This window comes from Anser anser (assembly GCF_964211835.1).
Source record: "Anser anser genome assembly, chromosome: 2".
Classification (NCBI taxonomy): Eukaryota; Metazoa; Chordata; class Aves; order Anseriformes; family Anatidae; genus Anser; species Anser anser.
Window position 1 is genome coordinate 128,889,787 of NC_139721.1, and position 136,620 is coordinate 129,026,406.

The following is a 136,620-nucleotide window of genomic DNA, read 5'->3' on the forward strand; positions in this document are numbered from 1 at the left end:
GCAGCATGAATGACGGATGGACCTGAGGGGTGCTGCTGTGCGAAGAGCCAACAGTCCTGATGAAGCAGTGGAGTCAAGTAGAAAGCCGTGGCTCTAGGGAATGGCAACAGGCTTTGTTAAGTGTATACGGACTGGAGCAGAGCTGGCACTTCTGGCAAGAGAGAAAGATCGCCCAGATGAGTCTTTAATTATATATTTACCAGACACTGCTTTTAAAGACAGTTCTTCTCTTGAATTTGTGATCAAATCATATTCCGTTGGTTAGAGAAATACAAGCCAACACGTCACATCGGAGAGCAAAAAGATCAATGACAAGCACTCAAGTCGGATGCTACTGGATGAGTGACATCAAAGATGAAAATAGACACTTAACTGGGGATGGTTTTAAGCCAGGGATTATCAGCAGGTTTGCCTCTGCAACATACCACATGTGGGTCTCAGGTATATTATCTAGCAAAATGGCAAAAAGCTTTCTAAATTGTAATGTTTCTGATTCTTTTTATGTTAACCCTTCCCAGATATTTAACAAAACAAAACAAAACAAACCTCCATTTTTTTTTATTTTTTCCCAGACCAGTTCTTTTTTGCAGTAGAGCTGCATATGAAAACCTTAACTGTGTTATGGCAGAAGGGGGACCAGGACGAGTCGCAGCACTGACACTCACAGGGGGCATAAACTTCAAGGATGAGGTGGGTTTATCACCACATTAGCTGGGACACCTTACTGCATGCATTAAGGAGATCAAATAACGTTTGCTTCCTTGCTCTCTCAGGAGCAGTGGGACAGCTGAAATCAGCATTCTGGTTTTGACTGGTACATTTTTAACTCTCACTGGTCTTCTTCGGAGCATGCTCTTACTGGGTGCCAGCAGCCTCTTCTGTGCAAGGACATCTTGTGCCACCTTTTGTGAGCCCTTCTGAGCTGTGCCAGAGCACGGGGGGAATTCTGTCTGAAGGATTTTCTCAGGTCTGAACTATTTCCAGGATGCTCCTTCCTAATCAGTTTATTAGAGGTCCTTCTGGTTTCTTGGCTTGGAGAGCTGTTTTACTGTCTTGAATTAAGGCTTTCTCAGCACTGGTTTCAATTTTTCCTTTCCCTCCCCCCCGTCATGCTTTAGACTCATGCCTTCAGTTTAACGGAGGGCTGACTTACACTTCTGTGAACTGTGGCTTACAACAGCCCCTGCTATTGCAAATTTTCTGGTAGATGCCTGGTGCATTAGAGCTTTAAAGGCAGAGGAAAGAGAGGCTAAAATGTGCTTGTTCTTTATTTGCTTGTACATGACGTAAGAAAGTTAGTTTCTTTGCCTTTTTGCATTAAATATTAAGGTCCCCCTTGGTTATCTCGAGAAGCCCAGACCACAAAGTAATTCACAAGCAAAGCCTCAGCTGACGAAGTGACTCTTTGCAGACCACGTAACTGCTGAAGTTTAGCTGCGTGTTACCCCAAGCAGGAAGTGAAAGTGGCACTCCCGTGTCAGGGAGCAGGCAGAGTGGGGCCGCCCTAGGAGAAGGGGGGAGCTGAGGTGACCCCAGCATGGCTGGTCACTGTCCTCCTGGGACGGGGTCTGCTCTCTCTGTGTTGGCTACAATTCAAGCCTTTGTGCCTCCAATTTTAGGGTCCCAATGGTAGAGAGTAATTTTAGTACCCAAAACTCGATGCAAGCAGGTAGCCATCTTGATGCAGCAGATACCCCCTGCCCTCTCTGGGTGGATTTCATGCTATTTAATTGCACTGTCGTTGTAACACAACGCATCCGGATCTCAGTGCTGAGGTTTGGGACAGGATGGGTCAGTGACCGAGTGCAGCGTTGTCCTGGCAGCCCAGGTTGGTACGTGCCTTGTGGCAGGCAGCGGTCCTTCCTCACTGTCAGCACTTCCACCTTGGCTCATTGGGGAATGATTTATCGCCAGGGCCAGCCACAGGAGGCCTTTGTGACAAATGCTTGTAAATACTCTGAAAATAATCTGCTTTTGGGAACAGATAAAATAAGCAATACAAGAAGGAAAGCAGAGGACTCCAGATCCCTGTCTGGCTGACCCCAGCCGGTGGGTGAGATGAGGTTAATTCTGCCACAGGATGCATTGCGCAAAGCCCTTTAGTCATTAACATCTGCTCTACACTGAACGCATCTCTTCTTTTTTGTTAATGTTCGGCACTAATTCCAGACCTCTAGTTTAGCTTTTCCACTCTGGAGAACGGTAAATATTTAGGCTGCCTACAATACTTGTATTCCAATTCACTTCTCTGCCCTTTCCTCGAGGAAAAAATAATATTTGTATGTGTCTCCAAGCCAGATCAGTAACTGTTCTAGTGTGGGTTGTAATAACATGTCAGCAGAGCAGCAGAACATGGCAAGCGTGTGTCAGCACACCAGTGTTTGGGTTGGTTTTGCTGTCCTGGTGCCCTGCAAGGCTGTCCCGTGGGAGCTGGCCAGGGGCTGGGACAGCAGATTCTGCACGTCCTGCTGTGCTCCTGGATCCTGCACGTCCCGCTGTGCTGCTGGATCCTGCACGTCCTGCTGTGCTGCTGGATCCTGCACGTCCTGCTGTGCTCCTGGATCCTGCACGTCCTGCTGTGCTGCTGGTCCTGCACGTCCTGCTGTGCTCCTGGATCCTGCACGTCCTGCTGTGCTGCTGGTCCTGCACGTCCTGCTGTGCTCCTGGATCCTGCACGTCCTGCTGTGCTCCTGGATCCTGCACATCCTGCTGTGCTCCTGGATCCTGCACGTCCTGCTGCTCTGCTGGTCCTGCACGTCCTGCTGTGCTGCTGGTCCTGCAGATGCCCTGGATTTCCTTGCCCATGAGTCAGAAGAGCAAGCAGCCCTGGTGAGGGAGATTTTGCAGCAAGGTCATAGTAACCGTAGGATAAAAAAAAATGAAGTTCGCAGGGGAACGAGGTGTGAAAAAAGAAGTAGCTTTTTTGATTTCCATACTTAAGGTTAGTGGGCATGAACTTGATGAGGACTGAAACCTGCATTCAGTTTAGGGACTTTTAAATCCCATAACCTTAAAGTGACAACATGCTATAGTGTAGCACCTGTCTCTCTCCAGCACCTTCTGCCCTTCGGCATGTTCTAGCAGCCAGAGCCCCCAAATGCTGTCTTCTCCTCCTCAGATCTAGTCTTCTCCTGGGAGAAGCCCAGAAGGAAAAGGATAAGCTGCACCTCGATATCTCCTGTTGAGGGTGGCCCTCAGTGTTAACAGATCCACTCCACAAGTTGGCAGTGTCTGAACTTGTTAAAGCTCACAGTAGGTTAGCCTCAGAGCTGGAAACAAGATCAGGGAGTAGTAGAACTGTTTGTGCAAAGTCCAACTCAATGAGTAATGCTGCCTTCTTGTGTTGCGGACAGTGTCAGTCTCTCCATAATTAAGGTTTCAGCAGCTCAGAGATGTATTTTCAGCCAAATAATAAATATTATCTGCTCTTCTAGTAAAAATCTGTATTCAAACTCCTTGAAAGTGAATATTTTCAACATGAATTTGAAAGGTTTACTTTTTTTTTTTTTTTGAAATAGGAATATACAAGACAATGCAGGGACAATGAAGCCAGGGAGAGATTCCATCTGAATTACCATCGCCTCTGTGAGCTTTACCCTCAGCTGAACTGAGGAACAGAAAAGGAGCACAGATCTAACAGTTGAACATAGCTGCCATCACAGCTACCAAAGAATGCTCCCAAATGTTGGATCTCATAAGCAGAAAATGTTTCTATGAGTAGTTCCAACTGACAGCTTTTTACTGATTTCCCAAAATGAACAAGGGATATTCCTGAATCTCTTCTACCTGAATAAGCCAATAAATAAATTGCTGCTTCTTTGAATACACACACACACACACATAAAGACAGGCTTGCCAACACATGGGAAAAACCCTTACGGAGGCACAATTTTAACATGGTTTTTTTTTTTTTTTTTTTTTTTTTTTGTAGCAGCGACTAGGAAATAGCAGAACTGCCTTCCTGGTGATGCTGGATTCTCTCATCATTTAGAGGAACTCGCAGCCTCTACGCCCCACTGGTCCACATGATTGCAGTTCTATATATACATTTTTAAACAAATCACATTTTTCCATTCCAAATGCTGCCTGTAATGGGATGCCTCCAAGAAAACAATGCATGAGTCATCCTCAAGAGACGTGCGGTTGAGGCACCTCCTTTGGAACAAAGTCATGTACATTCATCTGAAATATCCAGTTATAAACATTATGATGTTACTTATGTAATTGCCCGATGGCCTTAGAAGCAATCTGTTTTTTATTGTTGTTGTTGTTGTTTGATTTTTTATGACAATAAGAATTACTGTTGGCTTGTTGATGTTAAAAGTTAGAATAACATCACACGAAGATTAAAATGCCATCTCAGTTATAGCTTGTTCTGGGTTATGTTAAGAAAAAGAAGCATGAGCCAGTGATCATTTAAAACTCGTAAAACTTTTATTCCTTGTTAAACACTTCTTGTTTGAATGTCTGGATGTAAAAGATACTTTCTGAGGGTTGATTCTAGTGGGAACTTCAAGGTGGATGGAGAGCTCACTAGGGATTTTGGTAAGATAGTAGCACTCAAACTTCTGTGGATTGTTCTGTTCTATGTCCCTTTCTGTATTATGAAAATATTATTATAGAATAAATTTTCACAAATTTCCATTCACACATGGACTTCATGCGGGCTGTGGTTCTCAACCCCTTGGCACTGGTTCCTAGTTTTCCCACTCCGAGAGGTAATGCAAGGAGAGAAAGGTTTGAGAAGGGGAAAGTGTATGTCAGAGCTTGCTTGTTGCAGGTGTGATGGAGGCTCTCACAAATTATAAATAAGTGGTACGGTTTATTTTGGGAGGAGTAACATCATTTTGCACGGCCTGCTGCATGAAATTCAGGGAATATGGAACCTATACGCCCAGCCAGCAGGCCCTTTATGTGGCTGCAGTGTTCTCCTGTTGCTGCTGTTCCACCCTACCTAGGAGAATTGGTCCTATTGCTCTCTTCATCGCTGGGACAGCATGTATGTGCCATGCATAAACGCTAAGCCCAACTTCACCCACTCCCAAGAGAATTTGCATGAGCTCTGGTGAGTAATGAAGGCTCAGGAAATCTGGTTAGTTAGCAAGTGAAGAGACTGTACAAAAAAATGAGTCATTCCAGCATCGAGCTGAAGAAAATAAAATAAAATACTTTGCCCCTCTAGCTCCTCTCTCCCCAGTCATGCACTGGGCTGATGCTTTGGAAGTGTTTTATGGCGCAGAGGGGGGAGACCTGTACGGTCTGGGAGCAGCCTGAGCTCTGAACGACTGCTGAAGGAGCAGCGAGACTCAGTGCTAACGAGGCTGCTCGTACTAACGAGTTTTGAGGAACCATCTTGGAATGACGCTGATGTATTTGTCATGTTCATTTGACTAAATATTTGTTCTGTGGGTAGGAAGAAGCTGGTTTTGAAAGAAACAATGATTAATGATGAGTAAGGGAAGCTGCTCTGCAGTTGACTGTAACTGATCCTTTTAGGTTCCAGCACGTTTAGCCATATGTAAAGAGTCTCTGCAGTCAGGCCAAACACAGCTTAAAAGTATAAAGCAACAATTTATTGGCTCACACACATGCAAGATAGCTGGGATTTAACAGGCTACCAGAGTTTGCATGCTCATGTCCCCACAAAAGGCACCGAAAAGTCCTTGCAGCACCTGTCAGGATGGGGTGGGCTGGCCTCTGCTGCTTTCTGGAGCAGATCATCAAGTTTGTGGGGTTGCTGTCTTTCACCCAGTCTTTCACCAAGTTTTCACCCGCCTCTCTAATTTTACCTTCCCTTATTTTGCCTGGACCTTCTCACGGCGTTTGGCCGCAGCGTTGCAATCCTTCCAGAAGCGTGAGCCAAGGTTATGCAGCTGGGCTGCATCAGAGCTAGACCTTGGATCCCTGGCACACAGACAGCGAAACCCGTGGCGGGGTGGCAGGGGAGGTGACAGAGAGAGATAGGGGCTCGAGGTAGGGGTTGGGGGAAGCGCTGGGTCTGTCTGGATGCCAGCCCAGGCAGTGTTAAGTGAGTGCCTGTTGCTGGGATGCTGGGAACAGAGCTGCTGCCTTCGGCAGCGTGTGTTGTTGCTGCTTTAGAAAATAATCCAGAATCCAAACAAGTTAATGAAAGCCTTTATGAATATGTAAAGGTCAGACAGTGCCTGTTACGCTATGGTGTCTCACTCTGTCGGCCGTGGCAATGTCGATGTCTCCCCAGTAACACACACGCCACGGCATGGACATAGCAGGGCAGTCACTAGCTTCCACCAGGCAGCGAGGGGGTTGTGACACAGCCCCCGACCCACTTCTATCCAAAATAAATGACGCTTCTTGTCGCCGCCCTCCTGCCTGCAAGCCACAGGATCGTCAGCTCCCAGGCCAGATTCATGTTGTTGTGAACAGCTGCAGATCACTGATGTCAGCAGAGATGTAAGCACTTAGTAAAACCGCGAGTCCAGCTCGGTATGGTATTCTGGATGAACTTCAGTGGGACAATTCACTTAACCTATCTGAAATCCTCCCGAGGCTTTCTTTAGATGGATGGGTTTTTCCCCGCCCTGTGCAGCCCTGGCGTGTGCTGTCAAGCAGCTGTGTTACTGCAGCGCCACGCAAGTGATGCTTGCAGCAGGTGAGAGGCTGGCTGCACTGACTCCATCGCAGAAATGAGACTGTACAGGGTGAAGTAAGGCTTTGTGTCTCGAGGGACCGAGAAACACGATGTCCCACAACACAGGAACTGTGAAACGTACTGGGGAGGTGCTGCCCTACGTGGCCGGCAAGAAGCAAGATTATGGTGTTCAAAGGGCTGCTCCAAACAGTCTTGCAAGATGCATCCCCTCTGGCTTGGTCTTGCCAAGTGTCTAAAAACATTAGTCTCATCGACATAGATCTTGAGCTACAGAGATCTAAGCGAAGCAGAGAGCCAGCCCTGCAGAAGGTCAGGCTCAAGAACAGCGACCGATGATTGCAAAGGCTTATTTTTTTTTTCTGTTCTCATGAGAAGAAAGGAAACTGTAAATGGAAATGGAGAAAGGGGGGGCAAACTTATCTCCAGCAGCTTCTGCACCGGCCTCCAGAACAATGCTGCTGTGCCCAAAGTACAATGGGGCAGGCTGGGTGAGCTTTGGTAATTTGGTAATCTATCAACCTTGTAGTCTGTCAGTTACCTCTGATAGACTGTGTCTACCCGAGATGAGGATGTCCTGGTCCCATTCACTAATCAGAGCAGCTGCACGGGTGTTGCACTCCAGTTCTTCCTTAAGTTGTGTCTGCCCCAGGAGGTTGTGTTGTCTGTGCTGAAATGGTAGGTAAGTAAACAGGATATTTCGGGGCGTGTGTGTGAAAAATAAAATAAAAGCTGTATTGCTTCTTTTAGTTCAGTCAAAACAAATTTTTGTACTGACATTTGTATAAGAAATTCTGATACCCTAAGAACACTCTGTCCTAATCTTCATTAAAGTTACACAGTGAGGTATTTGCAGATTCCTAAGGTGGACTTTTAAGGCTGACACGAGCATAATAAAGATGAGCAATCAGTGCTCTTGGTGGTCTTTGTGCAGCCACAGTTACGTGTAGGCTGATCTTTGATCTGACCGGTGTGAATGACGGTGGTTTGGGACGTTTACATCGGGTAACTGACAAAAATGAGAAGTAATAAAACTCTTAGCACTGGGATGCAACAAGCCAGTGAAAGGTACATGTCTGGATCATGGAGAGAAAACAGGATCTGTACAGGCTGAATTTTGGGTGTCCCATCTTCTTCAGCTTAGCCTGAGGCTGCGGGAAGAGCAAACAAGGAGCAGGAGGTGCAGTCGGTCCCCGCACAAGACCAGCCAGGCTCACAGCAAAAAGATAACAGGCGAAGCCGGCGGACTCAGGGACACTGCACGCAGTCTCCAAGGAGAAACAAACTTCAGTCTGAGACCTTGAAGATGAAAAGGAGCCGAAACACTCATAAACCCTTTGAGAAGACACAGGAGGGGAAGATCACCTCTCAGCAGCTCCCCGTGGAGACAAACTGGCAGAGGCAAGGGGAGAGAGGTTGTAATGGAAATTCAAACAAATCCAATCCTGCCGGATAGGAGGATGGCAAGCCTAAGAATTGTACGTGTGGACAGTTTCACTGTTTTAGAGATATGCTTTATCTAATGGCTTTCACATGCAAGTATAAGATAATAGAGTTTAAGTTGGCTGCTCATTACCACTGTCATTGATTCCGGAGAAAACAGAAATAGTTATGTGTGGAGGAGGAGGGGACTCATAACTCATAGTCTGGAAAGTGCAGACAGGGCCCTGGCTGAAGGCAGAAGCATCATATTTCAGCACACACACAAACACACACACACACACACACAAAAGTGATAGCCAGAGGCTTGGGTTGTGGGAAGAAACCTGCTCAGACTGAGGTGAGAGGCATTCTTCAAGTACAGCAGTGCTAAGAAGCTGCTTTCCCACATTTCAAAAACACTTTTTGAGTATTTTCATTCATTTTTTGTCTTCTTCCTATGCCATATTTGTGACTTTGCCTTTTTTGTTTCCCCTCCTTTATGATGCCCCTAACCCTGCTGAGGGCGGTGTTTCATGGAGGGAGGCGTTAAATAGTTGCATGCACAGGCAGCTCCTGTAACTACTGCTCCAGCTAGCTCGGAGACGTCCTGCAAAGAAAAGGCAGTACTGTTCCCAAAAATTGTGATTTAACTAAAATTGTTGGTAAAGCGGAGTTGTTTGAAGAAGTCTTTTGTAAAATCCTTTTGAAGCATCTTTTTTAAAATTTAATTTAATTTATTTTTTTCCCTTTCCAACAGAGGTACATCACTACGGGGGGAGCGGTGCTCTCCTTTCAGCCGTGTGACCCCCACCTTTCAGCTCACTCCCGAGCTGCCAAGCACTGAGCATGTTTCTGGCCTAATACCTTGGGCAGTAGCTGACTTCTTTTAGCAGCAGCCATCTGCTGCCAAATTGCTTTGCCAATGCTCTTCTGATTTCTAGGCAGCCTGAAATCCAGGACAAGCATGCTCAGGAAGCTGGGCAGAGGGCATATCAGGCTTCCTACCCGTTCCTACACGGAGCAGCTGCTCAGCACACGCAATATACAGTGCTCTTCCTCACTGCCCTCCCAGACACAGGCACTGCTTCTTCCCAGTTGGCCCTACAGTACCTTCCAGTGTTGATTTCACACTTTGAGTCCCCGAGTGTACCTTTACCTCTTGCCAAGCTCAAGCTCTGGGGCCTTGCCCTCCAAGCCCCACGTCTGGCTGCCCCAGCGGTCTCGTTTCCTCTCCTCTTGCTTTCCGCCATGTTCCTCTCTTCAAGCATGCCAACTGCAACGATTCCCTCGTGTTCTTCTTCTGTCCTCACCTCTCTCTGTTATCCCAGTGAATTTCCTTCTTATGGAAAAATTTCCTGATGTTGTATATTGTGAATTTTCTGAAGAATACATAAATTTCAGACCACCGTCTCATCTGCAGGCCGCTGTTATTGTTATTCCTACACTAGAAGGAAAAGGAGACTCCAGGAGTCAAAACACCTCATTTTGTTAAAGACTCTTAGTTTTTTCTTTTTTTGTTTTTTTTTTTTTTGTTTTTTTTTTTTTTTTTTTTGTAAGTCTGGGTTTGTGCCATGCTAGGCTGCAAGTTTATTTGACCAGGACTGTTTTTGTTTGGTTTCATGGCAAAATCTGGCCATGGGAAGGGAAGGGAAGGGAAGGGAAGGGAAGGGAAGGGAAGGGAAGGGAAGGGAAGGGAAGGGAAGGGAAGGGAAGGGAAGGGAAGGGAAGGGAAGGGAAGGGAAGGGAAGGGAAGGGAAGGGAAGGGAAGGGAAGGGAAGGGAAGGGAAGGGAAGGGAAGGGAAGAGGGCAGTAGATGGACTTGATGCCTGCCTTGCCCTGTGCAGGCAGTGGGACCTCCTCAAGTGAAAATGTAGCAAGAATATATACTGGTTTTTTCATGTAAGCATTCAGTATTTTTATTGTGAATAAAATTAAACACCTGAAATGTAAAAGCATTCTACACATTTTCTTTTCAATTTATACTGGTTTGCATAACCAATTTCTAATATTTCATTTATTTTAACAAACCTGTGTTTTGGACTTACGTATCTTTGGAGTGCCACAGCGACGTATTCTTCTAAAGTTAGTGATTGTTATATCTTTCAAGAGATATTTAACAAGTTCATTTCCTTTTCATCTAATCATTTAAAAATATGTGGCCGGGTCATTTTTATTTACACATTGTAGACGAGGTTTGAATCATTTCCTCTCATTCTTTTTTTATCGCGCGTCTCTTGAGGGAGTGTAAAATAGAGCAATAACATTGACATGTTGCTTTGTGCCCATTTCACCCCTCCGCCAGTTTTCAGTACGAGGATTTGCACCAGCCCTGCTGGCGCTGGAAGTGTTAACACCTGGACAGAGAAATCCATGTTCAACCCCATCCCCTCCAGTAGATGTCATTGTGACAATGGGAAATACCGCTGGGGATGCTTGTGATGAGAGGTCCTGTGCCAAGGGAGGGAAAAAGCTTTGCTGCAGTAGGCTTCCCTTCTGTCAAAATATGATAGCTCTCTCAGTGGTTAGCATTTACAGAGTGCATTTCGTTTTTATGATGCTTTGAAAAGCATGGTGGCTATTAATACGTAGTCACCAGTCGGGGCTGTGGTTCGTGGCAGCGGGGTTTATATGCTCCAAGGGTGGCCACAAATACAGATGTATACATGCACATGTGCATGTGCAATTCTGCTTGTCGGCTGCTTGCTTTTTCCCAGCTATAGAGCTTCATTCGTTCGGCATCCCTTGCTCAATGCCATCTCAGGCTTTCTGTTATACTTTTTTTTTTTTTTTCCCCCTCAGTTCCTCCTTAGCAGTGATTTCTCCAAAGGAAAAGCAAAACCCTCCCACATTGTTTCTATCAACAACGAATCTCCCCACACCTGCCAGCACCCGACCTTCTGGCATCCAGTCAGTTTTAAGACTCAGGGCTGTCTGAGTGAGCGATGCGTCTTACGATGGTTATTTAGTGGTGAATAAAGCCACAACCCTACAACATAACTGGCTATAATTTTAATCTGTCAAACAGAGAGCAAATCCCCAGAAAAGGCAGGAGACAAGTCAGTCACTGGCAGTGACACGCACAAGGGCTGCAAGGCTGGAACATACACGTCTACAGCAGAGTTAGAGAAACGGGCTGAAAATATGTTTGGCTATTGTCAAATGCTGATCTGATTTTATCAGGACATAGCATCTAAGATCATGAAGTTCTTACACAAAACAGAAACCTTTTTCCCCTTGGACGTCCCAGCGGTTTGATCGGATACGTGATACATACCTAATGCGTGTGGTCCTTTTTTAATTTCAACCAGTGCTACACCGATGTTCTTCACGACAGAATGATGCTACAGTGAGATGCCGTCAGATAAAACAGAGCACAAGCTGGGCCACGTGAAGCAAGGAGGCTGCTGGGCTGAGATGTGACTTTCTAAAAATCAACAGGGTGCATCTATATCAAATAACAAGTCCATAATTTGAATGTACTCTTTTCTCCGGATAATAGCCCTATGAATAATAAGTTTTTCTTCTTTAAAATGTCAGGCTTTGAGAAAGTAGACAGCAAGAAAGCAGGGCACTAATGGCCTGATTAACTTAGGAGTCTGCTTCTCCTCCTTAGCACAGTGTCTAAGACTGAAGCCAGTCTCTGCAGTCAACATTTGTAAGTTCTAGGGAAAACGGCCAGATGACTAGACCAAATTTGTGACCTCCCATATTAGGAGGAAAGTGAGCCTTATTGGCAAGATTTTTTTATTGTTCACATTAAAAAAAAAGTTGGCTGGAATTTTGTCCTTGACCAAGTAGAAAGGCTCTCTGCTGGCAGGAAAACAAAATATTTAGTGAAAACAAAACAGTTGATTCTCTTGACGGAGCAAGAGCAGGCACCTAGTCTGATTGTTTTGAGTAAGTGAAACCTCAAATGAAATATCACAAAAGCCCCATAAGCATCTACTAAAATGCACGGAGAGAGAGGGGTGCAAAGACTTGTTTGGCATTACATCTCATTTGGGCACTGTGAAAGTAGTATGGAGCTGGGGAAAAAACAGGTCTTTATCCTCAGGAAGCGTACGAGGTTTTATTACCAGAGTTAATAATAAAACATACAATAAAAAAATAAAATAGCAACACCTTAAGAATTGGAAAGATATAGATGCCAACTATAAAAGAAGAAGACAAAGTTGGTTATAATCTGTCAGAAAAGGTGACAAAGGTAACTACTACCTCATGTCTGTTTTGTATTTTGCTTCAAGTAGGTAACTTTTTGGTACACACGTATTCCTATTTAAGAATACTTACATTCCCATTAACAGTATTCACATTTTTATTCTAAAAGCATTCTATAAAACAGTAATTTAGTATTTCAAGTTTCCCTAAAGTCTTAAAATATTCAGACTGTAACCCATTACTTAGAGAGAATAAGTGCAGCTGATAAAAGCCCAAAAGATCAGAAGATAACTCACAAAGAGGTATCACTCAGTTCCCTGTATCCACCTTAAATCATGGTCAGTACACCTGAACTGTTCCTAAAAACTGACCCGATGGTAATTCCACATTTTCTTCGCACGACCTGCTCCAGCTGCAGAGCTGTCTGTGTGGTTGGAGCAGGACTTCCTAACGCCCACCTTCTGCCTCCCTTGCTGCAGTTTAGCCCTGTGATATGTTGCCCTATCTGCTTTAAAACAAACGTTATGCTCCCTCAGGGCTATGAACCTTAGTAATACAGCTGAAGCCTTAGCGTTTCCAGGGGAATAGATTGAAATGCGGAGTCTTTGGACCAACGCTGGTTCTTGTGTCTTGGAAGAGGTACAGCTGGGAGTCGGATGGAGTGGTGGGGGTCAGGCTGGGTCAGATCAAACTGATCTTGCTGTATGGACCTACTGGTGCTGTTTTTTAGGGCTGCTCCCACCAGTTCTGCGTGAAGCCAACTGCAGTATACGTACTAAGGGCTTAACACCGAGCATCAAGCCTCTTATCCGGTCCGTCGGAAGACAGACGGGCTTTGTAGGCTTGGATCTACCTCCCTGTTTTGGGGGTTAATGGGGTTACATCAGAAGGGAGAGCTTCCATTAGCAAAGCATGTGCTTGGGATTCCAGCCCTTGTGATTCAAAGGCAGAGCTCACCAGCACGACCCGAGGGTCAGCGATAATGCAACGCCAGCCGCTAGCGCCGAGCCCAACCCCACCCTCTTCATCAGCAACCACAGGACAGCATTGCACGGGGATATCGCATAAAACTCCTGCTGCTTGGCAGCCTTTCTTTTGGTACTTTGCTTAGCAGGGAGGGCTGCGGTGCTGCGGGATGCACAGGGGGCTTCGTGCTCGGGTGGGTGTCTGCCACGTTCTTCCAGCTCGCCAACACAGCCTCCCCTGCCCGCGATTCTCTCCTGATGCTGTGTAGCTGCTTGTTTGTCTTGTGAGAGCAACCTCCACGCATTTCCCCTCTTCCCCTCCCTTACCTCAAGTGCTGGTTTCTAGGACTCCAGGCTGTGTGGGCTCTGAGGCAAGGTTTATGTCTGTCCCTTCCAGCAATTAATCCTGGTAATTGCTGAGCTACAAACCTACGTGCGTGCTTTTAACCTCTGCTTGATGCTGGTGTTCGTCACAGTCCCAGTGCAGTGTGTTCTCAGGGAAGTGTGAGGAAGAAGAAGCAATGGGCTTCCTGGCTCTCATGCTGTAAGAACAGATTATTCTTTATTTATATTTATTAGGATTTAGTTCCCGTATTTTTGTTAAACTTCGCCTTACGTTAGTGGTACAGTGAGAAAAAAAAAAAATATATATATATATATATATAAATATATATATATATTTTTTTCTCTTACTGGATCCATGTCATAGCCTCTCCTTAAAATTTAAGCAAAGTCAGAACCTATTACATTTTATTTTCTAGTGTTGTAAACATTGTTCCTTGCTTTTGAGATAATACAAAAAAAATGAGACTGAGATCTTCAGTGTTTGAGTCAAGCAGACATTAGTGATTTTTCACTTTCCTGAAAGATCTTGTAAAGAGACTTCGGCCACAGCAGTTTTCTGTCAAAACATGGTTTTGATAAAACTTAACTTTTTGTAGGAACATAGCAGTTTCATTTGTGTTTTCAAGAAAAAGTTATCCAAATATTTTATTTGTGGTTGAAACTAGAATATTAAGAGGAAAACCATAAGTGCAAACTGAACATCTGATGCTGTCAAAATATTTTATTTCTGCCAGTTGTTTCCCAAAATAAAAACTGCAGAATTCGTTTTGCAAAAAGTGTTGACTTTTCATTTTCATTTGAAAGGAAATTTCAGAATATCCGTTTTTTTGTTCTTAGGCCAGCATTATTTTCCTTGAAACTGCTTTCAAGGAGGATGTCAGACCAGTAGCCTCCGGGGACCCTTGCATTTGGTTCGAAGCCCTTAGAACTCTGCTGATTAGAAGAATGACTTGATGCTTGCTCGTGGTCCAAATCAGAGGCACTATCAAAGGCTCTGTGAAGGGCAGAGCGAGTTCTGGGCATTGTTGGCAATGTTAGCTGAATTTCCAATCAAGACAGGACTGCCCTTAATTCTGAAGTGAGCATTTTTCCATCCTGCCTGACACAGAAGGATTGCTCCATGGAGGTGCTACCAGCATGCAGCCGCAGTCACGGCTCGCCTGGCCTAGGCTGGGGCTGGGACGGAGGAGTGACACAACGTCTGCCTCCCTAAACAGTGCCTTTCTCCGTGTCTTGCAGGCTGTGGATTTGGTATCAGATCAGATGACTGGAAATAAATGCTATTTTTTCCTGAGGTCCAGATTTACTGTTTTTTTTTAAAAAATGGACTGTGCATTGAATTGAGCTTTAAGAACGCGGTCATATGACAGAGATTACAGTTGTTAAGTATTTATTTATCAAGGATTTCTATTTTTGAAGAGACTAACAACCCCGTTATAGTTTGCAATCTAAATATAAGATCTTAATATAAGATCTTACAATGAAAAACGCAGATCAAAAATAGTCAAACGGGCAGAAGCTGTTTGTTCCGAATTATTTTCCTGAGCAATAAGAATATTTTGTGAAAACTAAAGGAAACTGCTTCCTGGAAAAACTGTTTCTGAAACACCGAGCAACCTTGGCTGCTGGAGAAGTGGAACACAAGTTCTGAGTCTTTGTAGCCCTCCTCTCAGAGGGCAACTTGGAATGGATTTCTAATGGGAAAAAAATCTGCCACAAACGTAAGATTAAAAGGGAATAAATGACGCACACCTCTATGCACGGAAATATCAATACTTAGTGAAAGGATGCACTGCAAACAGTTTTGGGCATTTAGGGTATTTAAGGATAATGTCCTAGGAATGCCTAATTTAAGTAAAACCAGAAAGTAATACCAGGTAAACTATTCTCTTTTAATAATGTGACCTGAAGTTGCAGAACTGTCATTGTATCTCATATGCTGCATGTGAAGTATGTCTGCCTTTCATTTGTGCATGATTCATTACTTTTACTAATTGTTAGAGTCATAATGCATCGATAACAGTAACATTAATAACTAACGACAGTGTGATCTCACTGCCTCTGTTTGCAACTAACAGGGTCACCTAGCATGTCCTTTATGTCGCAACCCACAGCAGCGCTGGGATACAGAGTCCACATCAGTACCTGTATTCCTTCCTGATGCTGTATATGTGATAGAACCGAGGATACAGGCTGACAAATTTGTTTTTAAACTCCTCTTGCACTGCTGCATCTTTACTCGCGTGGTTTGTTCTGTATTCCACGCTGCTCCCAGATCTGCAGGACTGAGCACAAAACCAGGCCAGGGAAGAGAATCTGGTTTTTAAATGGTCTTTTTTCACTTGGTTTGGCTAGTCAGGTAATTGTGTGGTCCCAGAAACCAAAAGGATCTCAGGAACAGGTACAGTCGGCAGGCGGGAAGCGTTCTGATGGGAGCTGCTTATGCCTGCACTGCTGGCAGAAAGTGATGGAAATGCAAAGAATCTCTGTTACTTGGTAATTAGAAGGGGAAAAAAGAGCATTAAGCATTCTGGCTCTGATTCAGATGTATGTTCTTTCTAAGGTGAAAAAAAAAAAAAAGAAAATCTTACTCATAAAGTTCTGTTTAGTTGTTCCTAAGACTGTGTCATTTAACTGTCTCTCTTCATCTTACCGTAGTAAAATAACAGAACTCCCTTACACCTTCGTTGGAACTAATACCATCTCTTTTTTTCAGGAAAACAGACCCATTTTATCCAGTGTCATAGAAACTGATGCCAGAATGAAGTTAGACCATAAAACAGTGGGAGTAGCATAAAGAGAAATGACTTAGTAAGAAAGACATTTACATTCTAAAAGCAATTTTCGTGTGTTATTTGTGTTATTGAAGATCCTTGAAAATAACCCATACGTTTCATTGTCACCGAATTTGAACGACACACTGGACACCCGTGGAAATGAGTGTTACGATGGTACAGGTTGAGGCACAGCTTAAGCAGAAAGACACCGAGGTATGAATGCAGGAAGGGTGGATTTTGAGTGAAGGCGTTGAACCTGCCAGTTCCTTGGGCTCCAAGCTCCGTGTAACCAACTGGTGTGGGAATGGAGATCCTCTGTGGGCAGGAGAGCTGTGGGGGCAAGGTGTGGGGGAGCTGGGCCCTGGAGCAGCGGGTGCAGGGGAACACCTCTTGGCATAGCAGGTGCAGGGGACACCCCTTGGCACAGTGGGACCCCCTTGGCACAATGGGACCCCCTTGGCACAGTGGGACCCCCTTGGCACAATGGGACCCCCCTTGGCACAATGGGACCCCCCTTGGCACAAGGGGACACCCCTTGGCACAGTGGGACCCCCTTGGCACAATGGGACCCCCCTTGGCACAATGGGACCCCCCTTGGCACAAGGGGACACCCCTTGGCACAATGGGACCCCCCCTTGACACAATGGGTGCAGGGACACCCCCTGGCACGGGGGGGGGGGCAGGGGACACCACTGCGGGCCCTGCCAGCCCCCGGCGCAGTTTACTGATTAATTTAATCCGCATTGATCCCGCGGATTACCCTAAGCATGTGCTTCTGAGGATTAAAAATTAATCCCCGAAGCACGCCTGCAAGGAAAGCGTCGCGGCGCAAACGAAAATAAAAAAAAAATTATAACTATCATTAAAACAAAAAGTGGCTAATTATGCTCGCTCCGTTTTATTCCAAGACAATTCTCCGGAGCAGCCCGAGCAGGACAGATCCCAGGGAGCAGGGACAGTGCTTAAACGCGGAGACGCTGCCGGGAGCCGTGAGGCGGCTGCGGGACCCCCACGGCGCCGCCCGCCCCCCCCCCGGGGCTCCCTCAGAGCCCCGCGGCGCCGCCCGCCCAGCCCGCGGGACGGCCCCGCCCCCGGTGGCGAGAAGAGGACCCCATTGGCTAGCGTGACCGCGCTTCGCACGCCCATTGGCCGCCGCCGCCGTCAGGCAGCGGCCGCTCGGGCGGTGCCAGCCCGCCGCCTCCCTCCCGCCGTCGCTCCCCGCGGGCGAGCGCGTCCGTGAGCAGCGGAGGCGCCGCGGGGCGGGCGGGGTGAGTGAGCGAGCGAGGAGTGAGCGGGGGCGCGCGGCCGCTGAGGGAACTCGGCGGGGCCGCGCGGGACGGCGGCGGCCGTTGGGCGGCCAACGGCTGCGGGGAGCCCCCACGGCCCGCGGGCAGCCGGTACCCGCCGGGGCGGGCAGGGCAGGGCAGGGCAGGGCTGGGCTGGGCAGCGCCGGGCAGCGCCCCGCCGGCTCCGGTCCTCCCCGTGCCGAATCCGTCCCCCGAGGGCTGCGGGAGGCGGCAGCGGGCTGGGGGCGGCGGGCAGACAAAGAGCTGCCCCCCGGGCGGGCACCGTGCAGCGGTGCCGCGGCGTGCCGCCCGCCTCGCCGTGCCGCCCGTCCCTCTCCGCCTTTTATTTTTAATTTTCACCGTTTTTCCGCGCCGCGTCGGCTGGAGGCGGTGCGGGCAGGGGTGCGAGAAGCGGCAGCAACAGTTGTACGCGGCGAGAGTTGGCGGCCGGGCGCCGTGAGGAGGAAGTGCTGCGGGAGGCTGTGCCGGGGGAGCTTTCGGTATTGAGCCCAGCGCGCCCCAAATCGCCTCATCGCGCCCCAAATCGCCTCATCGCGCCCCAAATCGCCTCATCGCGCCCCAGATCGCGCCAGCTTGCCCCACGCTGTCGTCCAAAGGGAATATCCGATGCAGAAGTAACGGCCGCGGGCTGACTGCTGTGATCCTGGGAGCTGCCCTCCTTGTTTCTCTTCCAGCGGAACCCTGGCTCTGTCAGGAAAGTTGTGCGTCCTCAAGGAAAAGGTTTGGGTACCCGAGGAGCGTGTGTCTTGTAACGCCGATCTCTGATCGTTCCCAATACCGGTTGCCGATACACGCGACGAGTGTAGAGGAATAAAATATTAGCTTCTGTTGATTGCCGCTAAGTAGTTTTGTCAGCTGCACGTTCAGGCTTAATGATTAGTGTTATTTTAAAAGCGACTTGAGCAAATGACACGGCGAAGGAGCAGTTTTGTGTGGCAAAGTGTAGAGCGACGTTGATGATTGGTTGTCACTGCATTTAAAAGGCTTTTCTGCAGGTTTTTTTGCCTCTGAGAATGCAGCTAGATGCTACAAAGCATCTTTTCAGAAGCTTGTGCCTTTCACAGCATGCCTTCCTCTGTGACAGTGCCATGCTTTTGTTGTCATCTCCACCTTCCAACAAGTTCTTTTTAAGTTGTGAAAAGTCAGTATCCTTGGAAAGCGTGGTGAAATTAACTTCCAGTCTATTTCACTTTCATCAGTGAAATACTTGAGGTAATAGTAACAAACGTTAAAGTTGAGCTGAATCCATCTGGCATTGTGCTTGGATACGTTTTTTCCTCCAGAGTAAGGAGACAACATGAAAATACTACTTTTGAAATGCAAAACTCAGCTTCTTCTTCTCTGTGATAACCTTTGTGTGAGACAGGGTGCTTTTAACAGGGCTTTTAACAGAGGGGTGACAATTTTGAGGAAGTTCGTGTTGCTGCGGATGATTTATTAATTTTAGCATTTCACTTCCTTTCAATGGTGAGCTGTTTCAGGGGACAAGTTAAGTTTACTCAGAATGCTTCTTAAAAGGAAGAAGGCTTTCATGGGCAGAATCATCTCAAACTTCTGCAATAGCTACATGAATGGGAGGGTTCTCTTTCACTTGGGAAAGTTCATGGTAGACATGTTCACAGGCATAGCTGGATGGTTAAGTCACTTGGATTTTAATTTGTAAAGACTTGTATTGCAAACAAGAATGTGCGAAAGATATTGCAAGGCTAGGCCCTGTAAATGGTATGTGTCATCTGTATTTTACTTAGCACAATGGGGCTGGCCCTAAGCTCTGAGCCCACTTACTGATGCAAATGTTATGACTAGCCTAGCAGTAAGTCACGGAGTTAATCTATTTCTTAGTACGTTATCGCACACAAGGAAACACGTTCATGTCAAGAAATGCCTTTCCGTTAAATCCTACCTCAAGGTAGGTAGGTTCTCTCTGATCTGTGACTTACTTCAGTATGTGCAACGTGAAAACCACCTTGTTCGTTCTGGAGATTTATCTCACTATCATTAGTTTTTAAATGTTGACTACTGTCTGGCTATTTTGATTAGAAAATAAATATGCATTTTATGGCCCAGCTTGACGCTGCTTTGTTTCAGGTTCTGTGGAAGTTCGAGAAATCTGCGTGATTTGTAAGAGAAAAGTCACAGTTCCCAGGCTTTCCTTTGGGACTAAGAGCCTGCGGAGTGCTTTTTATGTTTGAGGCTTGGAAATGGCATTTGAATGAGCCTTAAATGTTTATGGTGATGATAATATTCAAACGCAGTGGGTCTTGTACTCTTGCAGAGATCACCTGGCTGCTCTGCAAACATGCAGAGCCTCCACTGGGAACAGTTTAGACTTATCTCCGTTAGTTGGATCACCAGGTTCATTACCAAGCCCTCATTTAGGTAAATGCCCTCTTCGCACAACCTGGCGTGCTTCCTGTCTAGCAAATGCAAGATCGGGTGCAAGCTTATGCTGAAGTCTGCCGTTGGATTTGTGCAGGTACTTTTGTTAGCATGGATGGGGGTTATGCACATGAGTTGCCGCACTTGTGTGTTACTGAAGATATTAACAGTTATCAAGCAGTCGGTCTGCCAGAGTAATAGGCGTGAAGTTTAAACAGGAGATCCTGTCACACTATGTAGGAAATGAGAAGACTGATGATATGACCTGCGCTGTGTGTGTATGCTCTGTCTCCTTCGAAGTTAGGAGAACTAGAGCCCAAATCTCCTACGCTTAAAAACAACAAAAATACAGAACAAACAAAAACACACGCAAACCCTCCCAAATTGAAGACTGTGCAAATACTGATGCGTAATAGCTTGATCGCTGGAGTGGCAGTGTGTAACCTCCTAGACTTATGTGGTGTTATGAAAATACAATGTGCTTAAAACTTATTGCTCAGCGTATTGGTTTGGTTATGGTAGGATGGATTTGGAAGTTCTTGTCGTTGTACTGGAATCTGATAGTTTGCTGTCTGACAGAACTAGAGCTTTTGATTTGCTGTTGCTGTTCTGTTTAATCATGGAAGTATTTAGAATAAAACAACAGCTCAACCACACACACAAAAATACCCAACCCCCCCAAACCCACTAAGTAAAATTGTAGGCATCATATCTTTTCTTTAAATCTGTATTTTCTTTCTTTTATGAAAGAGCGGCCCTTTTGGCCACTCGCTGCCTTCAGCTGCCAGAATTGAAATGGGGAGTATTAAATGCACGTTTGAGAGTGAAGAATGTGTTGGAATTAAAACATTGTTTTACTATCATCAGTTAATTAGGTACTTAAATTGGATTAATATATTTGTAATGCTTCTTGAGATAATCTTGGAAGGCAGTAACAAAGTGGTGTCAGGATGAAGACTGGAATCTGTGTCAGGCCAGTGTAGTTGAAGAAAAAAATGTACTCAAGTATGAAAAATGTTTTTAAATTGTGCCAGGGCTGCAAGGCCCTGCTTAAAGCTTCCAGGGCGCTCAAGCTCTGCACACCATTAAAATGATTTCTTAGTTCTGTGAGGCTGAGGGTCTTGCTTCTGCATCTGCTCTGACTGTAAGTGGTTAGGGTTCTGTCAAATCGGTGTTGGAACTTTGCTAGCTTGCAAACTCAAATACTTCTGGTTTAGATTAAAAGCCAGCTGAAAGAGCCAAGCTTTTAACGTACTGCTCATCTAAAATAATGCAGGATATTCAGTGTTTTAGTCCTCCTGGTGAAACTGCTGTGAAGCCTTTGTCCTAATTAGGATCAGGTTCGAGACCAGCAGAATAAAAATAGAGTGCTGGCTTACTCTCGTCAGGCGCCTTACTTATGGTGACTTCTTTAGCCGCATCCCCACGTGAACTTGCATGCTTTGGTAACAACTGGGGAGCTAGTGAATGAACGTAACGTGGCTTGCAGCCCCCGCGAACGCTGCAGCGCTCGGGACGTGACCCGTCCTTGTCATCCCGCTGGCAGAAATTGCTGCGGTTATTTCAGGGTGATGCATTAAGGGCTTGGTTTTTAAGGCCTGGTTGTAAATTCCAAATGGTGCACAAATTTAATGTGTGCTTGATAAACAGTTGTTATCAGGAGCGTTATTTATTAGATTTGGAATCAATAAAGCACGTGGAATTTGGACCGTGCTCAGTAATCATCACTCTTGTGTATGGAGAGTGCCATGAAAAATGAGAGCATGCATGAAAACATTTTTTACTCCTTTTTAAATGATCAACATTGCAGGAGAGTCGGTCACATATCATCTGATTGCTGAGAGGAAGATTGGAAACGGGCTATCTCTCCAAAGCAGATGTATGTTTGCATTCTTCTGTCTCTAGCCCCCGATGATAAGAAATGCTCTGTGGCAAACAAAGCACAACAAAGAGATGTAGGTAAAAGCAGAACTGGCTGAACAGCTAAACACGCCTATTGCTGGTGCACGAGTCACCGAGTGTTTGCTCTCCATCCTGACTGGAATAAGCACTCGTACTCTAAATTTAGTGCCAGAAGCTTTGTGTGTATGGGGTGGCTTAGAGAGCTGTTACAGACAGCTCTCTTAGGTAAGAGTTAAGATACCATTAGCATTTTGTTACTTTTTTCTATTTTGAAGCTAACCTTTAATTAAAAATAGCATAGCATGCTCCGAAGCCGCGCTGGATGCTAATTACCGCACTTCAGTGCTTTAAGCCTTGCTGTCTCCTAAGGGCTCCCGCTGTTTGCACTGGATAAATATTTATGCTTCAGCAAGGTGCTAACTCCAACCTGATGAACAGTGCATACAGCCTTAATATTTTTGTTAATACTAAACACTACTATTACGATACCTTATTGCAGTCCTTTTTCTTTTTTCCTTTTAGAATTGGGGGGAAGAAGCCTGTTATGCTCTGAATATGCAGCCGTTGCAAAATGAAATAGATTCTTGTGGGAAGATTTTTGATTGGAGGTAGAGAATTAAGTCTAATGCTCAATAATTAAGCTGTCTAGCAGTCTGAGTATTGTACACAAGCTAATGTGGGATAATAAAAGGTCTTCATGAATGCCTGGTTGATGGACAAGGCTGTGCTATATCATTGTGGTTTGTTTTCAAGTACTGGAATCTATTCTCGTTTCTAAATACAATTTTTTTGTACTTTTAATTTTTTTAATCCTATTGTATTTGCTGTGTCGAAGGAAATGACTCAAATATCAGTTAAAGTTGTAAGTTGGCCTAATAAATATTCAGAATCTTCATTTAATAGTTTTTATTGCCATCTACCGTCTCTTAACATTAGGATGCTTGAATGTTTTCAAGCAGCCTATCCTGTAAGCATGCTGGATGTGCTGTATGGTCTTTGTCTCTATAGGATCTTCAGGCAAAAAAATGGAAACTTTTTTCCATGGTAAGATTTTTCCTTAGTGCTTGCTGGCTGAATGAATTTCTGTGGTATTCTTCCAGAGGTGAAGTAGGTTGCAAAATCAGGCTGTGACTTCCAACACTTTGCGTTGGGCTAATGAAGGGAAGCTTTTTGAAAGCACGGGGGGGCGATGGTAGAAGGGGTTTGGTACTAAAGCAACAATTTAATGTGCCTTCCAGTAACTTTACATTTTGGCAGTGAGACTCTGAATATTCTCCTACAGTTTGCGGTTAGTAGCACATCTGGCTGAGCCAGTGACTGTCTGCTCAGTTAAGATAATTCCTTTCTTATTGCTGTTCTCGAGGCTGTGCTAAAATACTTACAGGTTTCATGTCACATGCTGGGAACATGCTACTACTTTTACTCAGTTGCAGCTTTTAGGCGTAATAAGCTGTAGTCTTTCCACTTTCATGTCTCACACTCCCAATTATATTGACTCTATGTATCAGGTCTAGAAAGACTAATAGGCTCTTGCTTTTTTTTCCTTTTTTTCCCCCCCTGCTTTGAACTGAATTCCCAGTGCAGCAGCAAGAGGAGCAGGTGATGGGCTTTTGACAGTACTTCTGTACATCTGCTCACACAGCTTTGTGAGTGCTTGTGTAGTATTTACCTGTGCCTCTCTTTCTTGAGAAAATGTGATTGACTTTTCATTGTAAAGCTGAGGAGGGAAAAAAAAAAAGTTGTGCTCCCCCCATTTTCTCAGCAGCATTTTGCATCATTACTGTAAGTGGCAGGTATTTTCACCACAGCATTGCTATGCTGTCATGAAGCACTGTATTTGAGACAATCAAATTTGTCATGTCACTTTGTGGAACACAACAAAGGAAACATCTCTTTTGCAAAGTACTTAATGATACTGCTTGAAGTAGCTGGATTCTCTTTTCAGCTAGAATTGTTTGAAGTTGGTCAAGATAGCTTGAAGGCGTGAGCTCAAGTTGTGTTGCTTTTTCAGTAATTTCTGCAAATGTAGCAGAACTACTCTTCTAGCACTTGCTAATCTACTCAGCTGCTCTCTAACATGATGCAGCCTCTGCTCCTTTGAATTTCTTTGCTGCCTAAGTAACTTTTTTTTTGGCGTATGTATTTTTAATATGACCCTTTTTGTCTTGCATCAAAATTGAAGAGTCTCTGAAGCATGTGCATTAGCAGTGGTTCCCAGAAGGTCTTACTAGGATGTAATGGTTATTTGTGTGGTGATGTTTCATGCTAAACTATTGATGCTGGCAAGCCGTACATGTAATGGGAAAACCTGACACATTTTTTTCACCTGAAACTTAGCCTAACTAGAGAAGATCTCTAAACTGTGCAGTTCCCATACATAATGCATACATTCGTTCCTTAAGGAAGTCGTGGAAATCTTTGATGCGTTCCCATTTTAGTGGTACTTAAAAATGTCCTATTCTGGTCAAGGAATGCTTGTTAGTTCAGCCGTGTTCCCATGAAACAGTGGCAAGGGCTAACTCGCTTAACTCACCCATTTATGACCAGTTTTCAGTGCAGAGAAGTGAACGTCCTGTATAAATTTAGTAGCTTTGTAGGATGTGGGTATTCTTCACGTTGGGAGGAGAAGAAACCCCTGCTCGTACAGCAACCAGAGGAGCTGACTGAACAGCGTGAATAGGAAGTTGACTGGGTGTTGAAATCACCAGGAACTAAATGCTGCCACACTTACCCTTCAAGAGGTTCCTCAAATGTGACTGGTGATTTTAACGACGGGATTATGATCCTTTTGTATCGTGCAATTACATCTCTCTCTCCCCTTGGAAAGAATGTCATAGTGTTTGAAAAGTGGCCATTCACTGAGATTTTATTTGGTGTTTCCTCTCACGTGGTAGCGTGCTTTGCTCTTGGTTTGTTACAGCTCCTCTTTACTGCGGGCACAGCAGTTTTCATGAGCGTAACGTGCTTCCTAGGGCTGTGAAGCTGTGCTGAGCTGTCCTGCTGTCACTCGGCTCTGGTTCATTTGAGTCCACCGTGTCCCAAATACATGTGCAGTCAATGACCAATTTCCATGTATTGTCATAATTGCATCTGCAATTCAAATGACTTTTCAGTTGCCTCTCGTAAGCAGAATGCACTGAATCGGGTTCCAGGTTGAACTCCATAGACTTCAGGTTATTACAGAAACAAATTTCGACGACTTTATTGTTAGGCTACAGAAATATTGTCAGACTTGAAGTCCTGAAGCCTGTGCTCCAAACTAGGGCTCAGAGCGTGTAACCAAATATTGAAGTACCGATCACTTGTTCTAGAAATATTAGGTGCGGAAATCTTAAAGAATTAGACTTAGAAATTCAGGCCTGTTTTGAGCAGAAGACATCTCGAGTTTTAATGAGCGTGAAAATAAAGGAAATAGGAAAAGAGAAATTATACGCGTGCTCTGTTATGGTTATTTTTTAAAATCTTAAGCATACCAAATTCTGAGTAAGACAGAAGTGTGGGTCTTGCTGTTACATTAAAAAAAATAATCAGGAAAGAAATGATGTTTTTCTGATGTTCATAAAGTGTGTAAAGTACACAAAGCTCTATTTAGATGCTGGAAAATGTCGTTCAAATTAGCGTGTCCAGTCTTCTGATACAGCAGGCTTGTGTGGGAGAGCTTGGTGGGGAAGAGATGAGGAAGAATGAGAAAACTGTCATGTGGAGATAAAGGAGCCTTTTCCTGAAGCTATTTAACGTAGTATTATGTACATTTATTGATGGATCATTTTTGTTCTGCAGCTTAACAGGGAGCGATCTTCAACCACTCAAAGCAAACCAAGCCCTAAGATTACTGTCGGTGTTGATGTGCCCCTCCTCTGGAAAACGCAGCTTCCTATAGCTTCTTCATGACAAAATAAGCTACCGAACCAGTTACCGGTAGATCACCACAAGCCTCTTTTTGCTATAAAATGTGTGCTGTATTGCAGATAGTAACGCTTATGCTTTTCTCTCATGGTCTTTGGGGAGATGGTAGAATGGTACGCTAGAGGTAGTATTTTGGATGCATTAAGTTTTCAGGAATGCTTATGTTGTTGTAGTGGTAGAGCAGGGTGGTGGGAAGTGTCATAGCAGTTGTTTAAAATAAAATAAATGCTCTGGAGTGAAAATAAGAATCAAGCTCTTTCATTGCAGTCACATTTGAGCGTGTGTGTTGATGTTAGTATACTACACTGCAGGTCTGCCCTAGGTAAACACACCATAATAACTCTTCTTAGGGGTAGTAAGTTTTTGAAGTCTGTTTCTGGGTCATCTAAATCGCTGACCTATCCCAGAATTTATGCCGATAGTATAGTTTGATGCTTGTTTCAAATACAGTGTGTTAGGCTTTCTCAGCTATGCGTGGACCTGCTTTGAAAGGATAGTTCTTATTTGTAGGTGCTTGTGCACGCTTTCAGGAGTTCAGGCCGCAGATGGACCTTTCAGCTGGGCGCATATGACTGGCTGGCAAAGGCAGGTGTGATTTCAGAGCAGGCAGTTCTCTTTCAATGGTTTTCATGCTAGTAATATTACTTCAAAAAAATAGAATTTACAACTTAACTATTTCTTTTCTAAATAAAACAGTCACTTCTGAAGCACCTGGAACTTTTGCAACCTGATTTTCAGTTTTTGGAGCTCCCTGCATGTTGTGGAGGCAGAAAGAGGATCTTGTTGAAAAGAAGTCCCAAGAGCTGCTACAAAATTTCTTAGTCATGGGTCTTGTGTACTGTCTTCTACAGTTAGGTTCTGTTGGCTTGTAAGCAGGCGTCTCTGCCTTTCAAAACAGATGAGGAGCAGATACCAAGAACAGGGTTGGAAGTAGGCAGAACCTCCTAAAATCTTGCTCTCAGCCAGTGGAGCGAAGAGGTTTTGGCCAAGTGTTGCATTCTTCACGTTGTTACTGAAAAGTAGAAGGTGTAGAGTATTAAAAGTGGAAGGTGAAGAGCTTGCTCCAGCCCCTGTCCATTTGTGAGCTTTGTCCTTCTGATAAGAGTCACTACTAAACTATTTGTTGGATGAACTCTTTTCTGCTTGCTCTAGCCAAAACTACGCCGTTGTGGTAGAGGTGTTGGAACTGTGCCTTTGGCAGCTGACGCTTGGAGGTGAAGCGCAGCCACTGCTCGATTCTCTGCATGCTTTTTAGGTCATACTGAAGCTGTTGTGATTTATATTGACAGCATTTCCGACTGCTGAATTACCTGCCACCTTTCTATTTGATCAGTTCAGAAGGACCTCTGAGATGACTTGCCGTTTTCACAGGAAGGAAAACTTGTTTTTAAAATTAGCTTACAGCAAGCAGACTTCACAAACAGCTAGATTAAACGAGTAACTACTAGTAAAGGTAAGCTGTAGTAGCACTGAAGTTTGAGGAGGCAAAGTAGGTAACTAGAGGTCATGGCATCGCCACCAAAATAACGCTCTCTGCTCTTGGAGAGACTGTTGGTTGTTGACTCAAGGCTTGTATTGGCGCTGAAACAAGAGCTGCAACATAATTATTCTCTCTGCGTAGTTTATCCTATATCTCTGTTTTAAATTTTGTTTTCTGGGTTTCAGGGAAACTTCCTGACTTCATCGTGATGTAGTATGCGTTGGGCTTAGTGGAATGAGGGTGTATGAGGACAGTAACTTTATTTTGCTTGGAGCTCCGTAGAGAATGCTTCTTCTAACTTGGTAACTTCTGCAGCATTGCATTTCGTTACAGAAGTGGTAAGAACACTGTGTCCTGTCCTGTGGTGTTTCCTACTTCTGACACAGGAGTAGGACTCCAGACACAGGTGTGCTAATACATTTAAAAAAAAAAAAAGACAAATCTAAAGCTTTCTAGTTCTTTCTTATTAGAGCATAAAGAAAACACCTTGATCTGAATAGTGCGGGGTTTTGTGGCTAATGCAAAACCTGGAAAACCTGTGTGGATTGGGTGACTTTAGTAGTATCAGTATGCTGTTCCCTTTCGTGCATTTCTGTTTGTTATTTCTGATATGTTTGGTTAAGCTTTCGGCTGGTCTACCTGTAACGTTGCTTTAGGTTAAAATGTCTTTCCTTGTGATGCATATATGGTTATTACTTTGATTTTTGTGTACGTTCAACTGTTAACTCTATTAACCCACAATAACTGCAAACATAGTTTACGACAAGATTTTTCATCTAGATCTCTTATTTTCTCCAAGATTATGCTGTTTATATCTATTCTTTCTTAAAGATTTAATAAGATGTAAACAGTAGTGTTCGCATGGACAAGAACAAAAGAGGAAGCAGGTATATTTCAGCTGCTAAGAACAGCTGTTTTGAAAGTAATAGCTCTTTATTTTTCCTATAATGGATGTAACTCTTGGTATATTGCAGATGATAGAAAAGCTAACACTTGATATACTGCAACTGAAATAGCTTGAAACAGAGTAGGGCTTGTGCAGGCTGGGGAATGGGATGTGACCAGGGCAAATTGGTTTCCAGTGGCTGGTTTTGACTGACCCTGTTGTTGCCAGTACTGCCGTTGTACTTAAGGTGTGCTTTTGTGCAGAAGGCAGCAAGGAAGAAATGGTGAAGTGTGATTAAAAAAAATAACTTCTAAGCTTTTTTATTTCATTTTTTTTTACACCAGTTTGGCGCCCTACTATTAGAGTTGCTTTTGTACAGCTTTAACAATACAAACCTGACTTACTACAGCTTGTATAAATTCAAGGGAATAAATCAATATGAAATCTCACTTCTCTATCTTGGTAAACCGTTTGGCTGGCATGAGTCGTTTGGTTGTGTTTGAAGAGTTATCTTTTGCCTGGTAAAGGGCAAGTACAAGGTGGGTTGTGAACAAAGGTGGTTTATAATTGTTGTTTGCTAATCTGAAGTTGAGCAGATGTAACTGCCAGCAGCCAAAGGTCAGAATTAAAATCTTCTAAAGCGTTTGCTTATAGGGACCCTACCCTCTGCTCAAGATTTGAGAAGGCTTTCTGCAGACATGTTCTGGGTCATGTGTGCCCATACGACTGTTTATCAGCCCTGTAAATGGCATTATGAGCTCAGCTGTTGCTTTTTTCCTCTCCATGTTTACAGAAGTTGAGGGTTGTAGAAGGGTGAGTTCTAGCTTGATACAAAAAAAATAAATAAATCTGTGTAGGTTTCTGTGCTGCAAAGTGTCAGTATTGTATGGTGCTGTATCCCTAGCACAAGAAACAACTGCATTTAAGGCAGCTTTTTGTTGCTTCTGAGCAGTTTAGTTAATGTACACTTTCTTACTTCAGTGTAACTATTTTTTTTCATTATCTACTATTGCCAGAACTGAATTGTCTGTGTCTCAATATTATTAGCCGTGTGATTTTTTTTAAGAACCTATTACGAGTACTGTTTAGGAGGATTTTTTCCATGTGATGCCCAAAGATCTGTAACTTGGTCATATCTCAAATGTAAACCATTCAAGAAGAGTATATGCACAAGATGAGGAAATCTTGCTCAAGTCTCTGTTGTGGACAAGTTCATTGACCTCTGGCTCTCATCTGATGCGTAACCTGCTAATAAGGTGGTTAGAGCTGATGGACTGGGGAGAAAAATAGAAGCAAAACTGAAAAAACAGCCCTGGCAACGTGAAATTCAAATTGACTGCAGTTTCAGTTCTGAAGGTTCAGTAACCTTTGAAAACCACTGGAAACAAGGGTGTTCAAAACTGCTGTCTTGGTATAGCTTCAGCACAGGAGTTGTGAAGACAAGATAGCTGAGGTTGGGACCGTACGGAGTCAGACCAGAATTTTTGAGATGTTTCTGTCTAACAAGAGCTGTTAATAGGTTGTTAGAGAGGAAAACAGGGCATGTAGTGACAGGGAAAGCTGGAAGAGTATTCTGGGGGATCACCCTATGACTTGGGCTTTCTGAATGAGAGGATGTGCTCTTACATTTAATGACTGTGCACGGTTTCTTCCATGAATGCATTCAGGCTTCTTTTTCTCTGCAGTTCTGTAGACTTAACCTACTCTGACTTGGGACTCAATGCATGCTTCCTCTGCATTGTTTTCGGTAACTCCTCCCGCTTGTTTTGAGCCCTGGCACTTGTTAGTTCTCCTGTTAGATGATGCTGAACAGCTCTCTTGTCGTTTTAGGGACTTGCCTGAGCCAGTGATGCTTGGTGCAACTATAGCTAGCTAGTTGACGTTGCTTTTCTTTTACACTGAAGGCAGCAATTATAAGAGAGTATTTGACACGGAGTCTTTGAGCATTGCTTGCATTGTGTATTTGAATAGAGCATGTGACTTTCAGGCTTAGCACAATGGGGTTTTTGTTTCTTTCTCTTAGAGTAAATTTGAAAAATGTCAAGAAGTCACACCTGGCCTTTGTGGTTTGTGGAACTTGCCAGAGTGGTTTTTGGAGCCCAGAGCAGCGTTGGTTTGTTTTCTTGACAGACTTTAATTTGCTATCCATTACTGCAACAACAGGTATCTGTTTGAACAGGATAGCTTGACAATATTTGAAATTCCATAATAAATGAATAAAGCACTGTATCAGTAGAATAAGCCGTGCATTAACATCAGGAAAATACATTCACTTCGCTGACAATTTAGTCAAGAACACGCTAGCCCAAGTTACATTTCCTCTTCTGAGGCCTACCAAGGTTTGTCTTTGTCTCTGAAAAGAGTTGGGAGAGAAGAGGGTTCAGCAACATGAATTTTAAGTATTGACTGTAGTCCTTAAGTGAACCTGATGTGAGATACAGAGCTGATTAAAAAAGTTCCCAATGCTAATTGTACCACTTCAAAGGGTTTAAAAGGAGGGAAGAAAAAAAATAAAGGTTGAGTCCTAATTAGCTGTTCCCTACTTTTGAAAATGGAACTACCATAGAATACAAAATCAACAAGGACCGGGGACTTGGACTCTTACAGACCTGGTGCATCATAACAGAATGCTCACAAGTTTACTTTGTTCCTCCTCAGGGAGTTAGGAACCAAATTTGGCTGTTGGTTCTTAAAAATCTTCATGTTCCGCTCTTAGATCTGTGTAGCTGAAGATGAAGAAAAAATATTTCTTAGCAAATATCATAAACTTCCAAACAGATGCTTTTCATATTAAGTAAGGGCACAATATATGCTTTTCCTCTTCTTCCAGCAGTTCCCAGAGGATGGGACTTGAGCAGTTTTTGGCTCCTGGTTTTGTTTTTTCCACTAGCAAATGCCTAGTACAGTGACTCCAGAAGGTCAGTTCTGCAGAACTCCAGAGTTCATTCTTCGTCCAAGTCCAGCCTCCTTGTACTTAATCCAGAGTTCATTCAGATACACACATCCTGTGGATAAATTCTACCAAGGTTGGGTAGCTTTAAAGAATAGGAAAGCCACCCATTGTGAGAATTTTCTTTAAGAACAGCCTGTGCATGTGTTGTCTGTGACTTGATTCAAGGCCATCATTTGATACTGGGAGATTAAAAAGGTCTTGAGTGACATGGAAAATGAAAGCCGTTTCAGTACCCATTAGTATGTTTGCCAGAGAATATAACTTCATTCCTCTTGGCTTGTTCTCCACCAGCTTGGTGCATAGCAACATTTTCTCCCTGCCTCTGTTAAAAGTTTGGTAAGTTCCTGGTGTGTTTGTGCTGTAATGAAAAAAGGATTGTCTCTACAGTCACTTTGTAGGAGTCTCTGAAAAAACTCTCTGCTTTTGTCAGGTAAACTTGCTTGATATCTTATTCCAGATGTACTATTCATTCGGAAGCAAAGCAAAAAATGCCATCTCCGATACATGGAGAGTTTTATTATAGTATTAGAATGGAGCAAGATCAATTTACAGCTCTCAGAGTCTGCTTATTACTTGGGAACAGATCCAGAAAAGTCCTACCTCAAGCCATATCAAAATGGATTGCAGACTGAGTGGAATGTAAGTTAGATTCTTTTCTTGTTGATATTAGAGCTCGAGTTCCTTTGGGTTCTGATGTTAGAGATTAGCAAGGGCTGTATGATTTCATGTATGCTTACTTTAAATAGATGTTCTACTAGGGAAGCTTGTTTGTTAATTATTATGTAGTATGAATCCTATTCCTTGCTGCTAATCCACGTGAGAGTCTTGTGGAAAATTCTCCAAAGTGCTTCTAACTCACAGGCTAAAATACACAGATAATTTTGCTGTGTGCTAGCTGGGCTGCAGTACCTACATGTGTGATAAATGCGAAATAACGTGGTAAGATGTGCAAGGAGAGCTGCCTAAAGTTGCTTTGCCTCATGCATGATGTAAGCTAAGAATATGTCTAACGTTAGTATGACATAGACACATAATATATGTGTCTACCATTAAGTTCAACAGATGGATGACAACCTGACTGAAATCCATCACAAACAATTTTGTTGGATCATTTGAATCTTTGAGACTTCTCTCTGTTTCCTGCAACGATCTTCCCTCAGGACATCCAAATGGCTCTGCCTGTTAGGCTTTTGGAGTGAGGAGCATGGGGACATTGAAAGCTGCTGGTCAGTTTTAGTCAAAGTTTGATTTGTGAGGATTATATGGACAAAAGCTATTTTATTACTATTAATTTTTAAAGAAATTCTCAAACTCTGTAGATCTGATACAGGGACTTAAAGGAAGAGGCCAAGGAAAAAGCTGGTCTATTCAAAGGGAATAACAAGCTGATGTTCCTTAAAGCATGATGTTTGGGGGGGAAATGGTGTGTAGTGCTTGCTGTATTGTTTGAATTTTCATTACAGCTTTGGTATTTGTAAAGATCGTTCTCAATATAATTTTACTTTTTTTTTTTTAAGTAGCATGTATCTACTGTATCTACTTTTGTTGCTTTAATTCTTTAGCGACTGGGGCATCTTGTGCTTTACAGTGGCCTCTGTGTTGGAGTTGAATCCACTCAACTAGAGCTATAATTAAGGCATACATTTTTTTAAATCCTCTTGGAATTTGATGCATAGAAGGTTAACAGATGCTATAACTTAGCCCCTATTTAGGCCCACTTTTTTTTTTTTAAATCAGTTTTAGAGTTGATTTCTTTTTGTAAACTTTCCGTAAGCTTCAGAAAAAAAATGCATTGTTAAAAGAAATTTGTTAATGCTTCTTTTAGAACAGTCTCAAGAAGGGTTTGCCAGATCTGTCCATACATTGCTGCAGTGCAGCATGATCAATCTAACTAGCAAAAAATGCAGCAATCCTGAGCAAAACATTAGGTTATCTGCCTGTTTTAACACAACCCCCCCACGCCTGATAGGTGGAATTGAAGCTTCTTAAACGCAGAGAAAAGTCTTACAGATGATCATAAACATGGTCTTCAAAATAAGATTTCTTATTTATGACACTTGCATGTTTATTGCTGTGGATGTGTATGTGCTTAAGTTTAAACCAGGTGTTCAGAAGAGTATATGGTTTTTCTTGTGATGCATGAAGGTAAAATAAGAGCAGTCTGCATCTCTTATGGATCATGACTGCCTTAACTCGCAATGGGATGTTTCCATGATGTAAAAAATCAAAGACCCAATCAGCAAAAATGTTTCCTTTTTCTTTTAATTCAGCTTTTTGTAGCTTTTCATTTCAATATTCATGTTTTAGCATTGCCTGGTATGCCAAAAGAGTTGCCTTCAAATACGCAGTCGTTAAGTCTTGAAGTATTGTTCTTGGTCCAATGGATAGTGCCAGCCAAGGATGTTCGTATTGTTTCAGTGGCCAAATAAATCCTGTGTTCTCTGGATGTCTTTAATCTATTGATCTATCAAGTGTTATTTTCAGAAATAGGTAAAAAAAAATAATAATACAAGTGTTTGATGAATTTGGTGTCAGCTGTGAACTGAGGTATCCAGGACTCCTTGATACAGGAGTCAATATGAGCACAAGCATTTATGCTATTAATGGAGCTTAGTAAGGGTTACTCTTGTCAATCCTACTGAAGCATAAGACATTGCAGAAGCCTTTGTCCACATTCATAGGAATGAAAGTGGGGCTAGCAGATCTTGTGATTTTGTAGGAAATGAATTTGTTGCTTCAGTATTTGCAGAAGGACCTGCCTTTGTGTTTGTTAGCACAGTGTTGTTTGAAAGCCTCCCTTTTGCGTCAGGGTTTGACACAAAAGCTAATTCATCTAGAGGCTGCTAATCTGTATCTTCATTATTATACCTTTAGAGATCATCAGAGCTGGTCAGAAAGAACTGGTATTTAGCTAGATGAGTTTCCTTCGTGACAATGTTTCCTATTTCTTTGTTGATACAGTGTGGACAAGAGATGCTCTGGTGTGCCCACCATCCTTGTGGCCCTTTCCCGAAGTCTCTCCCGTGTGTCTGCTGTGGCGGGGGCCCAGCACTGGCCGCAGCACACCGGCTGTGTCCCGTTGAGGCTGAGCCTTCACTCCAAGGCATGGCTGTCTGAACAGGCCAAAGTCTGTGGAGGTCTAGGGTTTCAACCCTTCTTACTCTGCTATTTCTTCCTCTTGGGATCTTGTGTTGCCCTGTGTCACGGTCAGTGCAGCTGTAGCTGCTCCTGACATTCACATCGCTGCCCAGTTTTAACTTGTTTGTAAGTATGAGGTTCAGCAGAGTGCCTGCCCTTGTTGGCTCCTCGGTATCCCCTTTAAGGACGTTATCATCAATGGACTCCAAAAACCTCCTGGGTTTCATGTTCCCTGCTGTGCTTCTATTTCAGGAGACAGTGGGGTAGTTGAAGATCCCTGTGAGGGCCAGGGACCTGTAAACATGAGGCTGCTTCAGTTGTATGAACAAGGTCTCATCTATTTTGATTTGAGCAGGTAATGAGTAGCAGACGCCTGCCACAATGCCATCTGTGTTGGCCTGCCCTCCTATCTGTGACCCCGAAGCACTCAGCGGGCATATTGCTCATCCTAGGCCAGAGCTCCACGTGTCCTTACTGTTCTCCCAAACAAAGGTGCCTTTCCCTCCTCACCATCCCACTCCAATCTTCCTAAAGAGCCTGTGCCCAGCTGTGACAGTGGCTCTGTTGTGCGAGCTGTGCTGTCACATCTTCGTGATCGCAGGGAGATCGTGGCCACCCAGTTGCATGCAGACCTCTAATTTCTCCTCCCTCTCGGTCCCCACGCAAGGTGTGTGTGTCTGTGTGTGTTAGCAGCTGGGCTCTGCAGAGGGGCACCTGGTCATGCTGATTGCCTGGAAAAGCTACGAGAGCTTCATCACGCCTTCCTGTAGGCACTGCCTTAGTTAGCTGTTTGCACTTGAGCTGAGGGTCCTGGTTAGCTCTGTATTTGTTGATTGAGTCTCTCTCGCCCACCTCACCTCGTACCTTTTGCAGCCACTTCCCCGCTTGACTGTGGGTTGTTGTCTCCCTCCCTTGATGCTGCTGGCGTCCTTCTAATGGAACTGCTGCAGCCCTCCACCTGCCAGGAGAGGCATTTTAATGGACCTGCTGCTGCTAGGTGTTTACAGCTACCACTGCTGTTTTCTCCAGAAATTAAATCTAATCCTGTGTGTTTTATACTTCCTTAGCCCTCGTTCCGCTTTCATTACTGGAAAGCACTGTCCTTCTACTTTTTGCACAGTCTTCCATATCTTTCTGGAGCTGCAAGAGGAGAATTCAGTAGCTGGATTCCCAAGGATTTTAGGTTTCATCTGACCAGATAATTTATTTAACAGGCTAAATTCTTTCTCAGTAATGCTGTGAGTTCTTCTTCTTTGCTTATGCTAACCATGTCAGTAATCTAACTGCAATGGACTTTTTTTGGTCATCATTTAAAAACAAAAACAAATAAAACCTGACCAATTCCAAAACCAGAAACAAACCTTTGGTATATTTTCTTCCAGCAAAGTTTTCCCTCTGACCAAGGGGATAAAAGAATTGTGTGTTCCTAGCGTTTTCATGTTTACGTTTTGACCTTTCTAATGCATGTCCATATAGACCATAGCTATTTTGTATTTCACAGTAATTTAAAATGGATCTGGTTTTCAGTGTGCCTCTTTATTGAATTTCAGATCATTACGAGCTCCTGACTTCAACTCATGATTAGGCTGATAGTCTGATCCCCTCCCCTTCCCTGCCCTTTCCTTTTCCTTTGGCATAATCTGGGCTTGTTTTTCATGATTCTTTCTTGAACAAACTGCCAGCCCTCCTGAACACCTTGCATTTGAAACTAGTGGACACGAAATCTTGCCGTAAGTCTTGGGAGAACTTGAAGCCTATTTTCTCTTAAAAGGAAAATCTCTGTCTGCCTATGCTATTATTTTTTATGAACACGATGCAAGAAGTTGCCAGACAGCCTGTCCAGTTTCATTGCTTTTGCAGTGCATATCTGTGTAGTTATTCCTGCAAATCATGTACTTACTATACCTTGAAAGACTTCAGTAGCTTTCTCTTTAAGTAAAGCCTCTCTTAAGTAATTTTTTCCCTTGCTTTGGAGGGCTTATAGTGAGCTCCCACTATTATCATGCCTGGTTCTTTTCCTTTTATTTACGCTTTCTAAAATTCCACTGCAATCTGGATTTCAGAGCAAAAATTTGCATCCGTGTTATACGAGGCAATTCTTCACTTCCCTCTTTTCCCTGCTTGTCATTTCTCAAAGAAGCCCATACTTGGGTATCAGAACTTTGTGACTATTTTTAAACTAGTGAAGGGGAGCTTGATAACGTGTATCATGACTGAACATTTCAAGTAAGTGTTAATTATTTCATCAGATGAGTATTTGTTGTTGTCTGAAATCCATGACCACAAAGTTGTAAGTTAATGTAAATAGTTTTCATGTGCTGTGGAGTATGTCCTAGGCGTGCTCTTAACTTTTAACAGTTTTGTATCTTAGTGGGATGTTGTTCTTAGTTTCAGAATAAGCCATTCCAAAGAACAGCTGTTTTTAAAATGTTTTCTAAAAGCTTAAGGGAAATCAGAAACGAGTTTCCAAGGCCATTCTGCATCTTTTGTGTTTGTCTCGGTACCACTGATCTTGCTCTGTCTGAGACTGTGTGGGAAGTTGGGGAGGGGAGTCCATCTTAGGCTACATGCTGAGGCTGCAGACTCATTGTCTTGCAGCTGTGGTGAGGGGGAGGCTTGAAAGGTCTCCATCAGTCTTTCAGTGTCCTTTTCCAGGTTAGGAATAGCAGTTGTCAAGGAAAAAACTAAATTGTCATTTCTCTTCAGTGAGTTTGTACAGTTTTCTCTTGAGTTCTGTAAGCTGAAAAATAAATAGAAATGAGAAGGTAATATTTTCTGTTTTCAAAATGCCAGTTCTGCAAATCTTTGACTTACTGAGCTTCCCACGCAATACATATTTGGAATTTATTAAACTGCTGTATGCGAAGGCTCCCATGCTTAATGCTTTCAGCAGCTTGCGCAAGTGAGGTAGAATGAAAGTTCAAAATAATGTCAGCATGTGAAATGTTAATGAGTAAAAGCATGGTAACATGCTTTAAATATTCCCAGGAACTTAATTTTCATCATCTGTTTAGTGCAGCAACTGCATAGTTTTTACAAACTGTTTGCTTGCTCTTTCAGGCTGAAGGTTTTGGAACAGATGCTGGAAGATGTTAGCTGTGGATACTGGAATTGTGGAGGAGTGGTTATCGGAGTTCAAGGTAATACACTGTAAGATATTTAGCTACGAGTCTTTGAACTGCTGCTGGAGCAGTATGCACCAGTGCCTGACTGCTGTAGAAAATAAAGACACCCACTAACCTTGGATTTTGCTGAGGTAATCTGATGTATACAAACGTCTGTTGGAAAGATTTTTTTTTCCCTTGTCCTTTTTGGGGTTACATACTTCCTGATACAGAGCAGTGAAAGTAATCGTGAGCTGTGGCAAAAAATTAAGAACTGCAAGCTATGAAGGTGTACCCCAAATCTCAAGTCTTTCCATTTTTTCCTGTATGGTTTACCTTTTTATGGATTGTATGGAGTAATTAACACCCGTTGTCTCTGGAATGCCTTCTTTAAATTTTATCATTAAAAAATCAACACTGTGATAGTTGCTGTTCACCTGTTGAACTTGCTGAACTTCTGTTATATCCTGTAGTTTTGATCACTGTAATTTTTTCCAGTCAAAGAACTTGTTCACAATCGGATGTCCAGGTCTGTTCCTTGCAGGTTGCATTCCTCTGCTGTTGCACTGTCATTATGTTAGATCAGGTCCGGCTCTAAGTGGGGCAAAAGCTATGGAAGAGAATATCTCAACGCAGAGAGCAGGCATCACTGGTCATCTCTGCCTTCCACTTGCCATGGGAAAAACACTTGGGTACACGAGTGTTTTCATTTATTTATTTATATAATTGTTGATTATTTATAGAGTTTTTGCTCTAGCAACAGTAAAGACAACTTTGAAGTAAGGAAATGTCGTTTTACTACTTCCTCATGCATAACGTGATTGGGCCGCTATCTGGTAACTGCAACAGCAGATAGATAAGCTGGCTCTAAGGAAGCCAGAGCTTCTCTATTTTCTGTTGTTATGAAGCCACAATCTCCTGTTACTTTAGAAGAAACTTGATATCAGCGTGTAAATGTTGCTTATGTGGTTTGAAGAAATGTTGCAAATTAAAACACCATCTCTGTGACTCCGTTCTGATTCACTATTTTCTGTCTTGAAATGTGATAGATTTTTTTGGGCACATTCAATGGCCCCAACCTTTAAAAGAGGACGAGTCATACAGCTCTGTTTTATTAAGGTGTACTCTCAGCCTTGATGTTAGGACACTGTCCTGCCAACAGCCAAAAAGTTTAGTGTGTTGATTGAATACCTTTGAAAACTTCATTCATAGAAATAAAAGCTTAAGATTATAACCCCTAGCATACTTAAACCCTTGTGGTCATGGCCAAACTGTGTTCTTGAAACACCTTGACTGGAAGATTCAAGTGTTATACAAATATCAATAAGATACCGATACTGAAGACACGAAGTATGTTGTGTAACTGTAGGGGAAAATGCACTGTACCTTTTTTATGGATCCATGTAGATTATAGACCAACCTTATTTCTCTGTTAGTGTTTGTCTCGGTAACTTTTTGGTTATGTCAAGCTATTGTTGAAATGTCCTGTGAGCCCTCAGCATTCTGTTCAATAATCTTGTTACTGAATAACTGAAAGATTTTATATAACAGAAGTTGAAAGTTATGCACAAAAAACCTAAACCCCAGAAATTCTGTTTGTGGTCATTTGTGAAAATTCTGGTAGCCTGCTGGATTTGTTTCCAAACTTTGATACTGGCCTTCTGTTCCATTCTTTCTTTCTCCTTCTGATACTTGTAGTGTTTGGGACGAGGCATGCATTGTGGTCTGGTTGATTTGAGTATGGGCTGGGACTTACTTGACCATTTTTTCCTGGTCTGCTAGGAATCTAGGAATCACTTTTTGTTTTCCTATCAGTATAATGGAGTACGATCTTCTTTGAAAGACTGCAGACAAGTAGTACTGTAAGAGCTGTGAATAGTGAGTTTAAATGTACAGCTTCCAAAGTGTTGTTAAAGAGATCAGACTTGGAATCTGTACTACCAGAAATCCTGCTCATGTTAAAGAAGAGCTATTCATGCCAACCTGAATTTGTGTTCTTTCAGGTAGTAATGTATCCTGTAACAATATTCACTGTCTGTGTACTGTCATAAAGTGTGGGTCTGCAAACTGCAAAGTTTCACAGTATTTAAATTTCATAGTCGGCATGTGTTGTCACTGACACTAGCAAAAAGAGTGGGAAGTGAATTGTGTTTTTTTTTCCTGGCTTCATCAGTATATTATGTATTTTCAATGAGATTGCACTTCTGAAACTCTCATTTTTTATCTATTTCCATTCCAATGTCATTAGTTTCTCAATGAAACTGTCTTCAAAATGAAAAAATGTGGTGTCTTCTGGCAACTTTGCTGTCATGAAAAAATGATGTTTTCTATTGTTTGGATTTCCTTATGAAACAAATTCTAGTTTACAGTAAACTCTGATGAATAGTAACTTGTAATGGAAAATTGTTGACATAGCTGTTACATCTTAATGATAAAAATTGCTTTTTTCTAGTAGTTATAATACACTTTTTTTTTTTCTCCAGACCTTGCCAGAGGCATCCATATCCAGCTATGCAACAAACTTGAAAGACAAGACTGCTCTGATTTCATCTCTTTACAAAGTAATTCAGGAGCCACAGAGTGAAGTGAGTATATCAGGTCTTGCTCACACAAAGTGTTTCACAGAATGCCAGCAAAGTAAAGTATTGCATGCTGGTTAATTGTGTTCTAGCTATGTGAAATAGTTAATTCTAACTATGTGAACTACATGAAGAGCCTTTATGAAAATGTTTTCCTTCTGATTTTATTGAGATGTGTTCTTAGCAATGACATAATACTATGGAAACAATTTGTAAGTTTTGCAACCTGCTGATCATAACTAAGCTTGTGGATCATACTCAGGGGCTTCAGGATCTGTGTATGGAATTAAGAAATAAATTAAGGAATTGAAAAGATGTTTGAGACTGAATTATTTTTGTGTTTCAATATAATTTGAGTGTGAATCTATAGCTATCAGATACTTGTCTTTTGTAAGCCAAGAGACCAATGTTAGATAGGTTTGCATTCCTTTTAGGTAATTGCTTATGTCATATGGCTTCTTGCTTTTTTGCCATCACTTCAGCAAATGTATGTCCACTGTATAAATACATATATTTACAATCATTTAAAACAACAATCTGCCAATTCCTAAGAAATTCTGGTGTGGAAAGGGGCAGGTTTGCTCTGTACCTGTGTAAGGAATGGTTTATACGCCATGACTGCACTTCTTTTGAAGTGTCTAGGTGAGATCAGAACATGCTGAGCTAGTGCTAGCTGTGTCCTGGTAATTGTATTGTCTCACTTCCTACCATCCAACATACCTTTGTGTATTTTAAAACTGCACTGAGTCCTTAATTCCTGTTCTGGAAAGACCCAGAATAAGGAACCTCTCCAAAGTTTGAGATGATGCCAGTAGTGGGCAGAGGGTAAGACACTTCCTGTTACAGGTACATTTTTAGAGACTATGGTGATTGAGAAATCAATGTTGTAAAACAAATCAATGTGTTGTACAACAGAGAAAACGTGTCACTTGCCCTCCAGAGCAGCAAAGAAAAGTCATTCTGAGTCATTCCAAAATACCAAGTCAAGCTTGCCTGGTCTTCAGAGTGGATATCAACATGCAAGTTAATCTGATGAGTCTCCCTATTGATGCTTTCACGTGTTCTTTGATTTATTACTACTACTACCTGTCACCAGGTTTGTCATTGTACGTTTGTAGCACGGCTGCCAAGGCTGTGAAAATTCTGCTCAAAAGGATTGTTGGGATAATTCCAGGGACGAGGTATTGAAGATTTTCCTGTTAGTGAAACTTTGAATTGAAATAGAAAGCCAGTGCTGAAATGCAAATATTCTGGCTTGAGAAGATGCTTCTAAAATCTTAATTTGTACAGTTCTCCAACTACCTGGCACTTTATGGAAAGTTAATAAAGGCTTTATTAGTAGGGAAAATTGTAATTCAGTAAAAGTAGAGTCTTCGGTAGATGTGAAAATTTAAAGGACTTTTAATTGAGCAGATACTCAAAAGTCCAATGGCAATTCTTTTTTCTGAGAAGGTTTGTTTCTTCACAAATTCAAGATTTTTTGCCTTGTACCTAATGCACTATTACTGCTGATAATAGCAATTCAGGTCTTTGCATCAGGAAATAGAAAGTGTTTGAAGTTCCCGATGTGTCTGGTTGCAGCACTGAAGAAGGAAGGATAAAATTGCTTGAACATTCTTCTGTTCCAGCATGAAAAATTTTCAGTCTAGTTTTCATACCCTTTAGAACTGGTTTAATGTAAAACATTATCTTGAAGCAGCAACAACTCATCAGTATGTTTTGATATTAGGTTTTAGCATGCGGTGGCATTTTAAGGAGGAAAATCTGTTTTTTGTACTGATTACGCATTTAAAAGTGTTGATATAAAGCTGTCTCAGCTGAGATAATGATGTGAACATGGATACCTGTCATAGCTATTTTTGTGCCTTGTAAAGTTCAAGCACATCATTCTGAACTGGTATTTCATTAAAAGAAGCATGCAAATTGTGTGAAATATGTAAGCTGAAGATGGAAAGCACTTGTGCTGATAAAGTTTTCTAGAAGTATCTTTTGATAGTCTGCTTTGAAAACTGACTGGTAGTTTAGCTTGATATGCTTTTTTGTCTTCTCTGTAGGATTTCAGAATTTTTTGAATGAAATTAATAAATCAAATGCAAAACATTATATGCAAGTTACTAGCAATAAAGTACATATTTATATCCCAGTTCTTAAGGATTTTCAGAAAGGTGTTGCATAATGCTTTGCTTTCTGAACTGAAGTGCAGTGGCAATTCTGATTATTACAGTATCTTTTCTCAGTGCAGTCTCTAAAATACTCTAAAATACTCTTTGGTTTGGATTCCATCACATTCAGGTTGAAACTTTTGGGGACTTTGAGTAACACTTTTCAATCTATTACTATCCTTGACGTTCCTGGTTTTGAAATAAATTTAGAGTCTGTTTCTGGGAGTCAGATGAACCATTAAGATGTTAAATCTTGGAGGTAAGGAACCGAGGCAGCAAAACTAATCCTTTAGGTATGTTGCACTTGAATACTGTCTTAGAGATTTGCAATTGGAGAATGTCACATTTCTTGTAACGTTTTTTTTTTATATCCTAGAGCTGAGGTTGATGAAATGAATTCTAAATAGCAGGAATCTCAGATTTCATTTTGTAAGGTTTTTTTAATGCACATCCACTGGCTATCATGATTCTTTTTCTAAGAGTAGTTTCTCAGATGATAATGTCCTCCTATTTGTTATTTGCAAATGCATGACTTAGAATATTTAACTAAACATCCTTTTTTGCCCCCTCTCTTCCTGACCCCACTTTTTAGCGACGTTTTGAGGAATGTAAGGAAGAAATCCTCTAACAGTTCCAAATTCTTATCTGCAATTTGCTGTGTTTGCAGTCAAAAAGAATTTCTGAGACTGTGCTTTTGATTTTTTTGTTTGTTTGAAGTTTCAGTATCCAGTTCAGCTTGCTTTTAAAAGTGCCTGCTAGTGTAGACAACGTTTACCAGTTGATTTAGGAATTTCTTACTGTTGTGAGCAAAATGTAACCTCCCTACAGTGACGCATGGTTAACACTATGTTTTGTCCTCTAGTAGGTCATAGCAGAAGAATGAGCATTACATATGGAAATACAGCATAAGCTGATCACTTAATTACTTTAAATGTTTAACTGTGCTTGCTCAGTGTATGACTTCCAGTTCAATCTATTACTTCCATTTGTGTCAGCTTAACCAATCTTGTTTAAAAAAAATAAAAAAATAAATTACTTTTGAAGCTTCCTAATTCTGTCCCAAGCCTATACATTGAAGTTTCTGGAAGAGTTTAACGAGAGTGGAAAGATTAAAAGTACAGTGTACTAGTTTGTTGCAATACTTTATTGAGGGGTCTGGAGAACAAGTCTTACGAGGAGCGGCTGAGGGAGCTGGGGTTGTTTAGCCTCGAGAAGAGGAGGCTCAGGGGAGACCTCATCGCTCTCTATAGGTACCTCAAAGGAGGCTGTAGAGAGGTGGGGGTTGGTCTGTTCTCCCACGTGCCTGGTGACAGGACGAGGGGGAATGGGCTAAAGTTGTGCCAGGGGAGGTTTAGGTTGGGTGTTAGGAAGAACTTCTTTACTGAAAGGGTTGTTAGGCATTGGAATGGGCTGCCCAGGGAGGTGATTGAGTTGCCATCCCTAGAGGTCTTTAAAAGACATTTAGATGTAGCCCTTAGTGATATGGTTTAGTGGAGGACTTGTTAATGTTAGGGCAGAGGTTGGACTAGATGATCTTGGAGGTCTCTTCCAACCTAGACGATTCTGTGATTCTGTGATTTATACATGAGTGCCTTGCAGCTTTTCTCTCTTGCAGAGTAAAATCGTTCAGCACTTTTTGTGTACACTGTGAGAGCTCTAGAATAACAAGACCTTTTGTTCAGGTACTCTTCATGTATATTATGTGTATTGAGGTTATGGTATGAGATGCAGTGATAATGAGTATCCTCTGCTTATGCTTGTGAGGCTAGAGGAAGTGGGCTAAAGTGAAAGAAAGGAGCTGTTGGAACTACTACTTTTGAGGGGATAGAAGACTCTACATGTATCATCTGCAAGTGTAAGAAAATGCGCAAGTTGACTTGCGCACCTACTGCTCTGGTCACTGCCTCACTGCCCTGATAGCTACAGCCTAACATTTATCACTTTATAGTTTTGCCCAAAGGACTAATCAATTTGTTTCCACACAAAGTTGCAGTTTCCATAATGTTTTACTCATTAACAATTGTAACCTAATTGTGACTTCAGCTTCTGGAGCCAGTCTGCCATCAGCTCTTCGAGTTCTATCGCAGTGGTGAGGAACAATTACTGCGATTCACGCTGCAGTTTCTACCAGAACTGATGTGGTGCTACCTTGCTGTCTCAGCCAGCAGAGATTTGCAGAGCAGTGGATGCATAGAGGCCCTTCTCCTAGGAGTTTACAACTTGGTTTGTATTTGCACATAATTTTTCAGGCCTAAAAATATTAGTGTGCTTTTGGGGGGGGATACTACAGAGTACTTAACAGGGAATAATAAACAGTTTTGTTTCAGAACTGAAAATAAGTGACTGAGTATTTCAATTTTGTCTCTTTGAATTGATGTCCTAGCTTGAAATCAGATTTTATCTTGGTGAATATTTATTTCTGCTCTTTTTGTGTTTTTTGGAAAGTGTGATGTACTTTAATGGCTGAAGGAGACAAAGAATTCCTTGTTATTTATTTTGTTTTCATTAATTCTTGGTACAGTGATTAAACTTATATTCTGCTTGAGAGCTTTTAGAGGCACTGCTTTTGAAATGGTTGCAAATATTTTCTGTGGTATTCTAATTGCCTTGAATAGAGATCACAAAAAAGTCACTTTCAACAAATTCTTAGGGCTTGATTGTTGAACAGTTTGTTCAGTTTGGAGAACATAAAGGTTGTCTTTCATTTCTGTAATAACCTTGACATCTTTTTTTTTATATATTCTCTATGAAAAGATACTGTTTGATGTTAAAATAGTCCTTTGAAAAACAAATTTATGGGGGAACCTTTAAGAGCACCATATTTTAGTTATGGGCAAAATGCATTTAGTCCATGTTAGACATTTTACTGATGCTCCTCTCCAATCTCTACCTTTTGGACATACGAAATCTGTTGCTAAGATTTTTTTAAAAAAATAAATTGTTGTATGATTTTGGTCAGATCTGCTTCAGAAGTTATTTCTGAAGGTTTTTGACTGAGAGTACTTCAGTGCTCTTCTGTGATACGTGGGCACCTTTTTTTTTTTTTAACATTACCTGTTAGTCTTACGCTAATTAACAGGAGTGAGAAGTCTGCAACACACCTTCCAAGATTCTGCCATAGTGGTATCTTCTCAAAGATCTTTGCACCCATGTTTCTGTTTTCCTAGGCTGCATCATTTACGACTCTTTGTAAATATATAAGTATCAAGGTTGAACTTTTGCGAGTATTTTGATATCTGCTACTGTGTCAAGCCGTATGAGGCTGCAATCCTTTTAGTGATATGATGTTTCCAAAATGACTCGTAGAGTCATTATTTGATGGGTAAGTAGTTTTCCAAACATAATTGAGTGTTAACCTTCACAACTAGCAAATAGTGTATAATTTTAAAAAATAAAAATAAAAAACAAACAATAAAGCAACAACAACAAAAACAAAAAAGCAAAACCACGATGCTTTAAACATATTGAGATTTCCAGATTAGGTTTTTAAGGTGGCCTATTTTAGCATGTGCCCTTTGCTAAGTCATTTGAATAGTATTCAGAAGCAAGACAAATGTACTGTGATAGGAAACAAATACAGAGATGACTTCTAGCTTGTAACTTGAATCGTTATAGTATCCACTATCTGTTCTTATAACAATTCATTTTGTTTTCTTTGTCCATTCGCCCCACTTCAGCACTTAACATTTTTGAATGTCTGGTTTCTGTAGTACAGTATAACCATGGGTGTCTTCTGACTTTTTCAGGAGATAGTTGATAAAGAGGGACATAGCAAAGTGCTGAGTTTCACGATTCCGTCTTTATCCAAACCTTCAGTATATCATGAAGTAAGTAACACCTACAACACAAACTTGTCACTGATTGTGAAAAGCAGTACGATTTGTGGTGCCTGTTTAAGAATAAAACTGAAAATTAGTTTTAATGCTTTGCATGACCTAATAACCTATTTTTCGGTCTGATTACTTCTAACTGGCCTCTGAGGCCTTTTCAGGTTTTAATAGTCATAAATCCATAGTATGCATGCTCCAACTATATTTTTTTCCTGTTCTGAAGCCTTATACTTTATCTGGTATAAAATGATTTCTTCAATCTAAGACAGCTGGGCAGACAGATAATCTTAAGCCTGTTGAACATTATGTACAAACATGGTGATGCTGTCCTGTTGTCTGTTTTTTCTTGCATTGTAGCAAGGCTTCAGGTGGATGTATTTTGAATGATCTTTTTTCTTTTAGCCTTCTAGCATTGGCTCCATGGCTCTGACTGAAGGAGCTTTATCCCAGCATGGTTTGTCCAGGGTTGTATACAGTGGACCTCATCCTCAGAGGGAGATGTTAACAGCACAGAACAGGTAAAATTGTATAGTAGGATTTTGCTTGAGAATCAGTAATGAATCTTTTAAGTTTTTTTTCATATAGACAGAAGGTATAGGTGTGTGCTGTTTTTCTTTTTTTTTTTTTTAAATGTAAATATAGATGCAGAAAGACTAGGAGTTTTTCCACATGAAGAGGAAAAACTTGCAGACCCAAGATAATCGTTGGTCAATGATTTTATTGAATTACATCAAGTTTGTTCAAATAACTCTTGCAAATTTCTGTGTAAACCTGTTTTATTTTTTCAAAGTAAAATTGGTAACATAATCTCTGTTTCCTGTAAACTCCAGGTTTGAAGTGTTAACTTTCCTTCTGCTCTGCTACAATGCTGCCTTAAGCTACATGCCTGCAGTTTCTCTTCAGTCACTGTGTCAAATTTGTTCAAGGTAATTTCTGTAGGCTGATTATACTTGAAATGGCATTGCCAACTTGAAATGCAAGCAATTTGAATTCTAAAAAAAAAATCTTCAGGTTCCCAAAAGTTGCTTGTAAACTTGACTTTTTTTGTAAGTATTTATTACTGCATTACCTGTGTTTAAGTTACTCTTATCTAACTATGGGTTGAGATGGGAGAAGCAATGACCTGGTTTACATGCAGTGCTGTAAAATGGAGAAAGAAGTCAAATCAAGGAAATTCTTTTTAATTAAAGTAGTCGTAAGTGTTTTAACTAAATAAAATCAGAAATGTCTTCTAAAATCTTGGTAAACTTTGCATTACATGCTTACTAAGTATATTTAGCTGTAGTGCAAATTGAAATGTCTTTGAAGTTATAGTAGATCTGTAAACTAGAAATATGCTCATTCTTACAGATATTGCAGGTATTTCCAAAATCTGTTGTTACTTCAAAAAAAAAAAAAAACTCAGCTTTTATTGGTGTCCATTTTTCCTCTCTTTCTTTATTCAAAAAGGAAGTACTGGTATTGAACATTTCTCTCTCTAGAATTTCCGAAGTGGACATTGTGTTAAGGAATTTAGAATACTTTTGTTAACCCAGAGAACCCAAGAGAGATGCAGAAATCAACTAAGTCTGTCTCCATAAGAAGGTTATCTTACTGAGACATACAGTGAAGCAGTTCTGCTGATTTCATTCTAGCCTTTTTACAGGAAGTAACTCAGGATAGAGCAGGGCTTTTTGAAACTGATCAGTACTGGCATTAAAGAAATGGCTATATTAAGAGGGTCTCTTCTGTATCATTGTCATCGTTAACTGATTACATTGCTACTGTGAGTTCACTGTTTTCCCCCCCAAGTACATGACATATCCCTATGCTGTAGCATCTGGTAAATGCATAATTATATATATTACTGGCATAAAAATGACCTGGTTAGATGTTTTTTATCTAAGCTAGCTTTACTTTAAACTGGACACTATTTTTTCCCTGCCTCCATCCTCCAGGCTTTAGACAATACTGATACGCTTATTATTTCAGTTAAGTATGATAAATTATCTTTGAGCCAAACCATTGATAGAAGTTATGGAATATCTGGAACTGAAGTGTTGCCCATCTTGTATAATAGTAAGCTCTGCTGGAGGATAAAGAGGAAGAGAATGGATGGGATTTTTTGGGGTGGGTTATTCAACCTAATTAATTTCAGTAACTAGCTCATGGTTTGGGACTAGATAAGAGTCAGAAAAACAGTTTTAACTTTGTCCATGGATGTACAAAGTGAAGTCTCAGAGGATGAACTTGGTTGGTTCAACACCTTAACCATATTTAACAAAAAAAGTCAGTTTGATTCATTAACTGGAGGTAAAACTCTTGTGTTAGCTAGTTTTACTCTGCAGGTGAACTCTGTATTTTAAGCTACCGGTTTATTTGCATTTTGGTTTCTAACACTTAGTTTTAAGCCATTTGAATAGTGAAATGCAAATCATAATGTATTCTGAAGTAATATATTCCTAATGATAATAGAATTGGAGTTAAGAATAATAGAATTGGAGTTAGAATCTGAATAAGCAAGGAATACTTAAGTAATCTATGCTTGTGGCCAACATCATCATCATCATTGGCCATCATCATCACCACCAACATCATCATTAGGATAAAACTGGCATTTAGTTGCAAATGAAGTGTTTGTCTGCTCTTGAAAATCAAAATTCAAATCTAAGCAAAGGGTTTTTTTTAGGCATATAATTTCGAACTACTGAATTCAATCACTTTACATTTTGTCTGAGAAGTTTGTATTTAGGGTCATAAATTTCAGTGACAATTATGACTAAGTGCAGATGCTCAGCTCAGAGCAGCAGTTGACCAACTCTATAAAGTGGCAGCACAAGCCTAGGGTCTATGGAATTACCATCAGTAACAGATGAGTGCAAAGAGGGTAGGTATCTTGCTCCTTTATAAACATCTCCTAGTGTTTTCGTTTCCTGGCATGTTGTCACTAGCATGGCTTCCTGTCTTTCCTGATGATCTTTAAAATCCTTTTTGTTGTTGTTTGGGGTGGTGGTGAAATCAGCATGATGAGTCAAATTTTTATATCATCCTATATGCAAAGTACATACTGGGAGAGTTGCAGAGATCTGGAGGAAGGGGGTTGTCTGCTTATGTTTTTGGGTTTTTTTTGGTAAGTCAAAGCAGAGGATGAGTTGCGGAATAGAGAAGGAGGGGAAAAAGCACAGTAAGTTAGTGGCAAAGTTAGTATTTCATAAAAAAAGGGTGCTAGAATCTCTATGGCAGTTCTAATTTGACTGGTAAGAAGCAATAAAATCTTAAAGAATTCTTCCCATCCCCCTCTCCCATGGCAAAACCTATCAGAAAGCTTGTAAAACACCTCTTAAATCTGTATTGAAGCTGAAGAATTGAAGGTGTCTAAGACTAAACCTGTCAGTCTGTGCTATGAAGAAGAAAATACTGATGAATGTCATTAAGTCATTCGAGAAGTCCAGTAGCAGTCAATAAATTGAATATTTAACCACCCCATATCTTTGTTTTTGAAAATCTTTTGTCTGCAGAATCTGATGTGGAATTTGGATCAGATCTGTGACTAATTCTGCTAATGCTGACTTCTACTGGATTTTAGAATGGTTTCATGAGCGTGATGCTTCTGGTCTCTTTGCTTGAAAAATCTGCATGTAACTTTCATATTTTATGGAATTACACATACTTCCGTCTCTTACAGTAATAGTTTCTGTGCTGCTCTATGTCTTTAAGTACTGTTAGTTTATTTTTTTCTGTTCGGCGGTAAATGCTTTGAGTTGATAATGACTTCTAATGGCTGTTTTTTCCCATGTTCAGCTGTGGTATAAATGTAACATTGTCTAGGGTCTCTCTGCTTTGAAGGATTTGAACTCTGCCAGTAGAGGGCATACCCTTCTTCCATAATAAGAAACAGTCTGCTTCAGAACACAGTTGTTGATGAGCATTTTCCTGGGGTCTACTGCAGTTAAAAAAAAAAAAAAAAAAAGTACTAAACACTTAACTTGGTAGTGTTCTATGCAAAGGTACTTCTACATTATCTGCTAATGACAATGCATGATTTCCTTAGAATTTGTGTCTGTGGATATCCCCGCCAACAAGTGAGAAAGTACAAGGGAGTAAACTGCAGGATTCCAGTTTCATCTGAATTCATGGTGCAAATGCTAACAGGGATTTATTATGCCTTGTAAGTGTTTTTGTTTGTTTGTTGTTTTTTAATGTGTACAAAATAAATAAATGACAGCTTAATTTGTACATTCATTTAGGCATGCTACCTTAGAAATGTTTTATTTTCTAATGGGTAGATGTAGCAATAAAGTCTTCAGGAGCAGAACTAGTTCAACAACTAGTTAGATGACACTACCTGTGTAATAATGGGGAAGGAGGACTGGACTAGCACTTGGGAGTTATAACTGGTGTTGTGAAAAAATGTCCAGAAACCCTTTTCCAAATTTTGTCTGCTGTCCAAATTTCTGCTTGCTTACTTCTGACATCAATCTAGTTAAGCAAAAAAGTCTTCTACTGTTCTTTCTCTGAAATGCTGAATGCCGACCACCTTTTTGATAGTAATGTTGATGCATAAAACTCTTTTATTAATTGAAATAATCAGAGGATAGTAACACAGGAGTAATCAAAAAAGGTGGAGTAATATTAAAACCATCCTGTTTGAATTTCAAAATATTTCATGACTGGCTGATCAATAACTAGTTATGTCACTTCTAAACTGCTCAGGCTGGTTAATGGAAATAAAACTAGTGTCTCCATACGTAATAATTCAGAACAGTTTTTCTAAGTAGCAGGCTTACTGGTAATAAACAAATAATTCCACAGTTAATTAATTCCACAATTAATAAACACAGTTAATTCCTCTAAATTGAACCTTCAAGGAATACTGTATTCTTGAAGGTCATGATCAAGAAGGTTCATCCATTGACACAGATGCTTATTATTCTGAATATATTTACCTTTGCAGTTATAATGGAGAATGGGATCTGGCTCGTAAAGCTATGGATGACATTTTGTATAGAGCACAGCTAGAACTGTATCCAGAACCTCTGCTGGTAGGTAACATATTTCAACATTTTTAGAGTAGAATTATTAGTCTAATAAGTCCTTCCAGTGAACATCAAGCCAGGAACCTAAATCTCATGAGATCTGTGTGGCTGCGCTTGGTTATTTTATCATCTTCCCTAGTGAATAAGCTATTTACAGTAGAACACTTCCAAGTCTTGAAAGCTTAATGATAGTGCAGAAGTACTTTGAGGTTCATGTTAAGTAATAGCCACATCTTTAAATCGGAGACTTTGTTTTAAATAATGACAAGTGTTAAATATAAAATAATTCTAAGAGGTAATTGCAACCAGCGTTCTTAATAACCTGTGCAAAATGGTAGCATACATATTTGACCTTAAACTGGAATTGTACACAGTGATCTTCATGGAGTAATAAGAATCATATGATAAAAGTCTTCTCTAAAATTTTGATCTTCACGTTAAGAATTTAACTGCATATTTCCTCGCTCTAGGTTGCTAATGCAATAAAAGCTTCACTGCCTCAGGGTGCCATGAAATCTAGTAAAGAAGGCACAAGGTGCATTCAGGTTGAAATTACACCTACTTCATCCAGGATATCAAGAAATGCTGTGACTAGTATGTCTATCCGAGGGCATAGATGGAAAAGGCATGGTAAGAAGCACATTTTACAATGAATTCTTAGCTTTTTACACGTGTTTAAAGTAATATTGAGGATTTTGTCTTTGCGAATCTTCATTATTAGTTAAAATGTCTTCAGTGAGCCAATGCTATACATTCGTTCTTTTTTAAAATGAGATTCTTCCTAGGAACAAACTTAATCACATTTTTAAAGTGGGTCTGGAGCAATACTAAGATTGGCTATGTACTACATGAAACATGTCACGGTTGGACTTTGGTGCCGTTCTGCTGCTGCTGATAAGAAAGTGGCAGTTGGGACTTTTTTAAACTGGTAAATGGGAATCTTATTGTAGTTCAGAAAGTATATTCTCTCTTTCCCTAACCCTCTTTTTTTTTTGAAACGAACAACTTTTTTTTAAGGGCTGCTGTACAAAGTTTTTGATTATTTAAAGAGGCTGTTCTCTTTTGAAGGGTAGTGTATGGCACCTGAAGCAAAGCCACAAAAACTCGTCTGTCTTAAATTATTTAAATAACAATGGGATTTAAGGGTAAAGGGATAAATTACTATTTTTTTGGACAAACTAGTATAAGGGCTTCCCCAAAGTGAAGCACATTTCTGTGCTGAGAAGTAGAAAAAAATGGTGCTGAGTATACTTGCAAAGGACAAACATTATATTCCACTTCTTCTACCAGCTTCAGATGAGGGAAGAGCTGCTGGACCAGAGATCAAAACTTCAGATTGCTTCCTGTGCTGGGCTTGTAATTGTGGTGAAAAGCTAAGGGAGTGAGTGTAGATAATGCCTTTTTAATAGGTTCAATAAAGATTTTGAAGCAGTATATCAGAATGAATTCTGTATAGTATTTACTGCATGAACTTTTGTAGTAGATAGGCAGTTCAGTTAGAAAAATATTGCAGAGTTCTGTGTCATAAAAGAACCTAGGAGTATTTCAGGTAAGTGTTGGAAATTATTTATAAATACGCTGGTAGAAGATGACTTTAAAATAGCGGTAGAACTTTCAGAGCTGTTGGTATTAGTGGTACCAATAGCGTAAGCCTTCGAAGGGAGGAATGAAGTTAAAGGAAGTTAAAATAATTAAAGTTATTTTCATTTAAAGGAAATAAAAATATTTCATTTATAAACTGTTTAAAACTGTGAGGTAAAGCTAAGGAATAAAGCATTAGTGTCTTTCCTATTGGACCGCACTCATAGCAAGTCATTACTGAAATCTGAAGACTGCTAAGGAACATTTTAGCCTTTACTGTTTGTTTTCCTTTATTCTGGCTTACATTTTTTAAGAAGGGAATATTGACCAGGTCTCAGAAAACTGATAGCTTAGCTTTTAAACTCAGATATGCCCTCTGAAGCTTGGCAGTTTTGCTAGCTATTATTTTTGAGTGGTTCTGATGTTTGTACAAAGTGGATGGGGACACAGATCAGGGGTATTGAGTGTTCGCTCATTCAAAGGAATTGAAAGTGTATTAAAATAAGCATTCCCTTGCTCCTGCATTTACAGAAAAAATGAAATACAAAAACCACGACAGAATTTGCTCTGGAACCATCCTGATGTAAATCCATTTTTTCAGCAAATACAAGAATCTGGAAGCTTTTACAATTACTGCATTCTTACAGGGGTGATACTTCTGTGAAGTTCAAGAACCAGTGGGTGGGACAAGTATGCACTGCAGCAGATAACAGATGAAAGAGAAATAACAGTAGGATTCATAGAAATGAAGGGAAATGCAGTGTTTTGTGGAGCTTTCATATAAAGCAGGACAATTTGAGATAAACAGTGATAATCTAGCTAGTATGACTGAAGCAAGTCAGTATTTAGGGATAAGGACTAGAAGCTCATTTTATTTGGGTTATTGGAAAAACTTTGAGTTTGTCTCAGTGGTACAGGATTTGATGAAGAAGAAAATCAGTTATACTGATGGTGGGCGGGGACAAAAACTTGTATAGCAGATTTTGGAAATAGCTATAAGTTTGAAGTCTATGTAAACATGAGGCTAGTTTAAAGGCAAAAGATGAACCTACAGTATTTTTGACTTACCAGTTGGCCAATTATTTTGGTTTAAGTGGCATACATTCCAAGCATGTAGTACTTCAGCTAGCCTAGTCAAAAATTTCATTACAAAATGCTTAAAAATAAATTGCTTATAACTGGAAAAGAAGTCTTTTAAAGTCAGAATAAATATTCTCTGGATTTCAAAATTCCTAATAAAATTCAGTGCTCCCCAACCCTTGATAAAAGAAAGATGTGGAACAGATACTCAGGATAGGTGTAAAGGATGACGATGCTTATACTTACAGATGGGTGCTTGAATTAAAATGAGTACTGGAGTTGTTAGTAATAGGATAACAAACCTTGTACCTCTTGACCACTATTCTCTCTTCCACAGTGACAAGGAAAAATATATTCAGGGATTTTATTTTTGTGCTTCAATATGAAATGAATTATACAATGGACGATACAGCTAGATGTAGTATGATCTTGCGCATTATGTGGACAAGACCTTACAGAGCAAAATATCCCTTGCAGGAGTGAGAGCAGTAATTTTCAATCATTGTCTATTTGTGTAAAGTAAAATAAATATAAAAAAATAATACAGCTGATCATATTTCCAGTTGAGAAGCACATACTTTTTTAAAAACTAGAAAAAAAAAATCAATGTAATACCAAAAATTTAAGGCGCTAGTTCTTGCTAGCCTGTTAGAACTCTAGATTGAAGTCTGTTTTGGAAACAGGGCAACTTAATGTTTTTTTCGAATCAAGCTGGTTTTGCCAATTTGGACTTCTGACAGAGGTACTAAATGTAAAGGTCATTTGCAAAGTGGATCCGTCTACTCAAATGAATAGGATTTATAGACTTCATTGATATTAGCCATCCCTTAAAAACAAATTACTTAGTGCTATTGAATTGGATTGCCTCTAAATTTGTAAAGCATAAAAAAGAGGATTTGATCTAGCATTAGTGTTTGTGTTTTAAAAAACAAATCCTGAGTGGCATTTATGTTTCCATTCAAAAATAGAGGAAAAGCAGAAAAATCATAGAGTTTATAAGGTACACAAACACTTAAATGAGTGGTTGTTTATTTGGAAGCTAGGGCAAAAAAATAAAGCAAACACTGGCAATGCTTTCTCTAGTAATATAAAATATATCAAGCTACCCCATAAAAGGGCTGTTGGGGAAGAACTTCTGTGCAGGTGAGACAAATACCCTGATGTAACAGACTCAGTAAGAATTGCTGAGCAGATGCTAGGAAGATGTATAACAAAAACAAAGATACTGACTAGACAATAAAGACTAGATGATTTTTTCCCCCATTACAGGAATTGACTTTCAGGTAGTGTACAAAGAAACGTTAGTCACTGAATCTCTGTGGAGAGAATTGTCCTACTATTTTTGAAGCAGCATTAGTTCTTTAAGTAGTTACAACTTTTTTTTTTTTTGTGGGGGGGGAGAGGATCTGGAATGTATGTTAATTTGGGGTTATAAGCTTGACAATAATTCAAAATGCTGATGTTGTTGTGCAGGAAATGCAGCTTGAGCTTCTGGTGGTTAAAACTGAATTACAATCCAAATGGGCAGTTTGTTTGTGTAAATGATGGAGGCAATTGTAATAATAAGGTAGACTATGATTTAAATCTTTTAAACTAGTCCTTAGCAGCTGGTAATCATGAAATGCATTTACCAAGGTTGGTTGTACTACTCGAAGCATTCAGAAACACAACTCCAAATGTATTTTTCTTCAAATCCTACAGCATATTTATATTACCTTTCAAAGTGCCATAATTATTTAGTTTCATCTGTACAAAATTTAGCAGTTTCTTTGCTTTCTCTTTTGCTACATTGCCTTTTGCACTGGGTATTAATATCTCTTTCTCAAAGGATAGACCCACAGAGTTGTCCATCTTGAAGCAGTATTATCTTCAAAACCAAATACTACGAAGCTGAAGGTTAGCTTTAGGTGTTCTTAAAAATTATAAGGACGGGGTACTACTGTAAGGGACCTGGTTTGTGTAGCCTTACTCCTTCCAGAGGACTTGTGGATATTATGGGAGATAGCGATAATAGAAGTTGAGATACCTCACGTCCTCTTTTCATTGATTTCCTCCTGTAGTTCAATGTTAAGCTCAGAAAGGTATATTACCTTTCGTTAAAAGTAGTTAATAGGAGTTAGCATAATTACGTTTAATCTTTATTCGAGTAAAGCTTAGTGGTTGTTTTTTTTTTCCCCAGTTCATTGTTGTAGTGATTACACAGCTGTGGGAATCTAGCAATGGTGGATAAAGTGCTGATACACAATAGGATATTGCATTTAGAAATGCATGCCACTGAACAATAATTCAATATCACTATTACCACAAAATCCATGAAATAAATTCTTCCTCTGTTCCTCCAGTCTGTGCTGAGCCCTGGACTTCATGCACTCTGAATCTCCTTTCTTTGGAGCCGGGTGCTGCTAATCAGTGCTTTTCTGCCCTTGGTGGGGAAGGGGCTGACAGCGAGCTCTGTTCTGCCCTCTCCTCTGCCTGGTTTCCTAGCTGCCAGTGAAGTCTCTGGGCTTGTGCATGTGGAGACCCATGGATCCTGGGAAGAGGTGGTGCTGTGAAATAAGGTGCCCGTAGTGGCACTGACGGGGGGGAGGAAGGGGTTTGAAGATTGCTATAGGAGAGGCACAGCTGCCTCACCCCTGTGCAATGAGTCCAATAAGGCCAACGAGAGTGTTGGTCTTCTCTCCTCACTAACTTTCTCCTCCTGTGTTTTTAGAAAAAGTGCTATATTTGGTGGTATGAGTACTGCTGCAGTTCGTGGTGCTCAATTGCAATTCTTACCTTGTTACTGACAACAGAAGACGTTTGCAAAAATCGCTCTTAAAGGGAGTAACACAGCTTTTAACTTGTGTTTCATGCCTAGTATCAGGAAAGTAGTGGCTAATAGCAGCAATTCTTAATGCCATTTCCACTGCATAGTACAACTTGTTAGATGGATACTTTTGTTAATGATACTTCTGTTAATAGTTGACTAGTTAATTAGAAAGAATCATAACAATTAGCTTTTGCTGGTAAATTCAGTGTTAGCTCTTCCACGTGGGGACAGGGATGCCCATCCCTGCCAGAAAAATCTTCTGCCCCTGAGACTTATTTCTTTTCTGTGATGAGTGCAGACAGCACAACAGTAAGGAGCCCAGCTCTGCAGCACGCTGTGCCTGGAAGTACAGTGCCTGCGCAGGAGTCCTCAGTGTGGGGGCTGGGGGAAGGTCCCCTCCAGTTAAAATAAAATTTCAGTTTTGAAATACTGAGTGTGAGGTTTCCCAGTACGTGGGTGCAGGCCAATATTCAGAAGATTGAAGCCCAGAATTTAGAAATAAAATTCCATACTCACTAATATTGCTGATTAACAAGACTTTGACATGTGAACATCTGCTTTAATTCATAATGCTTTAGTCATCTGTTTCTGTTGTTTTTTTGTTTCATGTTTTGTTTCAGACATCTTTTGTGTGTTTTTTTTTTTCTTATCCGTCTTTAATTCTAGAACAACCAGAGAATGGTAATGATGCTACTGAATTGGGCAACTTTATCATACCTGAGATTAGTGTCACAAATGTGTCTGGAGAGAGAACCGGGAATGGGGAAAAGAGCAGAGCACTAGCAGAGAATGATGTTCAGCATATACAGGGAGTACAGGAAACAGCTACAGATCCTAGAACTGACAGCAAAGGCATGCCAGAAATCAGGAGGCAAAAATCTGTAAGAAAAATGATGGATGATGGAATAAACTCAACTGGCAGAGTGCAGTTTTAGCAGACCACTTGTAGCTGCACTCTAAGGTACCGCTGTTGATTGAAAGGATCACTGCTGCATGTTTGGAGAATTAAAGTATGCAGTTAATATATTTGCATGCGTAATAACACAAATGCATGTATTGCACACAGCTTTGTCTGTGCCACAGACAATGATGACGTACTTACAAGTAGACACATTTAATCTGGAGGCTGTATGCTGTGAGACTCAACACTTCTTTGATTGTATTGAGCATATTTACTGGATTTACAGATCCAGTGATCAATGGTATGAAGAATCAATCAAAATGGATGTGAAAATTATCTCACTGTGTACCTAAGGTATTCCAAATTGGACTTCTCAAGGTATATAGGAGATTTCATGTTCCATTGTGCTTGAGTTTTCAACTTAATACCACCAGACTTATGATGCAGAAGGTGACCTTTCAGTCCTAAGGCATTCTTGGGTTGCTAAATGAGCAGGTGCCGTATTGGGTTTTCTGGGACATTGATCACAGATCTTCATAATTAATCAGCTTTGCAAAATCACGTATTGGAGCACTTGCTCAAAATGAGATTTATACTTTTTTTTTAGTTTTGTGCGGTATCTTCTAATATGTTTCTAATCTCCTGCATGAATTAACAATAATGCATTTTTTTCAAAATCACTACAAACTGAGGTTGTGGGCATGCTTTTTGATCTAGTTAATGCAGTATTATTTGCTAGCTTTATATCCTAATGAATCTTAATTCCAAAATGTAATAGGTAAGTGTTTTGTCTTCTATTCTCTGTTCTTTTGCTTCATGGCTTCATGCTTGTAAATATCAAAGCCTAGTAATAAAAGTCAATAAAAGTGAGAAAGCCAAATGTTAATATTTTTTTTCTCCCTACCACACAGGTAACACTGATCTAGGAATTGAAGAAGAACTGATAGAAGTATCTGAAACTGATGAAGGGTTTTACTCTAGGGCTGCATCTAGCACGAGTCAGTCTGCCTTACCTAACAGCAGCAACACAAGCAGTAAGAACCTTTTAGGGAAGAGCCAACGAAGATCTGGAGGAAGCAAAGCTGGAGGAAAAGAAAAAGAAGCAGAAACCTGCAGAGATCACTTATCACGAAAACAAACTCAGAGAGCCATGAGCGAGAATCTAGAACTTGTTTCCTTGAAGAGACTGACACTGACAACCAGCCAGTCCTTGCCTAAACCTGGTAGCCATAGTTTGGCCAGAACTACTACTACTGTGTTTAGTAAATCATTTGAACAGGTCAGTGGTGTCACAGTTCCAAATAATCGTGGTGGTGTATCTGGTACAGAGGCAAACAGGTTCTCAGCTTGCAGTCTTCAGGAGGAAAAACTGATCTATGGAACAGAAAGAACAGACCTTCCTCTTTTAAGCAAGCAACCTAACCAGCAGCGACCTCCTAGTATTAGTATAACTTTGTCAACAGATTGATATCATGAATTAGCAAGTATGAAAAAAGAAATATGGGGTTGTATGCCAATATTGGTACCGTACAGTAAGCTCCTTAATGTACTCTACATTACTGTCTTAAACCTCAAGCCCATACATTCTTATTCAGCTCACATTTGACAGTAATAGTGAATAGACTACAGTTTCAATTATTTTGCATCAACTTCTAATAGCTTGTTACGTTCCTCTTTTCACTCACTGTATTTATACTCCTGATTGCTTATGGCTTTGTGTGAAGTTTACAGCTTTACCAGATTTACAAACATTGATTGTTCAGCCACTGGCCAAGATATCTGGCTTTTTACAAATGCACACCATGGGAACAAATAGATCCTCTTTCCCAGATTCTACTTTTCAATACTTCTTGGCATAGGCAAAACTGAAAGCATTTTTTTTTTATTTAAGAGGAGCCTTTTGGCATGAGCATAGAATTTTGGAATGGCACTGTTAGAATATATGAGTCATGAGAAAGCTGTACTTACATGCAAGGTTAAAACTGGAAGGCATTGGTCAGTGTGTGATGTTATGGATGGTTTTTGTAATGTTAGTCAGTATATACTGCAGTGTTCATACTTCTGTATGCCTATATGCGTCGAAGGTATAGATGCATTTTGGATTATATGTGTATCTTTGAAACTCAGTCAAAAGTCATATGGTAGCAGTACTTGTGTATGGCAGTTCTTACCAACTGCTGTAATAGTCACTTTTCAGACAAGTGTGACTGACTCTGTATCCCTTTTGTACTTTTAAATAGCAAGCACAAAACTACTCATTGAAAAGTTGCCATCATCAATAGTTATTACTTATGAGGAAGAGATGTGCTTATGTAAGGGCATTGTAGAAAATATGGTATGAACCCTTTGCACTGAATCAAGCAAATCAGGAGTGTAAATGCATTTCACATGAACTTGTTACTTGAGACTAAGAGAATGCTACCAAAGGATGTGTACTTTCAGTAACTTGCAAGCACAAAGGAAAATTATAGTGTAAATATAACTAGCAGTGTAACTCCTAATTTTTTGTATCTATTATTTTTCTAGTTAGAAATTCTAAAAGAGCAACATGTTCAAGGTTACTTAACCTTTAACCTTCAGTCAGTTTGGTGACCTTGTTTGATACCAACTTTTATAAGCTTAAGACTTCAATTAAAAAAGAACATTGAAACTACTTATGCAGAAATAATACTTATTGCAGAGAAGCAATAGCAGACAAAAGCACTTCAGTGGCAGTGATTATCCGAGAGACAGCATATTATTGTGTGTGTAGAATCAAGGTGAGGATCTAATGCGTAGTCATTCCCAACTGTCCAGGTGTCTGCAGCTAGTCATCCCTTTTTGTCGAGAACATAGAAAGACCTTGTGACAGACCAAACACTAAAATTCTAGGAGACTTTTCTGTCTGCCTGGAGATAAGTTTAGGTATACCTTTTTTGACTTATACTGAAGCACAAGTAACTTTTAAGCAGCTAATGTTATTCAGGTTTATGACTGGTTGATTAATGAAAAGAAATAAGAAGACATAGTTGATAGGGTTAAGTTGTAGAATTCTACTACTTAGCAGACTAGATGTGTACATTTCTTAATATTCACTAAAGCAGCAGAATAGTTATGTTGGTCTACAGATGTTTGTCTTCAACTGAGAGTCTGAGTTTAAATGAATGTGCCACCCTTTCTTGTATTCTTCAGTTTGTTGTGTGACATTGTTTTGTTTTAGTACTGCAGTATTTCACCTTACAGTGAATGTTTTCGTAATTGTACATGAAAATTTACATTCCCATTGTATAAACAAGAAGCTTGTCTTGTTTAGTGTTTAATGCTTTGGCCAGTAGAATAAACTGGTGTATTTTTTTGGAAGTTACATGCTTTTGTAAATACTTAATACAGCAGAAAATTTTGCCTTTTTACTCTTTTGTTTTGTTTTGTTTTTTCCCCTGAAATACACATTAGATGACAATATATTTGTTTCAGATTGACTAATATATGTGGTTACTGGAGCATGCATAATGACAAGCAATGGAAAAGTTTCAGGCAGCTGATTGCAGACATTGCCTAGAAGTACATATACTGAATGTAAAGCTTTTCCTTTCCTTGAAATTTATATTAGATGTGATGAAGAAATAACCTGCAGAACTTAGGGCTGCCTCCTGATCTGTTCTTGCAGTGTCATATTTAACAATGCTGTGGAAACACCTTACAGTAACTAAAATAGAAACAAAAACTGGGATAGATGAATAAAATTGCAATTGACAAATGTTTGTTGTGACAGTATTATTTATGAGTTAGTGCTAAGAAACTAGAACTTATAAGTACTTCTGTTGGGTTTGTTTCGTTTCATTTAGTTCATGATCCTTTCAGTTATCTCCACAGTAGATATTATTTCAAGCTGGGTGTTGATATCAAAGGTGTTTATTACACTTGGAAGATCTGGCTTCTTCAGCTGTAAATCATTGGAATTTTGAGGCAACTAAAATGCCATAAAGTGTAGATACATAACATGTTTGCAATGCTGTTGGCTACAAGTCAAACAGCATTAAAGTTAGTTTATCCTTTTATTTTATACAGCTAATTATTCTAACTGTGCTCTGGCTTGAATCCAAAATAGAAACTGTCATTGGTACAACTGAAATTGTGTAAGGATTTATTCTTCCTTTAGAAAATGGTAAAAGAGGAAGTTTCTTGGTACCAGACACTGCTGCTTCCATACATGTGTGACGTTGTGTAAATGTGTCTGTGTTAGTCTCCGGAGCGACTCGGAGAATGAGCATGTTTTTGTGAACTGACATCACACTTTGATACTGATTTAGTCTACAGAATTTCTTTGCTGATGTAAGTAATAAAACTTTCAGCTATGCTTCTTTCTTTTATTTAAAAGTATGAAAAAATGGGGATGGGGGAGGAATGGCAGAATTATTTGTTGTCCAAACGTGCATCTTGACTTCCATAAGACACGTTGTGCTGTTTCCAGTGCAGAACTGGAGGGGGTTGGGGCAAGAAGCATAGTTATTAATTCTTTCCCAGTGTTTCTAAAATTTGGAAGGCCTTGGATTTGGAACATCATCTACTTGTTTTATACTGACGGAAGAAAAGCGTATATTAAAGAAGTTGAGGTCTTCTAACAGCACAGGGAAAATATATGAAGACATTACATATTGTAGTCTACCCGGTAGTAGGTAGTTCTGATGAATACACTCCAAATGTCACACACAGTTGCAACATTCTGCTGGAAAAAAAATGTTATGTAGGAGTGAATCATCTCAAATTATAATGAGAGAAGTTGTTTAATGCTGACATTTATAACTGACCTTACTGTTTTAATCAAAGGGAACTGTTTGCGACGATGGCTTTGAAAAGCAACATTTTTGAAACTCTTGACAGCAGAATAGAATTGTTTTTGTTGTGAGAATCTATAGCATTTGTGCAAAAGGATTATGACCTCTAACCATTTGATCTAGAGCTACAATGACTTTTCTGAAAGGGGATGTTGAATTCTCTTAAATACCTGACAGATTCATCAGGTACAGAAATACATACCTTTTAGCCACACTTCTCTCTAAGTAGGTCTCTTCTGATTTCTATGAGAATTTTAGAGATTTCTAACTTAATTGTCTAACTTTTGTCACAGTTTGAGGCTTACAATGCTATATATAGATATGTAATATATTGATATTTGTATAATTCTAAGACAGCAGACTAGATGTGTACATGTAATATTCACTAAAGGCAGCATAGTAGCTGCGTTAGGTGATAGATGTTTGTCTTCAGCTGAGCCTGAGTTTAAATGAATGTGCCACGCTTTCTTATACCCTTCAGTTTGTTGTGTGACACTTTTGCTTTAGTACTTCAGTATTTCACGTTACAGTGAAGTGTTTTTGTAATTGTACATGAAAATTTACATTCCCATTGTGTAAACAAGAAGCTTGTCTTGTTTAGTGTTTTAATACTTTGGCCAGTAAAATAAACTGGTATGTTTTTTTTGGAAGTTGCATGCTTTTGTAAATAATTAATACAGCAGATTTATTTATTTATTTATTTATTTTTTACAGGCTTTGTTGAAATACACATTAGGCAACGTATTGGGTTTACGTGGCAAGGCCTTGGTAGCAGGGGGCTGCGGGGGTGGCCTCTGTGAGCAGAGCCCAGCAGCTGCCCCATGTCAGGTCAGAGCCAGCTCCAGCCCACGCAGGAGCAGGGGTCTGGGGGGAGCTGCCGCCCATGGGGGACCCGTGCTGGAGCAGTTTGCTCCTGGGGGATGGACCCCGTGGTACGGAGCCGTGTGGGAGCAGTTCTTGAGGAGCTGCTGCCTGTGGGCAGCCCCCACAGGCTCAGTTTGGGAAGGACGGCATCCCGTGGGAGGGACCCCACATGGAGCAGGGGCAGAGAATGAAGGAGTGGCGGAGATGAAGTGTTAGGGACTGACCGCAGCCCCCATTCCCTGTTGCCCTGCACCACCCGGGAGGAGAAAGTAGAAAAAGGTGGATGAGAAGGAAGGTGGTTTTAGTTTCTTACTGCTCTGGCTTATTAGTAATAGGTAGTAAATTATATTAATCTCCGTATGCTGAGTCTGTTTTGCCCATGAGGATAATCTGCGAGTGCTCTCCCTGTCCTTATCTCACCCCTTGAGCCCTTTCCATCATATTTTCTCCCCTTTTTCCTTTTGAGGAGGAGGAGTGAGAGGTTGTGGTGGAGTTCAGCTGTCCAGCTGGGTAAAACCACCACAGAGAGCACTGTATTTGTTCAGCTTTTTTATTACACACACCTAGAAGTCACAGTAAAATTGACTGCATTACTTTATATGTACGGAATACCTATTTTACACACAGCAAGGCTTCTTGTCAGACAAGAAGCTGGAAAGCACTGAATCTCAGGTGAACGTAAGCAGGTGAGTTGTAGACTGGTTGGTGGCAGAGGTAGATAACTCCTGTCACTAACGTACTACTACCTGGGCACCTTGCAATCCCAGACAGGAGCACAGACTGGGAGAAGAACTCACTGAGAGCAGCCCTGCGGTGAAGGACTTGAGGGTTCTGGTGGATGAAAGGCTCGACATGAGCCAGCAATGCGTGCTTGCAGCCCAGAAGGCCGACTGCGTCCTGGGCCGCGTCAACAGAGGAGCGGCCAGCAGGGCGAGGGAGGGGATTGTGCCCCACTGGACCTGTTAGAGCGAGTCCAGAGGAGGGCCACAGAGGGCTGGAGCACCTCTCCTGCGAAGACAGGTTGAGGGAACTGGGCTTGTTTAGCTTGGAGAGGAGAAGGCTCTGGGGAGACCTCATTGGCCTTCCAGTACCTAAAGGGGACAAATAAAAAGGATGGAGAAGGACTCTTTACTTGGGTAGATAATGACAGTACAAGAGGGGAATGGCCTTAAACTAAATGAGGAGAGATTCAGACTAGGCTTTAGGAGAAACTTATTCACTCAGAGGGTGGTGAGGCACTGGCACAGGCTGCCCAGAGAAGCTGTGGATGCCCCATCCCTGGAGGTGTTCAAGGCCAGGCTGGATGGTCCTCTGCTCCAGAGCAGTCTTCCTGTTGCTGATGATAAATCCATAAAAACGTTTCTTGTCTACCTCCCATTGCAGATTCAGCTTCATTTGGGATTTGGCTTTCCTAACCTTATCTGTGCATGCTTGGGTAGCGTCTCTGTAGAACTGTTTGGTCTGCTGCTTCTGCTGCTTGTACACTCATTTTTTATGTCTAAAATGAATCATAATCTCCTGGTTGGTGCATGCAGGCCTCCTGCTGGCTTTGCCTGATTTCCTGTGTGCTGGGGTGGGCCATTTCTGAGCCTGGAGGAGGTGGCCCTTGAGCAGCATCTAGCTGTCCTGCGTCCCTTTTCTCTCCAGGGTGGTCTCCCATGGGCATCTCCCAAGCAGATTTCCCAGACAAGACAAGGTCTGTTCTCCTGGAGGTGCGGGGTTGTGATCCCGCATTTTGTTCAAGGCTCCTTTCCCTTCCTCTTACAAACGTAGTCGCTGGTGCAGCACTGCAGAGAAACCTGCGTGAACGGAAGAGCTTTTAGAGATGGCAGCAGTGGGAGAGCTTAAGTTCTGGTAACACTGAAAGTTTTTGTCATTTTTTAAAAAATCTCAAATCTTGAACTCCTTAATTCAAACGAGCAAAACTCAATTTCTCCTCATGTAATCGGGTAGAAAATGAAATCTCAGATTCCTAACAGTTTACTTGACCAAACTAAAGATTTTAGTTTCTGCGGGGTAAAAGTTAGAGTTGATGCAGTGGCTGTGTAAGATTTGCTATTTCAGTGACAGTGGGTAAAAGGGAATGTTTAAAATAGGCCGTTATGTGGTTTCAAGTAGGAATACTGATGGATCAGTGAAAAAAAAAAAAAAGAAAAAAATTGAATTTGAATCTTCTCTTCACAAAATGTGGTAGGGAGTACAAAAGAAGGTAACGGCACCCCAAAATACAGCCCTTAGGGGACAATGAGGATACCTTAAAGCCTATTTGTGGGACAGTTCGGCGTGAGAGAGATCTTTGAAGGTAACACAAGAATTTAGTTACAGAAATGACATTTATTTCTACAGACTTTACAACTAGTTGCTTGCCTTTAGTTTGTGATAACTATTTTTCATGTTTTATGTTAACCTAGCTCTGTGTGAAAGGGGACTTCAATGCTCATGTTTTCTCACAGCCAGCTGCTGCCAGGTAATAAATACGCCTGCTAATGCAGTATGACTCTAGAAATCTTTGTGAAACAAGCCTTTACATTGCAGGGCGCTCGCTTCATTAACTTGATTTCGAAAATGAGGGCATGTTTAATTGCCTGTTACTCTAAATTTCATGGGACAATACTGAAATTTAATGGCGTGGAAAGACTTGTGGAAGTTAGACTGAGTCATGCAGCCCTTCTGACAAGCTACCTAGTTGTTATTGTCGTTGATGCAGACTAATACTAGCAGTCCTCTATCTATGGTTTCTCGGTCTGGGTTATGGTGCTGGATTTTTCTAGTGTGAGAGAGTAGACTTCTGAGGAAGTGAGAAGGAATGCCAGTGTTTACCTCTGCAATGCACAAGATAAATGAAGGAGCGTCTGGTTTTGGCACAAGAAGGCCTCAACATGGCTGGGATTTGCTGACATTTCTGCAATACTACTAGTGAACCAAAACAAAGAACAAAGATTCAGTGTTTTTTCTGAAAAGATGCTTCACTCAGGCTTGCAAAGTGAATATCATCTTTTATTCTTATCGAAGTAGGAACAGAACTGTGATTCTTTAAAAACATAGAATCATAGAATCATAGAATATCCTGAGTTGGAAGGGACCCTTAAGGATCATCAAGTCCAACTCTTGATACCGCACAGGTCTACCCAAAAGTTCAGACCATGAACATGCACATAAGAACATGCATACGCAGACATGTTATGCATGCACATGTACATATATACACACATATGTATGGTTTCCTTCAGCTTCCCGTCAGAGGCACCATCGAATGGATCCAGCACATTAAGAGAGGGATATCCTCTCCGACACCTGGAGAGTGCACATCCCATCTCTTTCTTGCTTTTTATCCTGTGCAACTGGATACAATACTGCCTTGTTACTGCTCCCTATTGAACAGAGTCTGTGCATCTCCCTTCTTGCTGCACAGAGCCAAAATACTCTCAAATAAGCTTTTAAATCAAATGTTTTAGCATAGTTCTGAATAATGTCAGCAGCTGTCCTATTTTTACTAAAGTCCTTACTAGCAGGCAGAAGTCTAGGAAGAATAGACCTGATTTAGTAGTTCTGCTAGCCGGGAGGTAAAGATCTGCTTGGAATAATGAGGACAGGTACTGGGAGCTACAATTCTACTGAATCTGTTTGGATTATCCGAGTAATTGTGAAATAGCTGCATTTCTAAATGTCTAGAGCAGGGAAGGAGGAAAGAACTGGACCATGGGTCTCTTTACATCATTCTTTCTTCTGCTGTTTTTTTTTTTCAGAATCCCACTTAAAAATACACAGTAGTAGTTTTAGTTGCTTTGGGATTTAATGGTAGAACAGCAGCAAGGTTATTAAAGCATCTCTATCGCTGAATGATAGCTATTCAGTTCTTGCTGAATCCTCTGACAAATCTGAGCCTTGTTTCTTAGCTATTCAGGCTGGGAAGGAGTGTCTCAACTGCCTTGCAGACCGCATCACATTCATTACTTTAAATTTCTTCAATTACCCATGAAATATTGCTTTTTCCTGCTACTAGTGTAGGAAGCCTCACTGCAAAAGCATTGTCCCTGACACTGGCATGAACCTGAACATGTTTCAGGCATTCACATCTTCCCCAGCTCAGTGACTGGGAGATTTTCACCACTTCTTCAGGCCTCCCAATGGATTTCAGATGTGTTACGATGCCAGCAGCTGGGTACCGAAGCACTTGTGTGGTGGCAAGTTCCCTGTGTGGCTGCAGGAGTGGGAGAAGCATTGAGCCCAAGCAGCGTTTCAGCTGCCAGTCTCCTGAGACACTGCGGTCCGGACTCTAAATGGATTAGTCCACTGCTTTGGAATCGTTCCCCAAAATCAAATGTGCATAGAGACAAATAACTCGAAGAATAAGTTACTGGGCGATGGAGTTGTCCCTGATCCCACACTGTATCAGCCACCTTATCCCCAAAGCCTGGCATGCGTGATACATACAGCAGCATGACACATGCACTATGTTCTCGGTGAGTGACAGTGTTTTTGTGCCTTAGGAGCAGCATTGGATTAAAAGCTCTGTGATGCCTATGAGCACAAAGAGTTTTGACGCATTCTGGTAACGGTGAGATGAGTAACTTCTCAAATATGCCAACAAAATTAGTTACTAGGTAGATCCAAGGCATTTGATGCCATAATTTAATTTCAGGCAGAAAAGCAGAGCCTTAGGTGGAAGAATCTTTATTCTATTTTGAGATATTGAACAGCTTTAATATGCCTTGACATTCAGCACCACATTCATAATCCCTGTAATTACTCCTTCCTACTCTAATAAGAGCCAGCGCGGTACGGCACAAGTGCTGAGGGACGGTTTTGTTCCACGGCTGAAAGCAGGAACACGTTGTATAAAGCACGCTCTGTGCTCAACTGTGGGAAAAGAGGTGAATGGGAGAGCGAAACAGAAGCCTTCAGAGCAGCTCACAACGCCTGCTGCTCTTCCTCCCTGTCTGTCTCTGCAAGCAGTTCTGAGTGAGTGAAGAAGCCGGGCAAAATGAGAGAGACATAAAGGTGAGGGCTTGCCGGTGAGAGCTTTTGGAGGACAACTCTTCTCCCGTGACTCCCACGCAGCTCCAGGGGCAGGTAACATCCCAAGAGCCAGGGCTCGAGGTGTGTTTGCCCTTCCCGCCCCGCTGCCTGCAGCCTGGGCCTCGCTGCCTCCTTCCAGGAGAGGACCCTGAGCGCAGGCACGTGCCCCAGGAACAGGGCGTTACTTCTGAAACAACCTCACCTGGGAAACGAAGGGCCTTTGTGGGCAGCACTGGGGGCTGCCTCAGCTCTGCGTAGCTAAGCATTGATGGCTTTCTTGTCGTACTTTCCTGTTAAGAAGAACAGGACTGGTACCCGAAGACAACGTCAGGAGCCTCTGGTCTGCTTCTGTCAGAGGGTTAAAGAAGAAGAGGAGAGAAAATGAGTGGGTGTGAAGGATTTTCTGCTTTCTTAAAGGAGGTGGCCACTAGACTGGCTGCTGCAATGCCCCTTAAGCCGTAAGGAATACCAGAATTAAGGGATCTTGGTGAATGTACTAGCCATCGGATGGATGTCTGAGGGAGTTTTTGGAAGAGGCCCTGCAAAGAGCACAGCCTGGTCAGACAAGAAGTGGAGCCAACAAAGATGGAGGGCTGGAAGCTGTGAAGACATGTCAAGATTTGCAGATATCAAGCAAAGAGGTGAACGAGGAGCTTGTGGTTCATGAGGTACACAGGAACAGCAGGGCTGCTGGGATGGAAAAGCAGAGCTGTCCAGTGTGGTAGTGGGGTAAGAGCCCCATCCACCCAGAGCACGAGTGAGACACAGATCTGACTTTACAAAAGATCCCAATGTAAAAAAATGCCCACTGTCTCACTGGTTTGGTTTGGCCAGCATAATGTGACTTAGAAATTTTTTATTATATATTTTTTTTTCAGTCATGCAAGAAGTCTGCATAGCAAGACTGAGAGCACTCATGCAGCAGTTTGTGGGGCTTGTTGCTATAGAAATAACTCACTGCAATAGCTGTTGTGCATGGAGCATGGGCATGGAGAGACCACAGTACTGAAAAAAGGCACAGGGAAGGGTGGTGGAATGGTGGCAGATTAAGAAAAAATGGGAAACAGCTGTACGGCCTTTGGGCAAAACTCTCTTGGTTGGGGTAGTGTCACAGGTCTGCCTGTGGGGACACGTTTATAATCTTGGTGGAGGAATATTACCAGAAACTATCCTTAGGAGGGACTGAAATTTCTTGATTAGAAGACAAATTACATCAATAATGTATTTCCTTATCACTTCTGGAAGCTATAACCAACAGACTTATTAAACAAAATAAAGAATAGGGTATACTTTTTCAGACTTTGAGCATTTTTGTTGAATAGTGTAGGGATTAGATTCCTGAAACTGGGAAAAGTTAATTAGCCTCAACTGGGAATGGTGCTGGTGAGACCAAACTACTGGTATGTAAACCACTTTGTTCAGCTGGGGTTGTGGTACTTCTAGGCAATGTTTCATTGTACCACCGTACAGAGAAGTAGGAGATAGTTACAGATAAGAACCTGTTTTGGTTTTAGATAAAGAAGAAAAAATAGACCTGATTTGGAGGAGTTTTTATTTGCAAAGGGCAAATTTTGAGAAATGAAGGTGGCTGGACAGTGAAGCTTACTGGCGTGAGATAAGGTAAAACAAAGAAAGAAAGAAACAAAAATATTCAAATCAAATTTAGTCAAAGGACAGAATATCCAGCATTTGCTCCTTAGAAAGGGGAGAAATCTTGTATGGAAAGCTGGCATTGGACATATAATTAATTCCCTTTAAAAGTTTAGTTGTGCACCTGTAAGCGACTGAATGGAGGGGAAGCAGAAAGAAGCATACAGGTTAGCAGGATCAGAAAGTCCTGGGGGTGGACTGAATTACTAGAAGACAAATTGGTTCAACGTTTGCAAAGGAAATTACAGTACATGTAAAGTTTCCTTAATTATAAAAAGAGAAAGGGAAAAAAGAGAAGAGCAGGGCAGGAGCAGGGGCTGAGACCATCAAACATAAGAAAATGTTTTGAAGAAGATTGACATTGCCACCACATGGTCGCTCAGTACAGGGACATAGCGACGCACGTTCAAAGGCTAAAGCAAACCCTGCGGTACGGTTATGTTCCTACAGCTAGTGTCACAACTGCTTCTCTGGATTAACAGTGAAAGGTCAGGCAGTCCCGGGCAGTGCGTGGCCTCAGCTGGGCACCGTTCCCTGCCACAGGGACCAGAGCCACATCCAAGGGTTAATCCAGCTGCCACGTTGTGCGATCTGCTTGTGGGGGACTCCTCAGGCCAAGAAGAACAGCAGCTCGCTCGGTGAGTCATGAGGTCAGTGGCTAATCTCCTTTAGGCTTTTAATTATCACAGCAGATTCAATTTCCCTGAGGCTTCAACCAAACATAACAGAAGCCTTTGCACTGTTGTGCTGTGCTATGCAGGAGTGCTTGCATTAAAATCTGTTTTTTTTTTTTTTTTTTTTTTTTCTTTTTCTTTTTCTTCAGCCTGCCTTGCCCAGGCACACAATGTGCAGTGAGGCCGGCTTGGGCTCAGCTGAAGCCACTGCCCAGGTCTCTCTAGCAGTTGGAGGGAAGATGCCTCAAAAAAAACCAATTTGACTATATTTGTCCAAATTTCTCAATACCTACACGCACAGTCAGCAAGTTATGAGCTAGCATAGACTCCCCTAGCCTTGCTGCTCCCCTCTTTTAACCTCTGCACCATTCTGACATACAAATCAAACATCAGATAAAACACCGAGCATCTATGAAAGCAGGCTTTCATAAGGAAAACAGAAGAAAGTCAAAACAGAAGTGCAAGGTGCTCAGCCAGACATCTTCCTATGGACTGACATGCAGGTAATGGCCTCAAAACCAGCAGGATGGAAAATACCGACTCTCCAACAGCAAACATGGAGCACTCGTGTCACTTTTCACCTGCCACTCTTCCTCTCAGCAGGGATGTGTGAATTCCTTCAGCTGAACTCATCCCAGTTTATAGTTATTGGGGAAATTTTCTTTTTCAGTAGAATTATATAGAAGGTGGTTGACTTACCTGAAAAAACCTGCATGGAAGTACATGAAATGAATGCTAGAAGGGAAATGCTGGTTAGCTACTTAATAAAACTGGTAAGTTGTACCTTTTTATAAGCTACAATATTGCACAAATGAGATGATAGTTTTGCTGTCATAGCTGACCAGTGTTAATGACAGCAATTATAATGCTCGTGGAGAAGGAAGTCTGCAGAAATTGTATTTCGTGTATAGTGCTCAGCTGCCTGTCAGCCGAAAGGAAGGTCACCTAATTGAACGTAACACAGCCTGTCCTCTTCCTGGTGCCCATCAGCGGTTAATTATCGCGTGCGGATGCATGGCTGTACGTCACATGCTCTTGTGTTACAGGGCTGTCACGCTACCGACCGCAGCACTGCTGGCTCTGGGAGCTGCGTGTCCCGGTGCTGGCTGCACCACTGATCCCTTGCTGCTTTCAGCTTTACACAAATATAATCTTCGTTGCAAGAGCGGGATTAAAATGAGGCCAAGTATCCTACCAGAATCCAACAGGCAGCTCCATCCTTGCTAGCTCCAGGGCCTAACAATTTATATACCTGGCACGAAAGGTGGTACAGCATGGCAGAGAGGTAGGCCTAATGCTGCTGACTGGCTGGCTGCAAAAGGGAGGCACTTCCCAGCAGGGGGCCCTTGACGTCTTCTGGTCTGCTTCAGGTGATTCAGTATTGGGCAGCACACAAAAATGTGACATTTTGTGGTGACAGGAAGGCAGTTAATAGTCCAGTTTATTAGACCGTGTATGCTGTAGTCAGCGTGTTTAATCAGCTTTGTTCCCTACTAACAAGAATAAAAGCTGGCGAGTAAACTGAGGCATTTGTTGGAAAGGGTAGTAGAGACTTTACAGCATTTTGTTGCCGGAAGGTGAGAAAATGTCCAGCTGCCTTGAACTGGAGTAGAAAGCACAGCATTTACACATTTATCCACCTGTATCTGGAGAACAGGGAGTTAGCCAGCTGTTTTCACCAGCTTACACAAAGGACTCAAAAGCATGGATGGAAAAAGAAAGGACAATTAATGGTTTGCCCATCTACAGAAACCACATTCTCCTCACGATAGCCGCAGTCAGAAATGTTGGCTCCAGAAGGACAGCACAGAATTAAGCTGATTTCAACCTCACTGAACGTGCTGCAACATAACGAGATGCGGTTTTCCCCTCTTACCTTAGCTGAATCAGTGCAGCACTGTTCAGAAATAGATTTACTTTCTTCTGTCACTATTTACACTATTTAAGAGGAGGCTCTGGTATTCTTTATCAATATTTCCACTCACCTGAAAGGAAGGTGGATGTTCTGTCTTCCACCAGCAGACATCTTGACTTCTGCATTCAGTACGCGTGGCCTTGTGGATGCCCAGGAGAGCAGGCTGTCATCCTTCATCCTGAGTGTGTGCTCACCGCATCTCCCTTTGGAAAAGTTTACCCGTCCTGCTGTGGGTACGTTTTTATAAACATGCATCTCTTGCAGGCAGGTCATCACTTAAAAATGGTGGCTTACAGATTTGTTTTTCCTAGGCCAGCACTAAGACACCTTGTGGAACAAGAGCCTCCAACATGTGAGCTCCGTGCCTTCTGCAGCAGCAAGGGGAGCGTGGATCCAATACTTTGCTCTGCTTGGTCCCACACTTCTGGAGGTGTGGATCCACTGCTGGGGCATCGCTGGAGCTCTCCTTTCTGTCATAAGGTAGCTGCTCAAAAGGTATGTTACTGAGTTACACCCTCTAAGGCATAGGAGCACTCTAACTTGGCTGCTGTTGGCCTCCAGGTACATCTCCTCGCTCTGGCCCCCATAGGAAGCCACAAGCAGAAAAGCAGGTGCCCGCTGGGAGCCATTCTGGGGTGCTCTGCTCCAAAAGGCTGAGCTGAATGTCACTTCTCAGAAGCATTTGCATTTCTGAAAGCACAGAAATCTATCCATGAGCTGGTATCTACTAAAACACCAGACGGTTCGGGGCAGCGTGCCCAGAAATGTTGGTATTTGTGCTGAAAATGTAAGTATTCGTACATCCCACTACCTGCTTTTGTCTTTGTTTAGTTACGGCATGCATTTGTTTTGTCAGGCTGAAGCAAAAATACCATGTTGCCTTTTCCATTTTACTTGGGGATCAAAATGATATTTTGTAAGGCACGTATCTGCCTTGCACTTATGAAGATGAGCTCTTCCTGGGAGCTGCTCCTGTGTTCACGGTGGCAGCCTCCACGTAGCTGCTTCTAGACTTACTTGGAAACTGCAGTGACAGACAACAAAGAAATAAGGATGATTTTTTCGGTGCCCATATCTATGTTTCTGGGTAGGCAGCTGTAATTGCTCTCAGAGTCTTGCTTATAAAAGTCGTATTTGAAGCGCTTTGTGCAAGGCACGATTACCATTCGCAATGCCTGTGAAGGAGGGACGTGGAATATCCCCAGTGAGCAGGGAAAAACCAAAAGCACCACATGGCAGTATTAACACCACCGAAAGCTTACACAGGAGTCACGGTGTTATGGCTTGAGGTCAAAGGAATTTATTTCTTCCTGTCGTACAATGGGCTGCACATTGGCAGATAATGTGGAGTCTTTTAGCTGTGTTTATCAAAATTTTTGCTTTCCCTCTGAGTTAATAGACCCTGGGTTGCCCTAAGGTGGGCGAGAACAAGCTGGCTGCGGTATAAACCTTCCTCGGGAAGAAGGAGCTGATTCCCCTAATTAAAGGTATTGTGTAGCTTCAGTGTCAAGACATTGAGTCAATAATTGCAGTTTCTTCTTACTGGCCTGGCCAGGAAAAAGTGCCTTGCTGCTGAGCAGTGCTGTTTTTTGTAATGCTTTGTACTTTGCTTGCTGGACCTAATTGTGACCTTGCGATCCAAGAAACACTTGTCGTCTGTACAGGGCTGGCTGGGAGCACAAACTTCTCTTCCACAGAAATGGCAGCATTTTGAAAGGCTTTGTTCCTAACTGGGACTTTCGCATGAAGAAATTACGTCAGAAACACTAGCGTGTTTCTTTCTCATTGTCCCAGCGTATGTTCCATATAAAATATGTAAAAGGAAAGAAAAATTATTGTAATTAACAACGTTGCAATTAAGCCTGCTTAATTCTGAAACAAGCGTGACCTACAAAAAACAAGGAAAAGCATTGAGATTTCCCTGAAAAATGTTGAAATCATGGATTTGCCTGATGAAGGGATTGATTTTGAGAAAGGACGTTTTTTGATGGAAAGTGGGTTCCTGAAATGTATTTCAATTAATGTCATTTGTATTACTCACTTCTCACTGCTGAACTGAACATCCTGGATTTTAACATACGGCAGCGTGCTGTGTATTCTAGTTCTTGCATTTAAAGTGACTGCAGCAGCGCTAAATGTGTTTGCTAGAACAGACCCTTAGCAGAACCCAGATGTAGTTCATCTACTAAATGACTGTTCCAGAGGAGGTGACATTTCTCGTGCCACTTGCCTGTAGTACCTCCTGGCTGATCTTGCCAGCTCCCAAACAAGTTTGTGAGTGTAACTGAATTCTGGTCCTCGTGATCATAGATCTGACTGTGATGGCTTTTGTTGTTATCAGTGCTTCACATAAGCTTAAAACCAGGACTGTTAGAGGCCCATGAGCTTCCCTCAGATTTATCTCCTGTGGCTTGCGTGGCCAAACACGCAGGAGGCAGAGTGGTGCCTTCCCTCTATGGCTGGAGTAAAGCCTCAAACCCTTCCTCTTGGAGATTTGACAGTTTTAAGCTTCATTCACAAGTGGAGCCTGGGTCAGCCACTCTTTGCATCACACCCTTATGCACGCAGGTTCATGGGGCTTTCCAGGATGATGTGGTTGTCAGCTCTTTTTTTTTCTTTTTTTTTTTAATGTCAGCTTGTAAATAGAGTTGATACACAACTGGATGAGGGCTTGTTTATATTCTGGCAGCTGCCCATGCACCTCCTCCCTCCAACCTCTTGTTACTGCCATGTTGCCTGCTACAGATGCTCCAGTCTTGCAGAACTGAGACTGAGCACATGTGGCATGGCTGGATTGAGTTCCTGGTGCTTGGCTGCTTTCACAGCTTAATTAAACTTCAACAATTTAATTTTGGGGTTCTGTAATTTAATAGTGTCTGAATTAAGACTCTTCATCCTTGAAGATGACTTCTCCCCCCGCCCCCAAGTTCTTACTGTTTATCAGCTGGCTGATGTGGTTCCTAGCTAACTAGGCTTTTTCCCCCTTGTGCTCACCTTTTGACTTGAGATAAAGTGTGTGCCAAATAGATACCAAGACAGAAGCTTTGCAAGCCTTCTAATATCAATTGCAAGAGAACAAATATAGTGTGAAATTCTGTTCTTGATCTCTGTAAATCTTGAGGTACTCCAGAGAAGACAGTTTTGAGATTGCTCTAGATTTAGAATATTTTACTCAGGTAGAGAATCCAGTTTGTGATGGGAATTGTAAAGTATTTGAGTGTTGTGCTGGCTTAACACCAATGTGTAGCTAAGCACCACCACACTGCTCTCTCACTCTCCTTCTTCAAAAGGACAGGGGAAGAAAAGACGATGGAAAATAAAAGCTCACAGGTTGAGATAAGGACAGCTTCCAATTACACCAATTACATCACAGGCAAAACAGACTCAGTATAAGGGTGATTAATATAATTTATTTTCTATTGATAACAGACTAGAGCAGTGCGAACTAAAAACAAACTAAAACCACCTTCCCCCCCCCCATCCACCCTACTCTATGTCCTCCCCCCGAAGCAATGCAGGGGAACGAAGAATGGGGGCTGCGGTCAGTCCCTGACTCTGCGTCTTCTCCACTCCCTCACGGTCACTCTCTGCTCCTGCTCCACGTGGGGTCCCTCCCAAGGAATGCCGTCCTTCCGAACTCTTATCATGGGGTAGCTCCTGGACTCCTTGCAGAGGCCACCCCAGCAGCCCCCACACTACCAAAGCCTTGCCATGCAAACCCAGTGCAGGGCTTAGCCCCGGTCTCTGAAAGCCTTCACCTTTCTCAGGCCTCTGGTTAATATTGCCAGGCACCAATCTCCAAGTAGCCTCAATTCCTACTAGCATCTGCCCTCTTCTCCTTGACCTGCTGTGAGGCAGGCTGTTATGCTGTGATCATGTTACTGGCCTGGCAAAAATTGCAAGCGTAAGACTGTCGATAAGCATCTGGAAAGACCAGCTCATGGCTAGCCCTGGGGACAGCAAAAGCCAACTGGCTGGTGAGCTACCAGAAATCTTTCTGCTTTCTGCAGAAGCCCAATCTAAATTTCAAGTAATAAATAAATAATTGTGTCAGAGCAAACATGTAAGCTCTTTTTGTGATAACTAAGTTCAAATACAGATAGCTCCCAGGTAACATCTAATGTTTAGTCCTCTCAGAGGAAGACTTTTGCAGTACTTACTAGAAGGATGTCAAGGCTTACTGGCATTTCGGTGACCAGTTCAAGAGTAGAAACTACTAAGAAAAACAAACACAAAAAAAATGGTGTGAACAACATTCAGACTCATTTCTGCACGTGGATATGTTTCTGGCTTGGAGCCAACTGGGGAAGAAAAGAAATTCCTATACATAGAATCCCAGAAGGTATAACAGGAGTTGCAGCAGACTGTTGGATGCTGAAGGATGTCAAGAATGAGCTTTGTGATTAGGAGTTCCAGCTAATTTAAGCAGAGCCTGCTCACAGGTAGTAGACTCCACAAAGTTCTAAACAAGGAATAAATTGGTGATTCTCAGCTGCTTGTGACAGTGAGTATAAACATACGCATTTATCAAAAGAGGGAAGGACACTTGAGCACTCATTCAAGGGCAATGGCAACCCGACAGTAATAGGCTTTACTGTCAAGTGATGTGGAAGTATTTTTTCAGTCGTTACTCCCATATTTGAAAGCACATTGCCAACGTAGCTGATTTTGATCAAATATGAGTGTATTAGCATTATGCATAGTATACTTAAATTTATTATCTTTTTTGATTTTGGCTTTGTTTATCCAAAACTAAGAGTACTTTGCCAATAAAATACCACTTTATTTTTGTCCATAAGCACTCAATAATGTGTTCTTTTTTCATATAGAATATATCTATCCACGTTTTTCCATGTAGAAGAATATAGCAAAAACGTTTGGTCAATCTGCCTACAGCAATAGCCACTGCTCTATGACAGTTATTTGGCATTATCTGCAGCTCCCTTTGTATCAAGATGGGCCTGCTCAGCAGAACAAACACAAGTGTACTTAACAATGACATTTTATGTTTCTGAGTTAGTAATATCTTAACTACTCTTAAATCATGAGCTTTTTGAACACTTTATATATTACAAATAAAAGGGACAGTTGAGTACAAACAAACAGGAAGATATACCACCGAAGACTCATATAAGAAGTTATATGGAAGCTACATGGAAGAGGAGCTGAAAACCCGTGAAGCTTACCAGTAGGAAAAACTTGCCATGCCCTTAATAACTATTACGGGTTTTAACTGAAAGATGTAATCAGTCACACAAGTAACAATAACAAGGTAAAATTCTCCTTCAGCTTAGTGTATTGAACAGATAGAGCTGGTGCAGTGGAACTATCCTCTCATTTTTCTCTATCTTCAGGGCATTTTCAACATTAATTTTCCTATATGCCTTATTTCACATAATTGCTTCAACAACACATTTTTTTTGTACATTTTTATGTTTATAGCTTACAAGCTGTCTGACAAAAAAACTTTAATTTCAGAGTACAGAATGGGTTTATCTCTGGTTGTAATCTGAAGGAAATTTTACCAAGGAGGGTTTCTGTTTTTCTTATGGAGCAAAAGGTAAACAAAGCCAACTACAAGCTGGGAAGACGGACTTAGATTTATCTGGGGACAGACGGATACTGTCCTTCCCATGAACCCACATCTTTGCTCTCCAACCGCTCATTGTGCTACTTCCTCCATTTTATTCCTCCATTCTGCACTGAAGATGAAGAGAATATTAGTGCTGTTGCAAGAGACTGAGAGGTGACATTAAGCAAAAGAGCTAAAGCCTTTGCACACTGAAATACAGTACATCTAAAAGATATTGGAAGACATTGGTACTACACTGGAATTAAGATTTAATTTTAGACTTAAACTATGGTATATTACATGTATCCTTGCCCAGATTATTGTATTTACCCTGAGAGTATGAAACATTATTTTTTTCTGGAAATTTACAAGTACCAATTTAAAATTAGGGATGCGTTAAAGAATAAAGAAATCTGACAGTGGGAAACACGTTTCTTAAAGCAACAGTTTTAGTTAATTGAACCATTAGCTTTCTTGCTTTTTCTTGAGCTAGCAGGTACTGGTTTGCTGCAAAATTAGTCTGTAAATAAACACCTACAACTAGCGGTCATTTTGAGAAGAGAAGTTTTCTTCTCAGATAGCTTGTAAGCCATAAACAGAAAAATCATTTACATATAGAAAAGTGTTGATGCTTACCTTGTGCAGAAGAGAAAATTAATTTCTTCCCTTTTGAATTGCATCGTCAGGCCTCTGTGAGCTATGGAAAGTTATGAATATTTGGAGATGTCAACTCTTCATGAGGTACACAAAACACACAGAGAAATTATCAACCTGAAATTCACTGCCTGAATGTACAGTAATAAGTTTTCGGATAATTGCCACATTGTACTTTAAATCACTGCCAGCCATTTCTGACTCCTATTTTAACAAGATTTGTCTGGAAATAAACCAAAAATGAGTAACACCGTGATAGGTTATGCAGTTTTTGAGTTCGAACTCTTAAGTGCCCACTCATTTACATTCTACCTTATGATTTTGAACGTGGTCCTTTTCATTGGAGTCATAAACCAATGACTAATTCACACCATCAACACGATGGCCACTGCAAACTGGCAATAAGAAAAATAAGAAAAATGCATTGTGCAATGTGCTCATTCATTCTACAAATGGAGTTTTTAATATGCAGCACCAAATGTTCTCTGGTATATCTTACACAAGTCCTAGGCATGGGAGGCTTAATAACAGTATGCCTCCAGTTTTTTCTAGAAACAGAACAATTTATGCTAAGGCTTATGCATAAAAAAATGCAGAGCATTTTAATACTTTAAAAAGCTTTTACAATGGGTAATGACCTCATAAGACAGCATATAAAGAAAGTAGAATACTTATATTTAATCAAATAAAAATAGCAACTATATTTAGCTATTCAACTTAGTGCCTTAATGAAGGAGAACACTTAATGATGAGTCACAAATCCCATGAATGTTACTGACCACAGGTACAGTAAACAGGATGGTCTTGGTGAGTTAATAGGAAGCCTAATGTTTTGCTCATAATTTGAAACCCTCATAATTAAAGATGAAAAGAACGAAAGAACAATCGGTTAGCATCTTAACCCTTCACCTGTATGCAAATTGACTTTTTAACCATACATTTCCTAGTACTCAGACTGGAATGGCTTTTAAGGTCTACATAGAAAGGCGTTTCATTCCTTGGAGAGAGTACAATCTAACTTAAAAAATGACAAATATACAAAAACATGCAGATTACTTGTTTTAATAACATACAGTTTTTAGTGCAGATCTTCAGCCATCTGATCTGACCTCTACCCAGCCTCTTGAGGAGAAAGAGCTATACTCTGCCTATCAGGTTACCTGTCCATTTCATTACTGTAAGTTCCTCAGCAATTTGGGCTGCAAGCAGTCATTTCCATGTTTGTAACTGTTAGACATACCATAGTTTATTTATGCCAAAGATATACATGAGTACTGGACTAGATCTCAGAAATCTGGATTTTGTTCTTGCCTCTGCAGGTCACCTAGACTGATAATTTGCAAAGCTACCTCTCTATTCGTCAGTTTTTTCATCTATAAAGCGGGGATAATGATATTCACTCATTTTTAAAAAACGTTTTAAGATATACGTGATTAATTATTAAGCAGCATGGATTCTCCCCTGTGAATAGAACACAGCTGCTAATAAACTGACTCATCCACTTTCATATTATCATCTTTATTTAAACATTCACTGTTCTTTCTGCAACACAGCAAAACATTCATTTTGTCAAACAGCAATTGTAAAGAAGCTTTTATCCAGTGGAAGAGTAATTAGAATAGTAGAGAAATTCCATCAGCTTTGAGCTCGAGGGACTATCTGTTATTTTAAGTTCAAGTAATTGAAGTAGCAAGAATAGTTTCCAATTCAAGCCTGCCCTCCCCTGGTGTTAATGAAACACTGCTAATAAATTTTAGATCAATGTTGTCTTAATGTAACAAAGAAGGGGAACTAAACTGAGAGAGAAGCTGATACAATGTATTAATTGAGACCTTTAGTCAGCTTCTCTTTTTTCTTTTTTTATAGTAGCTAAATAATTTGTAAATATCTTTTTGAAGTCCCCTCTAGGCTCACTGGCTGATTCCTGTCCTTCACATTTTCAAAAGTCCGCCAACACAACATTCATACCAGAGTTGTCAGAACTAATATTCACATGGGAAGTAACATTCTGCACATGGCTTTAAAGGGATTATTAGAAAAACTACAGAAAAATATTTTGCTACGATACAGTTAACAATTCTAATATACTGAGCTATACGTATCAGTCAAGTACTAGCATCCCAGGAGACCAGTATCAGTCTAGTCTAGTACCCTGTCACTAAAAGCAGTCCTTCCTCCCAATGTCTGAAAAGAAAGAAAAACTTTTAGTACTGTGTTTATTTCAGACAGAACTTTCCATCACAAATCTCACAGGCAATTAACTCATTGCTTGACTCAGGAGGACTGTATTTAAAGCACAAAGGTAATTGGAGAAAAACAAACAAAAACTATCTCAGTTATACTTACAGCGATTCATCTACTATGACTTCAACCCCAAGGTGACATTTGTGTCTGGAATACAAAACCTGTGCCACTGTGCGTTGGAAGATGAGGTGCCTCTGGTTCATTTATCTTGTCATCTTCACACTTCATTACACTTAACAGCATTTAATCTCTTGTGGCTGCTACCTAAACCCAAACTGGAGTAGTACAATGCAGTTTCTTTAGATGTACACTTAATGTACACTTGAAAAAAAGAATGAAAGTATTATAGAAATGTAATTTTATTTGGGCCTTTCAAATGTTTGAAAATCAGGGTCAGATTGTGTCAGGTATGTCTAACAGACTTTATAATGCAGAACATAAGGAACTCTCAAGAGTTCCTTGAATATCCTCTGCATATGATAAAATTCTTGCTGAAATGTCTGTCATTCAAAATAAAAACTTTAGGAGTTCATATAACATTTTATAGGAAACAGTGAAAGGCGACAGTGAAAGACACTTACAGATACACGACTTAGGCTGTCAATACAGACAGAAGATGCTGGACAATAGTTTAAAATCAGTAAAATCTAAAAACATCCATCTGGGTTAAATATGGCATATAATCATGCTAAAACAGACTTTTTTTTTAAAGTATTAAAGTCAAAAGGGACAGCTCTTTAAGAGATTAAGTTTTAATGGTGAAAACCTCATTAACCATGAGGTGCTCTTCACTTAATCCTGACAGCACTAAATATGACTTGAAAAGGAAGAAAAGAACTTTCCAGGATCACCTTTGGGTATGTATGAGAGGCCTTAATTACTCCTTTACTGGTTCTAATCTTCCCTGTGCTGAAGATCTCAATTTGGAGTGAAATCTGAACTATCAAAACATGAAAAATACAGTCAGACATAAATGCTGATACTTTTGTTAATACTGGTTCAAATTCAAGTTCTGAAACTTGATGTTCCTTCTGGAACATCACCATTCCAGAAGGAAGCTCATGCAGTGGATTCCAATGAAGCTTGGCAAGAAGAGATGTGAACTGCTCTTCACATCACAATTAGGCCATGCTGAATTTGGAATGTGCCAAAAAGTTTTTCCCTAAGTTTCTGAAGTGAATTTACCCAGAGTGAACAATCAAGGCAGATAAACTGAATGCAGATATTAATTTCCTAATTTGTTCAACATTTAGATATGCTGGGAGAGAATTAGTACATACTTGACACATTTTCTTTGTTGACTGGGTAATCTTATTCAAACTCTAGAAACACACAGGTTTTTACCATACCTATTATGCTCTGAATTCTTCTGCAATTGCATCCTCTCATTGCATTACATGAGTTGTTAGAAACTATTATAATGACAACACTAAAACCTAGAATATCTTTGAACTAAGAATTAAAGCTATGCTTATAAAATTCAAATTTATTTATGTTTATATTTTCATTTTAACAAACATTGTTCTTGTTTTGTATCAAAGGAAAAAGGATACATACAGGTATAAACAGTAACTGGAAAATACTGTTTTTTTTTTAACAATGACTCAAATTAGAAAAACAAAACAAACTCACATTCTGGCAGAAAATCCACACAGAACTGTTCCAAATCCATCTGGAATGTTTCAACTCCAAGGTGCTTCTTTTTGCTTTACTATTTGTTTTCTCTTTGCTTATAAAAGGGAGATAATTGTTGTTATATACATTTCTTTGTAGAATCTAAACGAAAAAGCACCACTCTAAATCAGTGAAGTTAATGCTGTGCATTGATTGGTTATGATTTTCAAATATTTCATTGTCAGAAAAAGTTATTTCAGCAGCATATTTGCTCTTTTGTAGGTGGTTGTTAAGGACATACAATTACGACAACTCTCTGAAGAAAGGAAGTTATACATGAATTTTAATTAAAATTTTGTTTTTCAAATGCTCAAATTCCACATTCTGTACCAAAGAGAAATATTTCATTTTCATATGCAATGCTGTCAACTGATAGCAAAGACTTACATTCTCAGTTGTTTTGGTGTTACCTAACATTAATACAATGTACTCAGATACTAAGATCAGAATTGGTATAAAAACAAGTATAATAAGAGCAAAGACTGTTTTGGAAATCCAAATATAACCACTGTTTTCCTCATCATGTTTCATAGCAAAAACCTGCCTAAACCAAGCATCTTTTAAATCCTGTAAAATCTTTAGGGGCATGTGCTGTTACAATAACATATTCTTCAGCATCAAAAATCTAGTTGTAATTTGTGGACAAGTGAGAATTATACATTCCAGTATCTTTAGATGAAAACCTTTCTGAAATTGAGATCTTTACTGCTCAGATGCTTTAAAAAAAAAAAAAAAAGAAAAAGAAAAAAGCTTTATTAAAAAACCAAGAATGAGTGAACATAGATATTAGTTTTGGCCTCAGAAAATCCTTTCATCCATCAGACTTCTGCATATCACTGTAAGTATGCAAACACTCAGATGATTGTTTTCATCCCTGGCCAAGTACTACAATCATAAAAACATCCATACAACTCCTACATTTTTAGGATAACTCCTTATAGTAAAAAGTAGCAGTATCTTTAATGTAACCACTGATTTTCATTATTAAATGAAGATAGGGAGAATGGGAAGGTCAGGTTCAAATGAAAGTACTGTGGAGCACATAATATTCAATTTTTAAGCACAACAGTACTTTTTCTCAAGGAACTCTGAAAACATTTGATGAGGTTTTGTTGAATGCTGTCTCACCTCAGACTGCTGTTTCTCTGTCACTGGCCTCAGGAGCTGTAATGAAAAATAATGTAATTATTGCTTTGCACCCAACTCCATCTTTTTTTTTTTTTAACAAATCAATAGTACATTAATTATATTAAATATATTTAAAAAATACACTTTCCCTTTTGTTTCTACCACTGTAGATTCACTTAAAGTGATCACCCTTTACTAATTTTCTAGATATGCGTCTGACAATATATATATATATTTTTAGAAATATCCAATATTACACAGTGTCTAGAGTACAGCCAATGAGTATCACACAGAAATTCATATGAAAGAGACTGTAATCTGGACAGAAAAATGTTGTGTGTCATTGCTCTGCATTCCAAGTATGTTTTGAAAACATGCTAAATGCAAAAACCCAAATACATTAAACCCCAAGTAATCTTGCTCTTACAACAATCAAGAGAAAAAGAGACATTTTAGAGTTCTGACATTTTCCAAATGGCATAATCACACAGCCTTAGGGTGTTTTTTCATTTGTTTGTTTTTGTGTGTGTGTGTGTTTTTATTTTTATTTTTATTTTGACTGTAGTGCTTTCCATTCCTATTTGTTTCTGTGAAATGTGATCTCCACAAACTGACAAGCAGCATTTCCAAGAGCAGTGGTACTGCAGAGTAGCTGGGATTTATTAAACTAAATGAATGGGAATACTAAAATGGAACGGAAAAAAAAGACTATCATTACTAGGGCACTATAGAAAGTTTAATCATAATAATTAAGTAAAACATAAAGCCTAGGAATTATATACTACCCTTTTTCACTGACATCATAAAGATGCACCCCGGACTGGAAATCTGTTAAATATGTCTTAAGTTCTTTTATTGTTTGTTTATAATGATTTACAGTATAAAATATCTACCATAGTATCTTCAAAATATAAGTTACTCCTAAACAGAACCAAACTTTAACTTTGTTTTCCAGCAGATTAATTTAATCCAGTTTCTTCACAGTAAATGGAAGAGGAAATCTCAAAAGGAAGAGTGGTAATTGCATAATGGAGGTACACAGGGATTTCCCTTGTAGAGCTTACAGTAATTTGTCTCAAGACCTTAACAGGTTACTTCATTTTGTCTCATTCTCCAGCCTGCTGTATTGCATACACTATTGCATGGGTTTGTGCTGTATTGAGATAAAACTTCAGAGGTCTGGAATTCTCTGACCTGAAATGTACCCCTTGTACAAGGCAACAAAAATGGCTAAAGCCATCAGAGTGCCATTATTTCCCTGAACCAGAGACTGAAGCTTAAATGATTCAGACTTGTCCACAAGAATCTCTGTTGTCTCTCTCACCTATTAAAAATGGAAGCATGTGGTCAGTTCACAGTGGTATTTCTTTGCTATGAAAACACAGCACGTACAGAATTACTGCTAATCAAATTAAAACACACAAACAAAAAAAACAGTACGGATTCGCGTTCTTGTGCCAGTTAAAAACCCTGCAACTTTATTTCAGATTTTACAGTTGTTGCTGGTCACATGAACTACATGACAAAAGAAATTCAAAGGGTTTTTCTGTAATGAAAAGCTTTCAATACAGATAGTATTACTACTTTTGTCACCCAACAATTATGGCTGTTGTTTCTCTGATTTCCTGGGCACACCATTTCAAGTGCTTTTGTCTTGATTATCAGACAAAAGAAAATAAATAATTCAAGTAAAACCAATACCCTTCACAGAAGCATTACCACAATCCCAACAACAACCCAAACTCCCTCAGCCTGTCCTCAGAGGAGAGGTGTTCCAGCCCTCTGATCATCTTTGTATGAGGATGTTAGATATGTTAAAAGTAATTGTTGGATATGTTGGACATCTTAGAAGTAATTCGTTGACAGGGCTGCATGTAGAATTACTTAAAATGAATCCCTTCTGTTCATTCTCTTGGAATCCCAAAAATCTATCATTACATGCTGTAATCATCAATGTAATATCATTACATTACTGAGCAGGCATAGGTGAATGGAAATGACACCAAAAGGAGAAATTGTGTGTTATTCTGTGTGAATAACTTAATATGCTGAGTCCTGTGTGCAGTTTTGCAAAACCGCGTGCAGTTTTGGGCACCACAATGTAAGAAGGACATAAAACTATTAGAGAGCTTCCAAAGAAGGGCTACAAACATGGTGAGGGGTCTAGAGGGTGAGACGTATGAGCAGCAGCTGACGTCACTGGGTTTGTTCAGCCCAGAGAAAAAGAGATTGAGGGGAGGCCTCATGGCGGCCTTCAGCTTCAGGGATAAGCTATGTGGCTGATAAAGAAGCCACTCATGAACTGAACTTTACCTACTACATCATTAGATACATCAGCCACATGACTAGAATTACTGGTGTCACCCATCACGTGTTTAATGCATATGAAAGCACAGCACATATGCATGGGTTTTCATGAGGACAGGCTGTTTGTGCGTTCTATACCATGACGGATAGCATGTTTGTCACCACATCACCACAATACTCCCATATAACCCACATCTTGACTTTGAGTAGACATTTGGAAAAGCAAACTGTGGATCACTCATGCAGCTTGCTACCTGTCCATACCTGGGAAACAAGGAGCGAGCTACAAATTCGTATCTTCATTGTCTCTGAAGGGCAGAATATGCATCCATGCACTAGAAGAAAAAATGTGGAAAAGCTATTTGTATAAATGACATTTGTTATAGCCCTGGAATTTTTCTTTGCATATAAAAGCACTGTCCTTTAGTTGTTCCTAATGTGACAAGTAGGCTACAGAGCTAGAAGTTATTGCCTAGGTAAACTAATACTGTAAACCATGATTATAAACAAAACTGAATGGACTCCTGGTCTACCACAAGCAGCAATTTCTTTGGTGAATTTTTTTTCCCCCCAAGTTTCTATATGCAATTAAATCCCCTCCAAACTACGGCAGGAGTTTGACCCAGTTAGCAGACGATACAGACTGCCAGTGTTAATACTGCTGCCACTTCAGTGATATTAGGAACACGCAGGCCTGGATGTGGCATTACAGCAACATGCAGCAGACTACCTGGGCAGGAATGAAAACAGTACGGCCGTGACAAAACTTGCTGGCACCGACATCAGGCGGTAAGATGTCCCATAAGCGGTGGTGTCACACTGACAGCAGCTTGGGGGTTAAGGCACTGCAAAGAAGTCTCGCTGAGACCAGATGCACTCATTTAGAAGTTCAAAAAGTGCCTTAATGCTTACCCAGGCTCTGAGTGCGCAGGGACAACAAGCCATAAGCTGTGTATTGGCGCTTTTTAAGAATTAGGTCTGAAACCGCAACACTTCCCCCCGATTACTCTCGCCCAACTTGCCGCTCCCAGCACCCACGTCTCACGGGATCACGCCGTCGGTTACCGCAGCCGGGAGGAGCAGCTCCCGCTTCTCTCCGAGCCGCTCGTCTCGGCACTCCGCCTTCACCTTTCCCTTACCAGAAGCCCCTTCCCAGCCTCCACAGGAGCGGCGCGCGAGGCCTGAGCACAAACCTGAGAGCTGCGGGAATTAATTAATTAAATAAATAAACAAACAAACAAACGACCTACAGCTTTCCTCACCCCCCTTGTCGACCAGATGAACCCCCCAGGGCAGGCCGGGGCGGGCTGAGCCTCCCCCTTCCCGGCCTCCCCGTCGGAGACCCGCCCCGTCGGCGCCGAGTGACGATCGCGGCCCGGCTCCTCCTCCCTCTTCCCCCCGCCGCCGGCATGCCGAAGCTGAGCAAGGAGGCCAAGCAGCGGCTGCAGCAGCTCTTCAAGGGCGGCCAGTTCGCCATCCGCTGGGGCTTCATCCCCGTCGTGCTCTACCTAGGTCAGTGGCGGCGGGGGCGACGGCCTCCCGCGGGCCTCCGCCGCCCGGCGACCGAGCGGGGCCTCCCTTGGGCGGCCCCCGCCTCGGGGCTCGGGGGGTGCGGGCAGGGGGCTCGGGGCCCCCCTGGCTGAGGCAGGGTGTGCGGCCGGGCGGAGGTGGCGGCCTCCCCGGGCCGCTTGGCTCAGCCCCCGAGCGGCGGCCGGGCTTCGGGGTGCGTTTGCGCAGGGCCCGGCAGCCGGCCCCGCGGTGGTGCCGCTGGGTCGAGGCGGTGTGCCGCCGATGGGGGTGGCTGAAGGGCAGGGCCTGCTTAACAGTGTGTGTGTGCGATGGGCCTGGCGCTTCTGTTCGCTGCTCTCATGCCAAAGGGTCCCGGGGAAGCCACCAGGCACGGCTCGCGTGGCGGCCTCCTGCCCGAAATCTGTCGGGCCTTCTGGGAGAGGCAGCCGAAACTGGCAGACATCTTCACCTTGAGCGCTAACACGGCAGCGAGCGGGGGCTCTAAGTGCTTGCAGACAGAGCCGAATGGGTCTTTTAATTGAGGGGAATTAATATTACATATAAACATATATAAAATATAAACCCAACTTAAAGGGCTGAGGCACTTAATACGTAATCACTTACACACGTGCATTAGTGGCTAGAAGTGAAAGGGGTCACTTCGAACACGACGGGTAAAACCATATGACAGCATCAGATTAAAGTTTAATTACATTTTCATTCTTAGTTTATCGATTATTTCAGAATTGGTTATTTTGGGGTGGGATTTCAGCAGTGCTTCGCGACCTACTTTTGTTCCTGCTGAGGTTTTCTGTTGGTTTCACTTTTACGCCAGTATCTGAGAAAATCACTCTTTGCTCTGAGGAACGCATATAACTCGAAGCACTTTATTTAAAGCCACCTTAACTGTGTTTGCAGCTGTACCGATACCATAGAGTGGAAGCTATGGAAGGGACCTTAAAGATCACCTAGTTCCAACCCCTGCCATGGGCAGGGCTGTCGGGGTGCTTGGTATGTTTCTGTTACGTAACCCTAAGAAACAAAATTGTAGAAGTTTAATTTCTTACCTCCAAGTGATAAGTACGCTGTTCCACATCTATGTTGTCTTCTTACAAGTTTGCCTGCTGTAATTAATAAAAGGATATAAAGTGTAAGCAGGTGCCACCCTTGTCTGCCAAAGACATTTTTAGGTGGCAGCCACTCAAATTCTGTCGAATTGGAAGAACCTCTTTTGTATAGCAGTTACACAGGCAAGGGGCTACACAGTGCTTGGTGCCACTGATTCAAGGTAAACTGTGGTATTGACCCATGTATATGAAACGCGTGCTAAACTAAACATAGGCAATGAAATTTTCAGCTATTTGTTTTAATTTTCTCTGGAAGACCTAGGTCAGGATGGGATGTTCAGAGTAGGTACAAGGGATTCTGATATGTGCAATTCCAGGTCATTGGTCAGGTTACTTTTTTGTTGTTTGTTTGTTTTTTAATGTTTGTTTTGAAGCGTCTGCCCCTCTTAGGTGAATTAGACCAGTACGGTTTTGTTGAATTGGCTTGCTTATTTAAAAGTACTAGGGGAAAAAAAACAAAACAAACAAAAAGAAAAAAACAGAAACATTAGCTAAATCTGTTTCACACACATAGTTTGACTGCTAATATGATTTCATGAATTTTAAATCACTTCTGCTGGAAAGTGTGGCAGTGAAAGAAAATAGGTCAGAATGTTTAATAGCCTCAAATCAGACAAGGTTATCTTCAAAGGGCTGACCCAGTGTCCATGAAGTTAATCTAAGTTTTTCCATTAACCTTCATGGCCTGTGTTTCAGGAAAGTTGTCATTGATTTTATAGTCTGTAAATATGTTTTTTCCATATAACGTCAATTTCTATACAGTAAACATAGTAAGCATGTTGTTGAACAACGCGTGTCTTTCCTGATCCTGTTTCAGGACTTAATTTACAGTCCAGGAGTTAAAGCTATTTAGTAAACTGAACCTTGAATTGCTTCTCTAGTGTACACTTGCTTTAGTGAATCAGTATTTGAGTCATTAGCTGGGGATGAACTCTCTGTAAATAACCATGCCCTTCCCCCAAAATGGTTTTAAGTTTAATTGGTTTAAGATTTAGCATTCTCTAATCCTCATTTAAATGAACTGTTATTGCAATATTGCTGCAAGTTCAGGTGCTGTCACAGGACATCGCCTCAAGCCCTTATACCAGTTACAGGTGTCACTGTTGATGCTGTCTGACCAGGTTGCTTTCATAACAACACTTAAAATCTGCATGTGTGGGTTGTTACGGTCATGTTACCACCCAGCCACTCACTCACTCACCCCAGGTGAGGTGCGGGAGAGAATCAGAAAGGTAAAAGTGTGAGAACTCATGGGTTAAGGTAGAAGCAAACCAAGGAATCCATTTGCTGCTTCCCATCGGCAGGCAGGCATTCAGCTGCTCCCAGGAAAGCAGGGCCCATCACACGTAATGGTTTCTTGGGAAGACAAACGCCATCACTCTGAACATCCCCCCCTTCCTCCTCCTTTCCCCCAGCTGTTATTGCTGAGCCATGTGGTGTGGGATGTCCCTCTGGCCAGCCTGGGCCAGCTGTCCTGGCTGTGTCCCATCGCAGCTCCTGCTGCACGCCCAGCCTGCTCGCTGGCAGGGCCCTGTGAGAAGTTAAACAGTCCTTGGCTCTGTGCGAGCACTGCTGTGCAGCAACTAACACATTGGTGTTATCACCGCTAGTTTCATCAGAAATCCAAAACACAGCATCATACAAGCCTCTATGAAAAAAAAAAAAAACACACCTCCATCCCAGCCAAAGCCTTGACAGGGTATATATGTATGCATGCACGTGTGCCTTGATATTTGGGGTAAATCATTTCCACCATCTCACATAGCTAGCTGACCCTGAATTTTAAGTAAGATAGAGATACAGGTAATAATAAAGAAAATACACACAAGCATATTTATTTTGACTGTTTTGTAATCCTGATAATGTTTAGTTTCTGTTGAGGTGAGTCTGTGTCTTCATGAATCACAGCTCCCTGTTCTTTTTATTGCAATTTAGTGGGCTGGAATGATTTGATGCTATTTTAGCTGTGTAAAAGTCTGCACGTACATATGTACGTTTATCTAATGTGTGTTTCACTTCAGGTTTTAAGAGGGGTGCGGATCCGGGAATGCCCGAGCCGACAATCTGGAGGTATGTGTCAGGTCCAAATGTAGATGCAAAACCAGTGTAGATGGTCACGGTTTTAATTGTCATCTCTGTCTGTTCATGCTGGACAGTAAGAGCTGTGAAAGTTGCTTTCATCCATAGTTTTTAATTATTTTGGGTGATAACAGAGCTGGTCACAGTTCTTATTTCCTTAAAAATCCAAACTAGAAAAGACAGCAAACCAAATTCTTACGAGGGCCTTTGTATTTTGCTCTTAATCTTATGCGGATTTTAATATATGGGACTTCCTGTACTTTTTGAGTGGGAGCTGCCCTTCTTAGCTGTTCTAAGGGTGGTTTATGCAAGTTTCTTTCTGCACCTAGGAATAACTACTTAGCTTTCTAACATGAGTTTAAAATAAAACCCAGTCTCCTTCCCCCTTTGCAAGTAGGGTGGTAAAACTGTGTAAAAGCTGCATTAAATGAAGGGATATATCCTTTAATATTAATCACTGTAATGAATCAAAGTTCATATGCTCTTGTTGCCTGTTTGTTGTGGGGCTATTTGTTACTGCTGCAACATCCTGGCATTAATAACGCTTGAATTCTTGTGATATTTGAATTTTATTGGAGGGTTTCCATAGCTCAGACTTCTAAAATTGAAGTTATGAAGGAAGCATGACTCTTACTGTTCTTGAAATGGCTTTGTTTACTGTACGGAACCAGAGATACTGCTAAAACAAATAATTGATTGGAGTGTATTGTTTGCAAGGTCATATATTAACTGTAGAAATCCCATTTTTAGGGATGTTACAGTTTCAGTAAAATACCCTGTTGTCTTAAGAACTAAGTTGCTGAAGTAATTTTTTTTTCTTTTTCTGGCAGTATTTCTGTTTAGTTTCACTAGCATCTTGAGACTTTTTTTTGGTTTATTGCATATGTCTGCCCAACATAAAGTTAGTGTTTAGTACAACAGGATATACAGATACTAGAAGCATGTGTTTGGTTTTACTCCAAAGCTTACAGATGCTCATTTTTCTGGGCACATGTTCATGCTCCATAGGCTTAAATTTGATTTTAAAGGTAGCTTTATTTCAGTGTTTTTTAGGGGTAGCATTTATTCTGTACTTTTATAGGGCTGTTTCTTCTGGCCTGTGTTTTTGAAAAATCCACTTAAAAACAAGCACATACTGCAAATCTGACCTTCATTTCCCCCTTTCAGTCTGCTTTGGGGATGAAAGATGTGGCTGTCCTGCTCTAGAACCAGACGATGGACAGAGAAGGGGTCTGAAGATGTGTATGTTCCAGAGGATGAGGCGGACACTTACACCAGCTGGCTCAGTCAGCTTGCTAATGACATAGGTTGTACATACAACAAAATGGAGTTTATATGGACCTAACTTATTTGCATCACAGTGTAATTAAATAAACACATTTGAATGCATATGCGTTGTTTTCAAGTCTTTATATTACATATAGTATTTTTTTATTATAGGAATGATAACCGGATTTTTTTCTAAATTTGTTGACGTTCAACCCCCACAGGTCGTCATAACAAGGTTAAATTTCGGGTAACTATTCCTCTTCGCAATAACAAGAAAACTGAGCTGATGTTCTAAACATTTTGATATTTTTCAAAGATTTCTGCCTGAATGTTGGTAAGCCTCTGCAGCTGGTTGCTCTGTGCAGGTCTGTTTTTTGTTTTCTTTTTCTTTTGGACTTGTTCAACTCTGGATATCTTAAGGATTGAGAGATGTGTATGTTTTTTCCCAGCATAGTCAAATAGCTTTTTTTAAAAAAAAAAAAAAAGGGAAAAAACAAAACAAAAAAAAACCTAGATGCACACTTTTCTTCTGATTTTACCTTGAAATACTATTTAAATTTTCCATAATTTGGGGGTGGGGTTGGGAGTACGTGACAAAATTGCTGTGTATGTGTGTATGCTTGTGTACAGTAGAAATTATTGACATACAGCTGAAGGAAGAAGACTATTATATTACAGTATATGTTTTTATTTTGTTCCAAAGTCTTGTTCTTTGGAATGTGGTTGTTTTGTCTTCATTTGGCATTCTTCATTTCAATAATGAAACTAGAGCACAGCAATGGCAACTGCTTGGTTTTTGTTAAAATAGAAGCTGAATTGGGTAGATTACTCTCTTTCCCCTCTAGAAGTATACAGGCTAGTTTGTATTTGTGCAGTGATACTTTAAAAAACAAACAAAAAATTTCTTTGCTCGCTGTTAACATTGCAATAAAGGTATTCCAGATTGATTTTTTTTTTAACCCTGTAGATTTTCAGGCAGTTTTTACATTTAATTAAATAATTCAGGAATAGGAGATTTCTCATTTTCTCCTCTGCTATCAGAATTCATAGTGAAATGTTGCTGTGCAAAGTATGTTCAGAGCATCAAAGGTAGCAGTGCAAAGTAACTTGGATTTCTCAAAATCAACCTTTGCATTTCATGATACCCAAAATGCAACTGTGGACCAAAACACCTGCAAAAGTGTATTTCATATACTCTTGTGTGTCAGATTTGGGGATGTGGTTTGTGGGTCTTAACCACCGCATGGTTGCTCTGGCAGCTTTCCAGGAATAATAGTATTTGGCAAGAAGTGCCAAATGGGGAAGTGTTCTTGTCTCTTTCGCTAAAAGTATATAAATAAGCATGGATATTTCAAGAACAGGCCGGATTCTGTGACCTCAGTATCATCAAAATTTCCCTTATAAGTAATTAGTTCATTTTTTTTTTAAGACTTGGAATTATTGGGTAAGTATTGCTTAGGCAACTGTTATTCTGAGAATTTCGCTTTAAGCACATTGGATAACAAATTTTAGTGATTCACTGCTATAGATAAATGACTGCAATTTTTCTTTAAAAAAAAAAATCAAATGTGGTTCAGGAAAGTCATTAACATACAACCTTTGGCCTTTGAATTTCAGGAATAAATTGTCCTTCGTAGTATGTTCAAGTCAAGTTAAATTGAATGCTGATATATAGTACAAATTTGTTCGATTAATGCAGTCAGTGTTTCTCTCTCTAAATAAAAAGTAATTGGAACTCCTTAAAAACTCATTTTTATCTTGAAAAGAATTGAATAGCCATTAACCATAGGTCTTGGTAACTAATTATAAAGTAACAAAAACAGGATCAGAGAAGTTTTTCTCTCAAAGCCTTAAAAATGAAGGGAGTCTTTGGTAGCAATACGTTGAATTTATTTGATAGTTACTGTCATTTTCACAAAATTCAGACGTGCTTGTAGGAACAGATCCTTGTTCTTTGAAGTTGTATTTTGAACAGATTACTATAAAGAATCTTAATTCTCTTAAAATAACGTCAGCAAATACACCAGTTTTGTCAAGGGTGTTTGTGTGTTGCTAGGAGGAAGAGGGCAGGCCTCTGGATTAAAGTGGAAGGACTCAAATACATTTCCTGTTTGTCAGACTCCCCAAAAGTTTTTGTTTTACCGTGGGATGGGAGACACTTAGAAACAAACAGGGGCTTTCCCACTCAGCAGATTTCTGTCACGTGAATTAGTGGCTTCTGTAGCCCAGTATGGATTCTTTTTAGAAATGGGATTTGTGATGCGGTCCTTTGAGACCATGCATGAACTCTGAATGAAGTCAGAGCATGTAGTTTTCTGAAAATCAGACTGTGACTTCCACAGCTTAACTAAAGTTTATGCTTTCCCCATGCTCTGAGAAGTGTGAAATAAAATCATTTGTGCTTTCCTGTGTGCCGTGCAGAACGTACCTGCTCTGAGGTATCTTTATCAGCTCTTACCTGGACGTAGGAATGGCACAGCCGCATGCCTCGTGCCTGTGAAGTGGACGTGGAGCATGCCTGTGGTTGCCGTAGTCTTAGTGTAGTGCCCTACATGGGAAGCTGTTGCTGGGGTGTGTTGTGCAAATAATTGTGCAAGAGGCTGAGGGGAACGTTTCCACCTGGACTGGTCTTAGGAAGATCAGAGGTTGCCATGGACTGTAGTTCGCTATGCTGCTTACCAAATCTTTGGGATTTCTTTTTTTGCCAAATCTCAAGGATTTTAGTGTGAGAAGAATGGCCTGTTGTCCATCTCAAGTGACCTGCAGTACCATGTCCACGGTCCTTTGACATGAGGAAGTCAACATTTCTGCATGTCGGAAGGTCCTGGTCCACCTCCTTGGCCTCCTTCTGCAAGAGCGGCACCAGCCAATGGCCAGATGGGTGTCTGAGGAGAGTATGTGTGAAGGAGGAATTGTCCTTAAGCCAGGACTGAAGAAATGGGCAGGCTCCGTCTCTGAAGAACTGTCCTCGGGCATGGCCATTGCAAATGTAAAGGGGGATAAAGATATTAGATTTAAAAAAAAAAAAGTCAGGGTCTGGAAAAATAAAGATGAGATTGATCAAGAGGGTAAAGGAGTGTGAAATGCAGACAAGGTTTTTAGAAGTGAAAATCACGTGAATTGAGAAAAAGGTGTGTATGTAACCAAGGAGAAGCAGAGCCCTGTCGTACTGGGGGAGTCTTGTGAGTTTGGTGGGTTTCTTGGTCTTGTGTGGACGCGGGATCTCCTGGTAGCAGGGTGTGAAAAGATGTTTTGTGCCTTGTAGTGTAGCCACTGAACAGGGGAGAGTAAACAAAATGTTTGGTTTACAGATCTGTTCATAGTAAGTTAATCTACAAAGGAACCTACCTTTTTGCTCCAAAAGCTTTTCAAGGACTGGTCAGTTGAGGTAACAACGAAGCTGATAGGAAATGTGGAACAAGTATGTAGTTCTACAAGTTGCTGGTGTAGACACAGCCAGCGTAAGGTCGTTGTACTGTATCTCATCGCAGTTACAAAACAAAGAGTACATGCTTAGTTTCCATAAGTCATCAGCAAAAGTCAAAGTAACTTAAACCTATAGTTTTCAAACATGTAAACACTGCAAACCAAAGCAATTATCATGATTTTGTAGCAACAGTCCCACATGTTGGCAACGTGTAAAATGTGCTGCTTTTCTGTGTACAGATGTCTCAGAATGGCTGTAGATGACAAAGTGCTTCTTAAGTTTTGTTTTTATTGCATCATGTTGTCAATGAAACAGCGTTCTAACATGCTTTTAACAGGAAAAAAAATGCTAAAACAAGCTAAATACCCTGGATATTTTTGGAAATATCTCCTTATATACTTGAAATTTAAATTATGATGGTACTTATGATGAATTTTGGAAATAAAAGCTCATTACATCTGTTCTCACCACAGGAGTAAACCACATCCTGGTTTAATGTCATATGACTAATTTACTTTTTAAAACTGATTAGTTAATTGCAATTTCTAAATATTTTTCCATGATGGTGGTGCAACGCAGTAACTGTTTGTGGGTTACATTCATTGTTTCTTGGTTATGCTTCTATTAATTCAGGATTAGGGAATGGGTAAGGCAGAGGAGATGCACATCGGCCAAGTGGAAAAGAGAATTTACTCTTATATTTTCTTGTGATTAAGAAATCAAATTTCTATCAACAATAACTTAAGAAGTTCAAGCAACTACAAAGCAATGAGCAGTTACTGGCTTGGGAAGTGAGATAAACCTGGATTTCCAGTTATATCCTAATGCTGTTTCTCAGGATCTGTCTTATTCTTATAGAAACCCCCCAAATGGTGTAATTCATGACACTGCAACTGGAAAACAGGCTTTTTTCAGCACGACTGGAAGATTGCCTGTACATCTGCCTTCATCTTAAATGGTCTCCCTTCTAACAAATTCCATTTTCTCTTATAGCCCAGTCCCAGGTCACTGAGCCGTATGATTAGTAAGGGTTATAGGTCTTGGAATTTGAGGAACAGCTTTGAACTTCATTGTATTTGTTAACGTTGCTAATGTGGGGTCTACAGGTGTAGTCAAGATGTGGTCCCTTTTTTTTTATCTCTACACAAATTATTAGGAACAGTGGAAGAAGAGAGGAAGACTCTTGCTATGTACTAGTGATGACATAGTAGGCAGTTTTTCTTTTTTAAGATGAAGATTGGACTTTGAACTTTCCGTAGGTGATTTTACGTCTGTGTGTGTGCATGCAACAGCAGGGATTCTCTCAGGTAATAAAACTGTTAATATAATTTGCAAATACATCATATTTTCCTTCTTTATATGCTGCAGAATGTAGAATTTTATCCATTTATATATAAATTCAAAGAGATGAACAGCTAATCACTAACACATTTGCTCTTATTGAAACTAGTCAAAATTTAGCTGAAACAATGAAATGTTGTCCGTATTGTGTTAGGGAAGCACTGTCTGGTAGAAATAAATATGGTAGGGCAAATCAAATCTCAATTTTCTGAATTTGAAGATTAATGCTTTATTTATTTATTTTGCATATAGATTATCCCTTGAAAGACTGATTCTTCTTAGATTCTGGTCATTCAATAGGAATTCAGACTCCAAAATTTCTGTACTGTCTTATCCTATGACCCCCAAAGTATGCCTTGAAAGTATACTGAGATTAGGGTAAATATGATGAAATTACAGAATTGAGTTAATTTGGTTAAGAGCATGGGGAGGAAATGGTATTTCAGTGTTGGAGCCTGCAGAGGCTGCGTTTTCTGGGGGTAAGAGGGTTAGTTTTATTTTTCATCTTTTCAGGAAGGAAGGATTTCATTGAGAGATCTGAAATTTGTTATCTAACCATTCAACTCAAGAAGTAAGGGTTTAAAGAAAGTTTATCACCAAATACCATAAGGTTTATACTAATATGTATATTTATCAGCACTTCTAGAACTTCAGGGTCTGACTGTGATGTATACTATTGTATACTTATCTTCACATTATTTTATTGTTTAAATTAAATTACTAGTTACCAGTAACAGTGGGAAACTCTGGGGGAAGTTTCAAAAGCTAGCTAAGTCGATCTGATGGCTCATTACTGCTGAAAAGTGATACTGCTCCATTTAATCTGCTAGTGGTGTATACTCCTCCACCTCTAACCTTAGCATCTGTGCTAACCTCACTAGCCACCAGCCATTAATAAAGTCAGTGAAGGTGCTAGAAATGGAGACAGTCTTTTTCAAGAATCTGTTCTTTCGGCCAAAATTTAGAGTTTACATCAGTGCATTGGCTTACTTGGCAGGCAATGGTACTGCTGTGTATCCTCACCGATTGCAATTAACTACTTTTTTAAGATAGTCACCATTCAAATATTTCAGGATTTTGAAAACCAGACAGTTGTAACACTATTGAAATGAATGTAATGCAGCAAATGAAATGACTGCAAAGTTCAAACATCCTACTGTGCTTCTGCTAAATCTACAAAATTTATTCCAGAAGTTCTATAGTCTGCCTCATTTTTTTTCTTTGTGCTTCGAGATGTTTCCATAAAGGAAATTAATATCTTGTATACATGAAAACCTGTTTCTCACAGCTTTACAGAAGATGTGAAGGCAAGCTCTGAAGTGAGGATTTTGCCTTAGTAAATTGTCTTGGAAGGAGTTCACGTGTTTACATGAATTAACTAATCCACTGTGAAGTGGATCATGCCTGATATATGTTTTTTTTAAGTTTATTTCACATCAGGCTTCTATTAAGAAAACATGTTTAAAAAGTAGGAAAATAAGACCACCATTGTCAAAAAATTAAGTAATTCTGCATTACAGATTACTTACCTTAGTATTAGGTCTTTTCAAATGATTTTTTTCTCTCTTACCTAGCATTTTAGTGTCACGACCACAGCACCAAGACAAACGTTATTACTTATCTTCCTCTGATACTGTCTGTTAATACCACAGGCTTTTTCTTGCATACTACGGAGTGCATGCATTCCTTTTAATGTAACTTTCTCTACCCTCTTCCTGCATTAGGAGAACTAATTTGGGGTAAAGGGAATTTGTAATCTGTTGAGTATATTCCAAAATCTCTGGGTGATGTTAATGAGTAGAGCTGCGAGACAAACATGGAGGCAGACTAGCTGGCTTCACAGTCCGTGGGGAGAACCTAGTCCTGTACATCATCAGCCATAAGGCTTGTTTGCTGGGTAGTTTCCTAGTTCTTACAGCTAAGTATTAGGAGGTCTCTTTTTGCCTTGCTCAGTATCGGTGAATTAGCTGTCAGTTACGAGGTGCTCTCTTTTAAGAGCCACTTTCAATAACTTGCCAGCAGTCCTAGCAAACTGGGGAGGTCCCAGTTGTCTGGAGGTTAGTGAATGGGACTCCAGTCTGCAGTAAGGGCAGGAAAGAGGATCCTGGAAACTACAGGCCTTTCAGTCCAGCCTCACTACCAGAGAAGGTTATGGTGCAGATCATCTTGAGTGCCATCACACGGGTCATATAGGACAACCGAGGAGTGACTGAGGGAATTGGGGTTGTTTAGTTTGGAGAAGAGGAGGCTGAGGGGAGACCTCATTGCTCTCTGCAACAGAAGGGAGGTTGCAGCAAGAAGGGTGTATTCTTTTCTCAGGTGACAAATGATTAGGACACAAGAAAATGGTCTCAAGTTGCACCAGGAGAGGTTTAGTTTGGATGTTAGGAATAGTTTCTTCACAGAAAGGGCAGCAGAGCGTCGTAGTAGGCTGCCCAGGGAAGTGGAGTCCCTGGAGACTCCAGGGATGTTTAATAGATGTGTGTGTGGATGTGACACTACGGGACATGACTTAGTGGTAGGACTTGGTAGGTCAGGTTGATTGTTGGACTTGATGATCTTGAAGGTCTTTTCCAACCTAAATGACTCTGTGATTTCATTGTTGCTAAAAGTAGCACAGTTATTTTGGGGGATCAATTTGTAAAAATTCAGACTCATCATTTCTACTCTTATCTGTTTTTATGTATTTGCACTGATCTACCAACTAATACATGTTCGTGTGTGTTTGTTGCTCATTGTAAAATGCTTTCTGTACAGCAAATTGGGGGAAAAAAGGGAAGATAAGTTAGAGAGGCTCCTTAACATGCTCAGCAGTGTTTAGTTGTCTGACAAGCTGCTGCGTGGAAGTACCCTGAGAACTGCAGGTGGCTGTGGGGGAGCTGCAGATAAAATGGTGGCACCTCTGCAAAAGCACCAGCAGCATCTCCTAGCAAGCAGTGATACTTGCTCACCTTGTACATCCTGAAATGTAGTAACGTTTACATCTTTGCTACAGTGACGGACGACATGGGGTGGCCACCAGCTGAAGGGTGCTGGTAGGAAGTGCAGATGCTCATCAGTCTGTTGCACAAGATTTCAGTACCCTGCAGTTGAGCTGCCTCCTGGAATTCCAGGAGGAAATCCATTCTGAGAGTGAGTTTGTTTACTTGAGGTATACATAGTAACTAATAATGATCTCATAACGATTCTTAACTGTCACCCAGTACTAGGAGAGAGATGAGACCAGTTTTCTTTTTCTCTTCCTTTCTTTTTTCTTTTCCCCTCTGCTCTCATATAGTAAGACAGTCCTTGAAGGGTTCAACTTGGGATTCCCATTGAGGTCTCTTTGAAGATTCTTGGTGGTAAACCCTTCATACATGACCTCACTCAGAGAACTTCCTTTTTTTAAGGACACTTACTGAAGAATTCTTACTGTTGGTTTAGTTTCATCTAGACCAACAGATGCAAATTACATTCTTTCCTTCTCAAAGCCACATGTATACAAGACAGCAGCCCAGCAGCTTTAAGACGGATTGTTGCATTTTACTCAGAAAAGGGCAAAGTGATTTAGGTAAACTTTGTGGCTCTCCCCTAGCTGTCATGGTAAGCACCAGAATGCTCTCTAGCCAAGCATTCACTAAGAAAAGCTCTGCAAAGGTAGGCTTTGAAAAGGGCAAACCAGATTTTTTTTGACTGTGTGCCAGGACAGCTAAAGTACTGTCTTCTGTGTTGCGAGGAAACCCCGCTTGCCACAGACATCTTGAAAATGACCACTTTGAGGTCTCTTCATTCTTTCCTGAGGTGTTGCACAATTTGAGCCATATGGTTTTACCATATTGGGCAAAGCAATTGTACTTTGCTTTGTGTTGAGCCTCTGAGATGCAGGCTCTGAGCTGACTGCTCATTGTTTTGGCATCCCCAGTGGTGGAATGCGTGCGTGGAGGATCAGATCTCTCAGAGGAAGAGGAGAATTTACTGACATCCTTATCCACATTCCAGGGCATGCCTTTCATCTCCTCATCTGCACCATTGTGCTGCTCAAGAGAGAGGGTCATTAATGTTCTTCCATTCACACTGTAGGGACAAAACTCAAGGGACTCTGTCCTTTATGTGTGCTGTGAGCTAAATTCCTATGCGTTTGGGTGTATGAGGTATGTCCGCATGAAAGAGATGAAACAGGTAAGGAATACTTCAGTGGTTGGTACTCAGTCTAAGGATTTTTTTTCTCTGCAGTGCTCAACGATTTGCATTCATGTTACAGTGACCGCTCTATGCTAGTGGAATATAAATGACAAAAGACAAATGGATTAGGTCACCAAGAGTCATTAACATCTCAGCAATAATATGTTGATTTCTCCCACCTGCGGAAAGATCCTAAGATTTTTTTTTTCTACATCCTGGGGGAAAGGGAGAGATGTTTGGTCAAACTTGGAAAATTCCCTTGAATGACAGCAGTAAGTATAATCAGAGGATAATCAGGTTATATCAAACCTGTTAATTCAGTATCTGACCACTTTATTTGTTTCAAACAGATTGCTGACTTGTAAGCATCTACTTACAAATTTATAGTGTTCCCTATTAAATATAGGGGTATCATTATCCGTTTGTTTCTTGAGCAATAATGCTTTATCATGTTCAGTACTGAAGTACTTACAATACATACTGATGTAAATACAGTACATACAGTGAAGTACATACAGTACATCTATTCTATTTACTTTATATCCCATTTTAAGATTTTTATATTGATTAGGCTGTATATGTATGTATATATGTACTATGTAGATATCTGATGTAATTATACTGATAAAAATTAAATTATTGAAAATAGTTATTTTAATAATTACCGGCATTAAAAATAGATATGTTAGAGTCCCTCAGTCTTAATTAAAATCCAAACAGGTTATACAGGTTTTTTTTTTCAATCAGCTTTTATTTGTTTACAAAATATAAATAGGTCATAAATGCAATCTCACAAATATTTTAAAAGCGTAAGTTGTACAACAATCTAGCTTCTGAAAAATTCTTTTGGTATCAAATACATATTAAATAAGTTGATATTCTGAATAGTACCATTAGAAATGAAATAAAATAGGTCCTTTCTTTAAATTATTTCTAAATATTGAAAATATAAATAGAAATCATTAGAAATGAATAAATATTTTAAATACAATAAATAGGTTCCTAGAAGGAAATGAGGATATATAAAAATGCAAACCATTGTTACTATTTCTGGTTCTTAAAACAGAACAACACTGTCATCTGCCACATGACAGATTTGTAACAAAGGATTGTGCCCGAATTAAAACATTCAGACACTGAAACTCCTGGTGTTTTTCAAATAGCGAACAGCCCTCACGGTTTTCTCCATAAATGAAGTAAAGTCTCGGAGGATGAGGTGTGTGGTGATTTTCTCTATCCAGGTCTTATCCGACTTCAGCTTTGTGAGGAGGGATTTCTGGGTAGCTGAATCTGGGATGACCACTTCATCAGGATTTATCACCTGTGAAAAACAGAATATTGAGGTGCCCTTGTTAAAATGGTTTAAACAATCTTGCCAGAAGTGATTGGTTTATACATAAGAATATGTTTCAACCATCTGCGTATCCACCCATTCTGTGCAGCTGCTGGCAGACCTCCCTGCAACCTGTGTATCTACAGCTCCACTTCTGCGGTGGGATTTGAGGTATGTTTGCATCTGCTGCTGTGTCTCCAGAAGAATCAAAGGTTCTTGTCTAATCTATAGCATTTGTTCTGGTTTGCATATTCCAGTTGAATGCGCTGCACTGAACAGATCAATACACCTTTGCCTGGTGTCCGCTCACCATGTGGTTAGCTGGGAAGATGCTGAACATGATATGTCCTAATCCATACTGGCTGCTGTATCCTGAATCATAAGTTAATTAGATGACATTCAAGTGCTCTCACATTTGGTAGTAGATTAACGGTTTTCAAAAGACGCCAAACTTGTCTAGCTGCTTAATTCCTACTTTCCAGGCATTGAGGTGCATGGAAGATTAAGCATTACCACTTTCACTGGTGTGTGGGATCCTAAGGACAAGACGAGTAAGAGAAGTTTCATATCTAATTCTAACAGTCAGTGCTGGAAACTGGATACCCGAGTGGTTTCGAAGAGCTTGTCCCATGGTGTGGCTGGATGACTTTTTAAAATGGGACTTACCCAAATCATGGAGCAGTTTCAGTTCAGTTTCTAGAAGTCTAATAATAAAGTATCTTCTTCATCCTGTTTTTAAGATCTGTCCTACCCTTTAACAAGTGACAAAAGCACATGCACCTCCTTCTGGAACTTTTTTTTTTCTGTGTGTGAAATTAAAGTAATGAACATTTTTTCCATCTAGACTACTTGGAGGTGGATTCTGATCATGTTTAGTTACTGGTATATCAGACACCTTTCTGCATGTTTTTTTTAAAAAATTGGATATCCAGACAGGTATCTTGCTAATGGATCGACTTGACCACAAATAACAGATACTTTCCACCTGCTCTCCTTGCCTTAAACAGCAGAGAGACTTCCCATAAAGAAAAGTTTCCACCCTGCAGATCAGGGCTCCTGATTTTCTCAAAATCTCAACAGTTCCTACATATGTGGGGTTTGATTTGACCATCATGTTTAATTGTGCCTGTTCTAACTACCTCTACCTGTATAATTTTCAGAAAAGGCTAGTCTCACCCAGCTATAAAACTTTCTACAAAGTAATGTATTGAGTTTGAAGTCAGTAGTCAGCTGCTGTCTTATGACAGGACTATTATTCTTAGCAAGTACAGTGTGAAAAAAGCAGTTCAGCTTCCTTTCACTTAAAGAATGATGAACATAAATATGTTAAGAAAGGTATTAGAAACAAACAATGGCCTTTTCAATGCTGAAAAGCTCCTTGAAGGAAATAATGCCGAGACTTCCGCAGTTCTTAATTCTGGAATCCTTACTCACCTGGGTGGTTCTTACTCATACAAAGTTTCACTGATGACAAAGGAAGCATTCATCTTAAGGTTTATTAACATGAGTAAGAACTGCAGGAATGAAGTGAATTTAAAGTGTGATCTTTCAAAGCACTCCAAAACACACAAAACAGCTGTCAGAAATGAATAGCCTTTAGTTTACCAAATCAAAAGATAATTAGTTGTCTGTAAAGAATATATATATATATATTTTCCTCATGATGGTTGCGAGCAAAATCAAGCTTTTCAATAGGCAGCACCTTTAATTTAGTTGGGTCATTAAGTTTTGTTCTGAATTTACCTGTTTTCTTTGATTTTAAGCTAGTGATATTTGAATACACCACATAGCTCACCTGAAAAGTTTGTTTTGGAGAGTTTCAAAGAGTCATAATATTTTAAAACTGTATTTACTATTATTCATGTGGGTTTTAAGATAAGTTATCGTATTTCTTGGTAGCTTGCAACATTAGGAGGTTAGGACTGAACTGCAATTAGGAAAGAATTTCCTGAGAAATCTCAGCCAGGCAGCATTAGCATATTTGTTCTTAAACAGAAAGCTGCCTGTAATTGTCGGTTTGGAAATCAAAAATGAAAATAGAAAGTGGGAAGAAGAGTAGTTTCTTTAACAAAACAAACAAAACCTGTAAATTAGTCATAAGGGTAAGTATCCAAGCATAAGGAAGTGTTGTCACCTGTTCTTGCTGAGAGAAGTAAGAGCGGGAAATCTTCAACTTCACACAGCTTACTATTTCTCTGACTACACCTCAGTTCTAAGTCACAACGATGGTCTGAGTAAATTTAAAAACGACTCACCATCTGCCTTATCGTCGTTGCCAGATGCTTTGTGCTATAGCACAGCGACTCAACTTTTTGCCTTTCACTAGTAAAAGTTTCCTGTACGTATTCAAGGTAGGTCTGAAAGGTGAAAAGCCCACTGGAGAGTTTCTTCAAGCATTTCTCCTGGAAAGAGAAAGGTGAGAAGGTCAGCTCTAACTTGGACGTGGCTTCGGCGGAGCGCTGTCTGTAGGGGCAGGTGGGCAGGAGGGAGTGGGCACAAGTCTTGGGCTCAGCTGCTTTTGGGGCAGGCCCAAAACTGCTGCCGGGGTTCGGGCGAGAAAGAGAGCGGTTCCTTGCCTCGTCGAAGCCAGCCAGGAGACACCCGTCTTCCTCCGTCACCTTGGGGAGGTTGAGGTTGTTCTGGACCAGCATCTCCATGCTGTTCTCGCAGACGGTGAACTTCTCGCACATCTGAGGAGAGACACCCACACCTCGCGTCGCACCTCGGCGGCGGGCAGCAGCCCCCCGGGGGGGGGGGGAAAGACCACCCCCCTCGCGGCCCCGTACCCACCTCCTCCTGCAGCCGGGCCGCCCGGGCGTGCAGCAGCCAGGCCAGGGCCTCGCAGTCGGGCAGCGCCGCCCGCCTCGCCCCGGCCTCCTCCGGCTCGGCCTCCCCGGAGGAGTCGGAGACCGCGGCCAGGGACAGCGGCGCGGCGGCGGCGGGCGGCGGCAGCAGCGGCAGCAGCAGCAGCAGGGCGGCGGCGGAGCGGAGGGAGGGCGGCCCCCGGCGCCTCGCCGCCCGGCAGCCGTCGGGAAAGCTCATGGTGAGGCTCTTCTTCTTCGGCTCCGGCCCGTCTTCGGAGGAGGAGGAGAGGCTGGCGGGTTGAGTGAGCTCCGGGCATCCCTGAACGTGTATTTATCGAGGGGGCTTCGAGATTATTCACGGCCCGGGAAAATCCGGGGTGAGAGAACACGGGGGTGTGCGCTGTGGCGTGCGCCGGGCTTGACACAGCGCTCGCCCCGTCTGAGCGCGGCGGGATTGTGAAACGGGGCCGTGGGGGGCGAGCCGAGAGGAGCCGGGCAGAAAACATGAAGTCATTTTCCCAACCGGTAACTCCTTGAGGGCCGGGCTCCCGCCGCAGCCGCCGCAGCCGCCGGCTCACCTGGCCCCGCCGGGCCGGGACAGGGGCTGCAGCCGGGGCCGGAGCCCCCCGGAGCCCCCCGGGGCCGGGCGGGGTCCCCGCGTCCCCCTCGCTGTCAGCCCCGAGCCGGCCGGCTGCCAAAAGTCAGCCTGCACGCAGGCACGGACGCCCGTCGGGTGTCCAGCATCAGAGCCGCAGCCTTCTAGTGGTTTGTGATTTACACCCGCGCTTCCCGTGCTCTTACTGTGTACAAATACGGGACTAAACGCACTTGGTTAGGTGCACACGCCCAAGCTGTACGTGGTCACAGGCACGGGAGGACGTGCATCCCATCGCCCGTGTATTTCCCATGCACAGCTGGTGGAAGGTCAGCTCCTGCAGCCAGCACAGGGCAAGGACCGCAGGAAATGCCACGCAGTTACCTGTTATCTGCAGCCTTATCCTTCCACCTGCCTGGGAGGGGCGGTGGGAATTTTAACATTTCGCAGGGAGAGCCTTCACCCGGGGCACGTGAGTCCGTCCAGCTCCATCGCGTGGGGCACGGGCTGAGACCGACTGCTCCAGGCATGCTGTAGGCTAACTGCTGGCATGTCTCGAATGATTTTGGCAAAACGGGCTTGTTTTTGTGAAATCTGTACCTCTATCTCGGGTGGACAGAAGCAGAGAAAGACCCGATTCTGGTTCTGGAGTGAGGAGGACGTAACATGGGGCATAGGAGAAAGGATGACACAGTGACTGTACTTAGGTGTCGTCATGTGGACTCTCCTTTTTAACAAAAGCAGACACTGCCAGAACATATATATATATGTATATATATTATTTTTTTTTTCAGAACAACCTCGATAGACAACCTCAAGAAAGAATGTGAATACTGTTTGTTTGTTTGTTTGTTTTTTTGAGTGGAAAGGCAGCTGTAGTAATTTTGCCCGGGGGAGATGACAGTGCTGAAATGCAAGTATAACAGAGTGATCTTCAGTAGCAGCAATCAGTCTGTGCCTGGTGCTCAGCAGAGAGGAGCCATAGCAATAATAGGATAATATTAGAATAACAGAAATAATAATAGGATAAAATAATAAGACCTGCAACTAACAGTCTATGTGACTTGAATCAAGGATTTGTTTGCAAGGCGCCCAAGGCCAGAAACAAGCAGACCAGATCAGCTCAGTGCTCCGGACAAGCCTGGTGTTTGCCTTCTTGTTCATCAGGGGCAGATACAGCAGGAATGGAGACTCCTTTCCATTCGTGATAGCACATCGACGCACATCCAGGAGAAGTATTTCCTTCCAGTTCCAGACAGCTCATGACCTGTTCCCTGCAGACAGATCAATTTTCCTTTTGTTGCCCTTTACCTAGCTGAACTGAAAATGCCGACTATTCCTAAAATCACCTGAACTTGATGGAATGCTACATTTGCTTAATATTGTATTTTCAGCAGGCATTCTGTGAGTTAGTCTTGTTTGTAGTTCTGTAAGTTTTAATTTTGTGATTTTATTTGATGTTGTCCTTTTTTCCTTGTATCATGTCCATTCCCTAGCAGTGTCCAAAAGGCCTTTTTGTGCTGTTCACTGTTATATGGGTTTACTCTTGCCAATGCATCTAGTTATATCTTCAGAGTGAAGTACAAGCAAATTCCAATTGTTGTTTATCATCTTAAAGCTTCTAAGCTTTCTGTCTTTATTGCCTCTTACTGATTTTTGTTTTGTTTTGTTTTGTTTTGTCTTTGTATTTGAGTGTCAGTGTGACTTTTCAGAAGTACAGAGTATCCTTACATGCTCCCATGGAAGTTGTTAATTAATGCCTTACAAACTCAGTACTTGACAATCCTGCAGAAAGCATAGCATTCAAGAGAAGGAGGAACTTAAATTTACACAATGCCATTAAAATGCTTCTGCTACTAGACGCTGTAGCAGAAAACAGATGGCTGTATCCCGATGTGCAAAACCTTCTTAAAGTGGGTTATCAGAAACTGTCGGCGTTTATCCAACTTTTTCTTTTGTCTGGGTGATGGGCATTACTATTGTAAATTTCTGTGGGAGCAAAGAGGCCAATCATGAATGCTGTAAAAAAAAAAAAATTATCCTCTCAGACTTTACACGTGAAAATTACTCCTACAGTCAAGGGTGAATTTATAGCCAGGGAAACAATCCGGGATAATGCCATTTGTTGAACTCTCTTTTTCTAGCATTAATATGCCAACTCAGAGACTTGATCCGGAGAATTGCTCTGAGTGCAAGCAAGCCCACGCGATTTTTGCCCCTGATAACCTGGGAGATTTGCAAACAGGAGGCTGTTTTCCAGTGAGATGGGTGTCACCATCAGGAGAAATGCTCCTGCCAGTGAAGAACTCAACAGACTGCAGAGCTGTCATCGTCAGAGCTTGTCACCCCTCCTCTGTTGGCCATGAGACACGTCTGCACAGAGCCCCACCACAGGCTGAGGCAAAATGCAGTGCTACTGCCAGCAGCAGGAGACCTTGCTTGCTCAGTGCTGTGAGTCAAGTGGATATGTGGCCTTTCTGCATGGAAAAATTAAATCTTTGAATAAAGTAATAAAGTAAGAAAATTACTAGGGTTGTGGCATGGTCCACTCCAGTTTATTTGTGTTAGGTTTGACATTTTTTTCTTCTTTTTAATAATCTCTAATATTCTACAGTCAAAATGCAAACCACTAATGCTTATTCAGAGGTCATTTCTTTACACTATACTGTTTGCAATAAGAGAGGGAATACAACTAAAACCACAATGCTCTGCTCTAAAAGTGTTGGTTCATGTATGGAAGAAAGTGTCAACTGCTGGTAGACCTTTTAAGTGGAATCATAACAATGACTAAACAAATTACTTCTAGATTTTGTGAGTGAGGTGTAAAGCCGATGTCCAGTTTCCCTGGCATGCTTTCAGAGGGTACCCTCAAAACTATTAACGAGGGATCTTGAGTTCCTATAGCTCTGTAAGAGATGGGTTTTCTGTTGTCCATCAACATACAAACACCTCACCCATTTTTTCGCTCCTTTCTTTTTAAGTATTTTTGTATTGAGCATTTGCTGAAATTAAAGGGTCGGTAAGTTCTTCCATGTCTCTTCTCCACAGTTTCTGTGATACATTAGTGATATCATCTTCAAGAGCCTACATCAAAAATCTGAGGCTTTAGAAAAGAGATTTTTTTGGCCCCGTGTTTACAAATAAAAAGTCACTACCGGCTTCACCAAGAGGTTGAATAGGAGAAAATGAAACCAAACTGCCCCGTGCTCTACTTGAAAAGAACAGGTTGAGCAGGACATTAATATCCTGCGTTCATGTTTCTCATAACTAAACATTACTCTGAGAATCTACACATGACACCAAAGAGCACTGGCACACAGGAACAACCTTTGCTTTTGCTGCATTGAAATTTTCTTTGGTTCTCTGTTGGTTGTTTGCCAGCAGGGAACCACAGAGATGTTGGGGATTTTTTTGTGAAAAGCTCTGGGGATTGCTCATTTTTCTTCCCTAAAGGCAGGCTTGCATCATTTTTAAACAAGACTAGGATATGTAGTAATAGACTCAAATTTTCTCCTTGAGCATATCATATGCAAATACCATGAATTTCCATGCCTTAGGCTAAATTAGAGGTTTAGAGGAAAAATTCTTAGCTTTAATTTATGTTCTAATTTTCAGCTTTATCTGCTCAGTCTTGAGAAGAGAAATCGTGCCACGGTCTTCTCTAGTCAACCTCCAGGCTGGCTGGTATGTGGTCCCAAGCTAAAGAGGCCCTTGAGGTAACTGTTCTTGGGGAATATCCAAATATCACAGGTCACTTTAAATACACGTCCCTGCCAAATCATAATGATTGCAGGCAGATACCCATTTGTACACCTTTATGATTCAAAGCGGTTTTAAGCAGCCATTTTAACTCTGGAATGGGATTAAGGTAGCATTTGTCAGTGACCCTAGGCTTACTCCACTAGTACTTTGCTGCTGTGGCTGCACTGATAAATGGCATCAGTAAGTGATTCCATAAACCTTCCTCCTGGGAGGAAGGTAGCTCTCGCTTTGCCTCCGTCGTGGTGCTGCACACCTTTTCATATGGCTGCATGAGGCACCAGAGCAGAGAACTGGTCAAGTTACAAATTCTCCCATATTTTGTCTTTCACAAGCTCAGTACCTGCACACTAACTGTATTTGGCTTCTTCGTGACCATTGCCCACTATTGTGAATATGTTGTTTTGATAAAGATCCCGTATTTATTATGAGTTTTGTGTTTTAAATTATTATTGATGGACTGTGCTTCAATAGAAAGTCTCTGTCTGCTTTTGAAAGTAAATTGACTGTAAATTCTGCTTGTGTTTAAAGAACTTCTTGTTTCCTTTTGAGCTCTCTTCTAAGTATGAAAGATGAAAATTCGAAGACGTATGACTAAAGAGAAGAGGAAGGTTTTTCAGTCATCAGGGAAGATGATGAAGCTGAAAAGAGAACACAGTGAGCAGTCTGAGTATATCAAAGGTACTGAATGTTGTAACTATTTGTTATTTTTGCTGTTTATCATTTTTAACATAGTATGTTAGATATAGATTGTGTTTTACAAAACATTCAAAAGGTAAGTTCTTCCGCACAGCTTGCTCAATGCGAAAGGAAAACAAAGGGGTGTCAATGTTTACCTATAAAACAATCACACTTGTGAGTGCGTGCCAAGTCTAGTTCAGTTCCGTAAGCATAGGATCTCTTTCAGTCTTTCATAAAAATTTGATATGTTGCTTAATGAGACCCTTGTAGATCTAAGTATTTACCTACATTCAAGTCTATTTTTTTTGTGACAATGATCTCCTTATCAGACTGTTCTCTCACCCAGTCTGACCTCTAGCCATGCATCTTCATTCTGTTTTTCCTCATGACTGTTTTTCTGCAATGTTGTAAATTACCTAACCCAAGTCGTTCAATGATCCTCTTGTGTTTTTCTCCTGGATAGCAGCAGGTTCTTTTTCAACTGACAACTGAAGTTGAATAGTGGTTATTTCTATAATTGTATGCAAAATTATTCAGGAGATACTACTTCTCAGGCTTGAGAGAGCTTTACTTCTACATCAGAGCTAGAATATGGAAAGATGTCTGAAGTGGAAGTAGGTGTCATTTTTATATCTCATCTGAGTGTAATGAGTCATACAGACTGTCCACCTAGAGGGCTATTTTTAAATTATGCTACAAAGTGGTAGTAATGCTTTACTGGACCGCTGATAAATGTATCATAACTCCACTGCCAGAATTAGGTGCAAGAATTTAGTGCATTCCCTTTGGGAGATAACATTTCAATAGTAAGTTATATGTATTGGAAATTTTTCTTAGAAGATGAATAACTGGAAAAACAAGACACACTGTGCACCTGCTACAACAGATGTGCAGTTATACAAAGGCTTTTGGAGCTCAAGGATCCTGTAGTGACATAAGGGAACTGCTGAGGAGTTTGCCACTATGGTCATATATTTGGCCTTACAGTCTTGTCAAGAAACCTTAACGTCATTGCTCAGATACTGCCTTAAGTAACTTCTGTCTTTCTGTGAAGGTTTTAAGAAAGCCCTTTATTGTTCTACTGAACAATACTGAATTTGCTAAAGGGGACCTACTTACTATAGTGGGAGCCCTTTGTAATTGCACGTCAAAACACTATAACAGCAAGGATTAATATGTTGTGCTGGATCCGTAATCTTCACTCTTCCCATACTGCTATTATTGAAGCAAAGTATCCTGGGGGGCCAAGCTGGCTATAAAGACTTTGATCCAATCATCAGAGGGTTCGAGTGGTCTAGGTCCAACTAGATTTTTCCACTAGGTGGCCAATTAGATGACCAAGTGGTTTTAGTTTAGATGGCTTAATTGGAATATGGGAGATGTTGAATCACATCTCTTTCCTATCCAAAGGGATTGGGAACTCAGATTTGCTACTTTACAGGAAAGTTCCCCAACTCCTAAAAGTAATCCTGGCCAAGATATTTTCCATTCTGTCCTCTTAAAGTGAACTATTTTTCATCAGATATAAAAGGTCAGGAATCAATGTGCTGCCTTGGTGGGCTGGCCTGTATTTCAGGCGATGTTTGCCACAGTATATAACACAAGAAATGTGGCCCTTGGGCAGAAATAGAAAGTGATTCCCAAGAAATCTTGTGACCTCAGAGTTGTTGAGTAAGCCTGGGCAGGGTTGAGGACCCACAGTATCATCTCTGCTTCCTCCATAGGTTGCGTTTTGGGAGGAAGAACTGGTCTGTACACCCAAACCCAGGATAAGTTGAGTGTTGGCTGCCTGGGAGAGAGATCTGCTTTCCTGAGAGGAAAAAGCTCCTCTCCCTGTTGTTTCTTTTGGGCTGGTGCAAGAGCTCCTCATGGTTTTTTGACCGTCTCTCACTTAGCCCCTTGCAGGGGAACACCACGGCTCTGTCTGCCCCAGTCAGGTGCTGCTTGGTGTAAAGTCCCCTGGTATCACTCGTCCTGAATGCAGCGATTCCCCTGCTGGTTTTAAAAATACATGTGAAACCAAAAGGAAAAAAAAAAAAAAAAGCACTAAAAAAAACAGAAGCAGTCTAGATGAACCACTGGAGTCCGAAAAACCCTAACTCTCCCCTATGCCTGAAATGGTGTATGACAGTGGCAATTTTGGTGTGGAGAGGGAACGCAGTGGGTATCTCCCTAGTTGTCTTTGTACCTTAGCTCTGCAGCATTACGTCACTCCTGTGGCTCTCATCTTCATTGTTATTTATAAAGGCTCAGGTCTTGGGGTTTCTATGGTCTACATTTTTCTGATGCTGCTTGCCTGGACTTGTCAGGATGAAGTGCTTAGGCTTTTAAAACATGACTGAAAATGAAGTGCATTCTCTTTATTCCCCATAAATACAACAAACATTAGCAAACAGGAACAAAGAGCAAGGACTTAGTTCAAAATTACAGGTGCTTTTAAAAAATTGGTAAAATAAACTTCTGTGTTGCATTTCATGGTATATTTATTATGTGTTTATAACAGTCTAAGCAAAATTTCTGGTGCAAGCTTCCATATTTAACAAGTATTATAAAATTGCTACCTTTTAACATTTAATTTTCAGCTAATTTTCTTTTAAAGGAATTTTAAATAGTCATATAGAAGATACTCCTTGGTGAGTGTTGCACTTCTCAGCTATGTGCTATCCATGTTTCCCAGTCAGCCCAGGTGCCACATACCCGTCCAGTGAAATCTGCTGGTTTCTGCCTGACACTTTGCATGTAGTTCCATAGCTGTTGTAAGTTAATATCAGCATGGGAAAGCCACTACCCAAAGGAGTGGCACTGCCAGGCCACAGTGTGACTTCTGCCACAAGTCATTTTTTCTCACCACCTCCCATGTGTGTTGGTATTAACATTTGAGCAGCAGGGGGGAGGATCTGGTTGGAAACCGGCCTGGCAAAGGAATGTAATAAAAACAGGTTTCAGTGGGATCTATTCTATGATCTGACTCTCTGCATGGCTGCCCAAACACTTGTGTCAGTGTGGTGATGCCCGATTCCTAGGACTGCAAAAATAAATAAATAAAAATAAAAACTGCAAATAAAAAATCCTGTCTTCATGACAAACATGAAGAACATTTTACCTCATCCCAAAATAGCATTTAGTTCTCACTTCTCCAAAGCAGCACATACTCTTGAAACCAGATTAAAAAATATAGCAGGTTTTAAGAAATTGAAGTGTTCAATACTTTTCATAACAAAAAAAATCTCATAGCTAAATTCAATCTCAATTCATGAGGACTTTTGACTCCTTGTGCTTTCAGCTTTCACATTATATTTTGGACATATTTGTTATTTCCTAAATGGTCTTTTTAGCCAGACCTATCCACTGCTCACAGAAAGCCACTGCACGTGTTTTATGCTGTCATAACTCCACTGGTTTTGAAAGGACTCCTCTTGCCTGATGCCCATGAAAGAGAAAAGAAAGTCAGGCTCAAGATTTGTGCAGTCTTAGACAATTGTCAGTGTGTGTTTTGCCATCTGAATAGGTAAGCCCACACCTGAAATTTTTTTTATACTAAGCAGTTTGAATAGGTTGCAAGATCCTTTGGACTACAAATTTCATGAGATCCTAACCTCTAGAAATCACAGCTTTTGAAATGGGCTTTGGTGTGTGGGCAGATGGCATAGCTACAACCTTCACTGCTCTTTGGTCTACCAAGATCCTCTGCAGAACCAAAAGTCTGCCAAAAGTCAGCAAAACAAAGTTATTTTCTGGCTTCTTACAATGATAAGAAATGTAGGAGGAGGAGAGTCCTTTAACTTCCCTAGAATTCCTTTTTGTTTCATGTTTCATAGTTTTCTTATGATGTATGTATTGAGCAAATTTTGTGTATTGTTTTAGAGAAGCAGCCACAGGGGCTAAGGAAAATAACTGCTTATCAAAAGTGAAAAATCAATGTCACACAGAAGGAAAGTTGCTTTTAAAATTTTCTCAGTGTATGGTAAAATTACTGTAAAAGGGTGGATTTTGTTTACACTGAACTTAACGTCAACATTCCTATTGATTTCATTATGAACCTGGCACTGTCTTGTATGTAAAAGGAAAGACAGATGAATGGAAAATGCGGAAAATGAATTCTACCTTCCCTGCTACCTTCTGTACAATTTGTTCACTCTCACTTTAGCCTTAGTCCGTCTCATCATGATTTGAGAAAACTTTTCTTAAAGTAGTACCGTTAGATCAAAGGCTAGCAAGGTAAGAAACATATATAACTTGCTGAGCTTTTGCAAGGAAGAAAACCAGTCAGATGGTATAAGAAAAGGAGAAAATACCGGTCCCAAACATTAGATGACATCTGCTTAAAATCCCTTGTTTGCCATTGACAATCCCTTGTTTGCCATTGACACTCAGTTCATTGCCAGGGGACGAAGTCACTCTGCCTGTTCTGCCAGTTCCTCCTTTGAATTAGCCCCTTAAGCACTAATAATCTTGACAAGCCTGGAGTAACAAGAAGAGAGTAACCGTGAAACATCACAAATTATACAATGGGAACACGCCTCTAAATCCTTCTAAATTGCCATTCTCAAGTAAGGAAGAAAAAGGTCACACGAAAAGAATACTTATGTTACACTACAGTAAATCAAGGCTACTGCGCAGCCTTGCAGAAGAAATGAAATACCAGTGAAAATTTTGCATCGCCCTTATTTTCTTCTTTTTTGGGGATCTGGAATAACTTTAGTAAATCAGAAGTAATTTACACAAAATAGAAAATATTATTTTTTCGCTCTAAATGCTCTAAAAAAAAACAGGGATGGCTCCTGGTGTTTCTAGATTGCAGGAAATCTGTGATAGTTACCCAGATTTCTCAGTTTGCTCAGAAATTGAATTAGAAATGAATGTCTAGAATGTTTTTCTGCTAAAACTGGGCACATTTGAAGAGATGTCAGATTAGAATCTTACCGTATATCACCTGACATGTAAACGATCATTACAGGGAAACATCAGCTCATGGTGTCCCTTGCCCTGGAGCCTGGTAGCAGTGTTGGTGATGTTACACCTCAAACAGACGTGCCCTGGGGCCAGGGACTGCCATCGTTAGGGCGCAGTCACCACGATATACTTCCACAAAGTAGATAACTGACAAGCCACAATGACTGTCTTTCTGAACCACAGCTTCATCATCTTGAGTATTGTCCTCAGTGGCATAGATCTTTTCTTCCTGATGCAGAAAAGAAGACTAATTTCTTCATTTCCACTATCTGTATCTATACCATAGGCACTAAATATATTATACTATAGTATAATATCAGCTACACCATATGTCAGCTATACTGGAAGTGACAAAAGCACTCCTTGGGAGGAGGGGGGGAACTGGAGCTGGTTGGCCATCTTGGGGCATTCCCATCACTCTGGGGTTCAAGCTCCATCCAGATAATCCACAGCAAAGCTGCCAAAAACTGAACAGGTTGTTTTCCAGACCCAGAGCAGGGAGGAATCTGATTCTGTCTCTGCTGTGGTACTGACTAACTATAATCACACTCCATTTTCTAGTGGAGAAACTCTTGTACAGGGATGCATCTCTAACAGAAATTTTAGTCTTGGCTCTGAAGGGAGCCACACAATGGTCTTGGGCACTTCACATGGTCTGGAGTTATTCTTAAATATTATTCACCACAGGGTCACTTTTTGAATGCTGTCTTGAGATGTGATTCTCTTCACGTTTCCATTTCTCTGGCTTCTTTCACAGTATTGTCTTAGATGTGGAAGATCTTCAAATAGTAGGTGCCTGGACCATGTTTCTGAATAGTCTTGCTGTCACTGGTGGTAACGCTATGCCTACACAGCAGTGAAGCATATGAAGATGTCCACAGGACCAGGGTTCTGCTACAACAAATTTCTTTTTAAGGTATATTGTCTGAAACCTTTACTTTCAATGCACATTTCTCAGCATACGCTGAGCTGGCAGATGTATATACTTCTTTTTTTTTTTCAGGCAGAATTTTATGCAACATAGGAGGAATATGTTAAGTGTTTCCTGGAAATGAATGAAATCCTTCCAAGAGTGTAAGCACCAGGAGAAAAAGACATGCGATACCCTGACATAAAAGATCATGCTTAGGCAAAGAAAACAGTTGGTTTTAGGTAAGTAATGTAGTATTATCCTATTACAAATAACCAGTCACATTCTCATGGTTTGTGTCATTTCTCTCTGCTGATTTCTAACTTTCCAGTCTTGTGCATTTTATTCATTACAGTTAGTTTACAGTGTTGAAAAATATCTCTTTTTTTCTTTAACAACTAATACCATGTAGGTACCATTTCTCCTAATTAACAGTAGTGCCCACACAATTTGACTTTTAAGCTTGGTGGTCTTATCCTTGGGCTGCAACAGAAGGTTAGGATTACTGTTGTTGGCAGTTTTCTCGTGTCTTTTTTTTTTTTTCTTTTTTTTTACATGATTGTTTAGTAAGGGATTGAGCAGATGAAAGAATTGGGTTTGCTTCAAATTACTGGGGTGAAATTTCAGAATTTCCACTTGACATGATAGGACATTTATCGTATGTTTTGAGCAGAGGTTCAGGGATTTTATTCATAATAATGTTTGAACTTACGGAATGAAACTGATTCAATATGGAGTATCAAGTTAAAAATGGCTTTAGAATCTATTTCTATGCATAGATTCTCAAAGATTATAGGAGAACAGATTTTGTCATACCAGCACCTCTTGTACCAAGGGATTTTTGCCACTGAGTTCAAAAAGATTGGGAAGAGGCCAACAAAGTCCATCTTGTTGATTTTCCCCACATTGCGAAACCATTTTAGCTACGGGTGCTCTAATAGCAGTGCTGGTAACTGTTTTGCTGGGAATGCTGATTGGAAAAGATAATACAGCTGGCATAAACATAAATCTCTCAACAAAGAGATTTGGAAGGGAATAGAAATCTTGCCTATTGGTAGCTAACTCCTCATCCGTGATTCCACCTCTGCTCCTCACTGTCTTCCCAGCCAGTAATTCCAGAACTGAGCTATGCCCAACAAAACCAGACAAACTTAAAGTGCTGGTGTGGGGGAGTTGGTACCCCTGGGCAGGCTGAGAGCTGGAGTAAGGGTGTGTGGGCATGTGCAACTTCTGCCAATGCTACTGCGGCATGGGGCAGAGCTATAGCCTCCAGCACACAAAGAGAGGAGTTCATCTGCTGACAGACTCACAGCCACCTCTTTCTGTGCTAGGGAGTCCCAGCCCCACTGTGCATGCAAACAGCACTTTTCTCAGTTTCTCATCCAACATGCAAATGTTGGACAGGGCATGGGTAATTCTGGGTGCTCCGATGTGATTTGCAGAGAGGATGTCAATGGAAGTTAGCTGTGAACATACTGCTGACTATTGCTCAGGTAGGCTCTTTTTGCACACTTTTAGGATGATTATGCATGCAGGACATTTTGGATCACAGGTTTGTCATAATTTTTCTACTTTGAATTCAAGATACAGTGAATCTGGCATTTATTTATTTATTTATTTATTTTCTAGAAAACTCCTGGATTATTGTGCAGCAAGTGTGCCTATGAATTTTGAAGGGATTGGTATGTGGCAGCATAGCCCTGTTAATAAGTATTCTTCATTTACTTCCTGGGTGTGGACAGAGCTGGCTAAAAGGGAGAGAGCACTGCTGAGTGTTAAATAAGTTCATGGAGAGGAAGGAATTAATGAGTTATGTGCTGTGATGGCAGCGAAGGCATTGGATGGAAATAACTCTGGAAGGGAAGGACCCTTGTATATAAGTGGATGTGCTGCTGATATGATCTCAGCATGGTCTGGTGAGGTATATCCAACAGAAAAGAGCAAAGCATAGTGCCCTTATTCCCAGATGTTTGTGAGATTTCATTTAAATTTTGCTCATGCTTAAGCAAAGATAGGCTGGTGCCCATGAGGGTGCCCAGAGCTGCCCGAAGTGGTCAGAGGGATGGAGAGCTTTGAGCTGGAGAGGAGCTGGGAAGTGGATGCTGTGTTTAGGCTGGCAAAACAAAGCCACAGAAGGGATGAAGACTGCTGCCTATCTGCCTATCAGCAGTGCAAATATCAGATGGGATAGCAATGAACACATGGCAGTAAGCTAACTGTGAACAGAAATGTGAGTTTCAAACAAGAAAGTGCTTCCTAACCATGAGACAAATTTCCTAAGCAGAAAAATGCTTTTTGCAGTGAGGTTGGTCAGATGCTGGAAGAGGTGCCCAGATTGCCATCAAATCGACAGCACTGGAGAAGCACAAAGCTTGAGTGGATGAGACTCTGAGCAACTTGGCCCAGGTTTGAACTGGCTGGTTAAGCAGGGGGTGGCCCAGATGACCTCCAGAGGTGCCTTCCACCCCGAAGACCCCATGTCCCATTAAAATGAGGACATTCCCAGACACCCTTCACAGCATGTTAATGACAGGCAGAAACAAAGAAAGGAAAACCTCTCAAAACCCAAACTGCTGTTAAGGCAGAACTTTATGACACGTTTATTGTGCATGTTGGTGGTAGGCAGGAAAGAGACCTGGGGACAAGGCTGTTTTTACCTGGTTTTGTGCCTTACAGGGAAGACACACAAAGACAAGGCAGAAAATGTTTAGCCATCTCTTTTTATATTTGGGTCTCAGTTTAGTAGCAGAAATGATGCTTTCCCTGCATTTTTTGAAACAGAGGAACCTAGCAAATTACTTATTGATTGTCTTTATCACTTTTTTCCTCAATTTATTTTTCACAAGATTCAGTATTTTTTTGCAGGAGAACTGAGAATGACCAAAATAATGAACAAAAGGAAGTGCTGAGGGTTGGAAAAAATCTATCATTTTTCAATGAAGAAGACTATAGATGAGGTAGAATGGGTATAGAGAAAAGAGTGGGGGGAAAAGGTGGGGAGGAAGGAAAAAGTCAAAAGAGTATTCAAGAGGAGATGAAGAAAAAGGAGGCATGGGGAAGTAGAGTTTTGCTAGAAAGATCCACAAATTCCATTTATTTTTCAGTTTCAGTGTCAAAGTCTCTTCTTAGCAATTTAAAAGGCGAAATGAAATGGGGAAGCGAAGTGGACCTGACTTTCACTTTTGAATCATGGAATGACAGAGCTTGTAAAAGATGGGGCACTTGCCTGGGCAGAGTCAGCAAGAACAATTTGTAACTCCTCACCCAGTGAGACTGCTGTTCAGCTGGGAGGACCATCTCTCCGGGGGAGAGGCACTTGATCCTTCAGGTCCATTAATTCCTGAGAGTAGCAAGAAAGATCCCTTAATCATTTGCAACTCAGTTTTCTTTCAGTGTCGTTCCACTGAAATAAAGACAGACAATTTGGCTGCTGCTCCAGTAGACCTCCTGTTGACACAGAAATACATTTGAAGTCCAGGCTTATGTTTTACTGAGCTTCAATTTGATGTGCAGGAAAGCATCATTTTTAAAACAGTATTTTTCTGCATAGCCATATTTTTCACAGCACAGCCATGGGCAAGGATACACGTCTGAAAACTGAAACAAAAACCTCCGCCAGAAAAAAAAAATCTTTGAACCTTTTGGAAATGCCCTGTGTTCGTAGCCCACAGGCAGACAGTAGTGTATGGGCTGGCATCTCTCCAGCGGTGGCTCAAAACCCCAGTGCAATTACTAATACCCTGAAGAAAGACGTCATTCTGGGGAAGGCATCAGGCACTTCTGGTTGAACTGCTTGACACAGCAACGGAGAAGTATGCTAGCTTGGCAGCCGAACGTTGCAAAAGGGGCCAAGCGAAAAACCAAGTGTCTGTGCTAGTACAGAAGAGCAATTCTTTGATGCTTTCTTCCACCCCTCCTCACACACTTGTTTCCTACTTCCACTATGGCCAGCACAGTGTAGCAACAGCCTCAAGCAGCAGCAAATGTCTCTGGTAATGTCTTTACCTTGCACACATTTTCTGTCAGGATATGCTGTCTTTCTTTCGCCATTTAATGGGGTTGATACTCCTCTGAACAGCTTAAAATTTGCTTTGCATCCTCTCCTGAACGTATTCTCTTAAATACATCCTTGCTACTTCCCCTTCCAATATCTCCTTTCAGCTTTCAGAACACTCAGTTGCCAGTGGTCTCGGGTCTATATCCTCCTTTGCATCCCGAAGACCTTTCTTCCCTATCTGATCCATCTTTCCTAGGTGGACTGGCTGTCCTTCACTCCCAGCCCGCTGGGCTCAACTCTGCTATTGTCTTGCAAAGCATTGTGCCACCTCAGGTGAGTAAGGATCATGGCTGGGGCACTCTCCTCCTTGGAGAGGAAGAGAGCAGGGTGTGTGGGCAGAACTCTGTGTGTGTGGTGGCAGCCTGGGAATCAGCTTGGAATTGACCCCACATGGCCAGGGGCTGCTTTCTTCCAATCACTATATCAGGAGTTGCCATTAGCAGCATCACCAGACTCACATGGGCTGCATGGTGGAGGGCTCTCAGGGACCTCAAGCACATCTACCATGCTGAGCTGATTACTGCGGGTGGCAATTGTGTTCCCGATGTGCATTCACTGTTGAGAGAAGCCAACATTGCTTCAAGAGAAGAAGAGATTTGCCACATGTTCAGAGTTGTGTTTTCTACACACGTACTTTGGTAAGAACAGTGCATTAGTGGCTGGTGTGCATGGCCCTGTTTTCCTCAGGAAACTAATTTCTAGATGTACTTGCTTTCACAAGTGCTTTGGGTTGGTACCAGATGATAGTTTGGCCACAGATTGAAAGGACCTGACGGCTATGATTTTGTTGTCGTTGTTGCCCAGTTGCACCCCAAAGGAAGCAGTGAAATAAATGATCACCCATGAGATCGTGCCAAAGCGTGGGATCAGAGTTTAAGACTGATTGTAAAATTCTGGGACAGATTCAGGAGCAAATCAAGCTCCAGCCAGTTCATATAGCTGCATGATCTGAATTGGGTTTGGCAGTGAGGGCAGGATATTTAGAAATTACACATTTATGTCTATGCATGAAATCATGTATAAGAACATGTATAGTGAGGTGGTTTATTAACATGAATATGGGCTTCAGTGCCTGCAAATGGTTTTAGCCATGTGTGACTCACTAGCAAAAATCAGAATCATTCAGGTTGGAAAAGACCTCCGAGATCACCTGGTCCAACCATCACCCTACCACCAATGTCACCCACTAAACCATGTCCCTAAGCACCACGTCCAACCTTTCCTTGAACACCCCCAGGGTCGGTGACTCCACCACCTCCCTGGGCAACCCGTTCCAATGCCTGACTGCTCTTTCTGAGAAGAAATGTCTCCTAATTTCCAACCTGAACCTCCCCTGGTGCAACTCGAGGCCATTCCCTCTAGTCCTATCACTAGTTACCTGTGAGAAGAGGCCCAGCTCCCCACACCTTCCTTTCAGGCAGTTGTAGAGAGCAATAAGGCCTTCCCTGAGCCTCCTCTTCTCCAGACTAAACAACCCCAGTTCCTTCAGCTGCTCCTCACAGGACTTGTGTTCCAGGCCCTTCACCAGCTTCATAGCCCTGCTCTGGACATGCTCCAGGGCTTCAGTGTCCTTCTTGTACTGAAGGTCCCAAAGATGTAGCATTAGATGTTTGGAGAAGGTCCTGGCACCTAAATTAGAGCAAACAAATCCTGGCTAAACTGCCTACAAAATGGTAAAGCCTGGACAAGAAGTAACTGAGCCAGTCTTCAGCACTGAGAGGTAACCTGACTTGTTTGGCTCCTACATGAGGAGAGAAGTCTCATAGCCTAGGCCCACCAGTGGAAGGCACAGTCCATGTCTGCAGCCCAGCACTGGGACATGCCCTTCTCAGGCGACCCAGCAAAGACCAAGTCACCTCACGTAACATGCCAGATCCATCTCTTTTGTTGTCTCATGCTTTCATTGGAGAAGTCAAAGTTGCCATCAGTGCTGTTGGAGAAACACCAGCACTCCATAGTAGGTTGGTCCTTTCTTCCTACTTTGACCAGTTTTCGGAAGGACTGGCAGTGATGATGGGCACAACATGGTCTCCCTGCACAAGAAGGCAGGGGATGATGTGGAGCTGGAAACACTGGGAGCACCTGGCTGCACAGAGTCCTTTCAAGGAGAGTCTGGTCTGAGGTGACACAGTGAACAAGGTCTTTACCAGAATGTGCTGGTAAGGGGGAACATGGTGACCAGTCCAGGAGGCACTGCGAAGTGTGGAAGTTCAAATGGGTGTTGCAGCCTCTGGGTCAGATTTTGCTGGGCTGTTTTCTGGATAATAGGTGTTATAACAGATGCACCAGTAGCTTCAGTGTAATTATCTGGGTTGTAAGCATAGACTCCTTAAGCTCAAGGTCAGGGAAGCCCGTGCTTCAGTTAGCCTATATTTAAGAAAACGGTTAAATGCACATAAAAGTTAAACTGTATAACTAAGATCCATTGTAACTGAATCCATCAAATGTTTTCTTGATCCTGCTTAGTCCAGTTACCATTTCATTTATTACTTCATGAAGTCATTCTCTCCAGACTAAGCTAGAATTATAGCCCTGTAATTTAGGGACCAGCTTTTACACCTGAATGCCTAAAAATATCAAAATGGTGATTATAAAGCCAAGTTATATGGTTTGAATTTGCACCTCCACTACAGACAATGAAGAAACAAAAAAAAAAAGAGAAAAAAACTATTAGGAGAGATGTTTGCCTTCCAGCTGGTCTACATTCTTATAAAAGCAATAATTTGCGTCAAAGTAATCTAAACAGAGCAATCAGCAAAGGAAATTAAAACTGTCATTCTTTGACATAGAATACCACTTGATGAGAATGCAGAACAGCTGTAAGCTAAATCAGCCACCTAATATTTCATTTTCATGCTGTCCTTTTATGTCCTCACAATAGTGTTACTAGCCTATGGCTTTTCTCCGGCAATTACATGGTTAACACTGGTAACTTGTGTTCTGCGGTAGTTGTGTATATTTATATGTAATATATGTATATATATATATTTTCATATTCTCTTGAAAAGCAAACAGGATAAGCTGTAACTGGTAACTGCTTTTGGAATGCGTATTACTTTCCAAGTCTTCTGAGAAAAGAAAACACAACTTCAGGCCTCAGTCCTAGAAAAGCAAAAAGAACCCAAAAAATAAACTCATTTGCATTTTACATGAGTATTTTTAGACAACACGTTTTGCTTATTATTCTTACCATTTTATTTTAAAATGTAAGGTGATGCAGACTTTAAAAAGGAAATTAAAAAAAAAGGAGAGAAAATCCTCCAAACAATTCAACCAACACGTGTATTCATTTTGGCCTGGCTGTTTACATAGTTCTAGAAAAGAATAACTTGGCATGTGAAGAAGCTAAAGTATTCCCATTTTAATACTTTTTATCCATCCTTTTTAGCTTTGATTTCAGGCAAGTTTACAAAACTTGTTGCTAAAACACTTTTCTCCATGTCTCACTCTGCAAAAACAACCCACTTCATGCTCTGACTTGAATGGATCTTACTTTGACTAACATTTTCATTGAATTCTCCTTTGGACTTTACACAGAAGCCAAAGTGCAAGTCAACCAAGGAAACGTTCTCTTTACTACTGCTCCATAATGGAAAGAAAAATACCCTCCCCATCCCTTGTGACAAAATGTCAGTGAAAGTGCAGTCTGCTGGACCAGCCAGGGTGCTGCCAAAAGGGAGGATGCTTCCCAGAGATGGGAAGAGCAAGAAGATCCTCACCTCTGTTCTCCCCACTCCATTCAGGCTTCCTCAGACAAACCTTGCCAACTTTCTGCCCTGCTTGTTGGTCCCTCAAAAAAATGAGCTAAATCAGCTAAGCCCATTTTGTTCTCTGCTGTGGGTGGGTTTGTAGTATGAATTCTATCAGGAGGATACAATACCAATATTTTCACATGCACACACCATTTAGCAAAAAGAAATTCCAGAGAGCAAGAGGCTAAATGCATATTAAATATTAAATATTTTTTTTCTTTCTACACTTGATTTGCTGAGTTTGAGCCTCTGGGGAATAGTTAGCTGTTTTTCTAAGTCTATCATCACAAGGGTTGACAATTTCATTATTATTATTATTACCGTTATTACTGTTAACATCAAAAGTCCACCTGAAGAACTCTGAGGATATTATGGCTCTAATAGTGGCATCAATAACACTTAATAAAGTACTAGGAGGTCAAGAGGTTCTAAAGTGAGTGAGACTGAAAGGAAATGCTTGCCCTCAGCTTGCTTGTAGTCATTCTTCCTGAAGATAAATTGCCTAAGCAGAAAAATAGAGATTTGCTAATTTTTTTCAGTATAAAATGCGTGGGGAAAATTACTGGTACAGTATAGTTAAATACCCTATCAAGCAAGCGTAAGGACTTCAAGCCACCCTTCAACTGCAGAAATATCTTGGCTGGTGTTAGTCCAGTATAGCTGGGATTTAGGTCAATAAAATTTTAAATGTTTCTTTTCTCTTTCTGCCACTCATGGTGCTAATACACAGTAAGGATTAATGAGAATTATGTAATCTTCAAGAATTGAAAATGCCTCAAGGAAAGTATAATTCTGTTTCTTGGCTACATTCAGCCTTCTGTTGTGTGAGGGAGACTAGGATTCTCCATTCTGGTAACATTACTGCTGTGTTCAGGTATTAGTAAATGAGAAGGGAGAGATTTTCAGAGGCATAAATAACAGTGGTAGATCCATTTCCCATGGGAGTTAAAACTACTCTTACCTTCTCCTTTAAATAGCAAGCAGTTTAAAAGAAATCCATCTCCAAAACCAAATTTTTCCTATTTCAGATTTTAGAGATTTTATAGAGATGTCTCATGCTTTAGTTTTCCTAAATAAAAATCTTTTAATAGTTAGAAACACAATTTTAGCTGCCTTTCTACAATGTATAACATTTTCTTAACTGCTGCTAATATCTTCATCTTAAGCACAGGTCTTGGTAAGTTCAGCTCCCTGTCATTCTGCTAGAGCCCTGCACCCTCTGAGAGGGTTTGTCAGTCTTTTCTTCCAGCCTGGCACATTCTTCAGAGTGCCACAAGCAGAAAGTGCTCTTGACTGAGACACAGAGTGATTCCCCAATACTGGTCACCAAAAGCTCAAAGGTGAAAGCAGATGCAAATAAATCTAACGTTAACATTCCTAGAGAATGGTATTCTCACATGTTTATCATAGCCCTCAGGTACCCTGCACTATCTGAGTGCCAATAATTGAAATTAAGTCATCAAATAGTTATTAAAAAAATGTAGAACTACCATGCAAGAGAGGGTGGAGAGGCAAACTTCTTAGTACATGTATGACTTGAGCTGCTTGTCAGGGGCTCTTGCAGCTTTATTATTATTATTATTATTATTATTATTATTATTATTATTACTTTTTCCCCAGGTAGGTTGTACTTAAGTAATTAAAAATCTAGTGGTTACCCAGAAGATTGCCAAAGGAGACTCCAAGCAGAATGCATTCTCCAGAGCAGTAGTATGTACATGTACTCTCCATAGCTAAGCTTGGATATCCTCCAGAAATTCTAAGTGAAGATTTTTAGGCAGAGAGGCCTTTCTGACATTCACATTAGAGTAGAGGAAATGTTTCGCCATCAATGTCATGTTCTTCACTCCCTTAACATGGCTGCTGACGTGCTCCTTACAGCAGCGTGCTTCTTCTAACAGTTCTTAATTATGCTAGGGGAGGGAGGGGGACAGTTGGTGTTGTTCATGAGCAGCCACTTGCATCAGTGAGCCTGTGGTGATATACTGCCTTGAGTGACAGAGAGGAACTACACAGGGGTATGAATTTCCAAATTTTTAAACTACCTAGCTAACAAAACTCTCTGTAGAGTTGATCATTTTTTTTTTTTTTAATGTATTCTTGGTATTTCCTTGCAGTTCATTGAGGTTTTGGGGAGCAAAGTTGAACCTTTGGACCAAAGCAAAGGAATGACAATGTGACTGAGTGAGTAAACTGGTGAATGGTCTTGTAAGCCTTTTCTCAGATTGAGCTTTGATGTGCATTTAACAGAAAGCTCCCCAACAATTGTGGTGAAACACAGATTTCAGCTGCAACAGTTTCCAGATCTGGTTTGTGCTTGTGCTGCTGATGGAGACGAGGCAAAAGAGGGAAACAAGATGAACAGGTATGGGGTTAAGCAGTGCAGGGCTGGAGGGATTGTTATTTGTTTTATTTTTTATTTTTTGGTGTAGACCTTCCTTAACACCTGGTAAGCTACAGACTCTGTTTTAGCTAGTGCTGTAGGGAGGGCTACTTTTCAGAGGGGACTCCGAAGAGAAGATACAGGCATTTTTGAGCCAGCTATCCCCAGGAGACACACCAGTCAGGTCATGGTGGTCCTTGGGTGACCTCTGGCAGCCTGGCTTAGAAACTGGACAGAAACCAGGTCCTGAGCCTGGAGCCTGACATCTGCGAGGATGCAGTCACGCCTGAGGATTGCATAGCTGAATTTAACTCACTCCTATAATTCCAGTGGTAAGGACTGGTGAGAAGTCTCTGCTCCTGACGCTTCCCACAGACTGTTTCTTGGCTGATCCTCTGGCAGTGGCCCAAAACCAACAGTGTATTCTAACACGTCACCAGGGTTTGTCAGCAGAAATTTAGGGAAAAAAAAATAACCACCAGTGTTGATCATTTTAATCTTTCAGAAGATTTCAGAGTGCTGAGCAATGAGGCTTAAAGAGTTAGACAAGGAGCAATAAGGAAAGAGTGATTATTAACCACGTCTGATGAGAATAACATTGCAGATCCTGTTCCGAGTTTCATGGATTTGTAGTAAATCCCTGGCCTCATGGTTTTGCATATCGTACTATTTCAAAATTCATGAGACCATTATTTTTTCTTCACTAAGTCCTATTTTTCACGGTGTCTACCACACAAACCACCCAGAAGCAGCTCATAATTTCCCAGGTCTCTGTGGTGACTAGGTCATGTAACCACACCCGCCTTCACTGCTACCCTCTGTCACTTTTCCTGTCTCTGCATTTGGCTTCTGCCTTTTTGCTGTATCTCAGATCATAAAATCTGTGGGGGAAAGTCAACTTCCATGTGAGTGATACACTGCTATTTGCCATGAGATTTACTTCTGGATGGGGTCTGTACACTATCCTTTAACATTAGGGTAAAGAAAAGCACTATATAGGTCTATCTGAAGGGTTTAGGGACTATTAACACTTCCTAAAAGGTGAGCAGTACAGCCTGAAAGTCTGAAAATCTCCTTTATCTGCTCAGACAGCACTACAAATTGTTTCAGTGTGGCTGGACCGTGGGGAGCAAGGACCTGGAAAGCAAAGAAGTCTCCCGTGTGTAGAGCCTGTACTGAGACCTTTATGCAATAAAGCAGGAGACTAAGCAAAAACCTATGCAGAGACCTAGCAGTAGTGCTGTAAGGGTGTATAATTCATATTCTGAGTTAAAACTGTGTAAGTAACCTTAAGTAACCTGGTTAAGAGCCATTAACAAAGTTGCTTTGAGAGTTACCATACATGGGTCTACAGCGTTGCCTAAGTAAACCAGACAGGAAAGAGCAATTGGACTCGGTCCTACCCTCTCAATGTCTTTCTTGGGGATGAGACTTATTCCTATCTTCTTTTGACTCCATGAGGTGAAAGGCCAAGTTGTGTGCCCATCTTGGAGACATACTTCCTTGCTCCAGTGCCCTTGTGGTGGTTCTCAGAAAAGCCAACGCGTGATTTACTAGAAGGCATACTCTCTTTTCAGAGGGATCTTCCCCTAAAAACACCACAGAGAGTAGGGCTGTGCTGAGACAAGGTTTTCTTCCTCACATTTATTTTTCCTGTGGAAAAACAGAGGATCCAGGTTTGTGCTGTTCTGGATTTATACGAGTGTGTATGCCCAAGGGCTCCTCTGTTGTTGACCATCCTGTTTTGCTGGGACCACACCACAGGAGATGCTGTAGAAGATCAGTGCCAAAAAACACCTCACAAAAAGGGAAATAATGTCATCCAGTACTTTTATTTGTACAGTGCAGTCTGAATCCATGCTGACTACACAACACAGCGCGAGCTCTCTCTTTACCTGTGTAAGCCACTGCCTTGTTCCCAGGTGCACGTGTTATTAAATGAAGACCAAAGGGTTGGGCGAAGGGTGAGGGCAGCAGCCCAAGTTCCAACTTTCCCTGACTCACTGCTGCATCCCGGCCACGTTCTCATGTGGCTTCCAAGCAAGCAACTTTTTCTGCTGACTCACGGTCTTACAAAGTGTTTTCACCTCATGATTAATCCTTTATTTATTTATTTATTTATTTATTTATTTATTAATCCAGAAAAGAAATGGCAAACTCGCTTCTGATTTCTGCTCTCCTCTGCCCTGGGAAAAGTTGCTGGGTCATAGAAAATGTGGATTCTGCTCTGATTTATATCACTTCCTGCTTTTTCTTAATTTCCTTTCATACCCAGTGTTATCTCTGGGATATGGGAACCTCCACAGCTGCCTTGGGGAACCTCCAGCTGTCTCACTTACTCTCTGTCCTGTTAACCACCCGTTACCCTGCCAGAGGACAGCTGTCAGTGCCTTTCGGGGATTTCATTCAGCACAAACTGCTGCAGTAAAAAGGCGCTTGTAATATTCCTGCTGCCTTTCCTGCTCTTACTGTAAGTTGCAACAGCTTGGACAGCCTGTTTCCACACACAGTCACATGTTAAATCCCTCTTGACATCAGCGGATAAGCTTCCCAGAGCCTGCAGCCCGGCCCCAGCAGAGCTGGTGCAGGAACCCAGGACCTGAGCTGGGTTTTCTTGCCCCAGTATTAGGGAACTCCTGGGATTTGTAGCACTTCTGGGGCAACCCCACTTCATCTGCAGAATGAAGCCTCTGAGATTTGCAGCTTGCTGCAGAGACACCGTGCAAGAGGAATGTATTTTTGGCAGCATCAAACAGTATGCACTGAGGTAGGTTTGCATCAAAAACAAACCTTGAGGCTCAAATCCCACATATAATAATCCAGGTGCCCACATTGGGCAGTGATTTATTTTTCTATTTATTGTGTGTTTCAAAGAGAAAAGTTGTTTTTACATCCAAAATTCTGTGGAAAGCCTCTTCAGCTAAACCGGTGAGATTCCCCACAATAAGATAATGTAACTAATGCCACAGCACATCAGCTGTCAGCCACCTGAAGGTGCCACAGGTTGGCCAAGTGTTTAAGTCCAGAAGTCTGTGTATATGGAAGGTGTTGTCACTTTTTACACTGGAGGGGGAAGGAAAAGTTACTTTCGGTTTTCGGCACGTGACTACACCTTGATTAAAAGTTTAAAAAAAAAAAAGCAAAACAATACGAGTACAAAACCACACTGCTATTGAAAAACAGGAGTTCGTATACATGCTGAGGAGCCATCACAGTTTAACTGTACTTGAAACACAATCCCTAATTTCCTCTGTACAAAGCCGGTGTCACAACTGCCTTTTGTCGTCTTTACTTCACCCCCCTCCTCCCTGCTCTCTGCCCAGCTGGCCAGTCCTGACACAGCCCACAGCTGTCACAACGCTTATGCAAACAGAATATTCAGAAGAATGGGTGTCTTGATGTGAGCCCAGCCTACTGAACGTTACGTTGAGAGTAAAGCTGGCTGTCAGGAAGGTGGGGGGAATGTGAATGGAATTTGGCAATTGTTGTTGTGTAATTTCCAAATACCCTAAACATGGACAGAAGAAGAAACTGACTTGATTTTTGGATATTTTTTTTTCCTTCAGTTTAGATCACCCTTGCCAAACATTTGACGTCAGAAGCAATAACTTCAAAGCAGTGCGCTAAGGTGAGGTGTCACTGGAAGAGGCGTGTGGGACAAGCAGAAGTTCCCTGGGCAGTGTGGCATTGCAGCAAGACGCGTGTTCACTCCTTGTGGAGCCGTGCACAAAGCACTGCTGTTTTCACATCCTGTTACATTTCAGGAAGCCTCTCTCAGTCTCCCTGAAAGAGAATGAAGTGGTTTCATTCTCATTGCTTTGCAGATGCCAACAGTTTGCTTGGTTTCAATGGAAAAAGGGAAGAGCAAGCACCATCCGTTGACCAGAAATCAGATGTACCTGCTGAGAGAGAAAAGAAGCTGCAAGTCTTGCTGGCTGAAATAAGTTTACCTTATTTCCTGGGAAGCCTGTGAGGAGAAAAAAAGGAATGTTAACCCCCTTATCTCTTCCCAATTTCCGAAGCCCTATTATCTGATTTTCACAGTCTCAGGATGACTCAGTCATCTGAAGCTTAGTTTTCTGTGCCTCTTGAGAGCCATGGTCAGTATAGCATAAGTGTGCTAAAGGAGAAATGCAAGAGGAAATGGTTGTGATTTCTCGAGAGCGAGAGCTGGAGCTGTTGTTCAAAGCTTTCCAAGATTGTGCAGGGTCCTCTCCTGCTTCCTTTTTCTATGAAAGAAACTGTGATGAGCTGTGCTGAATCCTGGGCATGAAGAAGAGGTGATCCCTGGCTGACTCAGTGGCTGCTAGCAGTAGCAATATCACTGTAATTAATCAAACAGGCAGTCCCCAGTAGATTAGCTACAGTCATTCTCTTTGTTGTGCAGGCAGGGAATTCAAGGTGCAGGGAAGCTGCTTTGTCCAAAGACATAAGGAATGAATGTCAAAGCCCCCATGAAAATCCTTGAGGCCAAATGTTATTTTCAAAAGTACACATTACAAGTTATTTACATCTTAGAAATTATTTATCTGATGTTTCACGCTCATCTTTACTGATTTTTCAAGCCACGTGACAATTTAAATTTTGATGTCTAATGTTAGAATTAAAGGTAAGAGAACACGAGGCCTGGAAGTTAATCATAAAGTGCAATGAACCTGAAACGAAGGGTAACTTGCTGCCTGTTTTCTACAAATGGTGTTTCAATGACTAGAGTTTCTTAAAGAAATAACCATACTCTGATGTTTCATCTGCTGGATGAATAAGTAGATTTTGCCCTGGTAGCACAGACTAAGAGAGACACCAGCTCGCTCTAATCAGAGGAAAATCAGAGCACATTGCCACTACATATCAGATTTTTCTCAGCATCACCAAAAGCTGGACTCATTACAACTGTCTTGTTACAAAACCACTCTTCTTAATATTCACTCTATTACAATTGAGTGACAGGTGTTTGGAGTTTAAACACATATTCATTTGGACTGTAATAAGCCTTTTGTCACAGAACTAAATTGTTATGCTCCATTCTTCCAACTCCAGAATTTGCTACAAGCCACACTTCCTGCCTACAGCTTTTAAAAGATACCGAGCTTTGTGAATTTTCTCTGTTAGCATAGACTCTATCTCAAACAAATGGAATTTTAATATTTATTGTTTACAGGTCTTGTGGGCTAGAGCAGAAGTGGAGATGGCACTCTCTGAAAGATGTTATAGGAGTTACAGTTGGAAGATATTTAGGCTATACTGCAGCCTGCAAGTACCATATATATTTGTCCCTACAGCTGTGTTTTCAGAAGTCTGTCAGCACAGCTCTGATCTTTTCTTTAAAAAAAAGTAATAATATTTTGCAGCAATTTAACAGACACCAACTGAAACTGGACAGGACTCTAAAACAGTTTTTTGTTTTTTTTTTTTAAAGAAGGTGCAATGTGGCTATTTCCTATGAGTGTGGCTGATGGCTTCATCCCAATACCACTTCTCCCTGCACATTAGGTAACCACGGCTTTTGAGACTGGTTTTGGGGCTTTGGGACTTTCAAAAGGAAAGTTGTCCTGTTTCTTCATATTTTTCCATGCAGCCAGGAGTGCCACGTGTTTACACTGGCTGATCTCATGTCACACTGCTGGTCTTTGCTGCTGAATTCTTAACGTTTCGGTCTTTGCTGCTGAATTCTTAACACTTCTGCCCTAGTGGGAAACTCTCATTGAGAAAAACCAGGCTTCTCTGTCATGTCCAACAGCAAGGGTTAACTGAAAAATAATTTCAGAAAGGCATGTTCTGGATTGAGAATGATGGGATCATGCTGGTTCCCTAGCACTGTGTGGTGGTGTTAAACTCCCCCAGTTCTCATGTTGGCTTGGCCACACTCAGCCAGGGTTTTGATAGCTCTGCGGGCACCACCAGCAAAAATTTCTGAGGAAAAGTGGCCTGGCTTGCTGCCACCTCTTCGTCTGTTGAAGTTGTTTCTGAATTTCCTTAGAGTCAGTGAGATCACAGCCTCTAAACACTCCAGCTTCCCAGCAGTATGCTGGAGGAAAGGACGCGGTCACTAATTATTTTATAATGTTTGGCTTAATATCTGTTGAAATTAAAAACAAATTCCATCTATCATCACCCCTCTGAAATAGGATGACCTTTTTCTTCAGCGCTCCAGAAGCTGGGTATGCTTGTCACAGCTCCCTGTTTGACATCTGTGTTTGTTTTTTGGTAGCGATGGGGACTGCGTGTTGGTGTCCTTACAAGTATCCTGTACATATATCTCAGGTATTGCTCTTGCTTTTTACCGTTCTGACTCTGAAATAATAGTGCAAAATTTAGTGCACAAGATATGGTAACTCTCCCCTGGGATCTAGGTTTTGTGTAAGATTTATTATGCCAAAGAATATAACTGGCATAACGGACTTCAGTTTTGAAAACCTCACAGTGTCTCTTCCAGTGAATCCTACCCCTCAGAAATCATGTTTTCAGTGGCTCACTAAATTACCCTCTGGAGTCACCCTCTTAGGAAAGACTTTCTCATTCCATTCTTCTGGAAAAGGAGCCTTCAAATGCTCTTCTGGAAATGGTAACCCAGCAGAAGCAGATGTTACTGGTTCTCTGGACTCTCCCTAACAAGCAAGTCTTTTCACTCCTCAATGTGTTACAGTTTTTCTCTAGATTAAATTACACTCAGCTACTTCTGCTCAGTGTAACAGACGTTGAGACACCTGGCTGGCTGGTTTTGGCACCCAGCAAGCAGGTGAGTATGGCTGTATGCTGATAGGAAGCAAGTTGCTCCATCAGACACAGTGGAACAAGTTGTGCACTGAGTCAGCACGCGGCCTAGAAGGACTTGTGAGCATTAGTAGAGTCCTCTTCTCACAAAAAGAGTAAAGTATCCGTTACAGAGACAAGAAAATGCTGTCTAACAATGCTTGCTGGGTACCTTAGTCCCTGCTTGTGTGCACTGTCTTTATTCTAAACTGTTTTATTTATTCTAAACTTTTTTTATTTTTTTCTCTTTTTCTTTCTTTTTCTTTTTCTTTTTCTTTTTCTTTTTCTTTTTCTTTTTCTTTTTCTTTTTCTTTTTCTTTTTCTTTTTCTTTTTCTTTTTCTTTTTCTTTTTCTTTTTCTTTTTCTTTTTCTTTTTCTTTTTCTTTTTCTTTTTCTTTTTCTTTTTCTTTTTCTTTTTCTTTTTCTTTTTCTTTTTCTTTTTCTTTTTCTTTTTCTTTTTCTTTTTCTTTTTCTTTTTCTTTTTCTTTTTCTCTTTTTCTTTTTCTTTTTCTTTTTCTTTTTCTTTCCCTTTCCCTTTCCCTTTCCCTTTCCCTTTCCCTTTCCCTTTCCCTTTCCCTTTCCCTTTCCCTTTCCCTTTCCCTTTCCCTTTCCCTTTCCCTTTCCCTTTCCCTTTCCCTTTCCCTTTCCCTTTCCCTTTCCCTTTCCCTTTCCCTTTCCCTTTCCCTTTCCCTTTCCCTTTCCCTTTCCCTTTCCCTTTCCCTTTCCCTTTTCCTTTTCCTTTTCCTTTTCCTTTTCCTTTTCCTTTTCCTTTTCCTTTTCCTTTTCCTTTTCCTTTTCCTTTTCCTTTTCCTTTTCTTGCATACCACAATCAAATTGTAGCAAATAGTCTCTCTTTGACTGCCAAAAGTTTATGGGGGTAGTGAATGCTGTGATCTTTCTCTCTGCTTGTAGCCTTCCCCTAGGATTCATCACCCTGGGCTGTGCTGGCAACAGGGGCAATGTGGGTGTGAATGCTCTGGTGCTTTTTTGCTGGCTCATCACAGTATTTTGGCTTCTGATGAATGATACAGTTTTATTCTGACATTTATTTATTTATTTATTTAGTATTCTCTCTTCTAGTACTCTAAATATTGATGTAACTGTGACATAACATTGTGTGCTCAACTATCTGTCGCTCTTCCATGATTCATGTGCTAATGGTGTTCTGGTCATCCTGCACTGGCTGTGTCAGGCTGTGAAGTCAATTGTGAGCTATTTCCCAGAGAACAGTTTAAAGCGCTTCTAAAAGATCTGCATGTACTATCTGTGAGCAGCCTGACTCACCCTTTTCTTTGGCAAAAAAAATAATTTCCATGGCTTTAGAAAACAGACTCTTGAAAAGTATCTCCTCTTTTTAAAAGGAGAAAAGGCAACCCCCCCAAAAAATAAGTTGTTGGTGAGCGATATTGTTGCTACACTATCCCACGTCTGTGAGATAAAATAGAAAAAAAAAATCACTCCTGAGCTGACTGTGGAAAAATAATGAGAACAGAATAAAGTATACTTGCATCACTGAACACAATAGTAGTCATCTAAAAGCATGCTGCATGCGTGCATGTTCTGGAAGGGGAGTTAGGCACTTTTTGTGAGGAACATGGGGGCTAAGGAGGCTGAAAGTTCACACACTAACCTATGGGCAGGCCAGGAGAGCACCAGACTGACCCCCTTCAACCTACATAGCACAGGTAAAAATCTGGCAGTTCTTTGTCTTCAAGGTCCTGGGGATGTGAGGTTACGGGAAGCTGAAGGCAGTGACAAAAGAATTCCACCAGGACCCCATAGTAGTGATTTTTGGAGTAAATGTAGTGAGTGAGGTCATTGTCCCCTGAACTAGCTATCTTGTGCATCTTCTGGCAGCATATTCATGGTAACAGATGGTTCAGTATAGACTGCAAAGCTTTCCCAGGAAATTGGGGAGTTAATTGAGTGCTTATCCTAAACTTGGTATTGCCATGACTAGTTTAAAGCTTGGGTGTAGTTAGATACAGTGATCTAAACATAAGGACACTACCTTGCTGGGATTTAATGTCCAACTCTTGTCCTATACCTTGTGTTAAGAAAAAGCTGCTAGAACATAGTAGCAATACTGTACACAGCCTTGCCATTGAGCAGGGAAAGGAGAAGAACGTAACAACATCCTTTTCGTGGGAATTTACAGTTGGTCTTCGAACTATAAGTACTTTGCATTCATGGACAAAATAAATGGATATGAAATGCACCAAACAATAAACTGCTGTACAGAAAGACTACTGAAACCAGTAACCATCTTTGCACATAGCCTCCACACATTTAGTTTATACCTCTAGTATACCTCTAGTATACTCTAGTATACCTCTAGTATACCTCTAGTACAGAGGTGGGCAAATTGCAAGCAGTTTAGTTTCAGTTTCCGACAGAAAGGTATGGGGACCCATGGGAGATGGTGGCAATTTTGGGGGGCACGGGAAAGCTGTAGAAGGCTGCAGTAGACAAAGGGCATGGGATTAGAGTTCCAGTTTGGGGTAATGGTAAAACACCTGTAAGGTGGTGAGATTCCTAGCTGTACCAGAGTTGTACCTACAAGCACTAGGTAGCCTATTAGGACCATCTGGAGTACAAGGAGTACAAAATGATCTCTGATATAATGCAAAAACAACTATCCTCAAATGAATTACTTGGAGTGAAAAATTACTTATTTTTTTGGCAGTGGAAAACTGTTTGGAGAAAAACTCTCCCTCCCCTCCTCGCCTCAAAAGTTTTATCAGGCTTTCAGAGTATTTTTCATTTCTTAGGAATGGCGTGGGTTTTTTGGATCAATGTAGAATTTTAAAAATAGCAACATGAACTCCTACCACTTTTAAAAAGCTAATCAGTAGTTTTTATGCCAGGATAAATTCTTCTTATCTAACTTATATGAAGTCCTCTTTGGCTGCTGAGATAACTGCCTAGGAAGTCCTAAGAATAAAGAAAACGTCCTGAGTCTTATTTAAATAGCAGAACTCTTTGTAGGCCAAAAAATGATAAAAACGTTTTTCTTACCTTAAGATTTTTATGTTATTTTTACTCTTTTACCTTGTATAATATTGCTACAAAAGAGTCTTCAGTAAATATTCTTTAAAAATCTTGTGAATTCACTGGCTGCTGCAAGATACATATATCTCACACTTATTCAGTCTTCATGCAAAGCCCTGCATATACATTTGTGCTTTGTCGTCCACCATTAGGTTCCAAGTTTAATAGACCTCTTATTACTCTTTCTGCTGCAACACCCACAAAAATCTTATGATGTCTCTAGAATAAGGTTCCCCAACTGATATATTTCAAAGGTGTGATACTGTATATAGTAAATGCAGTCTCCAGCTTATGTTTCAAATGGTTTGATGTCCTTCTTAAGTTTTGTATAATATTCTCTCAAAAGCTAGTTTAGACTGATCTTGGGTCTAATCCCTAAAATCTTACTAGCTGTGCCCTGACATAATTAAGGATATGACTTAGGAAGCATCAGAAAGCTGCTTCTTAATTTATGCAAGCACTGCTGCAAACCAGCCGGAAATGCACAGTGCTGTGAGGATAACTTTGGATGCACTCCTATTTAGAGGTCAAAAAGAGTCCAGAGCAGAGGAGAAGGGAAAATTCAGCCATTATTTGAGCCAATGTAGTAACTGGTTAGTCTAGAAAGTTATGCAGAGATCAGTTTTAAGATAGACATGGCAGCTGTGAATTGAATATTTGTTACCTATGTTCTTACTCTAGGGTGTGCGTTATTAGTCTTGTTCATCAGCTTGAAAAGTTAATAACTTGCGTAATCCATGCAATTTGTTCTTTTTAAATTCCCTCCCTTCAAGTCCTGATGATAGTGTGTTCCAGTAAATCAACAGCAAAGAATTTTTTTCCTTCCTGGTATTTGTCTGAATCTTCAAATAATGTTG

General features: G+C 41.1%; 5 protein-coding genes across 15 annotated transcripts; 3 read left to right on the forward strand and 2 right to left on the reverse strand.

Moving 5' to 3' along the window:
• The first annotated feature begins 17,434 nt into the window (after window positions 1–17,434).
• Window positions 17,435–62,771, forward strand: HYCC1 (hyccin PI4KA lipid kinase complex subunit 1). 8 transcript variants are annotated; one of them, XM_083824517.1, is made up of 12 exons: window positions 17,435–17,563; window positions 37,307–37,386; window positions 39,834–39,935; window positions 44,135–44,314; window positions 45,838–45,918; window positions 46,324–46,439; window positions 46,752–46,847; window positions 49,952–50,068; window positions 50,855–50,942; window positions 51,407–51,566; window positions 57,073–57,287; window positions 58,219–58,384. In XM_083824517.1, exons 2-12 carry the CDS (start codon window positions 37,336–37,338, stop codon window positions 58,231–58,233), a joined length of 1,221 nt encoding a protein of 406 aa, XP_083680643.1. In that variant the 5' UTR covers window positions 17,435–17,563; window positions 37,307–37,335; the 3' UTR covers window positions 58,234–58,384. The 8 variants fall into 8 exon arrangements, with proteins under 8 accessions (XP_083680643.1, XP_083680641.1, XP_083680636.1 ...); XM_083824515.1 differs by having other exon boundaries at window positions 57,073–57,367; window positions 58,219–58,358; XM_083824516.1 differs by lacking the exon at window positions 17,435–17,563 and adding an exon at window positions 25,838–31,747 and having other exon boundaries at window positions 57,073–57,367; window positions 58,219–62,771.
• On the reverse strand, window positions 60,700–87,225 carry LOC310894442 (uncharacterized protein). The gene is made up of 6 exons (XM_083824522.1): window positions 87,073–87,225; window positions 86,087–86,157; window positions 83,516–83,551; window positions 82,346–82,489; window positions 81,565–81,648; window positions 60,700–78,512 (listed from the first exon to the last, which is right to left on the reverse strand). The coding sequence occupies exons 2-6, from the start codon at window positions 86,123–86,125 to the stop codon at window positions 78,498–78,500; spliced, it is 318 nt and encodes a 105-aa protein (XP_083680648.1). The 5' UTR covers window positions 86,126–86,157; window positions 87,073–87,225; the 3' UTR covers window positions 60,700–78,497.
• TOMM7 (translocase of outer mitochondrial membrane 7) lies at window positions 87,177–91,926 on the forward strand. The gene is made up of 3 exons (XM_083824521.1): window positions 87,177–87,334; window positions 90,480–90,528; window positions 91,705–91,926. The coding sequence occupies exons 1-3, from the start codon at window positions 87,232–87,234 to the stop codon at window positions 91,718–91,720; spliced, it is 168 nt and encodes a 55-aa protein (XP_083680647.1). The 5' UTR covers window positions 87,177–87,231; the 3' UTR covers window positions 91,721–91,926.
• A 1,433-nt stretch (window positions 91,927–93,359) lies between these two features.
• IL6 (interleukin 6) lies at window positions 93,360–105,125 on the reverse strand. The gene is made up of 4 exons (XM_083824519.1): window positions 104,859–105,125; window positions 104,645–104,758; window positions 104,324–104,470; window positions 93,360–102,056 (listed from the first exon to the last, which is right to left on the reverse strand). The coding sequence occupies exons 1-4, from the start codon at window positions 105,108–105,110 to the stop codon at window positions 101,865–101,867; spliced, it is 705 nt and encodes a 234-aa protein (XP_083680645.1). The 5' UTR covers window positions 105,111–105,125; the 3' UTR covers window positions 93,360–101,864.
• Window positions 104,972–120,680, forward strand: LOC310894440 (uncharacterized protein). Of its 4 annotated transcripts, none has more exons than XR_014579907.1 (6): window positions 105,120–105,249; window positions 107,612–107,918; window positions 109,083–109,183; window positions 109,779–109,907; window positions 115,618–115,776; window positions 115,864–120,680. XR_014579907.1 is itself a non-coding variant. In XM_083824520.1 (6 exons), exons 1-4 carry the CDS (start codon window positions 106,831–106,833, stop codon window positions 109,822–109,824), a joined length of 495 nt encoding a protein of 164 aa, XP_083680646.1. In that variant the 5' UTR covers window positions 106,733–106,830; the 3' UTR covers window positions 109,825–109,907; window positions 115,618–115,776; window positions 115,864–120,680. The 4 variants fall into 4 exon arrangements, 1 of the variants encoding a protein (XP_083680646.1); XM_083824520.1 differs by lacking the exon at window positions 105,120–105,249 and adding an exon at window positions 106,733–106,871; XR_014579906.1 differs by lacking the exons at window positions 105,120–105,249; window positions 107,612–107,918 and adding an exon at window positions 104,972–105,111.
• Window positions 120,681–136,620: the final 15,940 nt, after the last annotated feature.

Coding starts and splice junctions, on each gene's coding strand:
- IL6 (XM_083824519.1), bottom strand. CDS start 105,110: ATGAGCTTTCCCGACGGCTGCCGGGCGGCGAGGCGCCGGGGGCCGCCC. Junction 104,759..104,858: donor CGGCCCGGCTGCAGGAGGAG/GTGGGTACGGGG, acceptor GTCTCTCCTCAG/ATGTGCGAGAAGTTCACCGT. Junction 102,057..104,323: donor CAACGACGATAAGGCAGATG/GTGAGTCGTTTT, acceptor TGTTTTTCACAG/GTGATAAATCCTGATGAAGT.
- HYCC1 (XM_083824510.1), top strand. CDS start 37,336: ATGTTAGCTGTGGATACTGGAATTGTGGAGGAGTGGTTATCGGAGTTC. Junction 46,440..46,751: donor ATGTTAACAGCACAGAACAG/GTAAAATTGTAT, acceptor TGTAAACTCCAG/GTTTGAAGTGTTAACTTTCC. Junction 50,943..51,406: donor TGTATCCAGAACCTCTGCTG/GTAGGTAACATA, acceptor TCCTCGCTCTAG/GTTGCTAATGCAATAAAAGC.
- TOMM7 (XM_083824521.1), top strand. CDS start 87,232: ATGCCGAAGCTGAGCAAGGAGGCCAAGCAGCGGCTGCAGCAGCTCTTC. Junction 87,335..90,479: donor CCCCGTCGTGCTCTACCTAG/GTCAGTGGCGGC, acceptor GTTTCACTTCAG/GTTTTAAGAGGGGTGCGGAT.
- LOC310894440 (XM_083824520.1), top strand. CDS start 106,831: ATGCTACATTTGCTTAATATTGTATTTTCAGCAGGCATTCT. Junction 107,919..109,082: donor GACCTTGCTTGCTCAGTGCT/GTGAGTCAAGTG, acceptor TCTAATTTTCAG/CTTTATCTGCTCAGTCTTGA. Junction 109,184..109,778: donor AAGCTAAAGAGGCCCTTGAG/GTAACTGTTCTT, acceptor TTTCCTTTTGAG/CTCTCTTCTAAGTATGAAAG.
- LOC310894442 (XM_083824522.1), bottom strand. CDS start 86,125: ATGAAGATACGAATTTGTAGCTCGCTCCTTGTTTCCCAG. Junction 82,490..83,515: donor CAGAGAAACAGCAGTCTGAG/GTGAGACAGCAT, acceptor TTTTTCGTTTAG/ATTCTACAAAGAAATGTATA. Junction 81,649..82,345: donor TGTGGATTTTCTGCCAGAAT/GTGAGTTTGTTT, acceptor TTGATAGTTCAG/ATTTCACTCCAAATTGAGAT.